This window comes from Brachionichthys hirsutus, chromosome 10 (genome assembly GCF_040956055.1).
Source record: "Brachionichthys hirsutus isolate HB-005 chromosome 10, CSIRO-AGI_Bhir_v1, whole genome shotgun sequence".
NCBI classification, from domain to species: Eukaryota; Metazoa; Chordata; class Actinopteri; order Lophiiformes; family Brachionichthyidae; genus Brachionichthys; species Brachionichthys hirsutus.
Window position 1 is genome coordinate 6485745 of NC_090906.1, and position 144179 is coordinate 6629923.

Here is a 144179-nt window from a genome sequence, read left to right on the forward strand (position 1 = left end):
TTGGGTGCAGTATTCAATGCTAGAGTGCAAACTGTTTGAATGCAACATAGAATATGCTCTCATTATCCCTGTAAGTGATGCCGCTGAAAGCGCTTTGTAATTTTTGACTTTTGTCTGGCAGCACTCTATAAAAATTTCAGCATGCACAGTGCACCATCTCTTACTGAATCTCAAACTCTCTCTCTCTCTTTTTTTTAAAATCCCTTTCAAATACAGGGTGACTGGGTGATGGAATAGTGATGAAGCCTAATCGGTGGGGAAATATGCTTTCCCTACTCAGGTTCTTTCTTCCTTTGCAGTTTCTTTTCTTTTTTCTGCTCCTGTATTTTCCCTCAACTCATGCCCAATTCCTGACACAACCTAGGACTGGACACGTCTTGCTGCTCTTCACCCAGCCAGTCTATAATGCCACCATCTTCGAGAACTCTCCATCAAGAACTTACACCAGGAGTGACGTCAAAATGGGAATCATTCTTGGACCACCTCGGTCTCTAGAAATAAAATATTCCATCGAGTCTGGGAACAGTGAGGGAATCTTCCACGCTGAGGAGTTTGTAATTGGGGATTTTTGTTTCCTTCGCGTACGAACTAGTGGAGGGAGTGGCCCCATATTGAATCGGGAGGTACAGAACAATTACACACTGACAGTTAAGGCATCTGCCCTCGGAGGGCTGGAGGCCTTAGCCACTCTTTATATCAAGGTCTTGGATGCCAATGATCTCCGACCTCTCTTCTCCCCGACTTCGTATTCATTCATTGTTTCTGAGAGTGCACCACTGGGCGCCAGCATAGGGCGTGTAACAGCCACAGACGCTGACATGGGCTCCAACGGGGAGTTCTACTATTTCTTTAAGGACAGAATTGATCTCTTTGCTGTTCATCCGACGAGTGGCGTCATCACCCTGACAGGTTTGCCAAGGATGGACAAACGAGACCGATTTGAGCTGGAGGTGCAAGTGGTCGACAGAGGGATGAAACTTTATGGGAATATTGGAATTAGCAGCACTGCTAAGCTGGTTCTAACTGTGAAACGGGTTAATGAGTTTCCTCCTGTTCTCAGTGTAGTTGCTGTTGCTCTATCATGGGCTGACAAGGACTCCGTTTATGCCATTGTTACCGTGGAGGACAAAGACGAGGGCGTATCTGGGGATATAGAATGGGTGTCCATTATTGAGGGTGACCCTTTGGAACAGTTTGTTGTTGATCGATCACCTGTCGGGAATGAATATAGAGTAAAAACATCAGAGCTTGTCAACTGGGATACATTCCCTTATGGCTGCAACTTAACCTTACAGGCTAAAGACAGGGGCATTCCTCCTAAGTTTTCTAACACCCAAATTGTTCACGTGTTCGTTACAAAGCCAGAACCAGTGATGGCAAAGTTCGATAAAGATGCTTATGCATTTCAGCTGAGTGAAATCGCTCCCCCAGGCACTATTGTAGAGGTGGTGAGAATCTTCCCATCTCCTCTCAGTGTCAATTACAGCTTCAGCAGCCACTTAGATTCAATGTACTTTGATATAAACCCTTTAACAGGAGTTATTGTGACCACAAGGCCGCTGACAAAGATATCCAAGGAGCTCATAGATATGGAAGTGGTTGATGTTATTAGTCGGCTGCGGACGAGGATCCAAATCACCATAGAAGACGCTAATGATAATTATCCAATGTTCAACACGTCACTTTATGATATTTCAATCAATGAGAGCTTACCTGCAGGTACTGTTGTTCTCGTTGTGTCCGCTGTGGATGCTGATAAAGGGGAGAACGGGATTGTCTCTCACACGATAAGTGGTGAACAGTCTCTTCCATTTATCATCGACAGAGATTCAGGGGAGATAAGGATCACAAGAGATTTGGACTTTGAGTCTTCTGATGATACGTATACTTTTGCAGTGCGGGCCTCTGATTGGGGTTCACCTTACAGAAGGGAGAGTGAGGTTAATGTCACCATTCGTCTGATGAATATCAATGACAACCAGCCCCTTTTTGAGATGGTTTCCTGTAGGGGAATGATAAGCCGCGATTTCCCTGTCAGCGAAACTATTGTCACCTTGTCAGCTGTGGACATAGATGAGCTAGGGATGGTGAGGTACCAGATACTGTCTGGGAACGAGTTGGACTACTTTCACTTGAATCCAGACTCTGGGGCTTTGTCAGTAAAGAGATCATTAGCAGTGACTAATTTGAAAACTGGGGTATTCAACCTAAAGGTTGTTGCGACTGATGGGGAGATCTTCTCTGAGCCCTCATTTGTGAATGTCTCTGTGGTGAGGGGAAGGATGCCACCCAAGGGGGTCAGCTGCAAGGAGACCAGGGCAGCCCAGATGTTGGTGGAAAAGATGCTCTCAAAAGTATCTTCTATTTCTCGACGAAAACCAGACCAAAGACGTTCAGATATTTTCTCTTTGAACAAACAGGCGCCGCAGTTTGAGGCGTTTCCCACTAGTATTCTAGTGAGAGAGGACCTCGCTGCTGGAGCCAGTGTATTTCAGGTGAGAGCCCGAGATGGCGATGCCGGCTTCAATGGCCGTGTTCTCTTTGCTATATCGGATGGCAATAGAGAGAGCTGCTTCAATATCAACATGGAGAACGGGTTGATAACTGTTTTGCAGCCACTAGACCGAGAGCGAATGGATCGTTACTTCCTTAATATCACCATCTACGATCAGGGCATTCCTCAAATGTCCAATTGGAGACTTCTCACCGTGATAATTGAAGATGCAAATGACAATGACCCCCAATTTTATCAGGACAGCTTCTCTGCTCTTGTTTCAGAAAACGCTGCAATCGGCATTGAAGTTGTTACCGTTAATGCATTTGATAAAGACATTGGTCAAAATGGGCAGCTCTCTTATAAAATGCTGACCGGCGTTCCTCAGTTTGGTATTGACAGTGAAACAGGAAGTGTTTTTGTTGCTACCCACTTGGACAGAGAAACCATCCCAGTGTTCACGTTAAAGATCGAAGCGAGAGACAAAGGTGAAAGAGGCACACGGAGGTCGTCTGTCACAACTCTAAGTATCATTGTGGAAGACGTGAATGACTGTGCCCCAGCATTCATCCCTAACAGCTACAGTGCTTGGGCGCCGGAGGACCTCCCCCCAGGCTCTGTGATCACCCGGGTACAGGCTCGAGACCCCGATATTGGCCCTGGTGGACAAGTCCGGTACTCTGTGATTAATAACTACAATGGCACTTTTGAGGTAAGTGATTTCTTATCTACAATGCTGCATATGCTGATTCTATTTTGTTGTTGTTGTTATTGCAGTTTTTAATTAAATTAAATCTAATGTATTGGACAGGTTGATACGGCAAGTGGAGTGTTGAGGATTAGGAAAGAACTGGACTTCGAGGAACAACAGTTTTTCAACTTGACATTAGTTTCTGAGGACAGAGGGACACCCAGTCTCATCAGCCAGACATTTGTGGAGGTCGAGGTGTGTTTACACACAAACATGAACATAAACAGATGGCTTTTCTTCTTCTATCAATTCCGAAAACATACAGGCACCAGACTTATTTTAACTTTGTGCCTCACCCTTATTGTACCATAATCTAAACCTAACCTCACCTCAACCGTAAACATAGTCCTCACACTGAAACAGCAATAACACAAGTCCCCATAAGGAAAACAGGTCTTAACTAGAATGGTGTTCCCACAACGTAAGCAATAAATGCACCTTCACACAAACATGAACGTACACAGAAATTGTATCCGAGTATATTGTAATCATAATTTTCATCCAATATGTGGTTGATTAAGGTCATGGCAATTATGTATTGGCTTTATTGTCCCTGCATTTCCTTTTTCAGCATATAAATCCTGTGGTACTGTATTTAGATTATAATTATAATTGGGCCCGAGCGCCTAACTGGTATTTAGATTATGATTATAACAAAACAATAATGATAAAATAAAATAAAATAAAATAAAAATAATAATAATAAAAGTAGAATAAGTAGTATAATCAGTTCTGTTAAAGGGACTATTTGGCGAAAATTACAGATGTAAATAAAATATTAATTATATGTCAAGAATTCATGAGTGGGTATGAATTGCTGCTAGGCCTAATGCAATGCTATTTATCCTTTAATCCATACTGTAAAATTAAGGAGAACCATTACATTTCTTCAGGTGGTGGATGTCAATGAGAATTTGTATGCACCCTACTTCCCTGACTTTGCTGTGAGGGGCTCAGTGAAGGAGAACTCTCGTGCTGGCACAAGCGTCCTCACAGTCAGCGCTAAGGATGATGACAAGGGGCGAGATGGCGCGGTGAGGTACTCTGTCAGAGAAGGCAGCGGACTGGGCACTTTCACCATCGATGAAGACACAGGTGTGACACAAAATCAATGCTGAAGCCTAATTATGTAAAGTAAAAATCAAAAGTAACGTTCAGTGCCATGCATGGAATAGTTAACACTTATATTGTATTGCTGATCAATACATATTATATGAATTCTTACATTTTCTTTACCATTGCTGAATAATTTGTCACGCTGCTTTACAGAATGCATTTTGAAATGGATCTGTATGTGTGGGAAAGAGGTGACGACTGAGTCTGTGTTTTATTGGGGACCTGAGTAGTGGGAGAACATTACTGGAATGGGGACAGCATGACAGTTACACTGGCTGGGCCTCAGGCAGCTGATCCACTGCTGTGTGAATAACATTGATCAAGGCTCTCCTGCGCTGCACCACCACCCTTTGCTAAAGCAGTGGAATCACGGTGGCGCTTATTTACGAAGTGCCTGACCCAAAAAATAAGCACGTTGCTTTCTTCAGCTGTCCTGCTGCGCCGAACCGCTGCTGCAGTTAGCCCAGAAGCTGCGTGTCACCTCCCCGGGGGGCTGAAATGAATCAAACGGCACCGGTATGGAAATCAAAGAGTCGATAGCATCTAATAGTGACTGATGCGCGGAATCCTCAATATATATTTAATTGGTTGGACTGTCTCTCTGCTGTCATCAAGAGTGTGTGTTTTATGCACTGAATTTGTCTAATTGCACAATTTTCCTCATCAAATATTAAATGATCAAAATGTGCATATTTCTACGGAGTAATTGAGAACTCTTGCGTTTTCATGAAGTCTTGTTGTAGTCTCCATCTCTGTGCTTGGCGCTATAGAGCTGTTAAACCTAAGGTCTCTACGGGTTCCAAACAAGTTCATCGTTATGCTCCTAAACGAGTCCCTCGCTCATTCAGTCAGTTTCATTCCCAGTCAAGGTACTACAGGGTACACAGCCACATTTTGTAACCAGTACTGATGCTAGTTATGAGTACTGCCTGCTAACAGTATAGTACGGTACAATGTTACCGGTGTTGTTCAGTACTAGGTATACTGCATAATATATCACAGATAGTTTTGTACTCTCAGTAGTCCTAATTTAGGGATCAAATATTACCCAGTTTCACCCATTTTTAAAAGTTAATTAATACTATTTGAATTTCTTCTTCAGTCTGAATAGCTTTAATCACGAGTTGGCCAAAATGAATCATCCCCATAATCATTGTTTTTTAATGATATTGAATACATTCTACATTTTTATCTTGTAAAACTAATTCAATGATTTATTTTATAACCAAGATTGGTAGCCATTATATTCTATTTAATTAAATGTGTTACCATAAAAATTTCCATCATTAAATGTACCTACCAATCACTATTTAATCAAACCGCAGCAGATATTTAGCCACACAGAATTCTGTTAAAAATCACACATTTTGGCAAATCGTTGAGGGAACACGTGTCAGTTGTTCTCTATCCTTCCCTTCCCTTCCCTTCCCTTCCCTTCCCTTCTCTTCTCTTCTCTTCTCTTCTCTTCTCTTCTCTTCTCTTCTCTTCTCTTCTCTTCTCTTCTCTTCTCTTCTCTTCTCTTCTCTTCTCTTCTCTTCTCTTCTCTTCTCTTCTCTTCTCTTCTCTTCTCTTCTCTTCTCTTCTCTTCTCTTCTCTTCTCTTCTCTTCTCTTCTCTTCTCTTCTCTGGTTCCTACTGTATATGACTCACACTGGAGGCCCGTGTTGACCTTTTAACTAGGCTAATTAATATTGACTGGAGAGAGAGAAAGAGAGAGAGAAAGGGGCAGAGAAACAGATGGCCAAATGAGGATAATGTATTTTGTCTGCCCTCTATGCATCTCTCTCTTTTCATATCTGTGTGCACCCTATCATGCATATGCAGTACATGGATGAATCCGAGTCTTTAGTAAGTAAAAAAAAAAAAAAAGTCTGTTAGGAGAATCAAAGCTAGCCAGAAAGTTTATTGAGTACTGCGTTTCCAGGGGAAATCAGAGTGCTTGTTAGAGCAGAAAGTGAGGGGCGAGCAGAGTGGATGTGAAGTGGAGAGAGGGAGGAAGAGGATGCAGAGGAGTCTGGAGTTACGTAGAAAGCATCAGAAGAAAATACAGCTTTCCTCATCCCAGTCCTCTTTTAGATATATCTTCTTCTTTTTTGATCATTGGTTTTTGAGCTATCACTTTTGTTCTTTTCGACATTCAGATAAGCAGACGCAGCGTTGCAACGCTTTTCGGAGCATAGAAAGCTGCGCCGTCAGGCCCGGACAGAGTCAAGCTGCTCTGTCCTCCCACCACGCATCTAGCTGCCATGTCGAATGCCTTTGCTCTGACTGCTTGTCAATCTGTGGCTCTTAGTGCCAAAACTAAGTTTGAGAAAATACTGTGTGACAGACAGTGAAACTGAATAGAAGAGACAAGGGTGAACGAGTGAAAATATGCAAAATCTATTTTTAGTTTCATTTAAACCAGCCTTTGCGTGTGCACAAATCGAGCACATTCAATTTGTGCAGCCCGTGGCCCCCACGCTGACTGTCACTCATACCTGCCGTCCGAGGCCCACTGCTCCCACATTTGATATTTAAGACCCCTGCTCAAGTGTAGAAAGGAAAGCACAAGGGCTAGCCATCAAAGAGAAGCAGGATATTCTCTGGCTTAAACCCTGAGCACTGCTACTTTTAACAAAAAAAAAAAAATACATTTGTATTCTTGTTGTCGGCTAGGAGGAAAGTACCTCCTGTAATTTGTCATTGGGCAGCTGTCAGAAGCTACTGCTCGCCTATTAGTAGGTTTTCAGACTCCAGGATTTATTGCAGTCAGGATAAAGCACACTTGAAGTTACAAAAAAAAAAAACACATTTAAAAAGTAATCTATTCTGCATTTTGTCAACACACAGAGCTATCAAGTTCTGTCTCAAAATGCACAAAAAATAAACACATGAACTTTATCATCGGCTTGAGATTATCAAGATAATTTCTCCAGAACCTGGAGAAACCGAGCCGAAGTGACAGATTGATGTAAACACAAGTAAACTGAAATTCTAGATTAGAGCAGCTGCCAAAAAACCCTTCAGTTTTTTTTGACTTCACTCTTTGAAGTGTGTGATTTTGTGGTCAGAATGGATGCTGTCAAGTGATATTTAGATTGAAATCACTGAGTCGTGTCTGACAGTCTGAAAGTTCAAAAAGCCTTTTGAAACAGCCAGCTCTGTTTTCTACGGCTCTCTCTATCAAGCTGCGCGTCGAGAGATGAGATGTGGTTTGAAAAGGACGTGGCCAAGGACGACACGGCGAGGGTGCGTTTCACCCAGCGCTTTTACTATGCATTGTGCACGCTGTGGGCAGCTGCTCAGTCGTAAACCCGACATACATGCACTTTCAGGTGATAAACGTAACACCGTGGCCTTGCAAGCTGAGAAAGCTGCAACACGGCTGCATTAAAAAGCCTCTGATCAAGGATTTCTTTTTTTTTTTAAGGTTTTATGGCTGTAACCTCCGCCCAACATATTAATATATAAATAAATATGTATTTTTTAAAGAAGAAGAGTACCGGCATTAGAATATTTCAATAATCTGCAGAAATATGATCCTGATTTCATCCTACAGAAATGATTTTTAACTGGCTTGCAGGTGTTCGGCGTGAGTCAAGGAGGACAGGCAGTGTGTTGTCCAGCCCAATGATCTAGAGAGGTTCATTTAATGCACGTTTATTTTCAGTGCAACCACATTCTGTACATAGAGTTACGCATTAGTGATGCAGCAAGCCAAGTAAACATGCTTGTTAGGATATTTTAACTATTTACCATGCAGGGCAATGAGTGGACTAATCAAGGACTCATTTCATTAGATTCAATTAAATGAGAGTCAAGATGATTTAATCTTCGTAATATGAGCGTTCCTTAAGAAACCTAGATCCTGCACAAATTGCCGGTTCGAATACTAATACCAATGTTAACACATTGTGTTTGCAAAGATGTGCTCAAGCAAACTAACCATATGCATTTTTACAATGCTTGATGGTGTGTTTCAACAATCTCCAGGTTTACTGAAACATCAATGATCCAAAGTAAATGGAGATTTGCTCCTCTTGCCTGCTGGACAACACAGGCGCTGCATTTCTGCGACATAACACCGCCTCACTTGACTCAACACTCCTCAGCATCGTGTACATTTCTGCTAATTGTTTTCCATTTTGGAATCATTTCTGCTGTGGCATAGTCTTCAGCACAACTCCCACCTTCTCATTAACTGTTTAGAACTGGAATGCTTGCACTTCCTCAATATAGCAGGGCAATAAATATGTTAAGGTCTGTAAAGCAAGCGTGTGGCAGCCATTTATTTGTTCTGTGCAGAAACGGGATATTGAATGCAAGGCATTGACCAATCAGTGGCCTGGAAAGCTGGTATTTTAGTACCTTGCTGGCTCTCCTGGGAAAAAGCTCAAAGAAAGGCGAGCTGAGTCGAGTGGATACGACACAGTGGACATTCTGTGTGTCATTTAGTTAATTTCAGGCTCATTTTGGGTGCCATTATGGATAATTTATGATGAGCCAAATCCACTCATTCCTAGACCAGGTGTTTTATGTTCTGTTTGTAGTAATGATGAATGAAAAAGATTTTGTTTTTATAATCCTGGCCTTTACTTTCATGAATCAACTGTGCGTGCCACTCATGACCTTGCCTCAGTGCTCTTGGCAAAATCCAGAAATGGCACGAATGAATCCGAAAACCTCGAGTTGGAACTCGTGTGTGTTTTTTTTATCCTGTGTGACAAAAATGTGTTATCCATTATGAGTGCACTCTTTGTCCCTCAAGAGGTCACCAAAGCTGTCAGCTGCTCATCTTCCTTAAGGCCACTAAATACACGGCAGTCAATGTGAGTGTCTGCGTGCCTGTGTGTGTGTGTGTGTGTGTGCGTGTGTGCGTGTGTCTTTATTAGCGTAGGAGGGTTCAGGGAATGTGTAGCACTAAGCAATTTGCAGGGGGAGCAGTTTGGTCAACCGTGATTAGATGTAGAGAAGCTGAAACATTGAAGGTGACTACAGCGCCGCCACTAATAGCTGTGAATGTCACTGAACCCAGGACACAAAGTTTGCACGAAACTTGTGTCCTTGCCTCTGGAAACTTAGTATTCAAAGTTTCTGCCAATGAGCAAAGAGATCATGAGATCTTTAAGGGATGTGGTCTGCAGATAACACTCACACTCACACACACACACACACACTTGATGAATATGTATTCTCAAGTGTCGGTGAAAGGAATGCATTAATCATTCTCTTTGCTCCAACAGGGGTGATTTACACCGCCGGCATCCTGGACTGTGAGACGAAAGACTCCTATTGGCTCACAGTCTGTGCCACAGATAGAGGGGCTACACCCCTGTCTGCTTCTATTGAAGTCTTCATCCAGGTACCGACTCTGCCCCCAGGTCTCACTATACAACAGATCTTATATGAAGGAGCAAGAAATACCCAAAGAAGTACTTCACCCTCATAAAAAACCCATTAGTATATAACCCTGACAATCACAAACATTCATTCAACAGGAGAGAGAGAGAGATATTTTCTTCTAACTAAATTACAGGCATTTGTCAACAGCAAAGGAACCAGAGTGTATTAGCAGTAGCATGAAGGAGTACATTTGAATCACACTACAAGATTACACAGCATCACTACCATCTCTACCATCACAGAAAATAGCATAACATTTCAGAGACCGAAAGACGCTGTAGATGGATGGACAGACAGAGAGACAGACAGACAGACAGGCAGATTGATTAAGCTTATTAATTCTAACAGACAAACATCCTTGTCAGACAAATACACATTTAATTCATCAACTCTTGCATATAAATAATTTCAGAAACAACAACCACAGTGTAATTTAGCCTGTTTACGGTTCCAACCAACGATGTGGGGATCGACGGTTGGTGAATGCTGGTGGTGCTCAGGGCACTAGATAAATGTAGCAACGCTCAGTTTGTAAGAAAGAGATGCAATCAGAGGGAATTATCTGCGCTATTTGGTATAAATTAATCCGCGGTCTCCCCATCACAGACAAAGGTCGGGGCGCTAATCATGCACAGGTGCTTCTCGTTCAGTGCCTGAACCATCCCGGCTTTTAGTGCTTTCAGCAAACATTCAATCAACACTCTGTTTACCATAAATATTCCAAATCTATGCTGTAAGAAGGAAGATTCATTTGCAGCACATTTAAAGTGTGACATTGGCGACATTTTGTGATTGATAACAGATCCACCCGGACTCAGTCCACAATGCGCTTCACAAGTTGTTGATTAATAAACATTATTACGCCTGTAGACGGATTTTTCCCAAAAACTGCATTGTTACCGTGCATGCAGGCGTGATTATGACACATTTATTGCGGCATCATATTTTAATCAGATAAACTGTTAGGATACAAAAATTGCTGTCTTTCCCCCATGCTTTTCTTTGTCCTCTCCTGTCTTTCGTCCTCAGATAGAGGACGTCAATGATAATGCTCCCCTCACCTCAGATCCCATCTACCACCCAACTGTCATGGAGAATTCGCCAAAGGATGTACCAGTCATCCGTATCCAAGCGCAGGACCCTGACCTCACTGCCACCCCCAAGCGTCTGAGTTATCGCATCACTGCCGGCAACCCACAAAATTTCTTCTATATCAACCCAAAAACAGGTGAGACTCAAAAACAGATGTGCAGCTCTAAATAATGAAAATGCATCTTAACATTGCAGTCAATGGAGCTTAAACATTTTGTTCCTCAATATCTCGGTTGATTATTGACTGGTGTTTATGGAATTTGACACAGTCGTGTAGGGTGGGGGTCTGTATCTTACCACCAAATTTCATCCGGATCGGATCCAGAATGGAGTCAGTAAAAAATCTTTAATTTTAAACATTGAAACCCACATTTACGGATTCAAAAATCTTTTACAAATACACATCAACTCTGATTCACTTTTACTTTTCATGATTGGACTTGATTTTAATTTCACACGCAGGTTCTTGTTTGTTTTTTTTATCACTTCTCAGTGATTCAGATCTTTGTGAATGTTTCTGAAATGATTTATCCATATATGTAGGAATTATTATTATTATAATAAATATTTTTTTTTAAGAAATTCATACTCTTGAATGCATAATTTGCACCGAATGCCATCTGACAACATTAAGCCTGAACATCAGTTCTGGGCTCATAGTCAGGATCCATCGAGAGCCTGTCTTGATCCAACACTTCTCAGAGTGCTCTTTAATGTACCACAAAAACCAACATAACAAAAAGAACAAACAGCACTAAAGCACATAAATTCAGATGTATCTTTGATTTAGCTGTCACGTTTGAGATTTGCCAAACTCTCTGAAGGAGCTATCTTCACAGCCTCCATTAAATAATTATAGAAGAGGTGAAATATTTATTCAGATCCTGACAACAACAAAAAATAATTCAAGACTGCGGTAGATTTTGTGTGACAAAAAGACATATTTCAGCACCAACAGAGACCTTTATTCTCATTCAAAGAAATGTCAATGCAAAGATCAAATACCAACAGTTCATATGAATATGAATATGCTAGAGGGAATGCACTGAAGATACACTGAAGATACACTTTCCCTCTAGTTGAAAAGAATTGTTCCATTTCTCTCACTTTGTAAAGACTGATCTGGAATGTTGCTAATGTCAACCTCGAGACATAATGTTTCTCATACAATCATTAACATGAATGTCTCACATTTTTTCTTGACCATATGAGTGTAAAATATATTCATAATAATAATAATAATAATCAGTCTCTGTTGTTGAGTCAGCTATGTCATGAACTCAATTGTAAAATCACAATGAGTTGTCAACGTGTGCTGTTCACACACGTAACAGCTGCATAAGTGAATCACATGTGTGACAGAGAGAATATTTGTCTGGCAGTCTAATCAAAGCGTATTAGAAAATAGTCGACGCAGACGATGCCGCTCTGTGGGCTTTCGCTGGGTTTGTATCTCTGTGGAAATCTCAACACACATCGTCTTTATTTGTGCTTATGAGAATGTTAGTGTGTGTTTGTGTGTCTCAGGGGAGTTTTTTTTTTTTTGCCATCTGAGCCCAGTCGTCTGCCTCTCTCTTGCCCTGTATTATTTTATCTGTTTGTACTTAATTACATACAGGAGGGTTCATACCGATGGATATTGTTCCATTGCATTACTGGGAAATAGTTTTTTTTATTGTTTCATTTGACATTTATTCTTATCGGTTTGACATGAAGTTGGCTTCCAGCAAATTACTGAAGCACAATAAATAACATTATTTTATTTTTTTAATATTCTGCAATTTTAGAAAGACACAGCCACAAAGAGTGAATTTGAATGCATCGTTATCACAGGTCTCACAATAACATGGGCTGGCATTGCTGCCCTGCTATTTGTGAAATGAGAAATGCACAACCAAGAGCTGCGTCCAAGAAGCACTCCTCGCTGTTATCCCAGACTTTCCGTGTAGCAGAGTGATTTCATCGGACAGATGAATAAACAAGGACCCAGTTGATTCATGAAGCGGCTGCCAGCCACACGATGACCTCAACTATTGGCAAACCCCGGCAAGTTTCAAATGATTTCGTTAAACAAGGTTTATGGCGTTCCAAAGTAATGCATTTTTCAAGTTCGGTGCCGGTCTGACAGGTCTGAGGTTCTGCAACAATTCACAGAACATGTCGGCTCAAACCTCTGAATGAGCACAGAGCGTGTAAATGTGCTATGACAGCTTACAAAAGCTGTCTTCTTGTCTCAGACAGGGTGAGAGTCCTTTGGGGCGACTACAGAACAGATGAGTGTTGACACAGGGTGTTGCCATGGTGCCGTGATGAATGTGAGACATTTCTTTTCCAATCTACAATCAGATGGTGTTTGTTTTGTTCGCTGTGATGTCAAAACATCCGTTGCACATATTTGAGTCAATAACAATGAACAAAAAGTGGGAATTTTGAACACTGAAGTTGATGCTTTTATCGCTGCAGCATTTAAAGCTGCAACAGAGCTCCTCCTCTTAAATGGCTTAGAAGGGGGCTATGAAACAATGGGAAAGGATTTTTTTTTTAGCGATTTTAAACAAGCCACTGGACCGTTTCATGCATTTTGAGCAAATATGTGGGTGTGATTTGTAATTTATTTTTACCCTTGTCCAATTCAAATGTAGGATTGGCCAACTGCAGATGTGCTGGGAGCTATAGATCAATGATTTCTATCAGCATTGGTACTCCTGCAGTGTTCGGCCGGACAAGCCCCACCTTCATCCTCCAGTCTGTCTCTGCAGCCTGTGACCGCTGCTCTAGATTTACTCCTAATATGCTTAATTGAAGTTAGCCTGCATAGCAGGCTCAAGGTGACACTCTGGCATGCATACGCATGAGCGTGTATGCACCATTAGTCTGTCCACTGATTGTTGACTAGGAATTATTTAAACATTCAAAATAATCCCACTTCACTGCAGCGCTTCATCGCACTAAAACAATCACATTATCCCAGTTCGAGCACCTGCAGTGAATTGTCACAAAACCAATGTGCTGATGATGTGTATCTTTGCATCTGTGGTTACTTTCAGACACTTCTCTTCCAAATACTAAAGGAGCATACTAATTTTCACTTATTTTTTCCGTACCTTCATACATTATTTTGTAAATCCAGGCAGGAGTCAAGTTGTGTGTTTGGAGGCTCTTAGAGATATTCAATTGTATGCAGGGAATGAAAATATAATCAGGGGTTAGATTATTGTAGATAGAATATCATATAATAGCTTGTTAAAGATTACTGCGGTTATGTTTCCTTTCTAAGAAGATTTGTGTCGTTGAACCTTCTACTATAGTTTGTTTAATTCACAAGTTAAAAGCCAGCAACTATCGAGTGATATGAATGTGTGTGTGTGTGTGTGGATCTGATGCATTACCAATAAGCAAACAATCAAAGACAGGAAAACACAAAAAAGTGAGAAAAAAACATCATGCATATGAAAAGTAGTCGTTGTCAGTGATCTCCAATTGTCAAAGTGTGTAACCGTCATCTGAATGAGCCGGTTCAGTCAAAGCTAATATCAATAGCATTGCTTTTTTCTCTCTGCCCTGGTAATAATTGGTCCACATGAATGACCCTCAGCCACAGAAGACTATATGAACTTGTTGTTTGCACGTGTTTCATGCTTTTATTTAGAAACTGGCTTGCCCCTAAATGCTAAAGACATTAAAATGCCAAACACATGTTGGTTTCAGGATTATAAATGTGAGGATTTGCTGCTTTTCTTTTTCTCTCATTGTCTTTTCTCATGTGTGACAGTAAATAAAGAGTCTTTGTCTATTGAGCTGGTTGGCTGGAGATAATAATCCATTTGAGAATGCTGCTTTGGGATCTGGGAAGTTGCGATGAGCATTTTATCCCTTTGACTTGACATTTTCTAGACAAAATGATTATCTGGTTAATTGTGAAAATAATCCATTGAGTAATCCAGAAGGAAAGTTATCATTCCACGCAGTCCTGCTATTTTGTAAAAGTTGTATTCACAATAAATCCGCTGCAACATAAGCATTTTAATAACAATGTTGTGTTTTTTTGCTCTCCAACATTGCTCTCTTACATTTTAGGGCTAATTACGACAACCACAAGGAAACTGGACAGGGAGCAACAGGCAGCACATTTCTTGGAGGTACAGAAAATCATGAACATTGTTTATGGCTTCATATTATTATTATTATTATTATTATTATTTATCTGGCCCTTCCACCTGCCACACCTGACTATTTACAGAGCCAGGGTAGAGGACAACCTTGGCAGCTCCTCAAGGCTCCATAAACAGTGATGAATGTACGTAGTTTTGGGCCTCAGGTTTAGGATTTTCTCAAAGTAATCATTCATCATTGGTTATCTTCTCGGCTCAGGACGGAAACAGGGAGGAGTGGAGTCGGTGTGCCCAGCATTCGATAAGCATGGACAGTGGGCATACAGATAGCTCTGTGATTACCGCTCCTGTTGCCTCTGCTGCTCTGCATGCAGATGAGCCCGATAATCCGAGAGGCTTCACTTCACAGCAAACTTCTACTTCCCCCAGACTGTTTTTGTTTTTTTTCCTTTACATCTTATCAAATGCTGCTTGGATCTAGGAGCACTTTGCCCTTCTGCAAAATTGACTGCAACAACGTACAGATGACCTACAATATTACAGTTTTGTGTTTTGTTCCTCTCTTGCCGATTGACTTCTGTAAACTTAATAACTCTTTTTCACTGCTTATTACAACTCGGACCTCGATAAGAACGCCCACGTATGATCACACTATAAGATGAAATCAGCAAAAAAACTTGCCTCAAACTGCAGCTAACATTTTAACACCTCCGAGGACTTTAAAATCGCGGCCCGTTTGCCTCATCACTCGCTCCTGTCCTGTCCTTTGATTTCAGTTGGAATGCCACCCAACGTTCCACCTGTTAGTCTATTCTGCCTGTTAGTAATTAACAGTCTGGTGAGCAGTCAGGCTGGCAGTAATGATGTGAAGCCTGATCTGATCCAATTGATCAGCGGTCAGACCTCTGCCTCGACAGGGATCAATAATACAAAGATTTCCTGCGAGCTCAGCCCCACATGGCAGCAGCAACCAGGCAGCGGGGAGATTGAAAATACCTTAATACATGTACAGTATATACAGAAATAGAATCCCACACAAGCAGGAACAAACATCCACTGCCCACTCGCCATGTGCTGCTGTCGTTTGTCTGCTACTCTCAGGTAGCGGTTGTAGACGGCCCGGTGACAACCCGCCAGTCCACCGTGTGGGTCATAGTCCACGTCGAGGACGAGAACGACAACCCGCCCACCTTCCCGGAGGTCACGTATCGCATCAGCCTGATTGAACGAGACCGCAACAAGCGCGGAGAACCGGTCTACCGGGTGTTCGCTTACGACCGGGACCTCGGAGCCAACGGCGACATCACTTACAGCATCATTGATGGGAATGACAGCGAAAAGTTCAGCATCGACCCCAGGACTGCTTTGGTGTTGTCGAAGAAGATGGTGACGGCGGGAAGTTACGATGTCCTCACCGTGGGTTTCATAGACCAGGCTCTTCATTCATAGCTCAAATCTTTACTTAATTGCTGAGTGATTTCTACTTGAAAACAAATCTGCTGTGTCAATCTGAATGAAATTAAATTTGTATTCAATGCGGCCCTTTCATCCATCCACTCAACCATCTTGGCTGAGTTTGTCGTTTGTTGATGTCATTGTCTTAGATAAAAGCGGAGGATGCTGGTGAGCGTCCGTTATGGTCCACCGTCAAGCTCCACGTCGAGTGGATTCGTAAACCCGTCCCTTCGCCTCTGCCCCTACTGTTCACCCAGAGATACTACAACTTCTCTGTTTTGGAGACGGCGGCTGTAGCTCAGCCGGTGGGAGTCGTCGCTGTCAGCCAGTCCAGCACCCCTGTTTGGTTCAATGTCATCGGTAAGGGCATTTACATGTGTTGCAAACTGACAGGCCAAAGGACAACCTGTACTCTGAATCTGTTTTCATTATTATTCACTAAAGGGTTTTGACAACTATTAGAAATAACAATGTCGACCGACATTATTCTTGTATTTTGTCAAATTAAAATTAGAACGGAAACTGGTATTTAAATTCAAAATGCTCTGTGAACACGAGTTAGTGCAATCCATCAAACGGCCCGTTAAGGATGGAGTATTTTGACTTTAATTGACCTGACATGTGCGTGGTGGTCCATCATGAAAATGGATTTGAGAGACAAGCCACAGCCAGCACTGAAAGTGACCTTTTTGACACCATGCAGTTGTAAAAATGAAGCGTGTGTTAATTCAAGCTGCATGATTTTCCTCAATATTTACATGGCAACTTTTATATATTTTTCAGTTTTAATTACTTTTTGAAGGTTGGCTGATTTATGGTGAATATTTTACAAATATTGTAAATGAGGAAATAGAGGAGGGTCGGCTCCAGCAGACCCGTGACCCGCAAGACGGATAAGATGCTATAGATTAGACGATTGCGATCATCTTATCTACAAGAATATGGATGGATTTTAACTTTGATATGAGAGGAGTAATTGAGCGGGGGAAAAACTTATTAATATTTCACAACATTTGCTCAAAATTCAAGAATTGATATGGAATGTTGCCAAAGTCGAATTTTTTATACTGAAGAATTTTATATTCTGAAGAAAAGTCAATTTACACTTCTTAATAATACAACTTATTGTGAAAATTATTAAAGATCACATATTGTACTTTTTTTCGACAAGGTATTGCAGTTCCCAGACACATATGAAATATATGTGCACCCACATCTTGTGCACGTTCGCCCTCTGTGACATCACAGGGGTGAGATTTCTGCCAGACGTGTTTCAGTATAGGTGATTGCAAAACTACGCAAACTATGCAGGATTCACTGGATGGTTTATTCTGCTGTTTTTGGGTTGGTAGTGACCCAAAACCACCATAATAGTGTAGAAACATGGGAAAAGTGAGTTTTTCCATAATATGTCTCCTTTAAGAGGTTGAGTTTTACAGACTGCTGTATAGATGATGTAGCCCTGTGATCAAAAGGATATCCCTGACTGCCGAAATATTAATGTCTCTTTTTTTTCTCTCTCTCTCTCCCACCATCAAGGCGGACGCCTCGCCAGAGAAATGTTCTACATTCCTCAGAACGCATGTGGGAGAAACTGCTCACTTGAAACAGGTCTTTTCAAAGCTAATTTTGCCACACCTTTTACTCTTATTCCTCAGATGTGTATAAATCTAGAAAATGTAGCATGGAGTCGCCGGACATTATTCAGCCAGAGATGGCTTTGATTGATCTGAGGTTGAAAACGAATACTCTCCTGATGCCGCACAAACAGCATTCATTTATTTTATCTCTGCTCGGGCAGGTTAGGTTCACGCGTTTCGGTCAGCCCTTTGCTTTGGAAAGTAAATGAGGATGGGATGTGACACATCAAACCTCAAACCGGAGATTGCTTAACTCGGAGAGACTGCTCCTGTTTTTAATAAAATACCAGTATATATTGTGATGCTTCTGCAGTCAGACCATGTTTTAAATAATGTAACGTTTGGCAGTTGCAGACAAACCCAGCATAGTTTTTCTTTAGACGACAAAATGGAAACGTTCCCGAATCTTGGGGAAAGAGGCGACCCTCATCTATGATGGTCACACAGTTTGTGTAAGGACAGCAGTGCATTTATAATTTAGGTTGAAATGAGCGACCTCTGCAGAGGATCAGGGCTCACCTTTCGGGATAGGTGAGGCGGTCAGTCATTCAAGGCTCAGAGTGGAGCCGCTGTGATCCTTTGAAGAGGGTACTCCCTGGATGCCTCTCTAGGGAGGTATTCTGAGCATGCCCCACTGGGAGAAGACCATACGGCAGACCCAGAATGTGCCAGAGGGATTATAATAGGATAATAAATAATAATAAAAACTGGTCTACAGCACTGCTGCTGTACGTTTCCAAAATACTGTGAAACTCTTTCAGACTCTTAAGAGTTTTAATCCAGCTGTCTGACATGCGACGCCAGAGGCTTTCAATGTTAGCGACTAGAGAAAGAAGGTGCAATCAGATTCGGGGCAGCTTCGGCCCATCCCTCGCCCATCAGTGACAATAAAACAAATGAAGGCTGTCATAACAGAGGCCATAGAGCCATTAAACAAAGTACACCTGGAATCTCCTGTCACTGTACGGAAGTGCCATCTTTTGATGCATGAGCCAGGGAGTAGTCCAATAAAGAACTATTAGGAGACTGATTTATGGCTTTTACTTGCCGAAGGTCGAACGAGTTCACAGCTGGCTTTAACACTTTCACGAGAAAATACTTGACTTACACTCAAACACAGATATGATATAGTAATTATTATAAAAGGTACAGAATTTCCACTACAGCCAAGCTTCAACAGCTTCAAAGTTGTGCATTATTGATGACTGCTGCACATTGTCTTCTCCTGACTCCCTTTACAACTTAGCCGCTCAGATTCTGTAGAATTGTTTGTTTGTAAAAGACTGGCACTTCCAAAAATACTCGAGCCTGATCTCAGGCTCTCTGGAGGTGCACAAGAAACGAAAGCTATTGCTTTTCGTTTAAAGGCTAAAGATTGCTTTTCTCGATGCTGTGAGATGGCAGTGTAATATTGACCAGCCATTCCTGCAAGCCCCCCCCCCCCCCCCCCCCCCCCACCCACCACCACCGACAAAAAAAACAAAAAGAATGTTTTGCTCAACATGCATCAGTGGTCATGTATTAAAATGGCCAATCATTATTCATATGCTGAGAAGCGCTTGAACTCCCAGATATCTCCAGAGAGACGCTGGGAAGAGATGAAGCATGGTACTGAATACCTAAGACGTATCAATTCTCTGCCTCGCCCTAATCAAACATTTAAGCTTCTAAACTGTACGATCACTGCTGCTGCTGGGGGGGGGCTGCAGGTTTTTGATCTCTGAGATGGGTTGTGTTTTGACGTGATAAGACAGATGTTTGCCTGGCTGTTAACAGCTCTAAGGCTGCCAGCGGTTCGGCGCCACAGTGCCTTTTCGTTACACTTCATTTTCTTTCACGGACCCTCCAGCTCCAGATGTGGGCACCTAGCCAAAACAATTACACAGTAATAAGTTAGTGCACCTGAGTTTAGCACGCGGCATGAATACTAAACAACTGGCAGTCGACTGTGTGTGTGTGTGTGTGATTTCAGGGAGCTTCGACATGCAGTTTGACCTTCAAGTGGGGGTGGGGACTTTAGTCGTGGCCAAGCCTCTGGATGCTGAAGTGCAGTCTGTGTATAACATGACTGTACAAGTGACAGATGGGACCAACTTTGCAACAGCACAGGTAGAGACCCACTTTGTGTTATTACACTGCAGAGCAACTTCAAAGGAAATCCTTATTGCCTCTTTAGTTGATGTTTTCTCCATTTTTCTGAAATAATCTGTTGCGCACCATGACATGTGCTTTTCACTGCTCTGTCTTTGATATTTTTTGGGCTCTTTCATGTTTTACCATCGGATTAATAGGATGAATTTTGCTAAATTAAAGGTCACATGCTTATATGAAAACACAACCTGCCCAGATGATTTTTTTTTTAGGAAACACTCAAACACATTTTAGAGAGATATAGCCGCAACTACTTTGTAAGTGAAAAACACTCGAGGCAACCCCAGCCTACGACTGCATCGTATATCCTCAAACACCAAACGAGCTCTTTGCAAAGCCTCCAAGGTTAATTTCCCCGAGCACGGTTCTACGGTTGATTTATTTTTAACAGTTTGCACTTATGGCCTCTCTGTCACTCAGGTGTTCATCCGAATACAAGACAGTAACGACAACCCCCCAGTCTTCTCACAGCCGGCCTATGATGTCAGTGTCTCGGAGGATGTGCCGGTTGACACGGAGCTATTGAGGGTTAGCGCATCAGACGTGGATGAGCGTGCCCGTTTGAGCTTCTCCATCTACGGCAGTGTGGACCCAGTCAGCATGAGGCTGTTCCGGGTCAGCCCTGGAACCGGTGCCGTCTACACCGCAGACAGGTTGGACTACGAGGCCAGAACGCAGCACATCCTCACTATTATGGTGAGTTCAAGCTGTTTGTTTCTGTGTGTATTTTTGCCGTTGAAATGAGTCTGTGCGTGTTCCCTGTGGTCACTCCCAAGCTACGCTTGTGTTTGCTTAGCGAAATACCTCTGTTTCAAGTTTGATTAGTGTATTCATCTATTTGTTAGCAGGATTACGAAAACACTACTCGATTGATTTTCATGAAACGTGGTGGATGGGTGGAGTAGACGTCAGCAGAGAAGCCCATTAGATTTTGGATTGGGTTCAGATAAAGGAACAGATCAATTTTTTTTTAATCACTTTTCTTTTGCAAGATAAGGATTTTTTCCACCATTCCCATCAGATGTTGATGAAATTTAAAAGTAGACGGATTTGGCATGTAACAAGAAAGAACCCATTACAAAGTAACAAGGCGCAAGAGTTGGTAAAGTTCCAAAAATAAACCATTGAATACAGGAAATTATGGATTTGTCAAGAATGGGAACAAATAACATTTTGGAAAGCATCTGGGCAGTGCAAAATGAAATATTGGCTCTTTTGTAAGCACTGTTATCTCTATAGGGAAACTTCTGGATAGAGCCAAGTTCTAGGTGCATCTGTAAACAGTTAAGGAATCCACTTATATATAAGTAGAAAGGCAACTTCTGCAGGGAGCAGTCTCTTTGAAAATATACTCTTTGTTTAAAACCTTACTTCTTCCATTTATCACTTCCTATAATTCCTATTCATATTCAACTCTCCTTTCACTCCAGGTCAAGGACCAGGAGCTTCCATTTAACCGTGACTTGGCTCGAGTCCTTGTGGCAGTGGAGGATGCCAATGATAACGCTCCCTACTTCACCAGCACTGTATACGATGCTGTGGCCTACGAGTCTTCTCCCACAGGCACTTCGGTACTACAAGTGACGGCCCTAGACAAAGACAACGGAGTTAACGGACAACTCACCTATACTATAGATGCAGGTGTGATGCTGTCTGAAAAGAAAAAAAAAGTGTATTTCTTGTGTTTTGAGTGTTTTGAGTGTGGTTAAAAATGTGACTGATTTTACAATGTTTTATTTGCAGCGAGCAAATTGGGTTTTCTATTTACGGGTGACAATGTCTTTGCTGCCCTCAGGTAACACAGGTGGTTTGTTTGGAATTGATAATGCCACGGGCCTTATCTTCATAGCCAGGGGCCTGGGCCTCTCCTCCGTGGGCTATTACACGCTCACTGTGCGCGTCACAGACTGTGGATTTCCTCCATTAACGGCCACAGCCTCAGCTCGCATCTCCTTGGTGCTCTCCGACTACTCCAGCCCCAAATTCTCACAGAAGGAGTATCAAGCTGAGGTAAAGAGATAGAGGGCTGCCTTTAAAGATGTGTGGGGGAGTTCTGGTAAGGGAGGGGCATATGCAGTATAAAAAAAAGATTGGAAAGTTGTAGGGAGTGATGGGTGATAAGTCGGATATGCAGTAGGTTAACTTATGAACTAAAGGAACTGTGCAGCAGCTCAGTAAAGGGAAAATGTCAACACCTTTGCATTGACAGATAATGGAGAACAGCACCGTTGGAACACATGTAACCACAGTTAATGCTCTCAGCCGCTCAGCGCTCATATATGACATCACCAGAGGCAACGAAGACCACTGCTTCTTCATCAACCATCACACTGGCGTGATCAGCACACGTAAACTGCTTGACTTTGAGGTTTGTAAATCCGTCTAAGGCAGTAGGCTTTTAAAAAGCTCAGTGTTGATGTAATATAAGCACATTCATTTTCAGATAAGCTTGTTCTCATTGGATTTCTGTGCTTTGACAGCAAACAGCGTCCTACTTTCTAGTGGTTCATGCCCTGAGCATGGCCAGAGTTGAAGCCAGCACGACTGTCATCATTCAGATCGGGGATGTCAATGATAGCCCGCCTGTCTTTCAGCAAATCAGGTACCAAAGGTCATCAATGGTCTTTGCTGTTGACCTTTGTTGAGTCATGCTGATTTTGGAAAACATGGGGTGATTTAATTATGACTCCTATTTTGTGCCCTCTTTTTTTTCTGATCAGCTACATCGGCACAATCAGTGAGGCCGCTCCAGTCAATAGTGTTGTCCTGGGAGATGATGGTAGCCCTCTAGTGATCCAGGCGACTGATAGAGACCAGAATCACAATGCCTTGTTAGCATTCCAGATCCTAGAAGAGACTGCGCGTATGTTCTTCAGCGTGGACTCCGGGACTGGATCGATTCGGTATGCAACACGTAGAAATCACACCGACTGCATTACTATTGGGGGATGCACAATGCATCTGCTTCTAAAAATATTGCAAATTATCATTTTGTGGAACAAAGAATGGGTTCCTATTCACTGGAATGTTTCTGACCTTTCAGAACCATTGCCAGTCTGGACTATGAGGCGTTCTCCGAGTTCCTCTTCCGGGTTCATGTTCGAGACAGTGGTCAGCCTCCTCGGAGCGCTGACAGCCCTGCAGAGGTGCTTGTAAAAGTAAGAACACAACACATGAGTCAGCTTTATGTAATCTAACAAACCCTCCTGACTTACTTTACCTCCTATTTGTAGACATGTTTTCATGAGTCTTTCCTGTCTTAGGTGCTAAACATCAATGACTCACCTCCGAAGTTATCACAGGACACTTATGAGACAGTCCTCCTCCTGCCAACCTACGTGGGAGTTGAGGTTCTCAGGGTGGAGGCTTACGACCCTGATATGACCTCGGACCTTGCCGTGAAAGCTGACAGCTCAATCGCCCGTCAGCTGGTTTACTCCCTGCTGAACGCCAATATAGATGATTTCTCTGTGGGTCGATACACTGGAGTTGTGACCGTCATCAATCCGAACCTCAATAAAGACCGTTACCAGTTTAATGTGAAGGTCAGAGATTTTCTTTGGTTTATGACCATCTTAGAAGAAGAAGTCTCATCACTGAAAGGCTTTAGTGAATATCTTGCCCCCGTGGGAAATTTTCAACTTGTGCAAATACACTGACCAAACGGAGGATGCAAGAGTCACATCATTTGTGTTGCGACATAAATTCATGTATTTGCAGAGTCGTTTGTTCAGTGTCTTGCAGAATATGCCAGTGTTGTCGATGCAGGTTTTTCTGCCCATGGTTCCACTCAACTTTTGTTTCAACAGAAAAGTACCGTGCATTCAACATCTAAAAGTCTACACGTCAAACCTCGGGCGTTACGTGCTCTGCGTTAGCCTGCTGTATGTCAGTTCTAATAAAATTTAAAAAAAGCGTAACCAGACCTCTCTTTGTTTTAAGGTTTGGGATGGACGTTTCACCAGCATTGCATTCGTCACAGTAGTTGTCCGAGAAGCTGTAGAAAGCGGTCTTCTCTTCACTCTTCCGCTCTACTCGGCCTCGGTCCCAGAGAACAGGCCCGCTGTCACTTTAGTGACCGTTGTCAACACCGTTGGCCAACACCTCAATGAGCCCCTGAAGTACACCCTGTTGAACCCGGGTGGTCGCTTCGTGATCCGGCCCACCTGCGGGGCAGTGCTCACCACCGGAGTGCCATTTGACCGAGAGGAACAAAGTATTTATGAGTTGGTGGTGGAGGTGAGCAGAGAAGATGAAATACTGAAGGTGGCCAGGGTGACTGTACAAGTTCAGGTGGGTGTGGACATGTGCGTGTAAAAGTGTGCAGGAAAGACTATTTTTCAGGCGCCACTACAGACCTTTCCTTTCTCCAGGTGGAAGATGTGAATGACAACGCTCCCCAGTTTGCCAACCTCCCGTACTACGCTGCGGTGCAGGTGGAAGCGGAGCCGGGATCAACTATTTTCAGGGTCTCAGCCACTGATCTGGACTATGGTCAGAACGGAGACGTCACTTATAGTTTTAAAGAGCAGCAGAGGAACTTCCAGGTGAGATCTACAACTTCCTGCTCTTAAATAGTTTTTTTTTTTTAATCAAATTCTCTGGAGTAGCAAACACATGTTCTTTTCCATCCAGGTGAACCCGGTGACGGGGGAGCTGACCTTAAAGAGAGCCTTTGGGGCTGGCTTATCTAATGCAGAGCATAAGCTGGTTCTCGTGGCCACTGATGGCGGCTTCCCCCCTCTGTCCAGTGAGGTGGAGCTGCCTGTCACTGTAGTAAACAAAGCCATGCCCGCGTTTGACAAGCCCTTCTACGGCGTCACCGTGAGAGAGGATGTGGCCGTCTCCACCTCTGTCCTATGCATCAAGGCCAGCAGCCCCGAAGGCCAGAGTGTCGTCTTCGCCATTGTGAATGGAGACCCTTCCTTCCAGTTTGACATCGGTTTTGACACAGGAATCCTCAGCGTGATTTACCCATTAGATCACGAGACTGTGCAGTACTACCGGTTGACAGTGAAGGCCACAGATACGCTAACTGGGGCCAAGTCTGAGGTCGATGTAGAGATTGTTGTGCTGGATGTGAACGACAACCCACCAGTGTTCCTGAACGTCTCATACTCATCTGTGCTGGCTGAGAACTCCATGATCGGTACAGCTGTGTTACAGGTGAGTGTGTGCGTGTGTCCCTTTGTTTATTGAATCAGTCCAATGTTTACTTGTTCCGAATGATTGTTTACAGTTGTGACTCCCTTCCTCAGAGTTGTGGGTGAATATTGGATGGCAAATAATTTATTCATGATAAGATAGTGTGACATTCCTAGAATAATTTCCCAGTGGAATCTCTTGACCTTTTTTTCTTACCTCATAGACCAGTTTTCCTATTGCACTGACGAACAGGTTCGCCAAAGACAATATTATAATACCAGAGAATTGGTGTATTGGAGTATTGCAATATTTTATTTGTTTAGCCACTTGTTCAAAAAAATGTTCGGGTATATTTTGCTAGATTTTGAATTCAGCAGGAATGAGAAATCTGTATTATGCCTTATGTACACTTGAGCTGCTCAATGGTAATCCGTACAATAGAAATGTACTTATATTTGAGTTCAAACTAATTTAATAGGATGGGTGTCTGGTTTATCAACATCAACATGTATAATGTCCATCTATTATTATTATTATACAAGTTAAATGCAAATGTTCACATTTAGTGGAAGGTTTTCTATCATGTAAGTTATTATTAAGGACTTACTAAACATTTGCCGGTAAATAAATGCATCATTGAGTGTAGAACTCATTATCTTTGCATGCACTAATTGGAAAAAAAACACACAAGATTGTGCATGAATTAAATTCAATCAGATTACGTTAATTAATTCACAGCACAGTAGAAAAAGGGTGAATTAAATCTGACCTTTGTGTGATAAAAATGACATAGTTTTGAGCGAAAGTAATTGTCAGGATTGATGCTTGAAAATGTTATAATGTAACTTAAGATGATGCCTTTTAAATGGTCTCAGTGAATGCCTAGAATTCTTTTTCTCGTTTGGATTCTATGAGCAGAGTGTAGCTAAAGCGACAAATCAGACCATCCTCTTGAAAAATGCATGATCTCGTTCACTTTGTAGGTTTTTGCCCAGGACCGAGATTCAGGGAAGAATGCAGATGTGCGTTACCAGATCTTATCTGACGTCTACAACAGCTCAGACTACTTTCAAATTGACGATAACAGTGGACTGATTTCCACGGCACATCTGCTTGACTATGAGCTCACCCAGCGCTACAACTTCATCGTTCGGGCAGTAGATAGCGGAGATCCTGCTCTCGGCAGTGATGCTCGCGTCACTGTGACCGTCACTGACACAAACGACAGCCCGCCTGATTTCAGCCAGACATTGTATGAGGCCTTTGTGAGCGAGCTGGCTCCCCGGGGGCACTTTGTGACTTGTGTTCAGGCATCAGACGCTGACATCTGTGACGCTCACAGACTGAGGTGAGAAGAAAAACACGATTACCATTTTAATTTTTATTTCTAATTTGAATTTTGAACCATTGTTCCCACCCTAACCTAGATAAATTTCCATTATGTTCAGGAAAATAAATTACCTTACCATGCAATTTTGTTTTCACTTTTTATTTGTGAATTAAAAAAACAATAATTTCACAATTTTGTCAAATGTTTTTTTTTTTGTCAGTACTTCTCTAAAAGTTACTTGTGTTTCCAGAATTTGTGAGCAAAACTAAAGACGATCAACTTTTGTTTGCCTTTAGGTACGGCATTCTCTCTGGGAACGAGAGAATGACTTTTATGATGGAGTCAGACACAGGGGTGATCAGACTGTCTAATAAGAGGCGACAAGGCATGAAAGTCTCGTATCATCTCAATGTGTCTGTGTCCGATGGCGTCTTCACCAATGCTGCTCAGGTGAGACAACAGCTCAGTGAATTTGTTCTGTCAACTAATTTGCTTGCTTATACCCTTTGCAGAGTTTCTGCACAGTTTCTTTTTTTTAGCACATCTTTTTTTCGGATTTGTTCCACAAAGCTGTCAAGTTCAACTCCCATTTTCTACCACTGACTGCTAAGCAGCTCTTCGGCTGGAGGTTAATGTCTGTTCATGTCACATCGGATTTACTATGTGGATGAGCTGCCAGCTGAAAATAAATGTCTCTTAGTGGTAATTACAAGTCAGAGTCTGGTAACTCACACCTCTGATAACCCACATTAAATGTTTTAGCAGTAACATGCCACTCTGATCTTTTGCTTCTCCCTTTTTTCTGACATCATCTCTGAACATTGAACAGTAGTTTTATCAGAGAGAAATGGCGTGCGCGCAGCAGCAGCAGCATCAATCACCACCTGGTCACAATTCTGGTCCGCTCAGTGAACGTCCACACGCCATGTTGATGTGATGATGTTTGACAAATCTGCCAGTGTTATTTATTGGGATGGTATCAATAGAATGTCAGCAAATATGAGGATGATTATGACGGGCTGAGGATTTAAAGGATGACGTTGATCCCCAGGTGATTGTGCGTGTGCTGGGAGCGAACCTGTACAGCCCCGTATTCAGCCAGAGGTTCTATGTGGCTGAAGTACGAGAAAATTCCCCACCAGGGTCAAAGGTCATTCAAGTGAGTTTTCTTTCCTGCCAGTCACTGTTCACAGCAGGACACTTAATGAGACTTCTTCTACAGGAGTGGTAATGTATTACCGGTACCTATCAATGACCCATTTTGACATGACTTTCTGAGCCTCCCTTTGGACTTTCAGGTTCGTGCAACAGACGAGGACTCGGGCCTGTTTGGTCAGATCACCTACTCCTTCATCAATGACCTGGGAAAAACAAAGTTCACCATTGATGCAGAGGGAGTCCTGTCCACTGTTGAGAAATTAGACAGAGAAAATCCCATCAACAAGGACATGGTGCTGACCGTCATGGCCCTCGATGGTGGAGGTATTATGTCTGACACTGACCAGAGTGACTTAAACTGATTCCCGAACAGAAGTCATCTTCATTTCAGCTAGAATACGACTTCCTGCCCAGGTCAAACGTTTGGTGCACATCACTACACAACGGGTCACTGTAGATGTGACCACTCAACGATTTTGGAATATAAAATCCCACAAACCTAAAGATGGACGCATGTTTACATTGTGAATGCAGCATGTATTATCATCCATTAGAATATTGCAACTGTGATATGTGCGTTTGATGAGCTCATGCATACTGTATATTCCAGGCCGTGCATCGTTTTGCACAGTGCGAGTGGTTCTTGTCGATGAGAATGACAACGCCCCTCGGTTCGGCGCTGTGGAGTACCGTATGAGCATCAGAGCAAACGTTGCCAAAGGTTCCCTGGTCACACAGATCCAAGCCACTGACCCTGATGCTGGGTCTAACGGGAGGGTCGTCTACTCCCTCTACAGCGAGGCCCGTCTCTCTCTAGTTGATGTGCTGGAGGTCAGTGCTTTCTGCTTGCTATACGTATCTAATCTAGACTGCTCTTCTGTGATGCATATTTAGACTTCATGGCTGAGCCCTCAGTTCCCTCAAGAAAAAGAAGCAAATATCAATATCAATATTGATTTTAACCACTTGTGAATCATTTTAACCACGGCAGCTTGTTAGTCCTTATTTATATATGCACATGCTGATACCGCCGCCATATTTCAGTGGATTTGCAGTCGTCTTACATACCGGTAATTGTAAATACGTATTCATTCATCGCATTGAATCAGTTTTGCGTGCCGTTTTGCCGTTCAAAAGGGAAACACAACGTTTGGCCACAGTGAAGCGCTCAAGCTAATAAGCATAAATGTAAACTCTATACATGGTCATAAAGAACATTGTGATTCTTATGGTCCCAGGTGGAACCAGACAGTGGTTGGATGATGACCAAAAGCACCGTGGACCACCTGCAGGGGACTGTACTGTCATTCTTTGTTAAAGCCACAGACTGCGGCTCTCCAGCCAAACACTCTCTGGTCTCGGCCTTCATCCACGTCGTCCCTGCAGATGCTTTCGTTCCCTCCTTCAGCCAGCCTCAGTACTCCTTCACCATCCCTGAGGACACAGCAGTAGGGACGGTCCTGGGCTCTGTGTACATGGGTGCTGGACAGACTGGGTTCTTCACTATAGTTGGAGGAGAGACGATTGACAGCAATCAGGGGGGCATTTTCCTGGTGGAGAGGGAAACTGGTCTGATCTGTCTGACCAAGGCGCTAGACTATGAAGAGGTCAGCATCTTCCGCTTTAAGGTCGCAGCAACCACAAGAAGAGATCTGATTGAAACCATTTCTACAGTCGACCTGGAGGTTAAGGTTGGCGAACATACGTGGACATTTCATTGAAATAAAATGTTTCCTGTATTTCAACAAAATAATGTGTCAAATCAGGCCAAGTAAACCACATGGCAGCTATATTTTATGCAAGCTGTGCCTTTGTGTAAAGATTGCAAAGTAATTTGCAAATCAAATAAGATGCAAATCTGTTAAAATGGTTACTGGAGATGATCTAAAATGTCAAAATGTGAATATATTTAATGACCATGTAGCTGTTAATGTCCTGCTGCATTGTAGTTTCAGAATGCATGACTTTCCCGGGCAGATTCAGGAAATATTTCTGTCATTTTGCAGATCCTAGATGTGAATGACAACAAGCCAGCATTTGAAACTAACACCTATGTAGCCACTGTGATGGAGGGCATGCCGGTTGGGACACGAGTGGTCCAAGTGCGTGCTCTTGATCCAGATTGGGGCTCTAACGGGCAGGTTTGTGACAACTCTGAAGTGTGTATCTTGTGTGTGTGTGGTTTGCTGCAAACATGTTTTTTTCTTTTTATTGTTTCTACATTTTAGAGTATTTCTGATGCTTTTAAAAACTGCTTTATTTGATTGATCTATTTTGAAATTGCAGATCAATTACAGTCTCGGGCCGCTGCTCACCTATAACTTGGACTTGACGAAAGATGCTCGCCTCTTCGATGGTCCCATCACTTCGAGGTCCATTGTTGCTATTGACAGTAAAACGGGCTGGATCACCACAGTGAGTCAGATGGACCATGAGGCCTGCTCCAGCTACAGCTTTGAGGTAATAGCCTCGGACCTGGGGGAGACACAGTCTCTCTCCTCCACCACAGTGGTGACCATCACTGTGTCGGACGTTAATGACAACCCACCGCAGTTTGAGAGGGAGCTGTACCGGGGTGCAGTGAAGGAGAGCGATCCCCTCGGCGAGGTGGTGGCCGTCCTGAAAACCAAAGATCGAGACGGCACGGATCAGAACCGTCTCATCAACTTTCACATCACTGGTGAGGAAACACAGAGAAGAGTTATCCCTGGTGCAGTGACATGAGGTTGTGTTGCATAATGTGTTTTAATCGATGCAATCTAATCTGGTAGAGCTATTATTGAAGGTCAGACTTGTTTTTTTTTTTTATGTAGACTCAAATGTCAAACATGACAGAAGGTTTTTATTTATTTATTTTGCTTTCATTTTAATATTAGAAGGCCTGCAATATATGGCAAAGCATTTCTAAGGAAATATAGTATCCCTGCACAATATTTTTTGATTTTCAAATAGGAAACAAAGCGTAACTATAAACAATAATATCAATTTAACTGGAAAAGTTTCTTGTTAAAATATTTCAAACTAGCAAAGCACTCTGACAAAGAAATGAGCACAAACATAACCTGAAGTAAGAATATATTAGATGGCGTTTAAAAATAATAAATGTAAGTGGTGCTATTAAGACATATTGTACTAATAAAAAGCTCTTTAAGGCCTTTCACCTTGACACTGAGCAGGATATTTTTCATTCAATAAATATTGCCTGATAATCACTAGGGGCGATATATTTTGACCTTGTGTTCTGGCATTTAAAGGACTGATTAGCTTAATGAAAACATTGTAATAAAAGGGCAAAACTTTGAAAGGTCATTGCCGCTACACCCCCAGACTGGCAATTATGATGATAGATGTTTATTGATTGTGCCAATGGGTTCCGGCATCGTTGGTATTTGTGTGCATGAGGGTGTTAATGGGTACAAAGCTGGCACTTACGCACTGTGAATGAAAAAGAGCATTGCAATGCATCGCAACAACTTGCATTGCTGTGCAGTGTTGTCATTTGTATCTTCTTGTGTGTAATCTCCAGGTGGAAACCCAAGGGGTGTGTTTGGTCTCGCCCTGGTGCAGGGAGAGTGTAAGGTCTATGTGAGCGGCCCGCTAGATCGAGAGCAGCAGGCCTGGTATCAGCTCAACATCACAGCCACTGACGGCCTGTATGTCGCCCACACTGCGGTGGATGTTGCTGTCATGGATGCCAATGACAACAGTCCCATTTGCAACCAGGTCAGGGGAACAGGAAGATGCGTTCATCAAAAGCATGCAAAGCAACAGACAAAAGACACATTTTAATCTCTGTTTTTCTCAGTGAATGCGCTTTCTGCCTTTTACGTTATGAAAAAGTGTGTAGTGCGATATCAGTTTGAAAATACCCCAAACAAAGAGCTTTTAAATATGCATAGAATTTAGAAGAAAATAAATACAGCATCTGAAAAAAGCTGTCACTTTAGCTTTATGCTAATTCCCACCTGTCCGCAGTCAGAGTCATCCTAACGATAATACTTGGTCAGAAGCTTGTTTTTGAGTGGAAAATCAGGGGGAAAGGGAAAAATACCCCTTTCCATTTAGGAATCTTCCATATTCAAATTCATATAATGACTTAAAAAAAAAATCTGTCTCTAAACACGCTAATTCTCTTTGATATTAGTCCTCCCTGTCTTCCTGCTCTCCTCTATATTCTGTTTGTTCTTGCTAGTCACATTGGTGCAATGACAAAGCAGTTATTCTGAAATTACATAACGGAATCAAAAGGCTAGAAAAAAAAAGTTGTCTAATGTTAGCAATATAGTAACAGTATTAATGTCTGTAAAGTACATGCCAGTTCTGTTACTGTAGTATATGTTATTGTTGGAGGCAGAATAGTAATCATCAGTCTTATATTATAATAATAAAAATTATTTATAACTAACTATTTATTTACATATTATTAAACCTATAGTGGTATTAGTCATATGGGTAGTATGACACTTAACACTTTAAAAAGTAGTAACTTTTTACCTTTGAGCTGGAACCTGGACTATGCTGCACTAAGTGGACATCCTACTTTCGTCTTCCCATTTTGCTCATCTGTACTCGATGAAATATTGAGGTCACACACCTCATTTGTAGTGGCAGTCGCCGGTGGCAATGGAGATAGGGTCAGAAAAAGGCACTTAACTCAGCTGCGCTCGTTCTATCAGTAGAAATAATGGATGCAGTACCCAATGATGGAATGTAGTTTTTGATGTGTGTGTTTTTCCCACTGTATATTTTCACTCTGGGCATGTATATTTGTTTATGCGTGTGAGTGTTTGTGTTTTGTCAGGCGGTGTATAGTGCCTCGTTTCCTGAGGACATTCCCACTAATAAGGGCATCCTGACAGTGGCTGCGACAGACGCTGACTCAGGCTCCAGCGCTGAGATTCAATATTCACTGTTTGGCATCGGGGTTGAAGATTTCTACATGGATGCAAACACTGGTACATTCAGTTAATAATTATCCTTTGCTTATATATATGCACCATTCATTAAGTGTCTTTATGCATCTCTGTAATTGTGTGTCCTCAGGTGAGCTGCGTACGGCGGCTGTCCTGGACAGAGAACTAACACCCACCTACAAACTCATCGCCCAGGCAACTGATGGAGGCGGCCTTTTCTGTCGCGCTGACATTTCTCTCAAATTGTTGGATGTGAATGACAACGCCCCCTCTTTCTCCTCCACTCATTACCTGGCTAGTGTGTTTGAGAATGCAGCCCCTAAGGCGCTACTAACCCGGCTGCAAGCCAGCGATTCTGATGAAGGTTAGCTCTGCGATGTGATTGTGTAACAATTCAAGCTAGGCTAAAGAAGCACACTGCTACCTTCATTGATAGACTCAGTCCACGATGTTAGCATTTAAATCTCTGAATTGTTTGAGAGAAACAATGCTTCAGGATTTTTTTGTTAGTAGTTTCCTTTCCTACACAAGCTCGATTCCTGTTTTTCTGACTGTGTCCTTCCCCAGGTGTAAACCGTACAGTGGTTTATTCTCTGCTGGATTCATTCATGGGATTCTTTTCCATTGACCCTCTGTCTGGGACGGTAACTTTGGAAAGACCTCTGGACAGAGAGAGCCGAGATGCCTACCAACTTTGTGTCCAGGCTACCGACCAAGCTGGGCAGCAGGGGGCGCTGTCCTCACAGGTTGGTGTTATCCAGCTTGACTGTTTTACGTCAGACCTGGGAATCTCAATTCGTCTGTCTGACTGTAGTTTTAGTTTGAAAACTGCTAATCTGATCTTCTTCAAACTTGGCATGTGAGTTATTTGGAGCCCACAGGATTGAACGACGCATGCGCGCTTGTCTCGTAAAGCACAGGGCAGTATGGGTAATGAAGTCTCTGCAAGATGTGACGTAGTGTGCGCTCGGTGCTGCGTACCGGCCTACTTAAAGCACTGGACAATATCAATATTAATCATATTTTTAGAATAAACAGGCGAACGGTGCTCTGTGGAGAAGGGGGGTTGTAGCTATGGACTCTGCTGAAACTGAACTATACTGTCAGTTTAGCTACAATTGAAGCAAAGCACAACTAAAAAAACGTGAATACAACAAAGATGGAAAAAAAAGGTTAAATGAAACAGGGTCATTTTGATTTAGACATAGTTTTGAGGATTGGATCCTGCAATTGGGGGCATTTGATGCTTGGGTTAGCCTGTTCTCCCCCCATGTCTTCAGGGATTCCCTGTCGGTGGTCCAGCTTCCTCCCACGGTCCAAAGGCATGTCACGTCACACAGTTGAAATAGTGACTCTAAATTGGCCGCCGGCATTAGTTGAGTCTCAATGCTTGTTTACTGTCTCTATGAGTCAGACCTGCGATAAACCTGCATATGGCTTAACCTGCATAACTCTCACCCAATGTCATCTGAGATTGGCTCCAACCTCCCCCCCCCCCCCCCCCCCCCCCCGCTCGACCCTGCAAAGATTAAGCGCATAAAGAATAATTGGATGAACATTAAATCAAATATTAGTTATCTATGCATTAGCAGATGCATGAAACCATGGCTAAGAGAAGCCAATGAGTAAAAACATGTTTACTGAGGAGATCAGATCAAGTACTGACTGGCAGTGGATTTAATGAAGATATGTCTCCATGGAACTGTACAATTGGCAGGAGGGTGATGGTGACATACTATGATAGTGTAGAGGAAAAAAATGACAAGCAGACACCTTCCAGGTTTTTGCTTTTTAGGTCATTCTACGACTGTCAGGTAAATAACCTGAGAATAAATCCCAGGGAAATGTCAGGTCAGGCATGGCAGTTGCGTACAAAAAACAACAACATGTTTTTAAAATTCATCTCACATATACATACATATGGGGGGGCAAATAACATGCTCTTTGCTTCTAAACCTGCAGTTACAATAAAGCTACAAGCTGTTGTGCTATTACTTTTTGCAATCAATCTTTCCTAAATCAACCGTTAAAGAGGCATTATAAATTGACGAAATTCAATTATATTCAAGCAATGCAATCTAGCAGCTTTGAATAACCTTTTCCTTCCAGGAAAGCAATAAAGGCTAAGTGTTATATTTTTTAAAACATCACAGTTTTGTGGCTTAGAGCACCCTCAGTCTAAATAATAGACAAATGGCAGTGTCTTGAAGGCAGAATTGTCAACTCAGATCCCATAAAGCATAGAACAGCTTTTTCTTACTCAATAATGGCACAAATCTCTGTTGGTGAAGGAATTCTCAGGCTTCACAACAGCTTTTTTTTGTTTCGTCAATGCCCACTATCTTGTTATTGAAGCTTTTATTGTCTTTTGACCCCAATAATTTATGACGACCCCGCTGTTCATGGTGATGGAACTCTCATAGCCTGGAGCAGCACAGACAAATGAATTACTGGGGATTCTTGTTTAGCCCAGTCTCTTGTGACTTCTTCAGGTTGATTTGACCATTATGGTACTGGATGTAAATGACAATGCGCCAGTCTTCCAGAGGCGAGACTACACCGTTACTGTCCCTGAGGATGTCGCCGTGGGAACCGAGATCCTAAGAGTGTTGGCGACGAGCGTGGACATTGGAGCCAATGCTGAAATCGCCTACCGCATCCGGTCCGGCAATGAGTTAGGAAAGTTCTCTGTGGACAGAAACCTGGGTGAGCAGATGGTCCTTCAATTGCCAGACGTTGGATTGCATTGAAGTTAATCCATATCAAATGTATTATGTTTGTGTTTTAGGCTCTATTTCTGTCGCTGATGATTTGGACTTTGAGGTGTGTAAAGACTACTACCTCACCATTGAGGCCTGGGACAGCGGAGACCCTCCTCTTAGCACTGCCACAATGGTCACCATTGAACTTATGGATGTCAATGACAATGCTCCTGCATTCAGCCAGGACTTCTACAATGTTCTAGTCAGCGAGGATGCTTCTGTTGGGCAGACAATCACCAGGGTAACAGTTCATCTTAATTTGGTTTTATATCGATCTATGACTGCCTTTATCCTTTATTCATCCCCTCATTCATTTCCTATTTGTTCTATCTATAGGTTTCCGCCGAAGACTTGGACAGCCGGGTGAACGGGCGGATCACCTACTCAATTCTGAGAGGTGACCGTTCCAACCACTTTTGGATTGACCCTGTCACAGGACTGCTCAAAGTCAATAAGCGTCTCGACAGGGAGCTGGTAAGGCTGCATCTTGACGAATTATATCTCCTATCAGTGGTAATTTTCTGCTTCATGAGCACCGGCAAGGCATAGTGTTTCATACAAAGTCTGCTCAAGGTCAGCACAAGGCAGTCTCATATTATGTCGGAGTGTTTTCTATGCTGCCTGATCAAACGTATTTGCACCTCCTTTTGTTCCACCAAGGTATCCAGGTACTCCTTGTCAGTGCAGGCCTTCGACAGCGGCTCTCCGGCCATGTCCTCCACTGTCACCTTAAACATCGACATCTCTGATGTTAACGACAACCCTCCCATATTCACTCCTCCGAACTCCACTGCCATTGTACAGGTAATAGCATTTGCTTATGTTAGCGCTTTTCTTGCTCTACTGGGCATCCCATTTCCTCTTTCTCTCTCTCTGTACTTGCAGCTAAACCAACCTGCCGGCACCATCCTGCTGAAGCTGTCAGTCAGTGATCAAGACTCTTCAAGAAATGGGCAGCCATTTGAATTTTCCATCATGTCAGGAAATGAGGGGCATTTCTTCTCTCTGGACCAGACTGGCGCTCTGAGGTCTAACCGTGCATTTGACCCAGAATCCTCCAGAGAGTTCACTCTAGAAATCCAGGTTAGCATTTTCTTCTCTTTTTTTTTCAGGCCAGAGGTGAACAAGCTGATAACGGCAGGAATCGTATCCACTTTATCATGCCGTTTACAGCGGAAGAGCACTGAATCATGTTTGTCTGTGTATTGGTCCACCATAGAGGGTACTTTATCATGTGTTATCTACCACAAGGGTGCCTTAATCCGCCAAGAAGACACATTTGTTTCATTTTTCTCCCAATATAGGGAGCTGGGAGACTAATTTCAGGGCTGCAATATAGCAGTGCCTGCTTCTGTAGAATGATTTTGTTGAATGCCTTATATTTTCTTTGACAGGCGAGTACCCCTCCACAGTCCAGCCGGTCTGCTTCAAGTCAATGCATTTATTATTATTTTATTTCCAGTTAAATCAATATCCTTGAATCTTTTGTTCCAGTGGAGTCTTATCTTTCCTTCTTTTATCTAACTTTTTGTACATCTTACACCAACTTTGTTTTTACTTCTTAGGCGGGTGACTCTGGTAAACCAAGACTTACGTCTTCCTCCTGGATATTTGTAAGGGTTATCGGGAACAGTCAGTACAAACCTGCCGTCTCCCCCTTGGAAGTCTTTGTTGTCATGACAACAGACACCTTCCCAGGTGGCCCAATTGGTCGGATCTATGCCACTGACCGTGACCCCAGTGACGTGCTGTCATTTACCCAGAAGCCTCAAGCCATGACCATGCTTAAAATAAACAGGCAAGATGGCAGCGTAGAGGCTCTTCCGGGCCTGGAGCCTGGCAGGTAAATACAACACCTTAAGCCTAAAAGCTGATTACTGTGGAAACAACGCTTTATTTTTTCACAAGGCACATTTTCTTGTCTTCTCATGCTAGATACCAGATGAATGCCACAGTGAGTGATGGCCGTTTCGCTGTAATAGCCGATGTGTCAGTTCAGGTTGAGCAGGTGACAGATGTGCTGCTGCGTAGCGCCTTGACCCTGCGTTTCAGTTCCCTGTCCCCGGAGGATTTGCTTGCCCGATACTTCAACGAGATCAAACTAATGCTAAGGGGACTGGTCGGCTGGAAAGGGTCCACCGGACATCAGGATCCCCTCCACATACTGAGCGTACAGCCAGTAATGGGGACAGCTGATGTGGACTTGCTTCTGGCCATGGAGAGACCAGATGCATCAGGCAGCGGACAGATAGGAGGGTTCTACTCACAGCAAGAGCTAACTGCAAAGCTGGAGGAAGCAGCAGGGCGAGGCCAGATTCGAGGTATTATGGCCGGCGCTGTGGTGGTGAGCGGCTCTTGTTCTGGAGAGCTGGAGTGTGGAGAGAAGGTGTGTGAACCGATACTGAAGATGGAGGGCGGTCCTCCTGTCACTTACGGCACGGAGAGGGTCAGTTTGGTTTCGCCACGGTTCAGCCCTACAGAGATCTGCACCTGCCCCGGTGAGAAACTGTTGCTTCATCCGTACTTTGAACTTAACTAAACCCAGGTCACATGTATAATGCCATAAATGCCACTCACATCTGATTGTCAATGTGCATCCCACATTGGTCTGGTGATGAAGAAATCAGTGAAAACCTAAATTTTGAGGTATTTTACTACATCTACATCTGTAGAGTTAGTTTTTTCCGGCTCATTTGAATAAACCTTGAAGATCAGGTGAAACATAACATCTTCTATCTGAGGAGAAACAGATGACAGGTGCATGCATATCCTCCTGAGACCCAGCCAGTTAGCATGTCCTCTGTAGTGGACATTTGTCCATTACAGAGGACATGCTAACTGGCGGGCTGGGTTTTAGGAGGATATATTAAAGAACCGAATAAGAGTAAAATAATTATTCATATGAAGACGGATCATAATCTGACATCCCAATGCAATAATTGTATAATTATGTGTTTTCCAAACAGGAGGGAAATGCCCTACTCCGGTGGAGCTTTGTGAAGGTCAGTCCTGTCCAGCAGATATGCAATGTGTCCGTTCTGGTCCGACAGCGCCATCTATCTGCCAGTGTCAGCCTGAGAGACTAAATGAATGTGAAGGTATATGATTTGATTCTTGTACTTGAAGTTGAGCCATTTCTGTATATCTGAGTGAGGTTGGGACGCAGATAACCTCGTCGCAGGGATTTGATCATATATTTAAGTCTCGTTTCAATATCCCACTGAAATTGCATTCCTCCATTTCTGTTTTTGGTAAATATTTAGGACAAACATCTCTGAGTTTCTCTGGAAACAGCTACATCAAGTACAAAGTGACAGAGAGTGGCCAGAGTGGAGAGATGAGACTTGGCCTGAAAATCAGGACACTTCAGAGAAGAGGAGTCATTATGTTCACGCGGGTTAACCCCTGCACCATGCTCAAGGTAACCCCATTACATTCTGATGCCATTCTGCCACAAATTCAGATCTGCATATCAATAAAAGTGAGTTTTCGTGGTTTCATGATTTTTAAACATGCATTTTCCTCTCTTTCCATCACAGATTGAAGGGGGTCGACTTTGGTTTCAGTTGGACTGTGACAACACCCTTGGCATCATGGGGATCTCTGGCAGACCAATAAATGATGGTCTCTGGCACGCTGTGGCTTTGGAGCTGACTAAGAACTACACACTCCTGTCATTGGATGACAGCTACGTGGAGCGACGGCGAGCAGCACGCGCTCCTGTACGCCTCTGGCCGCTGCCTCCAGATTCAACCTTTTTCTTTGGGGCACAAGTGAGACCACCAAATGGAACAGGCGAGAGGCCAAGTCCAGGGCCTGGGAGAAGCCAGGGGTTGGCAGGGCTGGGGGACTATGGCTCGAGGGCCCCTCCAAGAGCCCAGGATGGCTTCCAGGGTTGCCTGGGCTCATTGATGCTAAACGGTCATGAGCTGCCACTCCAGAACAAGAGGAGCCGCTATGCAGAAATAGCTGGGCTGAGCGAGGTCAGACTGGGATGTGTGCTTTACCCGGATCCATGCGTCAGTCTGCCCTGCTTCAATGGAGCCACCTGTAGCATCCTGCCCTCTGGAGGTCAGTTTTGATGACAGTGGCTACAGGTTGTCAGGCTCATGTCAAAATCAGCTTTGAAACATTAGACTGCAATTTTGTGGTGTTTTGTGGGCAGTAATGACAATCAACTTGTACATATTTGATCTTTGTCATACTTTAAAAACTAGTTTATTCACTAACAACTTAACATGACATTAACGATGATCGAATGGATGGGTGTTATTAATCGATATGCATGATAACTCACAGTATTCTATGACACATATTTCATGTCTCTAACAGGCTTTGCGTGCGAGTGTCGTGCTGGCTTCACCGGGGGGCGCTGTGAAATTGAATTGACATCCTGCATGCCAACTCCATGCCAGAATGGTGGGGAGTGCATGCTTGTAGGCATTGCATTCCTCTGTGGCTGTCCTACAGGACTCATGGGGATTATGTAAGATAAAATACACTGCCTCCCATAGCTCTCTCTCCCGCTGTCTCTCACACACACACACACACACACACACACACACACACACGGCCTTACTTACTGGATATAAAAGCAGCGTTGGTGAATAACAACCCCTGATCGCACAGTGTGTACATAATGACATTTAGGGTTGTGGTTATTGTGTCTCCCCTCCTATAGGCACAGAAACGTACACAGATATTCATTAGCCCACGTTAGCATTACAACATCCAATGTGATGTTTGGCTTTTGCTGTCTGAGTCATTTAATTTGGTATAATTTCAGTTGAAAAGCCTGTAATCATTCTGTAGCTTCCTGCTTGATTACAGATCAGTGTTTGCCTTTGAAATAACCTCTTTTCTTCTGCTTGTTTGTATGTGCTTGTTTATATAGCCACCACTAGAGGTCAGTTTCCCCTCAAAAGAGAATACGCCAAGTATTTTGTTGGTTTTTTTGGGAAGTTATAAAATTGATGAAGCTGAATCACAGAATAATAGGATTCCCTCTAGAGCAATTAATAACAATAGAAACCTGAATTGTTTGCTTTTAAAATATATTTAATTGGATTTTTAGAACTGCCAAATTCCATTAAATTCAAAAGTTACACAAAAAAGAATTCTGGCTTAAGCTTGTTAATGAGGTCCGAGAGTATTGATCTTCTCAAATATTGAATTACCATTCACACCCAGATCACATTAAGCAAACTCTGCTTGCCTATTTCCTGCATTTACACTTATTTAAGGGATTGTTTAGTTTAGTTTTGTTTCGTTTATTAAGAAGTTCCTTCACCTGGTCTCTTGCACATCATTGAAAAAATGTCATTCAAGGAAAGTAGAATTTAATTATCCATACAAGTGTTTTTGCCATTTTCATAGCATGTTTGAAGAGACAAGCCAAAATGAACACGCATGTGTGTGATTCCACCTGCGTCAGGGGCCGAGGCAGACGAGAACCCAACTGCATGACAGTAGTACGGGAATCCAGGAACAGAGCTTTATTTTTCAACACCAGGAAGTCCAGGTCAGCAGACAAATCAAGGCAGGGGCAGGCAAAGTTCTGAGAATCAGGCAAAAATCACAAACCGGGTAATCAGAGCGAACAGGCAGCAGATCCAAAGGTGCAGGCAAAGAGACAGAATCCAAGAATCAGGCAGGGTCGACACACGGGAGGTCAATCTGGAACGCTGCAAAGTAGGAATCATCACTAAACAATCTGGCAGCAAGGTGAGCCATGAACAAGACGTATTATATAAGCTGGCAGGAACACACCTTCATGGAACGGTGAATATTTGTTGTCATGGTAACCATGAACAGAGACTAAGTACAGTACGGGCTGATGGGAGATGAGTTGCAGGTGATGACTGGAGCACAGGTGGCTGGAATGAACTGATTGCATTGTCTTATAAGAAATCCCTTCTGATTTTCACCCATTGTCAAACTTTCATATTCTATTTATCCCTTTCACTTTGATGCATGTCAACTTCACTACTCCCATGAATACAAGTTGTCTATGCACTTGCAGATGTGATGAAGATGCAAACGAGTGCGATGAAAACGAGTGTGGAAATGGAGGCCAGTGCGTCAACACGTTCGGGTCGTTCTACTGTAACTGTTCAGAGGGATACGAGGGTCGGTTCTGTGATGATCAGATGCCTGGTGATCTGGGAAATGACACACAGGTACGGACTTAAGGCGTCCAACTAAATTCATGTTACAGTGAATCTTTCAGAATATTCCAAAGAATAATCAAAGTAGTATGAGCTTCACATTTTGCACAGTCAGCTTTCAACCTCGTGGGGCTAGTGCTTGGTGTTGAGAATTTGCGTGCACAGCAGCAGTAGATTATTCGCTCGCTCGGTGCGTTTGTTTCTGCAGTAGATGAATATAAGTGTAGTAATTGGTAAATCACAGTTTCCGTTTGAAGTTGTCACACTCTTGACTTTTGTACTGCGCTGTGTACCTCACACAGAGACTGCCAGCCCCCGTTAATTTGGTGAGAAGGAAGTTGCTTTCATTTCCTTAAGAAAATTGAATTAGCAAGCAACCACTGTTGAAAAAAAAAAACAAACCCTATTAGATTACTTTCACAAACCAAAAACCTTACCCTTTAATTCCACTGCAGTTTACTCATCACATTCTAGTGATTTATCTCATTTATGTTTTCATTAAAATGTATGAGCACCTGTGGCAGGAAAGTTAACTTTACTTGCAACAAACTGCATGTTAACTACACAGAATCATAAAACTTTAATAATCCCAATTTATTAATATATTAATACACGACTACTTGGATGGCTTTAAAATCTGCGCTAATTTTGCAGACTGAAAGACGGGCTGCACTTCTTTAGCAAGCTGTAAATACATTATGGTGGCTACTATATCAGTTTTATACACATAGATGCTCTAAAAAAAAACTTAGAGATTTTCTGATTCATTTATTTGATTGATTTATGATTTTGGTCTTCATGTTTCCCAGGCACTGCCCTTGTCTTACATCGGACCAGGAGAGATAATTGGCATTGGAGCTCTTGCCTTTGTCGTCGTCGTTCTCCTCATACTCTTCATCGCCTTCAGGAAGAAAATCAAATTTAGGAAAGACTCAAGCACAGCCCTGGGGACTCGGGATGCGATTGGTGTATCAGCTATTTCCTCAGAAACCGGCTACATGCTGCACAATTCTGGCACAGGGGCAGAGGAGATTGAGTTTAAAGCTGTGCATTTTTCAGCCTCATCAGGAACCACAAGTACTTATGGCGAGGTGGGAGGCAGCACTGGGGGACCCCCCCAGGTCATGGTACGTCCGACTGCCCACTCCACTCTGCCAGGAGGTCTCAGCAACCAGGGCATGAGGAGTAGAGATGTGGATAAGACCACATACATTGATGGAAGTCAGGTATATAAAAAGCATAAAAAAATATTGGATATTCTATTAATACATCATAGAATACATTTTTATGCTCTGCTCCTGTAATTCACATTGTTGTATTGTTTCATATTATATTACCTCTATTTCCCTTATAAATTACATATAGCCCCGACCTCCTTGAGAAGGTAGTCACTCTCCTGTGAAAACCACTTCATTACAATAAAGTTGTGATTAAATAAAATGCATGCATTTTTAAGTTTTAAAGCCATGATGTGAAGAATTTGAACATTTGCAAAATCTGGTGCCCCTGGTGATTATATAGGACAATGCCTCTGCAAAAAAAAAAAAAAAGAGCCACCCTGAGGATGCTGACATGAATGGACTGAAACAGATGCATCGGTTGCATAAATGTGTCTTTTCTTTCTCCTTTCTCTACAGTTCAGCAGCTTCCTCTCTGAAGTGTCTAATGTCCGAGGTGGGGTCAACAGGAGAGGCGTTGCAGTGTGCAGTGTGGCGCCCAATTTCCCTTTAGAATCGGCTTGGCTCTCAGAGCACAGTCCAGCCCACAAGGTGTCATGGGAGGGCGAGGAGACCAGGGAAGACGGGCTGCAGAGGGTGAGGGATGAGAGAGAGCAGGAATGGGGACAAAGGGCTTTTGAGTTGGAGAGAACACAGCGAGATAACGGTCCACAGGGTAAGACTACAACCGTATTCATGCATGCACATAGACACCCAAAGCGCTTTACATTGTGCATTATTCATTCACTCCAATACGTGGTGGTGGTGAAGCTACTACTGTAGCCACAGCTGCTCTGGGGCAGACTGACAGGAGCGAGGTTGCCAATTCACGCCATCGGCCCTCCTGACCACCACCGACATTCACCCGCTCACTACATTCACACAGGCAATGTGGGTGAAGTGTCTTGCTCAAGGACACAACGACAGTGAACACATGTGTGTTACCACCGACCTGTCGATCACATATTACTATATTACTCCTCATTTTAGTTATGAGAGCAAGAAATGGTGATTTTCTTCTGTCAGACTACTGGAATTTGCAATCAAGTCTTCTCGTGTCAGGAAAACTCTTACAGCTCCTGTGCCCTTCTGTTTGAATGGTTAGGGTAATCAGCCAGCAGTGATGTTCTCTGCTGTCCTTTTGCTCAAAAACATCAAAATAAAAGTAGTTGGAACAAAAAGACATTCATCTTTTCTGCAAACTGTGGGAGGACAGCGATAAATCGTTTTCGGACAATTCAGTGGGGCATTAATCATTCCTGATTTTATCTCGTATTTCAGCACGAAGGAAGACGTCACAAATTTAGATTATCTTTCCAAACTATTGTTTCCATAATTCAGCCTGCAGCAGGAACTTCCTACCTTTCATTATTAATTTCTTCCTGTAGCGTATTTTCACACAATAAAATAAACGTATCTGTCCTAAGAGGTGAGAGCGACATCACTAACCAATGTAACTTTATTACTACTCCTTTTATGGCAGCAGAGTTAAGTGTCTGTCTGGGAAAAGGTGGTTGAGGCTAGACTATAAGGACTGAAGTAAGTGTTTGTGAGCAGCAGTGTGGCTTTATGCCAAGGAAGAGTATACCAAAGACACAATGTATACGTTGACGCTAGCAAGTATCTTTCTAGAACTAGAGAGGAACTGTGGTACTGCATGAGGAAGCCTGGAGTGGCATAGAAGTATGTCAGAGTAGTTCAGGACATGTATGACAGTTGTACGACAGCAGTGAAGTGTGAAGTAGGAGTAACAGGGGAGTTTAGTGTAGAGGTTGGATCGCACCAGGGATCAGCTCTGAGCCCCTTTTTCTTTGCCATGGTGATGGATAGACTAACAGATGAGGTGCGACAGGCAGCCCCTTAGAATATGATGTTTGCAGATGACATTGTGATCTGCAGTGAGAGCAGGTAGAGGAGAATTTAGAGAAGTGGAGTTATGCTTTAGAAAAGAGAGGAATGAAGGTGGGCAGGAGTAAAACAGAGTACATGTGTGTAAATGAGAAGGTCCCAGGGGGAACAGTGAAGCTACAAGGAATAGACGTAAAGCAGGTCGAGGACTTCAGGTACCTCGGATCAACGGTGCAGAGTGATGGAGAATGTGGACAGGAAGTGAAGAATCGTGTGCAGGCAGGCTGGAACGGGTGGAAGAAAGTATCAGGTGTGCTCTGCGATAGGAGAGTGTCAGTGAGGATGAAGGGAAAGTTCTACAAGAGAGTGGTGAGGACAGCCATGATGGACGGCTTAGAGACAGTGGCTCTGAGGAAAAGACAGGAGGCGGAGCTAGAAGTGGCAGAGATGAAGATGCTGAGGTTCTCCTTGGGAGTGACCAGGTTGGATCAGATTAGAAATGAGAAAATAAGAGGAACAGTGAAGGTTGAACGTTTCGGAGACAAGGTCAGAGAAACCAGACTTTGATGGGTTGGACATGTCCAGAGGAGAGACAGGGACTATATCGGTAGAAGGATGCTGAGGATGGAACTGTCAGGGAACAGGGCTCGAGGTCGACCCAGGAGAAGATACATGGAAGCCGTGAGGGAGGACGATGCAAAGGACAGGGTGAAGTGGAGAACATTGATTTGCCGTGGCGTCCCCTCACAGGACAAGCCGAAAGTGCAATAGTAGTAGTTAAGTGTGTTTAATTATCCAGGTTTTAATTTAAATGATGAATATTGCAGTAGATCGGCACGAGTCGATACATGAGGACACGACCTGCTGCTTATCAATATCAATGTTGTCCATAATGAATCAGTTGGAAAATATATTTGTTTCAGAATAATTATATTGCTCTCCAAGGTGTTTCACAATGAAATGCAATTTCAATTAAATATTAATGTCTTTATTTAATGACAACTAACGCCTTGCAGAAACGGTCAAATGGGGTAAATGGAGTAAATCCTCTTAGTGGGGGTTTTCACGTTCAAATGCCATAACTTTTATTTTATCAATTACAGGAGGGATACAATTGCAGAAAACAATTTGCCAAGCTGTTTGGGTTGCTGAGAAGAACCGTTAAAGCTGATGGAGGTTAGGATTGGTTCAACGTTTGGCTTAGAATTACTTGTAATAATTAAAATGTTGGCTCAGTGGAAAATTAGAAAAAACAAACAAAGCCAAACCAGATTTTGTGCCAATATATCATATTAATAATTATTTCAGCTACATTCAAGCTGCTGACATCTTTGCAAGAATGTCAGATATTATATTACTCTAAGAAGCTCCACCGAATGACTCCTCAAGATTTTATTGATACGATAATAAAAGCAGGGTTTGTCTTTACGATAGCGATGGAGTTAGAGCAGAAAGGACTGAATCTGAATCTCTGTAATGTCAGGTAAGACAGCGTGGAACATGCTGGGGTTCTCACTCGCACGCTGCAAATGAGTGTGTGAGAGGAACAAACATAAATCAGTGAACTGAGAAAGAACGAAGAAAAGATGTAGAAAATACTACTGGCCTCCCGATAAGTGTCCCTTCGCCTGCATTCTGAATTAGACCCGTGATTGCTGTGCTGCCTCTCTTATTTAGTTTGATTGATGGTGCTGCTGTAGCGCTCACAATCCCGCAGGAACACTGTTCTGTATACGCGTTGGACCACGACCAGTGAGCACAGGCTTGGAAAGCTCAAGCTGACGTCCAGACATCCTGGCCCTCACGGACAGAGCATGGTTTTGCTTACAAGATGGGCCAAGCCCCGACTGCCTGCTTGCATAATATCCAGAGCAGAGCACAGTTTTGAGAACAGAAAATGGTGTTCACATTCTACGCTTTTGCCTGCTCCGTATCTGGACAGGGTTTCTGAAAGCAAACGCATCCGTTTGTATTGTACTTTTGCACCTTTACTGTTTTTTGCACTGTGCAGAGCCCGCTTAATTTCATTGCATCACCGTGTGTAATGACAATAAAGTGCTATTCTATTCTATTCTGAAATTGTCCTATGTCAGCGCTAATGTGCCAACTGTTAATGATGCACTGACATTTAAAGAACGTTAAATGGACTATATTACGCGGCGTGGCGTCGGTCTAATCTGACTGACCACTCGGAACACAAACTGAGCCTTCCACTCACTCACACACGTGCATTAAGTACGAGCTGCAAGGTAAACGCAATCACTCGCACACCAAAGCCGTTAAGCTTGAATTACATTTACCGGTAGATGCAGCAAAGTTAACAGTTTTCTACCTGCGCTCTTTTCCGTTTGTTCCACCTACTACCGCAGTGCCTGTTTACTTTTGTCAAAAGTTACTCCAGATCTCATCAGCGGAGCTGCCACCTCTGATTTCCGAGCCATTTTATATTCCAAAGAAAAGCGTTGGACCGTAGAAAGGTTTCCCCCCCTCGTGGCTCTTCCCTAATTTGAACACTTTACTGTGAAACCTGTGTTTTATTGCCGCTAGATTAGAGTGCCTGTCTCTCGTATTATGAGGGGCAGTTTCCAAAGCAACGTCCTCCATTACCACTCAGCAAAGAGAAACTTGTAAACAACCATCCATTTCAAATGTTTCCTCAAGAGATGTGCAGGTTAAGGCTAACTAGAGAATCTGCAACTGGAAGCTTTCTCAAAATGTCAAATCTAAGCCTGGGAATGAGAGCACGGATAACTGCAGTGTGTGTGTGTGTATTTTTGAGTATTTCATTTGTGTACCTGCTGTTTTGAGGATTTTCTGTGTTGTTGTTGTTGTGTTGATGCAGCCCAGAACAAGTAACTACGTATGTGGTCCTTAACCTCCGTGGCACCATTAAATGAGCTGACACTGCTCTGGGATTTGGATGAAAGCAGTTCGGCATCCTTTTGAAACAATCATTTTGCCCTTAGGTCGAGTTTCATTTCAAGAGTGTGTGTATTTGTGCATTATGACCCTTGGAATAAATATGGATACATGGACAGACACTAAACAATGGATCAAATTATGTTTTCTGCTCATTCACATCACGTAATTCTCATTTTACCTTGGAGTTACACCAGCATGGAATCACTTTCCAGAATGTATGAATGAAGCGTCAGCATCTCTAAGTCCAGACTGCATGAAGACAGATATAAAAATAAATGAACCTACACGTTACATTTTTTTTTACTTCTATCATTTGATCTTTAATTTGCCTTTAACTCTAAGTGGAAGACGCTGATATGGCAAGTCAAGAAAATGTTTCCAAGATAGTCTTTTTTGGAAAGAAAATAATAATTACCTGTGTTTGCTTGTATTTTGTTTTTCTGCTTTAGATGAGTCAGAGCGGCCGGATAAGGTGGCGTGTCTCTCAGAATCCACCTCTGAGGAGCGCTCGCTCAGCTCCTACACGTCGGAGTCTTTTGATGACAACGGTAAGATGATAGCGCTTAAATGACCAAGCACACTCGACTCATGCAGTACATTTTCAACTAATACACCTGAGAGCGCTTTAAAAAAAAACTCTCTGACATGAGAGCAAGCCTAGCTTTTAGTAGGCAGTGCTGTGTATTTAGGAGTCACAGCAAATAAAGACCAAGAGCTGCCGCTGTGCAGAAAGGGTTCGGAATTTAAACAGTTGACTTTATCTTTAGTGTAGTCGTCGTGGAAAGACGGTGCAGCAGTATGAACGGCAACTTAATCCAGATGCACAGTTCCCATATCGGGGGGGGGGGGGGGGGGCACTTTCATAACCACACACCACAACTAAAGGACATTTTCTGTGAATTGTGTTGCATGTCTTTTTCCTAGATAAATTAATACCATTGATCTTTCGTTTTGGTATAAAAACACCCTAATGATGACGTGCTGAGCATGCCTTGCCATGCAGATGCCTTGTTTTTCTGTCTGATTATGTAGCTGCAAAGAAAAGGCTCCTCGTGTCTCTCCCACTCCCTTACTGGGCACGCATGCGTGCACGCCACAAGCATACAAACATGTCTATTCTCAAACACGTGCTCCAGCACATGTTCGCCTCAGTCCAGTCAGACCCGTGCTGCACTTTCTCCCCTACGCTGACATTGTTGCTGTTACTGTGGTTCTTCTTCTCTCTTTCCCGCCCAGCCTCCATAGTGACAGTTATACGTCTCGTCAATGATGCTGTTGATAATATTGAAAGTGAAGGTATGGAAGAATATCCTCCGTTAACTCCTCTATGTCTTTTGTGTCAGTATTCCAATGCCAAAGTGTTTTGTTTAATGGTGTGCCACTGAAATCTAATGTTCTGAACATTGGCCCAGCTGCCATTGTTCAATTTCTTCAGAATAAAATAGCCTTCTTACGTTTCCAACATTAGTTCAGTTTCTAACACTGGATCCTAAATGGATCCATCCTCATTTTGGTCTTTTTGTTGGTCGTCTCATGCATTGTTTGACTTATGTTCTGTCTTCCATTGCAGTGTCGAGCATGGACAAACAGCAGCAGAGAAGCAGCCCTGGTGAGTGAGCTGAAATCCATCTGATTAACTTGCCATCCATTTGACTTTATTTCTCAAGCTGTGATCCCAAAGCCCAACACACACACATTCTCTGAATGCTTTTATTAGAGCACATAGAGGTGACGGTTTCCTCTTTGCTACTTTGGATTTAAATGTGGGCGCCCAGTTTCTGTGTTATGCCTCCTGACTTACAACTTTAATTACCACATACCAATGAAAACTGAAACTAATGACTTTAATAAGATTTGTATTGGTTAGGATCATTTTATAGATCGTAATTATTCTGTATCCCTATTAATCATCCCCACATTGGTCGACACCAAAGGCTCGACGAGACAGTCAACACACTCCATTTACACAAAAAAGAAATAAAAGCAAACTGACGTTCTCTCATATACATAATGCCACCACAACAACTACATAGTGATACTGTTGTTGTGCACACTAAATTGTTAACCTTACTTTACACCACAGGCATCAGCCCTTATTCTCTAGAATCTTATATGCAGCCTAAACTGAGATAGACAACTTATAGACAACTAATTACTATGCTCTCGTTAATACTGATCTTACTGGGAAACTGGTTTAACTGACGAAAAAACGGCTCCATTCTGACATACCCCTGACATTCTTCATTGCATCAGGTGGGACTAATGTTCACATTTCTTCACTTGAGCAGTGAACATAAATACGGAGGATTTCTTCAGCAACACCGGGTGATGCTGGCATGGTTTCCACTCTCCTCCCTGGTAGCCTGCCATACCTTCCACACTCCACTCCCCCCCCCCCCCCCCCCCCCCGCCCTCATTAAGCTGGGAAGAGCAAAGAGCAAAGTGAACAGCTCTGTTTTCACTGAACGGGATGTTAGTTAAGCTCCAGAAAAATGAATGGAGGTTTGGTGAGATTAAAGATCATGTTAGTAGGTCAATTGTTATTATCGTTAATCGAACCTTTCTGGCGGTGACAGGCAGGTATGTCTCCACACGTATGCGACAGGTGCATGCATATATAATATATAATAGCTGATTGAGATTGGTTAAATGATGCTGATGTTTAACAGCCTGATCGAGTTGTACATCAAATCTCTCACCCGAGTCGTACAAATTATCTCGGAGGATTTAAGGGCCACTTTGAGACAGGCCTTGCATCTACATAGAACGGCAAAGAAGACAGCAGCCTCAGCCACTTCTATTTTTCTTGCTAAATAGGGCATCATCTGGCTGCACACTGAATGCAAGGCTTTGTGCAGCCCAGTGCCTGTACTGTCATAAATAGTACAGACAGAGACCTCATGTGTGTTTTGTGTTGCGATCGCCTGCTTATGCTACATTTTTTATCTTTAGTGTATGAGAAGCTTTAGTTCAGACACAGAAAATTAGATAACAAATGAAACTGGATAGAACAGAATAGCCATAATCTAATGCATTTTGTTTTCGTTAGTATAACACGTGTCTAAACATATCAATTAGTTATTTATATTCTCGTATGTCAGTGCTCAAGCCAATCTGAGGGTACTGTAGAGATAGGTTGATTAAAAAAAGTCTAAAATGTCATTGTAGAAAAAGCGATGAGCATTCCTGTCTGCTATTAAGGTGAAATCGGATATCTTGAGCCTCCTTGACATTAACGTCACTTGCATGAGAAAACATTTCGGCAAGCAAGTGCATTGTTGAGTTATTCCGCGTCGATACTGAATGCTCAGTCGTTCTCTCTCCCTCATTATAAAATGCGTTTGCTTTCATGTCGGAATTTGACGTGTCCTTGTGCGTTGACTGGTTTCGACGGGGAGAGCATTTCATCATCAAAGGCTTCCTGTCCCGTGAGGTAATGGTTATGTTTTCCGCTGCACTGCCAGCCAGTCGCCACCTGCAAACCGAGGACGAAATTTGCGGGTGCATCAATAAAGTACAACCTAGATTGTAAGAACATTAATTTATTGTTTACCCCTTAAACCCTTCATAAAAAAAATAAAAATAAAAATAAAAATCCAACCAGTACATGCATAATTCAGAAGAATGGCATCTAGAAATAACTCCCAAATTTAATGCAGATTGTTTGTATGGCCATCTACATGTACGTGTCATGCATTATATACCAAGAGTAGGCATTGCTAATGAAGGATGCTCTTCATCCCACAGCGAGGATGACCACTATGGTTTCTCTCACTTCATCAATATATTTCGCCCCCACCCCACACAGCTCAGTAACCCAGCCATGAATTATACAACCAGCAAGCTGTAGCGGTCGTAAGAGCGTTATGCATCGTTCCATTTAACAATACCAGATGCATTCAGTGGGAGCTTTGCAGACAGGATTGTTTTGTGCATTAATACATTCTCAATGAGAATTACAACAATTACACAATGTAATTGTTGTACGCACTCCTGCTGAACGCATTGTCAACCCCAAAGTGACACAGTAAGAAGCAGCCATTCACGAGGCGCCTGCCGCATCTCTCTCTCTCTCACACACACACACACAGAGCTAACAAGCAGCACATTTCGGTGGAAACGAAAAGAGGTCAAGGGAGGAGATAATAAGCAGAATTCACTAAAGAGAAGTAAATAGAAAAAAATTAAATAAATTGGCTGCCATGCATAGATAATGGAGTTGTTTGTTAGGAGGCAGTAAATCCCAGATCCTGGCTCCTCGTGTCTGGGATTTCACACCTGGAGTTAATGGCTGTGGCTGTAGGGGGGCGGCAACGGCATATGGAGTGATTTGAGTAATTGTGAAAATCTTCTGGAACTGATTCACACAAAAACACATTTGCTGGCGTCACCTTGCTTACCTTGTGTAGATAAGATTGAAATGATACTGTTGTTTCATAAAGGTGGGTGATATATTGGCGTGGCACCTTGTGCAGGCTGATCTTATTAGATAGATAATCTTGTTTCTTGCTCAGACTGTGCAACATGGAGCGGTGGAACTAACATATTCAAGCGAGGACTGCTTGACTGCAGTGATACAGCATCTTCGATCTGTCTAGGGAATAAAGCCTCAGGCTTCCACCATAGTGTATTAATTCAAATCCTTTCTTAACTCTCTTAAGTAGGTCATCTCTCTACTTGTTGCTTCATTCAAAGATACTGTTGGTCACCAATACTGTTTCAAATGGTGTGAGAACTGTTTCCTTTTGCTATTTCTTTGTAGCCGACCGCTTGGAGCCTTCCAGCCAGACTTCAAGCTGGGTTTCGCCGTCGCATCTCCGTCCACCAGCGATTGGTTCCCATTACAACCTAAGTGACATCCAGAATATCAGACGAGGAAGCAGCACTCAGTCGCTCCAGATGGACTACAGAGTGATGGGGCATAGCGACGACAGAAGCCAGGAACAGGAACAGGAGATGGAGACTAGAGCATTCCAGTGGGAGAGGATCGAGTCGGGCAAGTGGGAGAGGAAACTTATGGTAGCCGGCGAGGAAAAGAGGCAAAATGGCAGCGACGTGGAGATCACAGGAAACAGGAGCAGAGACACGGGGGTACATCAGGACCACAGAGACCATCAGGAGCTGCGTGGCCGTGACAGCTGCGAGGACAGCGCCGCTCCTGTTTATGAGGAATACCACGCGTTCAGCCACGACCTCAAGCAAAATGAAGACACGGAGAGTCTTTACGACACGCTTCCCCCAACCCGACCAGCCTACGGTGGATACCCGTCAGACCCTCCGGATGTCAACCTGCATCCGGCTCAACTCCTGCCCCCACTTAGAGCATGGGACTTACAGACGGGGGAGTGGAGGGGGTCTCAGGAGGGTCGCAGAGAGCTCAGCTCTGGCGGTCCGGCAGGTCCCGGGGACGAGCTGGAGAGACTATTGAACCTGGTGTCGCTTCGAGCCAGGAGAGCCACACGAACAGACAGAGCCTCAACCAGATCTGCACCCACAGACTGGGATGGATTTCAATGAGCACACTGGACTGTTCAACACAATATTCCTCCATGAATTAAAGAGAGACAGTGATGCTCAACGATTATAGAGGATGTTCAGGATTCTGCAGCATCGGCCCACGCACACACACACACAAAAAAAATTACCATATATACCTTTATCTAGCATTATTGATATATGCAAACACGAATCCAACACTAATTATCCTTGATAAGTAGAGGAATACAAGGAAAACTGTTTGTTATTTGGATGTTTTCACCCGCGCTGCATGACAGTTAGCAGAGATTGGCTGTGAATCAATGCTATGACATTTATTATTTATAAAACCACGGGAGAGCAGCATTTATTAGCATCAAAATATGAAAGAATCCAGGCTCTTTTCATTTTAGGCTATGTACATACTGTATGTAATCGGGTATTGCAAGCACCCTTTCTTGAATCATGCATGTACAGGCGTTAGTTCAGCGATGGAACACATCTCTTCTATTTTTATTGACAAATGCTGTGGTTTATTTTGGAGAGAACAAACATCCCAGATGTTGCTTCAGGGATACTATCAAGATCATCATTAGTGGATTCTGTCTTTGTTTTACCCAAAAATATGTATTTTTCTGATATGTTCATTTGTTTCGTTTCTCTGCAAACATCAGGCGCATCTGGCTCATATTATTATATGATCCAGTGCAGCACTTCAGTTCAAGCTGCACATGTTTTTATTTTTACTCGATATAGAAACTCTATAAACCTTGGATTTTACTCTTTGTAAATTATTTACCTTGTACATATTACCAAAACTGAGGTTTAAGCAAGACTTAAAATAGAATCAAGCTCACTTTGCACCAGGTTTTAACATGTGACGTGAATTTTTTGACCTTATGTTCTAAAAGGCTTACAAAATTATGTGTAAATTAAGCCAAGAATGCAGAACCACTCACCCAAAACGTGCACAGTTGGCTGCCGTACTGAAAACGCAGTTTAAATGCTGTTCTCACATATGCAAAAAAGGGGAATCAATGGCATTAAACTTAAATGTTAAGCAATTGGCGACCCCTGACGGGACAAACCGAAAGTACAGTAGTAAATTTTATGCAATGATGAAACAGAAAGTTTTAGTTTTAGCGAAACATGATCAAGACTGCCGAAAGTATTGTGATTCTATACCTCAATCCAGATCCACTTGAAAAAACATCACATGTCTGACTGAATATCTGGTGTAGGAATTACAGATTGTGAAGGAAACACTTGCACCGACCAGCTTTCATCTTTTTCCTACCCTACATCTCCTCGTAAACATGTGTTTGACTTTAGAAAGCAATGAATGCCTTGTGGTGTAGAGAAAAACATGCACGTTCAGACAAATCAGACATTTCTGTATTTCATCTACCTTGATAAAGATGCACCACTGTGACAACTGCCAAGTCTCTCTCACCAAAGCCACCAGGCTGGATATTATTGGAGCAGTAAAAAATAAAAAGACAAACCAAGAAGATTCTGTTGAATCTTATTTTCTTAAAAAATTAAAAATCTGCAGCAGCTGGAGTGTTGTGGCTTTAGAAAAAACCCAGCTAGGACCCATTCTGGTTACACACAAAAAAAGATTTTATTCTCAAAAACAAAAAAGGTTGTTTCTGAGAGCTGCCACGTGCATGGAATAACAATCATCACCTGAAAGGGAAAAATAAAGCTCTCTAATTGGACATACTCTGCACAATTGCCCCAATGGATTTCATTGCACCCTATTTCGTGGCTGTTGCACTCTCACTCAATAACGGACCAATTTCAAAGAATTGCTATTCCCATTAGTCACTTAGACACGAAAACATGGGGAAATAGGGTTTAAAAAAAAATTACATTAAATGATAGTAGACAATTCAAGGTCACAGTGGATCCCTAAAAACATACAAATCATTCGATAAAAACTCATCTTGCTGAGAGAATGGATCAGTTTGCAGTGCTACTGAAAAATACTATATGGAGAAAGCCCATGACGTGGGTATGTAAAAACAAAAGTCATAGCCACATACTGTCAGCTCACAACAGATCCTTAAGTAAGCATAGAGCCATCTCATGCCTTCATGTCCCACAGTACAGTCCGTTGATCCGCTTCACACATTCCTGCTCAGCTCTCCTCTGAGTACCGTAGCTGAAGCCTGCCCCAGTTTATCCCAGACAGAGACACATCAGAGATGGGTCAGACTAACACATGGAATAATCCAAAACATCCACACCTGTGGTGAGCTCTTTACAGTTTTCTTTTCACGTGGGCTGAGTAGACTGCGGGATGCTGGAATGGAAGCTCGCCCTGAATACTGTGAGAACTGACGAACGGAACCGCAGCTTGGATTTGAACCTGGAAGCTCAGTAATACGAATAAACACGGTAAAGAGGCACCCCAGCCGTCTCATTTTAGAGCTACAGCTCACTGCCATGCTGGGTGTTTCAGCACTGGTGTAGATGTTTTCGCTTATCACAAGAACTTTGAATAATAAACTCCAATCACACAGATTCATCGTTTTTGGGAAATGTAAGCGGCTTTTGTCTTAGCGATGGGGAAGTGGTGCGTCGTAGCAGAGAAGCGTTGTCTCAGTGAAGGATATGACAGCAAAAACACCCATGAAATATCGAATCCTATCATTTAATCACTTTTATCAAGCCTCTTATATATTTGTCTTCCCTTTCTGGCTGGAATCTGGGAGGTTCGTTTAGCAGAGCTTACCGTCATCGATGTCCTGCTCAGACGTGAAAGTGTCTTGTGGAAAGTTTGGAGCATTAACTGTACGATCAATCAAACAACAGATTTTATTTTTCAAGTGATTAAAATGGCTGTTCAAGACTTCGGCTGTAGGGTCTGTTGGTCTGTTACTTTTGTCATTTTCTTTTGAGCACCAGATTTCTTTGCCGAGTCGAATCGATGCACCGATTGTTTATGATGCATTTCTAAAAGCAAGTATCTGAGATCTGTGGGAAAAATGGCTGTGATTCAGCCGTCAACCACACATTGACGATCCACAAATAAAGAGAACAACAAAGTGGCCTGAGGACGCTCTCCCTCAGCTACAGGACTGTTTCTCCAACACTCACTGGGACATTTTCGACAGCGACAACCTGCAGGAATGTACAGACACTGTACTTTCCTACATCAAGAACTATGTAGACACTGTCACAGTCAATAAACAGATCCGGGTTTTCCCCAAGCAGAAAACTTGGATGACCAGTGAAGTGCAGGCACTCCTCAGACTCCGGAACACCGCCTTCAGGTCTGGCAACAGGACCCTCTACAGCGAGGCCTGGGCAGACCTGAGGAGAGGCATCAAGGGGGCCTACAAACGGACGATTGAGGAGCACTTTGCCGGGAATAATCCAAGCAGGATGTGGCGGAGAATTCAACATATCACCAACTACAAGAACAACAACCAGGTGACTGAACGGTGACGCCTCGCTGGCAGAGGAATTAAATCATTTCTTTGCCCGCTTTGAGGCCGACAGACCGGGCACGGTCACACCCCACCAGCCCCCCCCTCCTGCAGAAGCACACTGACACTTCAGGAACACGAAGTGCGACGTGTGCTGAGGACTGTAAACCTCAGGAAGGCTGCAGGGCCGGACGGAGTACCTGGGAAGGTACTCAAAGCCTGTGCTGATCAGCTGACCGGGGTTTTCACCACCATCTTCAACCGCTCCCTGTCACAGTCCATCGTCCCAGCCTGCCTGAAATCTACCACCATCATCCCGGTCCCCAAGAAGTCGGCCATTGACAGCCTGAATGATTACAGGCCTGTTGCACTCACGCCTGTGATCATGAAGTGCTTCGAGAGGCTGATCGATAACCACATCAAAGACACACTCCCCCCCACTCTGGACCCCCCCACCAATTCGCCTACAGAGCAAACCGCTCTACTGATGATGCCATCGCCACAGCGCTTCACACTGCACTGAGTCACCTGGAACACCGGGGGAACTACGTGAGGATGCTTTTTGTGGACTACAGTTCAGCATTCAACACAATAATCCCGGACATTTTAACTGTTAAACTCTCCCACCTTGGACTCTCCACCTCCATCTGCACCTGGATTAAGGACTTCCTGTCTGACCGCACACAAAGGGTCAGACTCGGCTCCCACCTCTCCCCCACCGTCACACTCAACACCGGCTCCCCACAGGGATGTGTACCGAGTCCGCTCCTGTACTCTCTGTACACCTACGACTGCACGCCAACCCATCTCTCCAACGCCATCATCAAGTTTGCTGATGTCACCACCGTGGTCGGGCTCATCTCGGGTCGGGGACGAGTCGGCGTACAGAGATGAGGTTGACAAACTGGTGGCGTGGGGTTCAGTGAATAACCTTTCATTCAACACCACGAAAACTAAAGAACTCATCCTGGACTCCCGGAAGCGCAGCCCAGACCCGGCTCCACTGACCATCATGGGAGGCTGCGTGGAGAGGGTCCACTCCTTCAAATTCCTGGGCAACGACCTGTCCTGGTCTGCAAACAACACGGCGGTGGTGAAGAAGGCCCAGCAGCGACTCCACTTCCTGATGGTGCTCAGAAGGAACGACCTGGAGGAGAAGCTGCTGGTGGCCTTCTACAGAGCCACCGTGGAGAGCATCCTGGCGTACTGCATCACGGTGTGGTACGCCGCGTGCACAGCAGCGGAGAGAAAAACCCTGCAGAGAGTGATCAACACAGCCCAGAAGATCACCGGCTGCTCTCTGCCCCCCCTGGACTGTATCGCCGGCTCTCGCTACCTCAGCAGAACAACAAACATTGTCAGAGACTCCTCCCACCCTGGACACACCTTGTTCAACCTGTTTCCCTCAGGACGGCGCTACAAGTTGCACAAGAGCAGGACAAACAGGACTTTCCCGAGAGCCATCAGCACTCTGAACAGCAACCAGGAGTAAACAGGACAACTACTCACCATGTGCAATAACAAATGTATGTTTCTCCTATATGCAAAGTACTGGACAATCATTACATGCACTGCTGATCACTTTAAATGTGTGTCATTATAGCCTGAAATTACTTGAATTGTCTGTTATCACTTGAATTTATGCGGTTATTAGATACCAGACGGAGCAGCGCTCCTAATCTCATTGTGTAGCCACTATGCAATGACAATAAAGGCTTTCTATTTCTATTTCATAGCCGACCCATAACAGAACATAAGGCATCTTCAATTATTGGATGCTACAAGGTCTGCTGCTGGCAAGTAGAGTTGCATTTCCCAATGTCCTCGAGCCACATGCCCAAAAGGTGACCAGTCATTAAATGCTGATTGGTGCCAGAAGGTTGAAGGCAGTTAATGGTCAGTGTGGACCGTGTCTACGCTTTAGGGGACACATTGAGACACCTTTGTGGTTTTTGATTACTTAGCCTCCTTCTCCACCTCCCACCGCTGCTGATTTGACACACACACACACACACACACACACACACACTGTCCTCGCTGGCATTCGACTCCCCTCTTTCTAAACAGTGCCGGACTTATTGTCTGCCAAAACAGGAGTCACTTGACATTCACTCATTCCCCCCAGATCATATTTGTGTTTCAGTTTTCCTTCTCATGAAACACATTCTATGCCAAAGTCATGGTAAGGAGGTTAATGCTGTACTTGACATTGACATTGACATAGATATTTGACACTCACCCACTCTAATATGTTGGTGTTGTGCACTGAATACATTTGTGACAAATATTTATAAAGATTTCAGGAATCCATCTTATCCTTCACATTTTAAGGCAACCAGCGACAGCAGTCTGTTCACAACAGCAATCAATTTGTCACAGTAACTGCTACATATTTTGAAGAGAGAACCCCATTTTTGATGGAAACACTTCATATATCTTTCAGTGCTTGCCAGTTTGTGTCAGTGCAATAGATGGAAATAGCTCATAGTCAAATGTTGCCTGGCTTGTTCCATTTCTTTCCTCTGCTGCAGGAACCATGAACCACAAAAGACACAAACCGGTTCAAGGCAGAACTCGAGGGAGGTGAATTTCTATTTTCTTCATCCCGACCAAAAATGCATGCATTGCTGTGTAAAATCACGAGACATTCTAAAATCCTAATTATTTTTCAGACTCAAAGTAATCAGCTTGTGTCGCTCCCTGGTGCGATTGGCACATTTGTATTTCTTCAACCCCCTCCCCACCTGTCACAACAGGGCAACACAGAAAATCAAATTTTTACCAATTAGCATAATATGCTAAAGTCATCTCAAGAGAGAAGTTCAATGGGGCATGTCAGCTTTCTTTCATTCTACCATCCATTTTTTTATGGTAATCCATCTTTCAATTTGTGTCTGTTCTGGAGAAAAAGAAGAGTCATTACCCAAAGGACAAGCATCCTTACGGGCAAAGCCTTACATAACAGGCTTCGCACGGTACACACTGAATCAACAACAACATAAACAACACCCCAGATAGCAACGCTTCTGTTTTCTGGTCAAAAGCAGAGAACTACAAGCGACTTATTCACCCAGATTCACAGTTTATTACCATATTAGTCTGACAAGGATTATGCAATATGGCCCAATAAATCGCACACTCTATCTGGCACTCTCTCGAGGTAACCGTTCTGCTTGTTTAACATATTCCGGGCATGCTGACTGCCCTAGTGACAAGCACAGGGGTCAAACCAAAGACAAATATGTGAAGCATGTGAGGGAAGAGACACAGAAAGCTACAAACAAAAGTGACCCACTGCATCAGAGCAAACCGATGAGGACCTGCCAGTCCATTTAGCTCTGCTGGCTTTTCATTGAACCATCTGGCATTTGCACCGCGGAGTCGTATAAGCCACTTACAGTATAACCTCATTCTACCCCCACACTTTATTTGTCTTTTCTTTTTTTTCCTCTTAAGTGATGTTCCTCCAGATCTGGCTGGACAGCGCAGAAGAAGAGAAGCGATGGACAGAAGGATGAAAGAACATTACATAAAGGGGGAGGCAAACAAAAGATAGCTCGTGTAAGACAGGTGAATGACGAGCAGAGAAGTGGGAAAAGTAAGAGAGATTACCATTCCCTAGTTCCTGCTTATTGAGGCATGGCTGTGTGGGTGCTTGTAAAGCCACGCTGTTCTCTGTAACACGGAGATTAAACACCCAGCCAGACCTAATCTGTGTGCCTAACATCTGCCTCTGATGACATGCGCACATGCATGCACACAGACACGCAAGGACAGGGGCACGCATTCACCTACATGACCGAGATGTTTACACATGCACTCAGGTTCTCAAGCAATTTCACCTCATACATTATTCATGGGTGCTTTAATCTTATGATTATAATCAGACACAATATGCCTGGATTGCTGAAACAACGAAGGGGCGGGACATATCGAACAGCGAGGGATCACATTCATGTATGGCGGATACACGTTCGTGTCAAAAAGAAAGCTGTCCACTCACTGAGCAGAGGACGATGTGCACAGACTCCTTCTTTCTGGAAGAAAGGGCCATTTTCTGCAGACTACACGAAAAGCAAAGGAGAAGATTACAATGCTCCACAGGTTGCTATATGATCTTGGAAAGAAATGCTGCTTTAAACAGCTGAGACAGCATGATGGCTCAAAAATGCTGTGAGAAATTTGGATTTATCATACACCTTCGTCAAGAGTTCAGCTTTTCATCTGCTTTATTTCTGACAGAGTGCTGAAATCAGGTTTCAGTGAACGGGGTGTCGACTCCAAAGTGTGCTTTGATCAGCGTGGGTTTACGTGCTCACCAGCAGGAAAAGGGACTGTATTTGCTGAAATTGCTGCATCTATAAGATTTTTTTTCTAAGGTGTTTGTTGAACTGTGCAAGCATGAAATGCCTGTGGCGTTAACCTTTATAGTCCATCTGATGACTCGAATATAAGAACAATTATAAAGCAATAGACTGTGAGACTGGACCTGTGAGGCAACTGGAGAGTTCAAATCGCTGGCAAAATTCATTTCTGCTGTTCCATCCACCCAAAAAACAATATTCATAATTGTAGAGCAATGATATTTCATGTCACTGCAAACCTGATGCTGGAGTAGATTGTGCCTTTGCAAAGGAAAATGTAAGATGGGCATGCACCAAAGTGGCCCCTATAGGCTCTCCGACAGCTCATCTGTCCAATATCTGACAACCTAGACGGTGCAGATAAGCATTTGGACTGGTTTAGGTTCTGGGCCGGGCCACATTTACTGAGTCATCTTCAGAATTAAAACTGCTAAAAAAAAAAGAGAATATTATTGGAATTGCTATCACGGATTGTGAAAACAGAGCTGGTGGACCCCAGAATGCAGAGATGGAGGCCAAAAATAAAAAGTTCAAACAAGTGTACTGTAGAATGCTCAGGAAAGTACACACACACACACAAAAAAACATCTGTCAATAAAATAACTAAAGCTCAGCCTAGTCCACAGCCAGGACAGTTAGCTAAACTTGAGTGCCACTCATCAGGACACTGAGTCAGACCAGTCAGGCTATTGAGATGTTTCAGTCTGACTCAGAGAATTCGAGTAAACGACCAAAGAGTGACATTTGCAGCAATCAACCCATTCCACCAAGGATAAATACTGTTCACACTCTCAACACAAACAGCAGGCCTTTCTGTAGTAACACTCAAGATAAATCATCCACACACAAGGATTTAGCCGAGGCATGATTAATGTTTTATAAACATCCGCGAACTATTCGCATGCATCGTTTAATGATCACTAGCTTCATTATAATAAGTTGCAGCTTAACAAACATTATCTGGAGAGAATGCTCCTAAAGACTGATGCATTCCTGTGCTTCAAAAGGTGTAATTTAATAAGTTCCAAAGATTGTTTGCTTGTTTTTATTCATGAATGCAATCCAAATAGTTACACTTGTTATACCATTAAAAATACTCTTACCAAGATAATAAACTCAATGGCATTAATATAGAATTGTCAGGCTCAATGTTATTTCTTCCCAATACTTTTTTATTCGTGGCACAAACTGGTTTCAGCAAAACTCTTGAGGGAACTGTGACTCAGAGAGTAAGCTGACAAATAAAAAATAAATAAATAGAATATATTGTCCTGTATTCAGCAGAGTCTGGCCATGGAAGGTGCATTCCTGGTTCCTGAGGACAGCATGAACACCAGATGTTGCTGATTTCTCAGATCATCAACTACCCCCGTTCCTGCTCTCACCCCTGTTATAAGGTATTATACTAATAAATGAGCGCTTAAGGTTATTTAAGGATCTCTCAGAGAAGGCAAACACTGTGTTCACATAGTGAGACACATGTGAATCACGCAGCCGCCCTAGTCAGCACAGCTTTATCACGGCTTCACAGATTTCAATTAGTGGATTCCATTGGTCTTCCAGTTCTGTGATATCATCATGAATTCATTCGGTTCCTTCAGTGTGTGTGTGTGTGTGTGTGTGTGTGAGCGAGTCTGGCCGACCTTACAGCCAGCGCTGCTTCTAGTGGAATTTATCAGCCCCGCTTTGAGGCAGATTCTGGGCTGCTCTTATCTGTTGGAGCTGCTGTGCTCGAGGGCATCCACGGTAGCCAGTGCCAACTGCAAACAGTTGAACAACTGCATGGCGCTGGCCTCAATGTGTCACCAGCAGAAGTGACAGTATTGATGAAATGTAAGACCGCAGGCTCTAACGGGGCGTTTGACTGTGTTTCTGCCACCAGTTACTCACATTAAGGGATGGTCTGGATTAAACTGCCAAGCTTCGACTGTGTAAAGTCCAGACACCGGAAATAGCACCCTTGAGGAGACATGGGCACGCGTCTCAAGGATATTGGTTCAATAAATTGGGTGTTGTGCCTGTAAATGTAAATGCCCAATTATAGAGCTCCATCTGTTTTACCTTTGCTTCGGAGGTTATGTTTTTTTTTTTTTTTTTGGCAGGCATTGGTTTATTTGTTGATTTTGTTTGTTTGTTTCTTAACAGACTTTCATGACAGTTGATTGGAGTGTCAGACGTGTTTTGCAATGGATCCAGATTTCTTTTACATATGAGATACACCATTTACAGTTATTCCACATACAATATACAGGTTTAGCACCTGGAGTTTTGATGATGACATGAAACATACAGTAAATATCTGTACAATTTTAGATCTCTGTAAAGAGGCAGGTTCTCTCTGCTTATTTTTTTTTTTACTGTGTAAAATAAAGCATCACTGAGTGCTTTTTTTAAAGGCAGGATCCATTCATTTATGTTGCTATACCTTTAACTTGTTAGGATTTTTCTAAATTACCCTCAAAGTAATCAACTGATTTTAATATATATATTTTTAATATAAATAAAGTTAGGGTCTCATATATTAAAATGGATTGCTGCCCTTTATGATCCCCTCTAACATGAAGTTTTTTGAAGGTAAATACATTAACATCAACATAATATATTTCTTTTATAACGGTTCACGCCTCATGGTCGACACTGCGACTTCATTAACATCCAGCCCCCCCCCCCCCCCCCCCCCCATCTCCACTGCTCGGTGTGTTTACACTCAGAGTTAACTCCGAGCGTCAAGAAGACACATCGTGGAGAGTCACGTTGGGAGACGGAGGAGGACGCGCGCCTCCGGTGGGGCAGCGGGACATGGACGCGAGGAGCTTTAAGACAGTCGGGGGAGAGAGAAAGGCAGAAACGCGTTAAAGCAATGAGCGCAATAAAATGTTGTTTGTGGAGACGCGTCCTGCACTCGGTGGGATTCTCCACATCCTGCTATGTGCCGGTCTGAGGGATGCTCCGTGAAATGCACCGCTGCGCCGCCTCTGGGTCGTAGTTTGGCGGATGGCACAGCTATTACAAGTGGGCAGGGAAGACAATTTATATTTCCCTTTGCACAAAGAATAACTCCCGCGGCGGTGAGCTTTGACATTTTAGAGAGGAATAGCCGATCCTGGTTTTTTATTCTTTATTTTTTTTCCCCTCCAGCGTGGGTGCATTCAGACGCTGGGAAATGCCAACCAGCCAAAGCGCTGGTATTTGAAGAGGATGGAGATTTGAAACATTACTGATCTGGCCCGTCTTTTTTCACCGACTCATCGTTTGACGTTTTGAGAAAGAGAAGGTGTGACACCGCCGCGTGTCCGATCCTCTTTGGTGGCGCACGGATGGATGCCTCGGAGGTAAAAGACAATCAAGAGTAGATGTAACTTTATGGCAGTCGCGGTTGCGCCACGCAACAGCCAGTAACTCACGTTGTCTGGAGCAGACTGTATGTGTGCGCTCTTGGGGGGGGGGACTCGGAGAGCCACCGGGTTGAGCTCCATGTTTCATTTAGGACGCACCGGTACCGGCGGTACCTGCGGGGCATTAAACAATTAGGGGGTGAAATATTGCCAGGCTGTGGGGGCCAGTGATGCCGGACACATTCACACTGTTAAAGAACCAGACAGAGCAACGGCTGGGACAGCTGGAGCGCACACTGGCCACGGAGGTGAGCGCCCGTCCCGCCTGGGTCATCGGACTCCTGGCCAGCGTGCTGATCTTCACCACGGTGGTGGACGTGCTGGGCAATCTTCTGGTTATCATCTCGGTGTTCAGGAACCGCAAACTGAGGAACGCGGGTAAGGATCAATCAGAAATTAGGGCGCATATCGTCCCAAATTAAGATGTAAAGTCTTGTTTTATTGGGGATGGGTCATTAAATGCAAATGCTATTAAGATGTGTGCCAAAACGTGAGAGATTGATCTTCTCTATCAGAAAGAACTGCATAATCTATGATTCATATTTGCTTATACTCAGTGTATGTATTTATACCCATATACCTTTGAATACACTTTGGTCCGCATTGCCATTCTCACCAATGAACCCAAAAGAACAATTTCATTGTATATTTTTTTTATTGCGGTTGATTTGAAATTGACCTCTGTCCTTTTTGAGATCAGGTTGTTCCAATCTACAAAAAGCCTGATTCCAATCTGCACAAAAGACTAAACAACAAAACCAAATTATCCAACCATAAACTCCAGATTTCGTTGCAAGAAATGTCATTTTTCAGCCGTCTCTAAGATCCGCATCAAAACCCCCCACTTGAACTAGTTCAGTATAAAAATGCTACTTTTATTGACCACAGTCTCATAATTATTACATTTCTTTATGATTAATCTTTAATTCTTTGTAAAGAATTTTTTTCGCTCTCATGATTTACAGAAAACATGATTTATAAGATAAGTGAGAATCTTAGCTGATTCTTCCAAGGACAAATGCCTCTTATATTCTGAACATTTCATGAGATTCAAATCAGGCGATTGTGGTGGCCACTGAAGAATAATTCAGGAGGTCCTCTGAAATCGTGCCTCGTTAGATTTGGTATGTTTGAGATCCTTGAGGAATATAAATGCTATGCAAGCTTTAGCTTCCTTACAGATGGAGAGACATTTTTTCTTGAAGGATTTCCTAACACTTGATGGAATCCACTTTACATGCTGCAGATTTTTGTCGCCCGAGGTAGCAAAGCAGCCCTGGAGCATCACCAATCCACCGCCATCTTTCACCGTACGTATATAGGATGCTCTTCCTCCTCCAGGCACGGCGCTGAAACACAGGGCCCAAAAAGTTACATTTCAGTTACATTTCAGTTAAACTTCTCTCTCATTTGATTTGAATGTTGCAAACAGCTGATGAATAGTATATTCTACCAGTAATCCTGGCGTAGTTGAATAATTCCAACTGCGATTGACAGCATTATCTAAAGCATCAGAAGGCGCAAACCTTGATGAAGGGCATCGAAACAGAACACACGCTGCTGCGGTGGGCACAGCTACAGGGTCTCAACACATTTAGCTCAGAACTAGTGCGTTGAAGACTCAGCTGGGCGATTATGTCACAACTTTATTTTACAAAGTCATGACAGCTCGGCTGATACCTTGTGGTTTCCACCTAAAAAGTCTCTCTTACTTTAGTCCTTCACTATTTAAAAGGTGAAGTTCAAGGATTGTGTGAGTCACACATGCCAGCTGGTTATTAAGTGCAAGTGAGCTCTTTTGAAAAGCTCACTGCGTAAAGGTTGATGAGCCTATTCTGATCGGAACATTATATGAAATTACAGAGGAGGCCTTGTGCAGCTACGGTGCAGCACAATAGCAAATAATAAAGAATGAAATCAGTCTTTCAAGTCAAAACATCTGAAAAACTCTGAGATCTCTGTAATTAGAATGAATATACGAATATAAACACTTACTCATTATTTTTGCTTTACTGCATAAATCTTTAAAAAATATATATTTTCTTTTGAAGATCAATGAAACAATTAATTCCTGAAATAAATATTTGACGCTGTAGTATATTCAGAATTATTATTATTTTTTAAAATGAGAGGCTAAACTTGTCAAGTTGGAAATCGTATGCAATAAAGTCTAAACTCTGTGCTGACCTGCTATTTTCTGCTTTATCAGGCAACAATTAGGGCAAGAAATATGAATTTATGAATTAATTGCATATTCAGCAGTTATTTTTTTCCAACCAGTATGAAGCAACCAGGATTTTTCCATCCTTATTAGTAAGGGGCTAAATGCCCTGAGAATTAATCAAAACAACCAGTTCCTTTCATTTAAAGTCTTAATGAAGTCTTCCTTGTATCTACTCGCATGGGAAGACATTGATTTAACTTTTTTTTTTCCAGTTTAGATGGACACAATCATCACTGGAGATTCCCATATTCGGCAATCTAGCTCGTATAGTATATTTTTAAACTGAGGTTTAGTAAGATTCAGCTTGCTCATAGGTCTGAGTCACCTTGAACCAAAAGCTAAGAAGTGGCAATCATATATATGTTGAGCGGGGTTTTATTTTGTGTATGGATTCATCATTTTTATGACTGTCTCATTACGTTTTATGCATGCTGAACTGCTCGATAATTTAAGTGCAATGAAATAAAAGTCTTCTTGATTTTTGAGTGAACATGACATTGATAGTTTTCAGAAAAGAGAGCTGGTTGTTGTGATCATGGAGCATTTTTCATATGTGTGCCTTTTCATTTTTACCCGTGTGCTAGTTTGAAGGAATCTTTTCAAGTGTAGGACAGTTGTGGGAGTATACGCTTATAAAAAGTATAACAGTGAGTGCTCGCAGCGATGTGGCTGCAGTGAGAATCCTGCAGTAACTGTAGTTTTTTGCCCAACATAAACTTCACACTACGCAGACACAGGTATAAAAATAAATATCTGCATATTGGATGATATAATATTTAGCCAGTGGCAAAGCATGTTTATCTGTCCAGAGACAGATTCCAGCGCCTCTCGTGCTTCTAAGGGTGCGTGCTCTTGGCCTGAATGCAGGAGGAAAGAATGATCACTTTAATCTTTTGCTGAATGGGACAGTGATGACAGCTATACAGGACACAGCTGTCAGTCAGTCAGTCTGGATGGACAGATGGATGGACACAGGGATGGAAACATTTGCCTGCACTGGGATTCATAAATCTCTTTAGATTTATAACATGGCTATATACAGTATATATATAGAGATATATGACATTAAATTAATCAAAACATAATTCTAAGTTGGATTTTGCTGGTATCCCTGTCTTTACTTAGAGCCTGCAGCTCCCAACAGTGTCCTGTATTAATGTTTTCTTGCCATACTGATGCGCTTCTGCCTTAAAACTGATCTCTCTCAACTCACCCAGCCCACTCAGCAGTCCAGAAACTGTGCAGAACCTTCAGCCATGAATTCAGACGATGATTACTGCACATTGAAATAACCCACTCAACAGTTTCAATGGAAAGAAACAACTGGCTTGTATATAAACGGTCACAACAGGAATAATGGGTTGTCTCGAACCACAACCTTTGCAGAAGCTGCTGTTGTTGCAGTACAATAAACTGACTGCTGAGCGTTAGACAAATGTACCACATTAGGCTGCCGATGACAATCTGAATCTGCATCCTCATGATGTAGTAAACATTATCGTACATTATCACTATTGTGATGTTGGTTGTCATCAAGATGTCAGTAATTCAGATCAGTGAAAACACACAATATTGTAATTACACATTGATATTTCCACACACTCACATTTCATTTCCCTGTTTTGTCTTTTTCAAAGGCAAAACAGTTGCCTTTGAACTGTTAGGTTTCTCCTTTTTCCCTCGGTTCTTTTATTATATCTCATCTTGGAGATGTTTATTCAATAATGAGTCAGGATTATAAAACGAATCAAATGGCCTTCTTGCTCATTATGTTCTGCTGTGAGTCACTAAACGTGTGCTAAGGACACACAGTCACGTAAATACATGCCATGATGAACACGAGACTCATTTGCTTCCTGAAAAGTTGTCTTTTGAAAAGACAAGGTTTGATTCACGCTCAAGCAATTTTACAGACGGATTCACAAAAACCTAGGAAAATGAAGTACAATTAAGGCTACACATCTATTCCACCTTATTGTGACATTGTGCCGCATGTGTGTATCCAAAGTGAATGAAAAGTGCTTTGTGCTGTTGTTTGGCGCTTTCTTTTTTCCTTCTGACATTTGTCTTTGAGGGTGCAAACCTTCAAAGAGAGCTATACAGGATCACGCATTACAGAGGCTCTCTCCACAAAGACTTCTCATTTTGTCTCCACAAGCTTTGCTCTGCTTCTGAAAAAAAAGCACATGCTTAAAATGTTCCGCTGTTAAGACTGAGCCTTGATTAAAAAAAAAAATGTTTTAAAAACCAGCAAAATTCATTGTAGTGCTGTACATCCAGAGCCTCTCCGTCTGCCTCTGTCCATGGTTTTGAACCACCAAATAGCAGCTTCGGTTTCTGTCTCTGCATGGTGCTGAAAAACTTCAAACTAACACATCTTTCATTCTCAGTTCCTGTGTGTACTTGGAAAATGTCATTGGTCACCTTCCAAGTGCTGTTCCAATTAAATCCCTGCCCACATCCAGCCAAATAAAGTCAGGGCAGGCAGGGCAAAGAATCCTACACATGTCAATGTCGGTCTTATAATAGAAAGAGAAAGAAGTAAGATGCCCTGTTCAACATTAATGTTGAAGAAAAATTCCTTGTTTTGCTTGAATGCATTCTTATCTGGCCCGTGTCCCCATACTTCTGCATAGTTGTTTTGGCAAGTGTTGCCTTTTTTTCATAATCATGCCAACAAGCAGAGAAACAAACAAACCACAATGACACTCAGTAAAGTAAAGACCTCCGCCGGGGCCCAACAAACACTCATATTCTGCTTGATCTGTGCCCAAACGCTGAAAGTCTGGAAAAACAAATAGCACGATGTTGAAGAAAGTGAAACAAAATGAGTCCGAGATCTGCATTTTGATTTGGATCCAATCCAAAATCTAATCAGTTCTTGTGGAACTTAAATATACAGCAAAGGAAGAGGTATCTTATTATTAATTACTCATTAATTGTAACCAGTATGAGCTTTAAAATAATTCCGGTAATGCTTTTAATCCATATTACACATCCCCGGTTGTGTGTGGGCCTGATGGACTATAGACCCCAAACTTTAGAACCTCTTTCCCATCCTCTATGATGAGGAGATGCACTTTCTTCTCTGTAGAGTTTAATTCATAAAAATCACATGAACTGAAGACTAAATCTTCTTTAAAAATGGTATTGTTACATGATTTATGTACTAAGGACTTTCAACGGAAACAAGACCGCAAGGGCTTTTTTGAAATGCTCCTCTTAGACAGGATGTTTGACTGTACTTGTACTGTAATACATGCTGCTGTTTGACTGTACTTGTACTCTAACATTCTATCTAATAAATATAATCATCATCATTAAAAAAAAAAAAAAAAAAAAATCAATGGAAAATTATGATGTGTCAAGTCTGGAACGATCACTGCAGCCTATTCAAGGGTCCCCCGGGCCCACACGGGCACATCACAGCCTGGAGGTTGTTCACCAGGATAGGACATCGCAGCAATCCTCCGGGGATCTTTTCCTAACCCAAATAAGTAATTTTGCTGCCTTGCCATTTTGAGGAGGCATCATGTTGGAGAAGTATGTGAGTCTGCAGAGACTTAATTGAGAAGTTGGGCAAAAACCTTTTTGAAGATGTCTGATATTGAAGACTGCAGCTAAATAAATGAGTTGTTTTGGTAGAGCAGGCATTGATTTATGAATACCTTAAAAGATTAAAGCAGGGCAGTCATTCTGGCTGTGCTTGTGCAGAACAGTGGCTAGAATGTAAATGAAGGCGCTTCATTTATTAGCTTCTAATATATCTTCCATTAAGATGAGAAGAACTTAGGAAACATTAAAAGGAAAAATGCAAGACGGGAGCCGGAGCTGGAAATCCTGCTTGATGTGATTCTCTCTCTCTCTCACTCTGTCTATGGTTCTATGGTTCAACCATCTGCCGCAAATAAAAAGAAATGAAACTGGAGAGAATCTATTTCATAATTGAATCATGCACAGGTTAAATAGCATAATCATCATCCTGACACACAGGCCACATTTTGAATCATGTTATCAGTTCGGAGTCCTGAGTTTCATGAAAATATCTGCAAACAGCGGAAGCTGGGCGAACACTATCAACCGCCATATTTAAAAGGCACAGCCAGAGTTAGTTTGGCCTGCCTAAAATTATCTGTGCTGTAGGTTAGCTCACTCTCACATTGATAAAACATGAAAGGTTCCATTAAATATTCATGCACAAGCGAGAGAAAATGCAAGTGTGCACATGTGTATGTCTGAGCTGGTATAATTATACTTGTGAGGCGCAAACCCTCCAGAGTTCAGTCACTCCTAATTTGTTTTTGACAGCTGATCCTGAACCCTGAAAATACTTTTTTTTTTTTCTTTTTCCTGGTTAAGATTCAAGGCTTTGTTGAAAAGAGAGTTACAGAGTAGCAGCTATCATTAGTGCTAGCACTGGTGAATGGTCTCCATTTCACATCCTTTCATCTTGGACATTCATTTTACAGCCTAATCCGCAGTGTCTTTCCGTGAATGAGTACGGAGGATTTCTGTGTCTCACGCAGATACATTTTGACAGGGCACACTGGCTGTTGGCAGACGATTGGGAGGATTCTCTCTCAACACAAACACCGTCCTGCTGCCCCGTCTACCATTGATTAGGAGATGCACATTAACTGCTGATTTCAGATGGAGCCTATTAATGACTGTGACATACGTAATTTTAAAAGAGTGAAACAAATATCTTTGTTTGAGGAGATTTTTTTTTTTTTTGCACAAGTGAGTTGTAAATTTCATCTTGAAGCTGAGACACAGTAAATCAAGCCATTATAATATTTTCCAATATATCTTACCTTAACTTTTAAGTAAAAATGCAAATGCCATTCCTATTGCAATTGTTTCATCTTTCAGTTCTTAATTATGTAGAAACAGCATCAGTTAGATTATGTATCACCATGAATATGTGGTGAAAAGTGAGACTATAATTGCATCCCGCTGCCATTTCATTCAGTTGTGTTCACAATCTGCACACTACTGAACTGGGAATTATAGATTGGAAGCCTCTCTCCGTCCAGGTTAGCCCAGCGCTGAGCACATTGGAGGCACAGTGGTGTCTTGATTTTGTCAAGAAAATAAAATGCTATTCATGAGCAAAAAAAAAAAGTTTGCCTTGCAGGTGTTGAGTCCTCTGGCGGTGGTCACGGGTTTGATTCCAACTGTGACTCTCACTCAAACACAGCTATAGCATAGATTTGGCCCAATAACAAGTATATGTGGATAAGAACAGCAAAAGCTTTTCGTTTTAATTACTTTCTCTCTCTCTCTCTCTCTTTCTCTGACTGGCAGTATTTTCTCTCCTTGCAGACCCAGTTTGGCGTGCTACTTGACGGACGGTGTCTGTGGTGCCCTGAGAGGATTAGTGCCCTGATGGTCAGAGGCCTAGGTCAGGGTGATACTTATGCATATGTCAGTTCCACATGCTCCCTGCTGGCTCGCTCGAGTGGCCTCTTCCCCGCCTCTGAGAATCTAGATATGGAAAATGTAGCAGGGTAGCCTTGATCAGACAGAGAACTGTTGGTTACATTGTAACCACTGTTCTCTGAGTAAAGACAGCGTTTGTATGTGTGTGTGTGCGTGCGTACAAATGCAGCTGATGCATCTTACATAATTATCCCTGTTGTCTGTCAGCTGGGGATGGAACATATGGAATATGCAGCTGGGTGGAGAGATAGGGTCTTTGCCCAGAGAGCAGCAGTCAGAGTGTAATCTACAGCAGGTAATGGTGTTCAGAAAAATGACTTTCCTTCCAAGTTCATTATTTTTTGTTCCACCTCCTCGAGCAACAACCCTATTTTCTGTCTTCATATTGGATCAAATATATATATACACATACACACACAGTATATATATATATATATATAATATTTCGTTATATAACCTGTAACCCTGGTTTTAAATTACTATAAAAGTGCTGATTTATTTGCTCACTACATTAGTGCATTGCTTGTTCTTCCTGCATCACTTACATCTCAAGCATGCACACCTTCAGACTGTAGAAACTGACCTTTTATCAAGGTAAAAAAAAAATACCTAACTGATAAGGCATCCATCCTCAACTCTTAGATTTTAATATTCTGCTTATCACTTAGTTATGCCCTTCATTTCCACTATGACCCAGTGGAGATGCTCAGCTCTCTCCGGTTGCTACCATAATTTATGCTCCCAACCTAGGCTCTATGCCATGGGGGCACTTGGGTGTTTGATTTTAATTCATTAGAATCAAAACAGGAGATCAGCTAGCTGAGCAGGTTGTCAGATTGTTCAGATTCTCTTTAATCCCGAGGAGCTTTCCCAACTTTCTGATGCCTGTTTGAAAAAAGAAAAATTGGACAGCTGAAGGCGAGCTGGTACCAGCCGCCCAGCAAACCCCATTGGAACGTTACATGCATACCAGAGGAGCTGAGGAGAAGGAGGTAGGGAGTGGGAGAGAGCACATTGTAGGTGAAATAGAGAGTGTTAAACTGTAGCTTATAAAGAAAAGGAAGAGATTAGACTTTGTGGATCTGTTACCGTTTGATTTTAATTAATCAATTTACTTGATATCAAATCATTTGAAACTGTGTGTTGAATTTGCATTGGACATTCCATTATAGATCCCATTTTGAGAAATATTAGCCACTCTGTCTTGTCTCACTGTGACTCTTCATGTAGAATCACATAGGGGAAGCTAAGATGCCACTGATCTATAATGCATGAGAGGAGAATGTCTGTGGGGCTTCTCTGTATGTGTTGAGGCTTTGCCATATAATTCTTTCATCATTTCATTTTACCGGTACTTTATTCTCTTTTTTTTTTTTTTTTTTGCTACTCAGGGAGTATTTAGGCAAAAGAGAAGGTTGGACATGGCTGGTGGGGATGTTGTCAGCTCTTGGAGCCTACTTCTGCCTGAACTGTGTCCAGACACTTTCCTGCATCTTTTGAGTGAAGCATGACTTCTGTAATTCCCTTAAGCACAGACAGCAGTATAGAGGAAACAGGAAGAGCTTAGACCAGCTAGATGGAGAGGAACAAGGGTAGGCAGAGGGAGACATGAGACTGGAAGGATTTTTTTTGGATGCAGCTCAAAAACAAATAAGCAAACAAAATATCTGGACAGAAGCTATCAAATGGAAACAGGCTGGCCAACATTTAGATAAGACTGAAATCTGATAGCGTTTTATAAACGGAAGTGCCACTGCTGGGACTACTGTCATGCGTTATCACAGTCACCCAGTTGCTATCAGTGCTTTAGTGCGGAGATGTGGGGTGACTTAAGCACACAAGGTTGCAGATATGGGAAAATGACATAAGGGTTTCCTTTCATCTTCGTATTCATGAACGCAAGAGATGGATCCATTTGATCTGTGAAGCAATACGTAATTTCAGTCCTTTATTCTTTATTGAATCTCATGATTCCCGCTGTTGTACCCCCCCCCCCCCCATATATCCATAATGCATGCATTGTGATAGCTGGAAGTGCATTACATAACAGTTTCTCAAAATCTAGCAGCAGTGGGTGAAGAGGTCAAGGAAACAAGGGATTCGCAGCAAGAGGAGGAGGAGAAGGAACAGAATGAAAGGAGGAAGGTGAAATGGAGAAGACGTGAGATATTAAGGGCAATTTGGGATGAGAAAATGAGGATATACTAAAAGAGCAGAGCGGTTGTGTTCATGCCAAAGACCGCATGAAAGACAAACAGGCAGAATGTTTGTTTCAGGCAAACAGAGGGTGAGAAACGGAAGCAGGGAGGATTCTTCTTAATCTGCAACCCTTCTGAGATATAGACTGTAAATGTACATAAAAGCTTAGAGGACAAATATGAAATTATATTGATTTTAAGTTTTTCTTAGATTTAACTTAAAAGGAATTCGTTTTTTTAATAGCATTTGTCAGAATGATTTTAGTTTGAACTTGCCAGACAGCATAACTAATACCAGACTTAAAGCCATGGATAATTAACATTTCATATTTTATAGAAATGTTTACCATCGCCACAGTGTTTAGTGTGAATGTTAAACTTTGACGTGTTTCACTCTGGGGCTCCTTGTATCAATCAAATGTGTCAGTGGTGACGCGGCGGTTCTTAGCTTCAGGGAAAATTAAACAATGAGAAGTGTTTTCCTTCTGCTTATATTTCATCTGGTATATCCTGACATGTTAATTCAGCACATAAATCTAGACACCTCTCTTCCGGAATAGATGGGTACTATTATGAATCTCTTCCAAAGAGGGACCGTAGATTAAAAACCCAAGTAAATGGAGCAGCAGATTTTGATTCAAGCTGAATTGAATCCTTCATCAAATCCTATTGACCAAACTCTAGTTAAAGCTCAAGACTGCAAAGTCAAAATGGAAATAACCTATTTTTCATAATTCAATATTTTTTGTGCTCTTTCATCGAAGGTTTTAAACTTGTAAAATATTTGCAAGTGAATGTGAGCAACTCCTGATCAAATAGGCCTTCAGGACAAATTAATTTCACATAGAAAATCACATTGAGGCTAAGTTAAATCAGCATGAGCAGTTTGTTTGAGTAAATAGTGGCAAAATGCAATCACAGTCACTTATCGTTCCTGGGGAGCTACACGTCCTGTGGTATTTGGTTCACAACTCCTGATCTGAGCATGTTTGCAACTGTGGTTTAACTTGGCAGTGGACTCACAGTTTTTAAAATGCCAAGTCTTCTGATCAAACACTGAATGCCTAAAGAAATGAAAGCCCTTCAAAGGCTGCAGTCTGTCAGCTGCACATAATGCTGTAAATTATGCCAAGAAAAGAGAAGGCTTTTTTTATAGTAAGACATTGTGCCAAAAATACGTTTTTTGTTGCATTATCAATATGTCAATAGTAATTTCCTCCCCCATGTCTGCTGACAGCTTTCTGATCAGTTCAGTGTATCCTTCAAAGGTCAGTCTCCTCGATGCACGGTAATGTCTGCCTGAAAAGCCAGTAAGACACAACATCACAGTATCGCCTGGGTCCGATGTGTGAATTTAGACAAACATGAACATATCTACACGAATGTACCTTTGAAGTAGTTACACTGTTCCAAGGATTGTGTGTTTGTGTTGTTTGTAAAACATGAGTAGCTCAAATAAATTGTATTTCTTTCATTTATTTATTGCTGTAGCTTCTCACTTTGATTTTTTTAATTCAACGTTATAATCTTGTGAATAGAGAGGATTATATGTGTGTGTGTGTGTGTGTGTGTGTGTGCTGGCGCGCGTAGTGTGGGTGGTGGTGGTGCCTGAGGCAATGTATCAACAAAATGCTTTACGTCTGAATTGTCCTGACCTGAGTTCCAGCACAGGCTCGCCAGCGGATGACTTCTCTGAGTCGACGCATCAATCGTAGACGAGTGATTTTCAAACATCATTCCTGCAAGATTCCATTTGAATAGTGCTGGATTAACACATTTGCGAAGGATAGACAGTTAGCTTCAATAGCTATTTCCCTCCTCCATAAATGTGACCAATAACTTGCTTCACTGATTTAGCAAATAGGGAGATGGATTCTGGCTCATTACAACACTCAGGGGCAAGTTTAGCTGGCCGGCACGCCGTGCAGCCACCCTGGGAGTAAACCAAGGAAGCCCGTCAGCAGTCTACTAATGTTATTTAGGTGATTATTTGATTATCTACTTAATACATTTCTTATTGAATATTTGTATTTATCTATCATCATCATCATAATTGTTATCCATCCATAGCAGCTTATCCTGAGCAGGGTTAAAGGGTACTTGGTTCCTGGAGGGAGCTTACATGGGTGTGGTTCCGTATGGGTTCTGCATGTGAGCAAGGGTCCGTGGTCCACATGTGGATTTGAACATTGGACGTTCTTGCTGGGAGGCAACAATGCAACTGCACCTCACAACAAATCAGCCACAAGTCCTACAATTGAGCAAACAGTAAATTAAAATATTATTAATATTAAAATATTTGACAGGCATTTCAAATGTATGCAGTCTCAAACAGGTTGTTACACAACCCGCACGGATTTCACTGGACTGTGCATCGACCACATTTTCACAATTGTTACTGAATTTTGTTCTCAAGCTGCATCTGTTGTTGTAGGTTTTCGTGAGCACAACTTGATCGCTCTAACAAAGGACACAAAAACGGCAACATCTGTTGGGAGGATCATTTATCGTCGACGGTTTGATCCCATCTTATTTGTCGATTATATCAAAAGTTCAAATCGGTCCGCAGTTCTTCAGGAGGAGGATGTAAATGTTTCTTTAAATACTCTTAGGACACCTTAGTGTGACACCTTGACAATCGTGCGCCACTTTGTAAAAGATCTATTAAAAGTAAGAGTGCTCCATGGTTAGATGAGGAGTTAAAGAGGGGGCGGAAAACCCTGATCAGGACATCCCTAGTCTTCACTGATAAGAAGTTACCATATTCAAAAGGTATGCAACTTTCTTTGTTGACAAATAATCTAATTTACATAGTGTCAACTCCAGATCGGAGGAAGTCAAAACAGCTTTGCCACATAAACATGCTGAAATCATACCATGACAGGGTGGAACAGGGTTGTACTGTTAACCATGATGTTAAGGGAAGTTTTGGTTTTGATGCTGCCGAGATGAACTTTGTCTCACGTTTTGTCTCCTGCCCCGTTCTTATTGTGTGATTTTGCGACTTTATCCGCAACACTGGTGTACAGTGGCTATTGTTGCCTACGTGTCACCAGCATGTCACTTGGCAGGTCAGCGCAGGTCATTTAATTGTATGTTTCTCAAAGTCCAATTGTATGGAGGAGAACAGTGTTATTTAGAGCCTCGGATGCATGGAATCAATTGCCTGGGAGCAGCCGGCAAATTAGCAAGAGATGTTGTTTTACAAAGACTTCAAAACAAAACTACATGAATGAACTTAAAATATAGCTTGAGTGATTTTAATGTTGTGAAGAATCATGAATTGAATCTGTAATTGTATTTATAATGAATGTATTGTATTGTGTATTAGGCCTAATTGTGTGAATGCAATTGGGTATTGTGAGTTTAAGCTCTTGGACCCACCCAGGAAGACAAGGAGCCACTTTGTGGAAGATAATGGGGGTCCAAAATAAAAAATAAGAAAATCTCAAACATCTAGAGGAAGATGTCACCAGGACTGAGAAGCATAGAAACATTGAATTAAGGACACAGGATTTAAAAGAAGCGTTTAAATTTAATGTGTTTTAAATAATTAGGATCTGGGCTTTTATGCTGACAGGCCCTCATGTATTTGTCATAACTATCTGTAAAGCCACACAGTAATTCCAGTTACCTCAAAGCCCTTCTTTGGGTTCTGCATTATCTCACTGTGCCAGCGATGACACAGCTCAAGCCCCAGGTAATTTAGGATGAACATCTTATCATGTCTAAGCATTGTGCGGTATGAATGAAAGACATCGGTTTATGAGGCATTTGCATTTCTCATTTGTTACCGTCCTTTTTTAATTTTCCACCCCGTCCGCCTTCTTTGTATTCGTTTTCAAAATGTCCAGTATAGTCCTCCGGTCGCTGCAGCACAACTGTTAGAATTGCAGTATTACTTATTAGACATGCTTTCATACATCAGTAGAGCTCACAAAGAGCTCTGCCATCAGGCTCGGGAGAATAAATGAACTCTGGAGAAAGGATGATTCCTTTCAAAAATCAGTTCAACAGTATACGGATCAAAGTTACTGATCATAAGTTATAACCTGATATAAACCATTCATTGTACCGGATTAAGCTGTAAGATAAGAATTGTTTATAATATTGGCAAACATTATAATAATAATTATTATGATTATATTATATTTGATCTAAAACCTTACTCCTCATGCCACGAGAATCAAGCATTTACCTTCTAAATGGATATCTTTATAAGGTCTACGACTACGTTTTCAGCCACCCAGAGGCAGAGCTGAACTCGGCACTAAAATGAGGCAAAAGTTTTTTTCTTCTGTTTTGTTCACCATATTCCTCAAAATGCACATAGTTTCACCATTTATTCACTATTAGAATTGTTTCTTCTTGATAACCAATTTAAATAACGGTCATCAACAATCATAACCTTTAACATGATTGTTGCAGCAACAGATCACTACGTATTCGGCAGACTTCCTCTAACACGATTTTGAGCATGCACTGTACGGTTTCATCTTACTTTACTTTACCAGTATCATTGGTTTGCATTCACCACAGTATCACACAATGGAACAAGTTAGGGATTAACCAGAGTTAGGGATTAACGCATCATCAATAAATCAAATATTTCCTACAGGAGACCAAAGCAGGGGATTACGCTTGCTTAATTAGTGCTGGGTGTGTAAATGTAAAGCAGTTTGTAAGATCATTAGACATTATATGAAGATTTACTGATTTCCAGTCAAAAGGACGAGGACGAGGAGGACGAATTGATTGGATGAAATCTAGGCAAGATGGCAGCTAAGCAACACAACTACTGTTAGAAACAGCTTCAACAAAATAGAATATTTTTCATGAGCTGAGAACATCTTCACACTCATCCTGATTATAAACTAGTTTTAAGCACAGTTTTGCCACCAATTAAAATGGTAAAATGTAACAAAACAACAACAAAAGGTTTGGTCATCAGTATAATAAGTTTCAACATACCCATAGTTTACAGAAACAAAGTATTTTTTGTGGTGAATGCCTTAATTTAGTAATATTTCTTTCTTCATCCAGTTTTAATATTTATCACATATAGAAAAACAGTGTAGAAGTATAATTATACATTGTTTGATGAGTAGTAATATTTTTATGAAGAACTGTGTCTAAATGGCAGGGTTAGTATTTAGCTTTTAAGTTCCTGGTACCAAACCTCAAACAAATTAAAAGGAGAGATCTGGGCAGGTCCAACCTATTAAAAACTTAACAGGGCAGGGACTCCTTTGACTTTACTGCAATTATTCATTGGCAGTCCCTTTTCTGACCTTTGCGAATGGCAGCGAAAGAAAAAGCTTTTTCCTCTTTATTGGACGCGCCTCAAATTATGTTTCCAGGGAAAGAAGCTTCCTTTTAGCCAGTTTTCTCTGCTTAAGAAATGCAACAGAGAAGCTGGGTAAAAAGGGTGCAGCTGATGGTGCCGTAGTCAGTAGTTAAATAGTAGCTAGCGTGGCTGATGAGCAGCTTTGCCAGGCGAGCATCATCATCCTCATCATCGCCTTCAGTCAAGTTGATGGGGACTGAACCGCTGGGAACCATCAGGCAGAGCTGACGGGCAGTATTTGCACGGCAGTTGACTGCAGCCACAGTAAATCTCTACGCCGCTGCTAGCTTCACCTCGATCTTATCATCTTATCACGAGCACAGGAAGGAAAGTACAGAAATGTGAGCCAATGGGAGGTATGAATTGTTTCTCAAGGGTACAATAACAAACAAAAAAAAAAGTGGGCAAGTAGAAAAAACTGTTTTGGGTCAGTTGGCATGCCCAAGAATATACATGAAAACATTCTCTCTCTTTCGGAGTTTGCTGTTAAGATGGATGGTACGATCCGCTGTGAGACAACACCTCAGACTAGGAGCACACCGCTATCCCAACAGTCAACTAAGCCCTGAGATAAAAAAAAAAAAACTCCTTAGATTCAGTTTCAGGGAATCATTTTCTCACTCAAACAGTAAATATTTGTCACATATTGACAGGCAACCTCTATTAATCATGAGTGTTTCAAATACACTGAACAAAAATATAAATGCAACAATTTTTGTTTTTGTTCCAATTTTTCATGAGGTGGTGGAGATTCCTGCAGTCAGCATGCTAATTGCAGGCGCCCTCAAAACATACGACATCTGTGGCGTGGTGCTGTGTGATAAAACAGCACAGTTTAGAGTGGCCTTTTATTGTGACCAGCCTACGGCACACCTGGGCAGTAATCACGCTGTCTAATCAGCATCTTGATTCGACACACCTGTCAGGTGGTGGCATCGTCTCGGCAAAGGAGAAGTGCTCATTAGCACAGATTTAGACAAGTTTGTGAACTACATTCGAGAGAAAGGGAGATTTGATTTCATAAAAAATTGGAGCAAAAACAAAAGTGTTGCTTTTCGCTTGTGGCGAGCCCAAAGACTTGCTTTAATCTCTTGGTCTTTGATATTATCTCAGCCCAGCACTCCATCACTGAGGTGTGGCCATAATGGAGATGAGCTAGAGATAAACTTAAGCTTCCTGTCTGGCCCGCACACATCAGAGTACACGAGGCGAATGCTGGAGGAACTTGAACTTTTCAATGCCAAGTCCTTGAAAGTTCCGTGTCTTTAGAGATCAGTCTGATCAATGCTACACTTAGACGTCTCTGCAGCGTCTTAGCTGTTTGGATTTCGCATGTGATTTCTTGTAGTCCTGAGAATGCTCTCTTTCTCTCATATCCACATTCAGTCTGTCAACATGCATCAGCCAGGAAGTCCTGTCACAGTTCCGGGACTACATCTGACACCAGTGACGGATGTCATCTTTTAGATTCAAAATGTTACTCTTTCCGCGTTACAGAAAGAACCAGATTTTAATCAGCATTTTAAATCATGGGATCATCATCGAGGACATTTTTGTGGCTGTAACAGTAGTGAAAATAGATATTTAAATTGGAAGAGCAACATCTAATTCATGTGTTCTGGTTACTCTGGTTAGCAAAAACTGAGAATGTTTATAATGTTCTATATAATGTTGTTTTTCTTGTCATTATTATAATTCAAATGCAGCCTTGCACAGAATCCCCTGTATACTTTTTTGTCTTCAATTCCAGATGTAGGTAATTCTTTGCTTGTTAGCCTCATATATTTTGCCATTCCCTGCATCTTCTTGCTTTTCTCCAGCGCTGTTAGATAAGACGCTGCTGCTTTCTCAGCCAATTCCTCCCAATTTGTGTTCTTGTTGACAATTCATGTGAAATCATTTGACAGCACCCAGTTTGTAGACACTTTTATGTTGGCTCTGCCTCATAGCACATTCACAGTGCATGATAAAAGACATCACATGCGTCACGTAGCACATTCAGGAACGATAAAAAGTTAGTATTTCATCTCCACCTCAGATTTGACTGGTTTTCATATCTCTATAGCAAAAACTTCATGACATTTCATTACTTTGCGTGATGTGAAGCTTAGCTTAGCTGATCAGGTCAGAAATAATGGAAATGATGAAGCTTTTAAAGATTACATTATTTTGGTATCTTGCATGTTTTATCTCTTGATCCAGTAATGTTTAACTCCTACTGTATATGCCGTGTCAGAGTGTCGGACTGACACACATATCTCTGGGTGCTTATGTTAATTAGATGTGAGGACGTCAGATCCGTACAGATTGATTCTGACGTAGACGATGGTGGCTGCTACGTCATTACCTACTAACTTGTCACTTTGGTATTGACTGGGCGCTGTTGCTTTTACTTGTTTATTTTCTTAATACCGCTGTAAAACTGCTTTGTTTGAAATTATTACCACTGCATGAAGTGACAACTGTGCCAAAGAACAGAGCTGGATGGATACTCAAAATGTCAGTGCTGATTCTGTATTCATTTGTGAAATTCCACTTCTGTTATCAAATTAAAACAATAACAAAACAGACGGGATGAATGACTAAATAAAACAAGGTTAACTTGTTTCTGTGCCTGAAACAGGTTGAACATCATGTAGGACATAACAGTTTCTGTCATGTAAGTCCAACTCCACTTATAAAATATAATAGTAGAACCATCTCTCCACTCAGTAAGTCACCAAGGGTAATGTTTACACTGTGTTTAATGTTTACACTATGGGTAATGTTTACACTGTGGGTCAGTTGTATGTCCCATTTCCCAAAAAAGACAGAATATTGTGTTTTTTTGCAACCCAAAATTTCCCACTTGCAATTAACACAATGCCCATATGACCACGTTTTGATGTATAATTTGCACTTGTGAGTGCTGTTCGGTCCGGTTTTACTGATGGATTTACTGATGCCACTCAAACTAGGGGTGATTATAATTTCAGGATGTTATTATCTCTGAGCGCGACAGAATAAAGGGCAGAATTGTGACCAATTGTCTCACGACTGATTGATTGCGTTTTAATGTGCATATTGTGGCAAGGGACAAACAGATGAATTAATTGATAGATTTAAGGATATATTTAAATCTATGTATAATTATACGTATGACAATTGTGAGTTTTAATACAGATTTAGATAAATAGAATATTATTAAAGCAGTTATTTTTGCTGCAACTGGTGTTACAGTACTATAAGAAAGCCCCTGTTTAATTCATTTACTGTGGTGCTTAAGTCGATTTAGTTGACAATGAACACTGCAAGCCTTGTCCCCAAACCCCACATCTTTCTTTGTGCTTGATTGAACATGATAGAAGTTGTTTTTCATTATGAAGTGGATTCAGTGGTTACTGTTGCGTAACGCATTTTCTTGAAACTACAGGTTTATGATATGCTGTGAGGCAGTTCTTTAATGGGGTGTTAATTAGCACATTGCAGAAAATGTTTTGTCAAGTGTGCTATGTTGTGTTAAACTATTGTCTTTAATATTGCATATTAAATGCAAGAAAACCTGAATGAACAGAATAAGCAGCAACTTCAGAAACACCATCATAATAATAAAAACACAAAAGTACTTTTATTATTCATGTGCATTACATTTTTGGATTTGGGTGTATGTGAATATAATCTAAGTCTTTAAGAATTATTTATGCTTCTCTAAGGAAACTAAAGGCTTCATTCATTTGTTCTAGACCTATGGGTGCCTTTTCCTTAGCACTGTTAAAGATGGTAATCATCACCATGCTTACTCCTAGGTAATGTGATTTATAGATGAAGCATCAAATTGATTTTTTTCACATAGTTCACCCTGTAAACAATCTGTGACAGTTCAACAAAGAGGGGCGACAGGCAGAGAGAAAGAGGAAGAGAGAGAGAGAGTCCTGAGGGAGGCAGCTGAGCTGGTTTGCAAAGCTGTCTTCAAAGCAGCAGTCGACCAACGTCTGGGTCGTATTTGCTGAAATATTCAGCAACCGGTTCCTACATGCTTTCCTTCAATGCGTCTTTTTTTTCTTTTTAGCTTTCAAGAAGGGTAACCTAACGCCAACTTAATGTGACTGAAATACTGTTGCGGTATTGTTGTGTTTCAAATGATACAACGCACAATATTAGGAGGTGGAATTTAAAATGTTGATCCAGAGGAGGTCAGGGAAATGGCGACTCTAAGTGTTTTCCCATATTTACCGCCACTGGGGCGGAGGTTATGTAATCACCGGCGTTGGGTTGTTTGTTTGTTTATCTGTCTGTTAGCAACATAACTCAAAACAGTTGCTGACGGATGCTGATGAAATTTTCAGGAAATGTTACCAGGAACAGATGATTGGAGGTCTGTGGTCTCTGAGCGCTTTTCTAGTTAAATCACATTGTATTTTTTTTGCTACACTTAAAATAACACCCAACCACCACAGCAGATATTTGCCTCGGTTAAGGCAAGGTTAAATTCATGTGTTTTATATCAGTAGTATGACACTAAAAATTGTCAGGAAGTTGACATATTTGATGAGACAAGTGATAATAATCTGCATTGTATATTTATATATATATATCATATAAGATGCACACATTTTACATCAATATAGCTATAGAAGTGGCACATCAGAAAATGTTGTATGAAGCCAAATATATGATACCCTTGATTATAAGCAAACGAAGCAGTCAGAATGAAAAAACAAACAAACAACCATCATAGCTTTTGGTGATAAATAAGGCACTGACTATTACTGACTAAAGGAGTAATTCAACATCAAATTCAGGAAAGATAACTGATTGAAACCAAAAGTAAAGAACATCAGGGAGTTATTTAAATCATTATATTCACACCACATATGCAGTTTATTTATATCCATAGCCATGAACATCTGTAAATTTGCCACACTCTCTTTCCATTGTTGTACCAATACTAATGAGTCTTTTTTTTTATGATCTGTTTTATGATCACGCCGCCTCTTTTATGGAAGGACTGTAATAAATAAACAAGTGCGTCTAACAGTAAGATAATAATATCCTTATGTAATGTGTGTGTGTATTATTTGTTTGTATTCACTGTCTCTAATCTGATGTAACACAATTACATACTTCAGACTTGAAATTAAGGAATGTGTTATTTGTCCTTGCTCCTGAGAGCGTGAAGTGAACTTACTCAACAATTTTGCACAATACTAACCTGCAGCAGTTGCTTCTCATCATTTTCAGTGAACTGTGCCTGGAGAACTGTGCATAAAAACATTCACCAACTGCATTGCTATTTTGCTTCTTCACAATACAAGATGCCAAGAGGAAGCTGTAGCGCACTTTGAAGTTTATTTTCTTCACATTATTATCACCAGCCATGCTTCCAGTTTATCTCAGCTTGATCATCTGACTGTAAGAAATGAGATTGTTATTGGGTCATGTTGTTGCAAACTAATACTGGTCATTTCAAAGGTTATGTTATAGCTGGGTGGATATAAAAATAAAACAACAGCAGTGAAAGAGAAAGTTTTATCCCCTCAGGGTGTCACCAGGGCAGGACTAAGAGCTCAGGTGACCATGACAGCTCATTGCATTGCCTAAAAACGTATTAGTGTTACGCTTTTATCTGTATTGTTTTGTCAACAGCTTATCCATTCTCCCTGTTATCTGCTGCTAACAATCCCAGACTCTTCCGACCTTTAGCTCTCTTTTATTTCCCTCCATCGCCGCAAGTTTCCATTTCCTGTTGACAGCATTCCTGCAGACTGCAGAAATGAAGAGAGGTGGCATTTTCAATATAAAATAACATGATTGTTAATTGCCCCGTTCATGTCTTGTGGGAATCGTATTATTTACATGGTCATAAATAACACCATGCCACTTCTAATGTAGCCTTTCCACATGAAAGAGCAGCTTTGTTCAAGCCTTACCACTTGCCCCTCTTCCTCACTCCTTTCTGATTCAGTCCCTATTCCTCTCATCATTCCCTTGTCATCAAATTTATTTTTTTCTCCCCTTTTTATTCCTCCCTTCCTCCACAGAAAACAAATTTAAATGCAAACAAGTTAAATCTGCCTGACAATTTCTCCCACAGGAAAGCCATTAAAAAAGCAAATGAGAGGAAAATCGTTCTGATCCTTCCCCCTATGGAATTACTGAAAAACACAGGAGAAATGTTTAAAACGTTTTTTTTATAATGGCAATATTATTGCCATTACAAAAAATATTGCATTTCACTTGACAGTTCCAAATGCAATTACAGATGCAAAGCTATTGTGAAAAGATATTAAAAATCTCAACATCTGATTTGCATATGAAATCAGAAAATAAATATGTGCAAAAAAAATCCCAAATAAAACCCACTATGCATGTTCGGACATTTTATCTTTGAGTGGTGCAGCAAAAATAATTACATCAAATGAAATTGAAGATGTGAGACATTTTGTTTTAATTTACTTGGAAATTTAAAAATAAATCATTGTCTGTGAACAATTGAATGTCGAAATTACACTCCATTCCTAGGGGCCTCTGGGTGAATGAAGGTGTATAATGCAGGGTGAGTATAGTTTACATCATTCTAAAGAACACTGATAACAAGATTGCAGCATTACAGCTTTGACTCATCCACAGTTTGAAAAATTATGTAACGTCATCATTATAATCATCCGTGGGTTAGTGAACAGATGGTTGGTCATCCCACAGGTGAGGCAGCGTGCGTCTATGTGTGCTTTCCACATATGAAACACTTGTTTAGCTGCTTTGATTAATAAGGCATGTTGCTCTCTGTCAGGGTCAGAGGAGAGAAAATTGATCAGGAACACTACACACCTCTATCTCTCTCTCTCTCTCTCTCTCTCTCTCTCTCACACACACACACACACACACTAAGACACACATTTCCTGGGATCATGCCAAAGGCTCCTTCCTTATTCAGCTCTCAGGAATTAACAGCATTGGCTGGTCACGGAAGTCAAACAGCTGCACGGCCGCCGCCATGAGCATTTCTTTTTTACTGTTGCTGATAATTACAACAGTGTGCTTTTTAGCCTTTAGCAGCACCGATCCACAGCAATTAACCGTGGCTTTGAATGAAAGATATCCTGCATCTCTTGCGGCACCATCACCTCTCATGCTATTCACTCAACGGTTTAAATGTTATGCAATCCACTTTAGTGCTCAAACTCCACTCACATACAATAATAGACTCCCACATTCATGAATAAACATAACTACACTTCCAATAATGCAACTCAAATCTGTTTAATAGTCATCACATCTGTACAGCGATACAGGAGGATGTAACTTGTTATTTTTCAATGCAAGATTATGACATCACACGACATTACATTGTTTACAGCTCTGACAGCCAGAATACTTGAAAACACACAATACAAAATTTGTCATAGGTCCAAAAACACTTCATCCTTAGTTCTTCTGGAGCTACTTTGAATTACTGGTACCTTGTAAATGGAAAAGCACAATACCAGAATTATCAGAAAACACCTCCCCTTGCAGTTGCCTCTGATTATGAAGAAAAGCGTGTAAAGAAAATAATGTTACCAGATTTGTAATTTTTAAGTTGAATGAGAAGTCTTGATTAATAAGTTCAAGAGAGAGAGTAATTTCTATAAAATTCTTTAAAAAGCAATTTTATACAGTGCCTGCCTTACAATTTACTTTTATTGAATGATGGCAAACTCAGATTTAGAAACCATTTTAAAACCATTTCATGGACTACTTTTAAAGAAATTCCATAATAATCATGTTTAAAATGATCTCAAAACTTATCCTGGCAGGCTGTTCATTTCACAGAAGCATGTGTACTTAACATTGATGATCAATAATCCTTGCTTTTAGGACAACCATATAAAAAATATTAAAAATAATGAATCATTTAAAACTCAAGTAGTAAATCTTAAGGAGGCCTGTAACCATTAACTTGTTGATATTATTTCTAGAGGACATAACAGCATTAAATGCATGACGATTGCAATCCTCTCATCTGCAAGACAATGGATGGATGGATGCAGCAGAGTTAATTCCATGCATGTGAACAACACACTAATTACATCTTCATGGATGACAATGCTCCACTCATCACGGTCGCATCATTAGGGAACGGCTGCGGGAGACTTTCTCCAGAATCCCATATAAAACCTTTCCAACGCTATAAGCATTGCAACAACAAAGATTAAGTCAAACAAATCTCCTGACTTTTTTAGTTTATGTCTGTTTGATTGTTTATATAATTGTTGTTTGTGACACGGCTAGTATGCTGCGACTTTGGAGGTTTAACGATACAGGAAATGCAAATTTATAGGAGCGTTTCTCAGGAAAGCAGCAACCAGCAATACCAAATGCCCCGTAAGTGGCCTATTCTGAGATTATGTTAGCTCAAAATTGCTCCCAGGGTGTCTGGCAGCGCCTTGCATGGCAGCAGTCGCCCACTGGAGTGAGAGCGAGTGTTCAGTGTTACGGGCCCCAAGCGAGATATATAAAAGGAAAGGAATATTTGTTTTTCTCAACAAATATTTAACAGTTTCCAACAGAGTGTTTTTGTCACCTACATCTCTTAATTACATTCAGTTATTTAAGAGAAACATCTCTTTTCAATTTAGCTTCAAAACATCTTAGCATGACCTCTATAGTATAGGGTTGTAACATGATACCTCTTAACTGTTTTAACCAATAATATATTTTAGTTGCTATTAAGCGGGGCTTTACAATAACACCGAGGCTAATAATAGTATCTTAGCCACGTGAACTCGTATATAAACACATCTAACATTCAGAAGCACCACTGACTTTTCTGAGCTCAAAATCATTTGATGTGAACTGACGCAAAGTGGAAAAGTGTCCTTTGGTCTGATGAGGCTAGATTTTAAAAGGTTCGAAAAAGAAACGGGGATGCAACACAAATAAACATCCCCAACCTAAAATGTCAAAACATGTTGCAGCATCACATTTAGAATGAGTACATTCACGTTAAATAGCAGCTTGATGTCTTTTATTAAAGAATAATTAACAAATCATCAAATTCCGTTTTTAAGTAATATTTTGAATAATATCCCATAGTTTTTGGTATGAAAAGGAGGAGAAATGTTTGGATGTTTACCTGGAAGAATAGTAAGCCAATAATTAAATCATTAACGAATAATGAATAATAGTGAATACTGCTGTGTGCCAGTTAAACTGAACAAAATCAAAGCGATGCTTTATTTATGGGGAACACCAAATGGATTTATTTTAAACCACACTTTGAATTAGGATGGAAATCAACTAGATGAAAAAAGACCTGCGTGCCACATTATCCCCAAAGCCTCAGCGCTGCGTCCGCGGTCTTGTTCCTCCACTCTGTCACAACCCAGCAACGCTGCCATTCCAGATAAAACTCTGCCTGTTGTGAGACAACAGGCCGGGAGAGGCTCGACACCTCTGCTCTGGAATCTCAGCCCTCCCTGCCAACAGCCTCACCAAGCTGTACATACAGAGATAAACTCGTAGCTTATTGCATTTTTTTTCCAGGGCCGCTCTTTGCCCATTTAGGACAATGCTCAGTAGTAAAGAATGCAATGTAAGCTGCATTTTCTGACCACATTAACTCGCATTAGAACAATTTAGCCAGATTTGTAAAATGTCCAATGCAGTTAGCAAAGATATGGCACTTTACTGCAGCAACATTATAAAGGTGAATACGTTATGGAAACTTTTTGCAACATAGTGTCAACCTTGAAGAGCGTGTAAACAGGAATATGAATGCAGTATTTTATATGCAAGACGTGTGACCGCGTTAAATGAAATACCACAGGGGGTTCTTCAGCCTGGATTACGCCAGCAGGGTTGAATTTGCTGTGCATGCACAAGTAAGCAAATTCATGGTGTTGAAAATAGAAGATGGGGGTCCAAACCATCAGTCCCCATGAGACGGTGAAGACATTGTTAACAGAACAATATAATTATGCTGTGTTCGTAATAAAAATGCAACGTCTGTCACCGTCAGTGATCAACATATCTATATGAGAATGTCTCTGTGTCCTCCTCTCCAGGCAATGTGTTCGTGGTGAGTCTGGCATTTGCTGACCTTGTGGTAGCCTTCTATCCCTACCCCTTGGTTCTCTATGCCCTCTTCCATGATGGATGGGCGCTTGGAAACATGCAATGCATGGTAATACCGCATCAGTTACACAATATGTCAGATCCCTACCAGTAAAACCACTCCTAATGCAGTCTGACAAGCAATTCGCTTTCCTTTTTTCTTTCTGCGCAGGTCAGCGGTTTCCTTATGGGGCTGAGTGTCATCGGCTCCATTTTCAACATCACCGGGATTGCTGTGAACAGATACTGCTACATCTGTCACTCCTTCGCCTACAGTCGGCTGTACGGCTATCGCAACACTCTGCTGTTTGTTGCCTTAATTTGGGTGCTCACTATAGTGGCCATTATCCCCAACTTCTTTGTTGGCTCCCTGCGCTATGACCCTCGGGTCTACTCCTGCACCTTTGCTCAGAATGTCAGTAGCTCCTACACAGTGGCGGTGGTGGTTATTCACTTCTTGGTTCCCATTGCTGTGGTTACCTTCTGTTACCTACGCATCTGGGTGCTGGTGATTCAGGTTAGTCTTCTGCTTCTCTGCATGGTTATTCATTATTTCACAAGCATGCGAAAAGAAACAGTAAATCTCTAAAAAATAAAATGCTACCGGCTATAAAGATCACTCTTTGGACTAGATGATGAGAACGTTAACCTCATCTTGAGGTCAGTCTCAGTATTGAAATGTTGAACTTTAATACTGATCTCTAGTGGATGAATCATTTTAAAGGTCACAGTCCCAACATCCCATCCCTAAATGTATTTATTTTTACATTTAAGATGGACATTTTTATCCTTAGCAATAAATACATTCATGGCACAGATCTGCCAAAGTCAGTGCCTGTAATTTAATATCATGACAGGCAGATCTGATGCTAGTTTTGGATCTGTGTGTGTGTGTGTGTGTGTGTGTTTCTTTCTGGGTGTGAGGTTGAGAGAAATAGCAGCATAATTTAAATTCATTCTTTTACATCACCCAGGTGCGGCGTAAAGTGAAGACAGAGGAAAGCCCCCGCCTCAGACCAAGTGACTTGCGAAATTTCATCACCATGTTTGTGGTCTTTGTGCTGTTCGCAATCTGCTGGGCTCCGCTTAACCTGATCGGCTTGGCGGTGGCCATAGATCCGGCCCGTGTGGCTCCCCGCATCCCCGACTGGCTATTTGTGGTCAGCTACTTCATGGCCTACTTCAACAGCTGTCTGAATGCCATCATCTACGGCTTACTCAACAGGAACTTCAGGAACGAGTACAAACGCATTGTCACCTCCGTGTGGGTGACTCGGCTTTTTGTAACAGAGACTTCGCGAGCCGTGACGGAAGGTAAGAGCATGAGGAGCAAGCAGTCGCCTCCTCTGCCACTCAACAACAACGAGTCCATCAGAGATCGTACAAATAAAGAATGAACTCGGTGTTATTGAACCTGTAAAATGAGCATTCCTGTGGGCTTTTGTGCAAAGAAATGGAACTGGAATACATGGCTTGGATTACCATTGACTCATGAAAATCAGAGTGAGCTGCGGTTAAATACTTACATTTCTATGTTCATCTGCTTTCATTTTGGTTTAGTTATTAATGCAAATAGGTTTTTATAGGTTTTTTTTTTTTTTTTTGCAGTATTACCTCTATGACTTTGCTTAAGTGCCAAAAACAGATATACATTTTCTCTGTGATTTTTCAACGAGCGCCACTCCAAGAATGCATCAGATTCATGTTGTTCATATTTGTGTTGTTCCTCCTTCAGACAGTCTACAACTCTGGCAGACATGAGATTGTCAGAAGATGAGTGAGGAGGAAATCACAATAGCAGTGGGGGAGAAATATCAGCAGACCCAGTGATTTATTTTTGCCGAACCAGTGTTTGGTGATTGTTGAAACATTGTAAAGACAAACTACTTTCTTCATTTTGTTTCTTCTAAGTTTGATTGAACTTTTTGTATATATAAAATGACCTTTTATTTTCCTCAACCGACAGGTTCATCTCTTTTGAGGTGCTTTCCAATGACAATCTGTGCCTGTCGGTGGGAGGAACAAGTGGAACTCTTTGATGTTTGAAATTGTCAACGAAAATTGACTATTCTCTTTTGCCAATAGAACTCAAAGATGGCCCAGGTTTTAAAGTACTAGAATTCCCCTTCCACAGGGTGTTTATTCTAGAGATCATTTCATGTCCTGGGAGAACTGAGCCATGCATTTCAGTTTCATTTTACGCTTACTTACTGAATGGTCTACAATAATTCATAAAGAAAATATGTTAATGTCTTTTAATGTCTTTTAATGTCTGCTGATATTGACTCTTAGATATATTCAATTAAAGTGGCTAACCACTGGTGAGCTACACCTCTCCTTAGTAACTTCAAAAGCCTCAAAAAGTACAACTCGCCTCAAATAAACACTAGATTAGTATGAGAAGACGTTTCAGTATGTGGATTAAATCAGGGTTTGACAGTGATGTGGTCAAATTTGCACTCTTTACATAAATGTGGCAGTCATATATCCAAACTGCCTAGTCTGACCATTCCACTGGGAAGAACAAGTAAAAACCAACTTAGTAATAAACATGATAAGGTCATTCAGGAGATTAAGTCTTTGATAGTCATGAGTGAAAACCATGTAACACATGTCAATTAAAATGACAGTTTTGTGTTTGTTTGTTTTTGTTTTTTTAGAGAACTCCCACCTAAATCAAATGGTGCCTGTGATGTCACAGGTAGAGGACAGTGCATAACTACTTTTGCCGGTGTATCATTTTGAATTTCATTCTGAGCACAGCCCTTAATGGCTCTGAATTTACGTAATTTTACTGCTTTAACAAGTTATAACAAACAATGTAGCTTTGATAATAAATCCGTGAAGAAATGTGCCAAATAATTACTTTCTAATTTTCAAACATTAGGTTAATACAGGGCACACACCTCATATACAGCACACACTGTAGCTTTTATAGTTGTAACACATAAAGAGAGATATTTTAAAATAACAGTTTGTAATAAAAGAAACACATATCCAGACAAAAAGCCAAACTCGGCCACAGAGAAGTAAATTCCAGGAAGGAACAACTTAAATACTCTCTCTTGTCATCATAACAGGTCATTAAAATGTCACCAAATAGCTGAGTGCAACAACATCGATGATTCATTATGCACTCTTTGCATCCTAAGACGGAGTTTACCTGATCCTACATATCCAACACCATTTGTAATGTTTAAAGTGAGACAGTCCCTCACCTGATTACATTTAGATTTAAAGAAGGTGTCTTTGAGATTTAGAAATGATCCTGTTCTCCAAGAATTAAAGATAACAGAAGTAGTGCTGCAAGTCGCACAAGAAGAGTACAGTCTGGGCTGCTGCATTCTGGCTCGGAAAGCCTGCAGACCCTGGAGAACGGAATCTGAGAAATACATTTACTGAATGTGCAGCTGGCAAAATAGAAAGGGCACAGGTTCCTCTGCCTCCTACATCATCCAGCATGTGGTCGTTAATTTGCAGGCGCGGTTCTTATTCCTCCTTCTGAAATACTTATGCAAATTACAGCTTTTTATTTTGAAGGTATTTCGTCCTTGTTGCTAAATGTAGTTAATTTTCTTATAAAAAAATAAATAAATCTACTTCAAATATTGATGCTTTCACTGTGGAAAAAACAACAAAAAACAAAAACAGGATCTTAGGGGAAGTGGTATGAGTTGTTCTGTATTTGTTGTGTTCAGTTTGACAGAAGAGTGACGTTCATTGCCTATAAATTTAATCGTAGTTTCGAAATCGTGTATAATTCATATCTTTATTCCCATCTCAGGGTGCCTACTGAACCTTTTGTTGTTGTCTGGGGGATTTGCAGTTTACTCGCTGCCATATATGGGAGACTGAAGACATTTTAAATTGATATTTTGTAAATTAATGTCATCGTGGTTTTTAACTGTTGTATATTGTAATTGCAGCTATATTCAAATTATGTTTTTTTGTTTTTGTTTTGATACGTATATCTGAAGCTCAATAACCCCACACAGTTAACAGTTTATTGTCGATCATGCTTATCCTGTTTTTCCTTAACTCAAGTGCATCTAAAATGACCTCTCGGTTAATTGGCACGTACAGGTACAGTGCATCGAGTCACTACACATGCATTTGTTTGTAACGTGATGGAATCAACTTGTAATTGCACAAAACAAAACATACATGAATAGCAAAACAAGCTCTGTTCAATGATTCCAGTGGTTTTTGTTGCATTTAAATTCATTGTTGTGCCATATTTGTATGTGCTTATACAGGGTAAAAATGTGCAAAGCCATAGATCAAGAATGGCAAAATATGTAAATCTCAAAGTTGTACAATAAATATTCATAGGACTGGCTGCCATATTCAGGAGATGAAAAAAGAGCATTGGAAGCAAACAATGATGAATGATGTTTGGAGTGTGGGAGGCAAGATTTTTGATTGAGGAGATGACAGCAGAGGTGAGATGGTCATTCCACCACTGAGAAAGCAGGATTGCTGTCTGAGCCCATACGCTTGCATGTCTGGAGAGTGTTTTAGATGCACCTGGAAGGAAGCAAAGACTTCAATTCAAACCAAAGACTTGAGCATAGCTGTAAGCGTTTGTAAATGCACTTTGTCCAGTTGTTGCTTGTAGGAAATCTTGGAGTCCTTCGATGTCTTTTGTTTTTCATTCAGAAGTATTGACTTACAGTCAAGACAATAGGGTCACATTTTAATCATTGTGGCAAATGCTATATGTTCTATTCAAAACAAGCCCAGTCAGTTTGCCTCCATTCTGCTTTCTGTTTATGGATTTGTTAAAGGCATGCAAAGAAAGTGTTTGCAGCAGCGCAGCACAGAAATCCACATGGAGAAGGGCAAATATTTAGTTTTTACCCAGTTGTGTTTTCTCTCTTGGTTAAAATTACAAAACTTGTGTACCCTACTCTCACTTTCAGCACTTGTAAACTGAGCCTATATCCAGTTAATATAAAGTGTATAAGCTGTTTCCCAATGCCAAACACCTCACTGTGAAAAAACAGTCTACTAGAAATGCTCCAAATCCTCGACTGAGTCGACATTTTACAAAAAAAAAAAAAGTGCCCTGTTATGTCAATGCATTTGGAAAGCTTGTAATGAACACAGTCACTTCAGACATATTTTAATGGTTGTTTTTAATCACAGCCTGTAGATTCCAAGATATCACGCCCCCCCCCCCCCCCCCAGTAAGTAAGACATGATGAGGTCAGGATTTAATACAGTTTTTAAGTGAATTATGGTAGCATTAATAAAAACAAAAAGCTAATGCAAATTAAGGCATTGCTGTTTAATTAGAAATATACAACTTAGCTTTTTGACGTTTAATTCGGCTGAATAAGCTGAGATCAGGCACGATTTATATATTTGATGACTTCTGGTGCTTTACTGCTCTTTATCTTTACACTGACCTCAACGTATTCTGTCAAGTTAGTCAGCATTTTGTTATGTCGCAGCATGACAACAGCTCATAGCTTAAAAAAAAAGAGGAATGGATGCCAATCCAATTATGGGTGAGGCACCTGCAAATAAAAAGAAAAAAGGAATGGGAATATAATTGAAACACTTGCTTCGTGCTGTTAAAGGCAATCTATTGACAAACCGCAGCTAAATTTAACTGTGTTGCTTATCTCCTAAAGTGTTTACAATCAAGACAGCAATCTGCATATTTAAACTGTGACGATGAAGATTTTTACGAAACGGCCATTTTGCAAAGCACAAATCTTTTATCTCACCTGATGAATATTTACTCTCAGCATACAATTTTCAGCAACTCATTTGATGTGTTTGTGCAGAGCCTGAATTCTTTGAGGCATGAATTAAATCCCACAGTTTAAAATGTTACTCAAGAATGCTATTAATGTTTTATTAACTTTTTTGGTGCAAAGAGCTCCCAGATTAAACAAGACAATTAAAAATGTATTTTCAGAACAAGAGCGAGGTTGGGAATGAGTGAATTTGCGGTTCAGGCATTTAGCCAGCAAACTACTTGTGTCTTGATAAGTGTCTTCTGTTCCAGAGGCTGTGTGAATGGGCACGTTTATTTGTGACTGATTATTGACAAGGTTTCACATTGCAAGCAGCAATGCCCAGGGAACGATTCGAGGAATATGAGCCAAAGGGAATCTGTGGAATGTAATGGAAAATTTCAGCGCTTGAAAAAGGCTTAGTTGTGACACTGAGTCTCGTCAAAATGAACTGTGTGTAAAAAATAAAATATGCATTATGTGTACAGTTGTACAGTACAGTGTACTGAAACACGATGTTATGAAAAATAAAATATATATATCTTACTTTGTGATATTTTTCCACCAATGCAGTGAAACACAAACAACCCCACAGTGGGCTCTTTATTTAAACTCTATGCATTGTTCATTTTATATATATATATATATATATATATATATATATATGGTAGGTGGATAAACTATTTATTAAATCCCAAATTCATGACAAAAAGACAGTCCTGGTGGGTTCATTCTCTGAAGACTGTTAGAAACGGAATAAAAGACTCATGATTATGTCTCACTTGTGTTAAATCACCCGACACCAAGAATCAATGTTTTTTGTTGGCTCAGAATAAACATTTTATCATTTACTCCTCAATATAGTTTGTCCTATTTCTGCAGCAGCCTGGAACAGACAAAAAGAAAGGATTATGAATCAGAGGGGGTGTGGCTAAGAGAGGGACCGCTTGCTTATGATGAGCAACTGGGTTGGAGTCCAGATGGTGGATGATGTTGTCTCGTCGGTTCAGTTAAACACAATGTAAATGCCACCACTGTAAAAGGTGAGATCTGAAAATGACAGGATGTGGCTTTTAAGAGAAGAAATACATTTATTTATGTGCATTCTGTGCAATTGCAAACTTTAGAAGTCCTCCAAGTGTGCGTTATTGTCATTAAGAGCCATTTTCTCCGACTGCAATACAATATGCCGCCACAGGTAACCGAAGCTGATGTGAAAATAATTAAACAGCTGCCCAACTACTTTGTTTGACTATTCATTATGGTCAGACTTTAACTAAGCCTTAAGCTACCTGCTCCAGCTACAATACCTGACCAGCACATGGTTGAAAAGATCCAGCAAAATTCTGACTGTCATTTAAAGTGTATGAAAATAATGAATTGCCCCTAAAACATAAACAAAGATGACTGTTAATCCATTTACTAACGTCACTCAGAAACAATTATTATACAATTTCATTCCTGCGAGATTATAGACATGGATTTAATAAATGCATTGTAGTCACAGTTAATAAGAGGTAGACAGAATGAGGAACATAATTTAAACGTTTTAATTACTTCTAATCAAAGGCGGTTTTAAAGTAATTCATTTCTTTCAGAAACTGGTTGTACGCGTAGGCTTTAATAAAGGAGGAAAGAGCACTCTAAATCACTGATAATCCCACATTCTATAATTTAGATCATATGATCTTAATAAAATAAAAAATCTTAACCCTTTTTAAACCTTTCACATTTAAAACAATCACAATACGCCAAAGCGGGAGGGCCCAGCAGTCTTTCAGAGAGGAATGAAACCAAATTAATCAAGCAAAAATGAATTTAAAAAAGTTTTATTCAAGTAATACAACGTGATTAGAATTGTTCTGGTTGCGTGTTTGCCACCTTACAGAAGTCCGTGTCCTGGTTGACGTTCTGTCAATAAAGTTAGAAATGCTAATCAAGAGTTCCCTTTTATTACTCTAAGAATAGAGAAATCCACTTCTGCCCTGTCTCAATTTGTTCCGTCTATTCACTGAGGCTGTGTGATGTTCCATTTCTCCACATGAGAATGCTTCTGTTCTGGGGGTTAAACCATATTGATCTCATTGGAAAGAAGCTAAAAACATGGGTTAGGGATATCATTTTATTATATTTTCTCAGAAAGAAGAAAAGCATATCCCGCTACTTTTTAATCCTTGATTCACAAGTAATTAAAACGGAATAATCTGTCCAAAACTCTCAACACTGAAGCGGCTCATCCATATCGCTGCTTTAGTCTCACTGCCAACAAGCTTGTCCTCTGCTACCCAAAAACAGAAATCACATCAGTGGCACCGCCACTCGACTTTAAATACTCAATTACTCGACTTCAGAGCGGATGAAATCACACTGATTGGGAGTTGGCTGTTCACAGAGAACTTTCACTGAGCCTAAAGACTGTCATTAAGCAGCTGAGTGTTTGCCCTGTGGCTGTCGTGAGAATTGACACAGCAGACATCAACTCTTAACGTAATCAGCCGCCCTAAATAAACCCAGAATGTGAAGAATGCATCAGTGGTGGGTGTTGCGTTTTTAAGTTAATACATAGCAGCGTGAAATGCGATGTTAGCAAAGAGGAATAAATCTAATCCCCCTACTCAGTCAAAAGGAGCAAAGTTATGATTTGTACACCCCCATTTATAGTCTTTTTAAAAATACATTGGAAAAACAACCTTTGCAAATGGCCATTGTCTTCAATGTTGTGTATCGTTTTCATGGCCTGGCCGAAACACGCATGAACTTCACACACCGTGTATTCACTGGACATGAACTTTTCATTGGATTTTGGAGCATGGGGAAGTATTCTGAGTCACTAGACAAGATGGGTTTTACTCGTTACAAGGAGAAAACAGCTCGGGGGGGAGAAGATCCTTACAAGATCGACACGTCTGGGTGGAGTAAAGATCACAGCATGTTCCCTGATTGTTCAACACAGCCCATTTTACACTTTGAAGGACTGTCAGAATTATAAGTCTTGACCGCTATAACCGGTTTGTTTGTGGATGGGGCCGTGATGTCTCTCCATAAACCCAGCGGACATCGTGCTGTCAATAAGAATTAGACTACATTTATTTAAAGCAAAAATAAAATAAACAGACTTCAGAGTAGATCATTTTCTAACAATATTAACATTATATAGGCTAGTGCTAATTCTCGGAGGATCCAGTGCAGGACTGCGTGGCTTCAGTCTACACAAGAGCTCTGCTCACATAATCCAAACTACTTTTTGACCAAACACATCAATTTAATATGAAATCTGGGCAAATTTGACTGAATACAACTTGCCTGAAATGAAATGATCCAAGCAAACACAAAGTTGCTCAGAGGCTCAGAGCACATCAAATCGGATCGGCTGATTGCAGCAATCCACGCTGTCCTTCGCCGTGCACTCTTCTGTTCTGCCGCTTCCCCTTCTCAAAAAAAATAACCATAGAAGCGCGATAAAAGCTCTTTTTTTTCTCTCCCACCGTGATTGTGACAGTTCACAACAACACACACAGTCAGCATTATCGCTGGATGAACGATCAACAACACTGAGCGTATAAACAAATCCTTTTACATATGGTCTATGGTAATGCCTTGCTCTACAAGTGCACGACTCTCTTCTCCCAGTGCGCTGACACAGGCCAGGTTGAATAGGACCTTGAAATTGTAGGTGTGATTGTGTGAGAATGTGTTTGTCTGTGATAGACTGAAAAACACTTGCAGACTCTCTTAGAGGTGGAACACACATTTGTGTTGAGCTTTAGGCAAGCATGGCCTTGCAAGAAATGTTTTAGGAAGTGGATGAATGGGTGTTGTTAGAAATGAACCACTAGCTCCAGTCATTTATTTTTTTATCCAATGTGTATATCAAATGGCAAATTACTACCCAGGGTTTAAGCATGCACACTCATGCATTTGCAACCCATCACACAATAGTACATTCAACAATTCATTTTAAAATCCAAGATGAAAATACCTTTACATTTTAAAACAAGTCCAAAAGACAATCAGAGATTGCAGACCCTCCAATAGACTATTCGGTCTTGTGACAGTAAACAGGGCTTCCGGATCAGAGGGGCCAAACCTGCGCTAGCTTGCTGCTCTGGAACGGGAAAAGATACAACTACAACTGTAGTATATATGAAACTAGAATGAACTATGAGTGTGCACACCAAATTTGAAGTCTCTAGCTCCAAAATTGAGGTCAGGATGGACTCCTGAAAAATGCCAATTTTAGAACGAAAATTAGCTCTCAGATCTGGATTGTGATCCGGATCTGACCGAAATTATTCATGGTCATAGATCTTTAAGAAGTACTTATGTGTGATTTTTTTCAGATCCATACCACCATATGTTTTGAAGAAATTAAGAAAAATGTCAAAAAAGTGCCCTATCTCGCAATGTTAAAGAATCCTTAAAAAAATTCTAGAATCTGGATCCAGATCCGGATCAACGCCATTCTCGGGGAGGACCGAGCCACGGTCAGAACCTTGCTTGTGTAAAGATTTCAAGTCAATTGGGTTACTAGTTTTTGAGTTATGCGCGCGGACAGTCAAACAAACAAACAGACAAACAAACAAACGCACCCAATTGCAATACCCTCGCCTCCCCTTTGGCGAGGGTAATAACACCTTTACCATAAACAATCAGCGCTATGTTAAAACAGCTGCAAATTCAATGAGTCACTTCGCCCAATGTTCTACCACAAAGAAATGTCTTCTCTTGCTTCGTATAGGATTTGAAGCATCAGTGCTTCTATTTTACACTTTTCAGAGTATTAAAACGTATCTTCAAATATCACCTCACCCCCCCTTCCTCTAATCCCCCCCACCCTTCCCCATTCTCATTTTCTATTTCTAATATGCAGTTTTCTTGACGCAAAGAAAGTCAATTATTCTGTTTTGATTTGCATATTAAAACATTTTTGCACTTTACATAATTCATTCTAAGGTCAAACAAATGTTTTATCAAGTTGATCGGCATCTAGCAATATGGCTACAATATAAACAAATCAAATTCCTGTTTATGAATCTGAATTAATTTAACAAAATAAAAGGCCTATATTGACAGGGTGTGTACTGAAAGTAGAGATTGGGAATCCATTTATAAGGACTTAGTACCAGCTGCAATGAGTCATTGTCGATCACAGCTCATCATCGTGGGTTACTACATCTAATATTTGTACTGGATAATTGTACTGCAAAACGTTATATATTTATATATACTGTACACACGCACACACACATACATTAATTTCATTAGCTATGCATTACCGGTATATAAAATATCCCGTCTCCAATGGCTTGTACAAGTGAAGTCCATTATAAGGAATAGAACTGAATGTGTTTGCCAATTTGTGAAATGCATATTAGTGTATTTCAGTTATAATGAATATTTATATGGCATTAATGACCTTTCCACCCGTGAACCCATTAAGGTGTTTTTTTTTTTTTTTTTTATCCCAAATAATTAACTTTATCCTATATGCAAATAGCCAGTAGGAACATTACAATGTGATGTGCATGCTTTGAAATAGCTTTAACTTAGACTCAACCGTTTTGTTCTCTGTGCCCTCTTCAGATAATAATCCAAGGTAATGTTTTAATAGCATTGAGTCTGGAGGGCATGTCAAATTTGGACAAGGCTTCCAAATCTGTTGGCTTTGTGATTGTAAGGGTGAGGATGTACTTAGGTTAACAGGCTAGTGCAGACATGGGCAAACTAAGGCCCGGGCGCCATATACGGCCCGTTAGGCAAATGTGAGGCGGTTTGAGTGGGAGTCCAAAAACAGGTTTAATGTTCGATACCAGGGGGTCACTCCAGCGCAGCAGACAGAGCAGGTTAGGGGCAGGCACAGAGACAGGTCCAAGGGGCAGGCGAAGGTCAAACACCGGGTGGCCAGGCAGGTCAGGCAGACAGGTCCGGGATGGGAGGCGAGCAGACGGGGTTCCGGGGACAGGCAAGGTCGGTACACGGGGAGGCAGGCGCTGGCAGGGTGCTGGAAGGGTGCTGGAAGGAGGACATACATGACACTACAATCCGGCAGGGTTGTGTTGTCTGGGCTGGGCTTATGTACTGCCAGGGCTGATTGGTGATGCGTTGCAGCCGGTGACGGGAGCACAGGTGACAGGAATCAGCTGATTGCAGCGCGGAGATGTGGAGGCGGGGAAGTGGGCGTGGAGAGCGGCACAGCCGTGACACTTTGTAATACGGCCCGCCGAAGTTGTCCAAATAATATCATTAAATAAAATGTTATTATAAACCTCATTCATTTTACCTGTTTCCCTGTAATGCTACCTGGGAAATGTCAAATACTTTCATGTAATGTCTTTTACATGTCATTTATATTAGTTCACACAAACACTCCATCCATCTGTTCCTGGCCCGACCCCTCTGTCAAATTTTAGAACCCATTGTGGCCCGCGAGAAAAAACGTTTGCCCACCTCTGGGCTAGTGAGTGTTCATATGCTGATTGGCAGCTAGTCCCAGTTGTCCCGATCCAAATCTGCTCAGCAGAGACAGCCAAGGAAGTGTCTCAGCTGCCAGACTGGAAGGATGAAAGTCAACATCAAACTGTAAAACAGCGTAATCTATAATCTGTTCATTACAGCTCCTCTGATTAAATGGAAATGTGAATGAGACTGGTCATTGAGTAGAAGAGGACGTGAGTAACTGTAAACTGTGATTTATGGTGCAGACAATGAAAATTGCTGAGGCACAAATCGCATCACCTGACTTGTTTAGTATCAGTGCTCCAAAGGAAAAGCGGAGATAGGGTTTTGTTATTATGGATGTAGTTTTCTGTGCTTCCAATGGTCAAATTAAAGGACCCATATTATGAAAAACTCACTTTTCCCATGTTTCTACAGTCTACACTATTATGGTGCGTTTGGGTCCTTATGTAAACTCCATCAGTGCAGTATCAAGCGCTGCTTAAAGCTCTGTGTGTTCTCCTCTGTACCTGGATAGTACCTGCCAACAGCGCCTGACAAGGCAAGGGACGCTTGTTTTGTCCTACAGCAGCACCTGACGCAGCTCACACCTCCCCTGTAGGCGGCTCACATTAAACGCCTCGTATTCTGGGTTGTGTTATTGTTTGAGGTGTTTAACAAGGTTAGTTATGTTGACACAACTCCTCGCTGTTTTTCCACAAACCACAACCCAGAATGCGAAGCGTTTACGGTGAGCTGCCTACAGAGGAGGGGTGCGTTGCATCAGGTGCTGCTGTAGGACAAAACAAGCATCCCTCGCTGTGTCAGGCGCTGCTGTAGGACAAAACAAGCATTCCTCGCTGTGTCAGGTGCTGCTGTAGGACAAAACAAGCATCCCTCGCTGTGTCAGGCGCTGCTGTAGGGCGAAACAAGCATCCCTCGCTGTGTCAGGCGCTGCTGTAGGACAAAACAAGCATCCCTCGCTGTGTCAGGCGCTGCTGTAGGGCGAAACAAGCATCCCTTGCTGTGTCAGGTGCTGCAGGCAGGAACTATCCAGGTACAGAGGAGAACACGCGGAGCTTTAAGCAGCGCTTGATACTGTACTGATGGAGTTTACATTAATAAATATACTGGTAGCTGTAAAATAGGTAACTAATTAATAAATGCTTCAACAAGTAGCTGCAATATTTGGTAAAATTTGTCAAAATAATTCATTCCAATCGAAAGTGTGATGCATGAACACGCAAATCCTAATCGGATCAATATTTTTAGGGTCCATGAACACAGTGCAGCCGATCATAATTTTAATCCGAACTCTGATCGGATTAAATACATTTTGTCCATGTAAACGCAGCTATTGAGTATGTATACTATATATAAATTGTGTCATATAAAGACTCGGCGGTCGGGTTTAGGGCCCGTGCTTGTGATCTCAGACAGTAGAGGGTGAATTTTAAATCAATGAAAATAGCATATTTCAGTTGGGCTAAATAAAAAGTAAATGTAACCTATTTGTCGGCTCCATGCGCTCCACAAGATTATGTGGTATAATGTAAAACAGCTTGAGCTCCAGACAGATTGCATCTCATCTAGCAGTGAGGCGCCAAGAAAAAAATATCAATTCATAGAACAAAGCTACACTTCATTTCCACTAAAGTGAGGCCTCCTCAGAAGCGTTGGGTAACCTGAGTGAAGTGTGGCTCCCATCTTACTATATGTAACCTGTACCAAATAGGGCAAATTCCTTTGTGAGATTAGTAGATTAGAATGTGTGTGTGCGTGCGTGTGTTGTTACCAAGATGTATACTCTTCAGTATTTTGCTTGTCAGATTTTTAAACTTTCAACAGTAGGCATGCGATGTCAAAACTGCTATGAGCATGCCACTGGCTTTAAACATCTAAGGGCATTTGATATAGTATTTAGAATTCCTTCAGTCTGGCTGATTCTGTTTTTTATGTAGTAACATAGTTTAGCTACCTTGATCTGATCTCAGGTTTACTGATATAATAGACCTGCTATTATATCAGTTGACTGCATCTTAAATTAAATTAGTTTCAGCACATTGACATACTGTATAAACTTGATAATTCTCTATTACAATGATTGAAGGCATTTCCAAAGTAAGAATAAAAAGGGAAAGACATTAATTTATGTCAAAAGAAGGGTGGGATTACAGAGGAAAGAAAGATGCCTTCGGCTATTGATAGCAGGGGGTCCATAAGGGTTGGAATCAGAGTGGCGTTGGTGAGGAGCATGCCAAATAGGTACCAAGCATCGAGACTGGTATTTACATGGGGGTGGGGGGCAGAAGGATTTAATAAGTTAGATTTTTCAAGAGAGAATAAATGAATAACCAAGATAACACATCAAGTGTAACATACTTATTTCAAATGTGGGTTAACATGACTAACTTTTTGCTAACATAACCTGTGATTGTGTTCTATTTTCTGAGACCTTTGGACCCACTCTTTGCCCATCTGCCATGGCAACCACCTTCCACGTGTCCTGCCTGCACGTTACAAGACATCGGCTGGGCGCACGCCGTCACTCTTACTGTTACCGACGTCCTACTGGCACAGCCGGCATCCTACTGATCGGTACAGTTAGCCCTGAAGCAGACAAAGCACAGAAATAAAAGGAGTTATTATATATTTTTAAATATAACATCTACATAATTTTCTCTGTAGTTCTTCTTTGAATTTTCCCTCCATTCATGAACTAGGTCATTTTTGGAAAGTCATTCTTCACATTACTTCCCAATCAGGGTTTGACACAGATTGGACAAAGTAGGTGTCACATAACCAGATTTTACTGAAAGCGGTTGATTTGTGATACCATTACTGCATTGTCTGCTCCAGTGGGTCAGCCATACATGAAAGGCTATTCTGAACAATGCTGTGTTACACCAGGACTCTTTGGATGTCTCGGATCATGGCGATGTTTTGAGCTGATATGGGCCAGAAGTAATGCTTATCTTTAGGATTGCATCAGGATGGATTTTTCAACTACCCGAACAAAAGGTTTGAGCGGTTTAAATTCCGTTAATGAAATGAAAAATCCCACCGGGTCAGAGCCGAGGGCTGCGACACAGAGTCAGAGACGAGGGCTGCGACACAGCGTCAGAGACGAGGGCTGCGACACAGCGTCAGAGACGTTCCGTTTTCAGAAAGACATTGTTTTCTGCCTCATCTAACAAAAGCATCAATTCAGATTGATTTAGTTTGGATTAGATTATTTTTTTTTAAACCTCTAGTCCTCTGTGTTCTCTAAATATCCTCTTCTTTCATGACGCATACCAAAAACATCAACCAAAGCAGATTCTTTAACATAGAGAGTGATTCATTTGTTTGTACGAACAAGGCAATGGAAATACGAACTTTACTTACTCTTCTCTGACAGACCACACAAATCGCTTTACAACACAAGCCATTTATTCACAGAGACAATCGCAACAGCGGCAGAAACTACATGCCAGGCAGGCACTACCTGCATCATCAGGGATAACTAACACCAATGGGATCGCCGTTCGGTGTGACGTGGGTTTCGGTATCTTTATCAAGCACATAGACTGCAGGGATAGGAGATCAAACCACAAACCTTGCAGTGACCCTTCAACCTCCTGAGCCACAGCTTCCTGAAATGGTAGATGCATCATCACGGATAATAGTACACACTCAGAAACAGAACATGGACAAAACACATCCTAATTTTTCCTATGTTCTCAAAATGGCTTCCATGAAGTTATTACCATTTGTTTAAAAACATACAATTGATATCATCTGAGCACTAAAATGGACCAGCATCCTGCTGCAGATAAACCTCTAACCACATGCATCCTGGGATACGAGTCTGCCCACCGTGACCCTGAAGAAAACAAGCCAGTACAGAAAATGCATAGAAAAGGCCGCTCTAAAATTGGAGGTGTGCAAAACAACACAGACATTTTCTCATTTTCCATGAACTCTACAGTGTTTCACAAGAATAAGTTGTGTGCCATTTGTCATTATGTTTTCTGAGAAAAATAGCCAGTGGAACATTAGATCCCTTCACTCAACATCGAACATGTGTTAGTGAAATAACACCAGTCGTGGTTTGAACCTCTGTTGATGTACAAGCATGAAGAAATCACAGCGATCTCCACTCGTTATGCCAAAACCATATATAAGAGAATCAACTCTTGCAGATTTTTTTTTACCGGTAATCAGTTCTCATTTTCATTTTCGGGGAAAAACTGTTATTCATCCATTCATTCACCCGTTTTCAGAAAGCATTCATCCTTTGTAGAGTCATGAAGAGCCTGGCAGGGTACATCCTGGACAGTGTCAACACAAAGAAAGATGACCAGTCATGCTGACATTCCCTTCAATGGAGGATTTAGAGTCACCAGTCCCTGGTTTGCATTTTGGATAGTGGGTTGAAGCTTTGGCAACCCACACAGAACAATCAAACTCCTCTTTGCTTTGAAGGGACGCCATTAGCTGCAACACTGTGCAGCCTGATGATTATTCATCCAAACGGGATGAAAATATTCAGGTAATTTATGGAGATTTGGTCGACTCACGTTAAGGAGAAATAGAAAGGACACTGTTGAGTTAGGTGTAAATCTTTTAGTGGCTGACCTTACATTGCAAAATTAATTCCTGAGCAGAAGTGAGAATATATGAGCAGAAGATTAATAGGAGTTCTAAGAATCTAATATCTCCTTGTGGAGACAGATATTGTATTTTTACTTTCTAAATCACTGAAGTGTAACTTGCCCTAAAGGACAAAAAGCTATTTTTCAGCGGCGCTTTAAAAAAAAAATCTGTTTACTCCTGCAAATTGATTTCAGTTGGAGCAACAACAAAAAAGTACTTCCTTTGAGTTTTTATCTCTTAATAATGATCTGCTGTGAAAATATTCTTGAGAGTAAATGCTGTTTTTATTCATTGATTAATTGATAGCACCAGAAGAACGAGAGATAACACTGCAGGGTAGGGCAGGGTGTTCTGACTGATTCAGCTGCTTCTAAATTTGACACTGTTTTCACCAAACTGTGAAACAATAAAGTTGCAAGTTGTCTTGCAGGTTGTACCAAACAGGTCCAGCCTCAATCCCAGAAGAAGTGTAATCATCCTAAATGCCTGTCATCGCCTGCTTTATCAAAGATAAATTAATGCTATAATGCAACATGATAACTCTGTTAATCAGGGTTTCTAAAGAAGCTTGTGAATTCTTTCAGCAGTAGGAAGATGCCTTAGATCTTTAGATTGCTTCAGAAACTCTCGCATTGCTGTCACGTACTAGAAGCAGGTATCATTCCTTAATTCCAGATTAAGTTTATAAGTTTATAAGTTTATAAGTGATTCACCTTTCATACACACATACAGTAGTATACGCACAAATATACCTTTAGCAATTGCATTCACGCTGATGTCATTATTAGTTTAGAAGTTATTCACAAAAAGTACACTTTGAGTAATGGTGAATTCTTCTGGGTCTAGCTCTGTAGCTTTTGAGGATACAATAAATCCATTTGCCCAAAACAACAATAGCTGTTAATTAATCTTTCTGGTCTGGAAAAGGCATCTTTTCTTATTGTAGCATACACACACAGTATATTTGTGCGTATACTACTGCATGTGTGTATGAAAGGTGAATCACTTATAAACCTTGCTCAACAACTTCACACAAGTCCCTGTAAACTCAGGGACTCAGCAAACTATCAGCAACATCCGATAAGGAGCGGAGATCCCACGATATTGTAGCCACATTTAATGCCTGTGAGAGTCGTGTAGCGACTTCCTCTTGTTGTGGCTGTTGCCAGCAGCAGCTCGCCGATTTCTGCACCCACTTGCCAAAATCAGGTCAAATCCTTACTCATGACGACAATGACGAATCGAGCAAGTTTTTAAATGTATGTAGAATTTGAATAATACAAAAGAGAGCACAGATACATTCCCTTGTGAAGGATTTAAAACAGAGCGTACCGGAACGCTGAAGGTATACGTTCCTTTCTGAGTGCATGAGAAGTGAAGGGCGCTGAGCTGAAATGGTTTTTATGATAAGGAACAAATTCGAACACCAACAGCAGTCACATAGGAACTACAAAGAGAAGAGTTCATTATGACGTGTTCTGCTGCATGCACTTAGCCCAGTATCATTGAGGGGGACATCTAGATCATGCCCTTGTGGAATAGCATCGCTGAGTGCATTTGGGACTGCAGTGCAACAGCAAGCTCCTGTCAAAATAAAAACTTATCACATGATGCTCCCATGAACTAAAAAAACTGAAACACAGCTGCACATTACAGAATCGCAGCTCAGGCCAGAAGATCACAAACATGAAGCTTCTCTGTGTATCAGGAAAGTACAGTCTGTTGTGTTGGACTGCAGTAAATGCTAGATAATTGGAGGCATGTATTTTTTTGAGAATCTTCCCAGTCGCCTAGAATTAATTTTGTATATACCTGTACACAGGTTATTTGTTTTGCCAATAACATTTCAATAACTGACAGGATTGTGTTCAGTAGCAGAACCACATGCGAGTCAGGAGGAGAACCTTGAAAGTGACCTTGAAAGCATCATTTATATCTCTAAACAAGGGAAGTGAGAGGGGAGGTCTATGACGTACTCGATTTTAAACCACACTTAGTGCTTTATTCTGTGTGAGTGCGTCCTCCTGTTGTCCATATGCTGCTTTGGCACAGGGCCCTGCTCAAACAGTGCAGCCAGCCAGTCAGCTGGACATCAGGATGCAAGTATGCATGCTATTTCTCAGTATGTGCATATTGGAACTGCTGCTGCTGCTGCTGCTGATGATGATGCACTCTACAAGCAAGCTAACTGGCTGTTTGCCTGAGCAAGAACAGTGGTGGTTGCATCAGAAGGCTTGACGGGGTACAGGAGTCAGACGCAGATGCTGCTTTGCAACATGGAGATGTTTAGTGTGTAATTGTCTTTAACATTCCATTTGTTGCCTCCAGCGGCTTTTTAAAGGATGAAGAAGAGCACTCCTATTTAAGTTGACGTTTTTGTGATATTGTTCACGTCTCTGTGGAGAGTGTTATGCAACCATTAGCACCAAAAATGCATTATGTTTGTGTTCACATGTACAGCTATGCACAGGTCCAAATGTCATAAACAACATGGAAGAGAAGTTAATATCATCACTATCATGATTGATGTATAGCGTCAGTTTTTGTATAATCATGAAGTTGCTGAAATTTATCAGACACAATCTAATAAGATATATTTAATGTATTTGATCAAGCCATTCTATCAGAATCTTCCTTTCAGCCTTAAATGTCCCCATTTGTGTGTTTTTTCCCCGTCAAAACTATTATTTTCCTGAATGTCCTTCAAATACTTTTCAATGTAGATACTTCCTGTTCCTTTCTCAGAGGGAGAATTGAGCTGAGTCTTTCATGGTGGAGATTGTCTTCTAGAGTCACTTTCACACCAGAGCTGTTTGGTCAGATAGTCCGCTTCGTTTGGGCAGGTGTGAAAGCTCATCTGAACTCTGGTGCGGTTCAAACAAGCGAACTCTGGTCCGCTTGAAATCGTGGTTCACTTGCTGGTCTTCACCAAAACACTGTGGAATTAGTAGTGGACAATTGGATTTCTTGTATCTTCAAGAGCTATTGATCTAGATCCAGAAGAATCCGGTATTACCTAAAATGTGCTCTTTGTGAATAACGTCTCAGCTAATAATGATATCAATGTGAATCCAATTTCTAAAGGTTTGTTTGCATGGTTGAGGAATCTAAAAATATAGATAAAATAAATGTAGGACCATTATTTTTGGTGTACATCACCATATAGGTAGACTCAGGGGCTCAGCGGACGTCTGCGCTCTCCGAGTGTTGTTAATGCATTAATTTCACCTCTTAAGCTGCCATCAGGTTATTGCAATCTGTTCCATAATTGGGTGTATGAGCAGAGTAACTGCATGTACAATAATCTACATCAATCACTCAAAATAATTTGATCGGCATCGGCACACCTGGTTAAGAGGTGACATGAATGCTAGATTTATATTTGAAAGTGTCTAATTGTCAATTGTTAGCTGAATCTTATCAACAACAATTAACTTGGTATTTAATGGCAGACTTATGAGAAAACAATAATTAGTGAGGAGTCGCATCACAAGAATCAATCTGTTGATAATTGGAGATAATTGTATCAACAAATTGAAGAGGATGGCGGAAAAAGAGAAAATGAAATTAGCCACATGGCTAATGAGTCACGTCTCAATGTGACTCCAGGCCGTGCCAGCAGAGCGGCACCTTATGTCCGTTCATGTGCTTCTGTCTAGTTGGCATCTGTCTGCTCAGTGAGTTCCATAAGTCAGAGTGAACCGCGGAACCCTCGTTCTGCTTATTCTGCAGTTTGTCGTAGAACAAGGAAGGTGTGATTTGTCTTTGTGTCAGGCCTCATTACCATCATGAAGTGGAACATTGATTCCATGTCTTTCTTACAGACAATTTATTGTAACATTAATGGTAATTCATTATTTTTGCACAAATTTACTTTAATGCGGTCCCACATCCGAATAAGGTTGGCTTCATTTTTACAGGTTGATATTTGCAACACAAATGTGACAACACAGATATTTTATTTTTGGTTTTTTTAATGCTAGTTATTTTCATCTTTATGGACGAAAGACAAATCATGATTGGAGACTGTTTAATAAAGTGTAGCCTATCATCTTTGTCACATCACAACAAAGTCAGTAGAGTGACTCTTACGTCAGAAGGGCTTCTTACACTAGTTTATCCACAGTTAGAGCCTGAGGATGTCATCTGCTGTGGTTCTTCCTCAGTGCAATAAATCAAAACTGCAAAGGACTTTATCATCAAGTAGGAAGCCCGACATACCAAAGCCAGGGCTCTGCGATACTTAAAGAGGGAACAAATTCCAGTACCTCCGGCTCCATGCATTTTATGAGAACTATTTGTTCAATCATAGAGATCAGTGTGAATGCGTTAGACAGCAAAAAGTGAAGCATGTTCCACCCACCAGAGGGATTAAGCAGAAATAAAGGGAATTAAAATAAACAAGAGAATCTAGCGCCTTTCACAAAGAGGAAGTCTGACTCGAAGCTATTGCTTTAGTGGTTTTATAAGCTATGAAACCATTTTCATATGTAACACAAATAAACTCCTCTTCAGCACTGGAGGAAAGCAGATGTATGCCATTTGTTTTGTTGTGCGGAAGCGTGAGCAGGGGCAAAAAAATATATATACTGCTTTCAAAATCCTTCATTGGCATCACATTCACATTTATTCCCATGCTTTGCTTTGTTTGATAGAGATATTTTATTCACATCCAGGGAATACGAAGGAGATAATTAGGGATTTCTAAACTGGCCTTTTGATGCCTTTTGAATAACATTGACTTTCTCTGAGACAATGAATAGAGAATTTCTAAGTATAGTTTCACGACGAGCTTAAAGAAAAGTACAAAGGCAATCGGAGAGGGAGAGCATAAACCTCCACCAAGCAGCTCATTCCCCTCCTAATTGGATTTACACCGTCCACATGGCGATCTGGATCATCATCAAAAGGTTCTAAATTGTTCTTGGTATCTTTTTACACCAACCAGGAAAAGTAAAAGTGAATCAGAGTTGATGTGTATTTGTAATCCGTAAATGGGGCTTTCAATATTAAAATTGACCTAAATTCTGGATCTGGATCAGATCCAGAAGACATTTTGCATGATAGCGACCTAATTTGTATCCACCGCAATGGCTCCATCATAATGTCCCTCCCTCCCACTTCAGTCTTCATAATTTCACTCTTTCAAAAAGTGCCTCAGAGTTTTAAGTTCCTCATTTGCTTTGCTTGTTATAATTTGTGCCAATCAATTCATCCTTCAAAGGAAAAAGTGAACTTTTTCCCCAAATACTGGAGGTAACGAGGGAATCGGGATGCAGGCATGAATGGAAACATTGAGGAAAGGTGATGGAGGTGGAAACAATATTTTAGATGAGTCCATTTCTGGACTGGTTGATAACTTCGAGGGATCCTTCAGAATAATTATAAAACTATAATTACAAACATCTACAAACATTTGTTCTGTTACGATGTCCTGCAAAATGTGCAAATGATCTGCAGGTGATCGGTGTGTAAGGAAGCCCAAAGACAAGCAGACAGGCTGTGAGCTGGTGTGTGCAGAGAGGACAGGCTGCCCCTGCCTCACACTTTTTGCCTCTCATCACACCAAACTAAGCAGAACCTATAGCAATTAAATAACTCATTTTATTCATTCTATTTAATTGTTGCTGGTTGCTACTTAACTTTAGAAATAAATCACCAGCCATAACAATAATGATCAGCCAAGTCTTAAACTTTGTTCTCTCAGTTCTTTGACTGCTGAATGAAGTCATCACCATGCTGCTACATTTCGGCAGAAATCCTCGAGATTTCCAAGACTTTTCCCGAAGGAAACAAGCTGCCCTTGTCAAATTCAGCAAGGTCCCCCAGCGCTTTGATAAAACACTGAGAGAATACTGATAGAAGTCTTCCTTTGGATAACAGTCACTCTCCTGAGTCCAAATTTAAGTATTAAAGGTCAAAGACAGGACATGACTGTAAAATGATCAATCTTCCAAAGGCATTGAAGGGTCTACAAAGGCTTTTCAAAATAAATTACAAGAGGCGAGCTCATAACATGTGAAGGGCAAACAAAAAAAGTAAAAAACTGTTTTGATAGTAACATTTTGTGTTATTAAATGTTTTTTACTAGCTAGATGACGCCATCTCTCTCAGGAATGAATTTGTGCTTTCTAAATCCAGCATTACACAATGTGTTGCAGGAATAAAATTGGGGTTCTCGGGAGAGCAGGGTCATCAAATTATGTAATTGGGGTATAAAAGTGACCATTTCTAGAATTGGCAATTAAATTTTTCTTGGTATCTTTATGCAAAATCTCTTTTAACTTCTTTATCTCAGCAGGAAGTGTGACGAGATTGAAGTTCTGCTCTGAGTCATCGGGCACTAAGAGAGACAGTGAAGAGAATGTGGAGCTGAAGTGAAATTTCATTGCATTGAAATTTGTATTGACACTGAAAAAAGTGCTCCATTCTGATATTTCTATTAATTATATGTGTTTTTGGTTAAAAAAAAAAAACCTTCTAATTTTAATTTCAATATTTTTTTTTACACATTTCAGTATATTTTTGGTAGCATTAGTTTTTGGTTTTGACTCTTTGGGCTTAATCTTACATCCGGTGCCTTCAAAGACTGCACACCATTCAGCATGCAAAGGCAATGACGGAATACCACATCCTCAGTTAAATTTGATACGCATAGCAAGAGAATGGGAGATGACTCCCTAATTGAAGCATTACTTTGTGCATTAATTTAGCATTTGTTCTTTATTGGTTTCTAGCCTATAGAAATTAGAAGGGGCTTGTTGCTTATATAGTATTTATATTATATATTATTATACATACTGTATATACTAGCTGATAGTACAACTCATGGAGATAAATTGCACTTCATCAGTGCTGACTGAAAGATGCAGTCCTGTGTGCTTTTTCTTTCCAGTACTGGCAAAGCAATAAAGCTTGGCTCCGCAAAACTAGCGTGTTCCTAAATCAAGAGTCTTTCTGTCTGGCATCTGTGAGACAACCTTGAAGTGAAATGAAAAATGGACTGAGTGGCTTCATGGTGTCGTGCTATCGAAAGCAAAATGCTTCAAAATGGATGGATGTTGTCACACACAGTTATACATAATTAGAAATTCAATTTAACCCCAACCAAAAAAACAAAATGCAATAAAATTTGAATTTTCATGAGAACATTTATTTATCTTTCACTCTTCTTTTTGTTTGTGTGCATCTTAACTCCTGGAAGAGTTAATGGTGTAATTTAGAACCAAATGAGTCACCCTGACTGTAAGCAATGGAGTGAATGGAGCTGGAAAGATTTGCATCTATTGCAACATTACTTTGATGTATTCACTGCCAAGTTTAAGCATTTCATCAATGACTCACTATTGTCTTTTTGCATGGCTTCATGTGCAGACCGATCACCCTGTCAGACTTGGTTAGAATGCACATGGAACTGCCTTCTATCTCCTGGCCCTTGGCTGTACACGAGGTTATTTTGGATCACGTGTGTTTTTGTCATATAATACAGCAGCTATGGTGCCATTGTTATAGCAAATCCATGTCCAAATATGTGACGATGGTTGTGATACTATGTGTCATTGCGTGTGGAAGTTGAGACATGTGTAGACAAAGCTGTAAATCATTCAATGGGTGATATGTCCTACAGGTTACAAGCCATTAGTTGGTGGTAGCACACTCTGGAATGGGCCACTACTTTAATGTATTGCATTAGAAAATACATTATATAAGATAATTCTTTCTAAGATCCAGTTTTTTATATTCTAGGGTTTCTCATCAATATGCTTCAGAAACTCATCTATCGGTAATTGTACCTCTGCTGCCGACTTCCAGTCAGGCTGTGGAAGGAGTCTGTTCCAGCGGAAGAATGAAGACAAAGGAATAAACGGCTAGCTGAGCTAATGAACACATGAGTACAAGCCCCTCAATGTAGAAACAATGAGACATGTTTACACGTATTCAGGAAAACGGCAGGCGAGTTCAATATGTGCTACTGCCAGGTGGATGCAGGCTGTATTGTATCTGCAAATCAATACACAGATTTGTTGATCTGCTAAGATATTTAGCAAAAGGATTTTGTAAAACAAGCCCTGTCCTATTTATTTGTGAAGATCTTCCTTCTGTTTCCTTAAATAGACTTGCTGAGCATATATCTAAAGATATTTTTCAATATATAGACATTTACAATATACACTTATTATACACACACATTGATTCCGAGCAAACGATTCACATTTTGATGCAGTTCCATCAATATTTGTGTTCATTTGCATAAAGTTTATGCACCCAGCGGAGACAAGCTCTTCACAATAGGTTTTAAATGTGCATTGTGTTATTGTTTGACAGCCTAACTCACTAGAATGCTCTGTTTTCTGCATGCATCACAGGAGAGTGCTGTATGTAATACCCACTTTAAAGAGTAAATGATTTTCTCGCCTCACTTTTGTTGTTTCCGGTGTTCTGATCTGCTTGACAGGGCTCCAGGATGGCGAGGTGTTCCATTATGAAAAGACGGAGGCAGCGTGGGGCTCCAGGGTGGCGAGGTGTTCCATTATGAAAAGACGGAGGCAGCGTTGGGCCAAGATGTGGCGATGCCTTAAGAACAATACCGAGGCTCAGGTTTTTCAATGCCGAATGAAGTGAGACGAGAAATGGAAATAAGACAGTGGGTCTGCACAGCTCATGATTTGGACATCTGTATTGGCCAAGCGTCACCATCCAGATTTTAAAAAACAAATGAATGGGCTCCTGTCTACACTTTTGTGGGGGGGGGGGTACAAAAAGGGACAGTACATTTGTATTTCAGAATTACAAGCTTTTCTCTGGGAGCCCTCAAGAGAGAAAGCTAAAAATCAAATATGAGAAAGAGGCAAAAACGTGCAAAGCTAAAATACCTCAGCTAGACAGCCATCATTTCTTTACTGCTATTTCTCTTTGTACCACATTTAATTTCAGCATTTCCTCAGGGCTGGATTAACCATCTAGCAGAGGGCAAGACAGACCGTATAATTTAATAAACCACACCAGACCAGACAGCTGATGCTTGACTTTTGTTATTGCAGTGTCGCTTGCTCATTTTTAATTTTCATTTGCTGAAAGGAATGATTAAAAGAGTTCCGAAGCTTTCAGGAATGTCGTGCGCATGTACCATTAACTGTGAGTGGATTGGTGGCTCTGGAAAATCAAGAGCGAAGCCCTCAAGCATTTGTTATAAATCAATTTCCCCAAGGAAATACAAATAAACTAAGCTGAAATAAAGCAGCATTCAATACTGCACGTTGTCTGCCCCCACTGGTGGCACAGTTGCTGTAGAATAAAACAAAACAGCACAGATGTTGGTCATTTGTACAGATACCAGACAGTAAATTGGAATTTTTGCAGTGTCACCCCTTCATACTAAACACTAGCCCTGACATACCAGACTATAAATGACAATAATATCAAGAAAGATACATAACGCTTGCCTCGGAGAGCTATGCCATGTGGCCACAGGGGGTCACCATCTTGAATTGCGTGGTACATATATACTGTAGAGATGCAGAGAGATGTGAGTGGGCTGCACTTATGTAGGTAAATATTCCCCAGTTGCCTGCGTATGCAGGGGAGTCTGAACATGTAACACATTAAAGGATTCAAACCAACATCACAAGCCTTTTCCTGTTCAGAATTTATATCTGCTTTCAAACCGCAAGAGAGAAAAAACCCACTCAGCTGAGCACAGGTATCATTTCTGAACAGTGGCATGGCTTTAGAGCACAGTCTGTTGGACAGACTGGAGCAGTACATCCCAGGAAAGGTTTGAACAATGCACAGTATTATCGCAGATCAGCAACATTTGAAATTGAACAATTACTTCAATATGTGATGTCACTTTTGTTTTATAGGAGCTGTGAGCAGAGAATAAAATGGATTTGCCCGCGTGTGAGTCCAGAAGATCAGAACGCTTACACATGCAGCATCTCAACGGATTTACAATTCAAGACCACTCCTTTGCTTCATGATCCAGGAATGAGCTCATCATCTTATTTCACTTTCCGATTATGCAGAGTGGTCATTAATGGCAACCTGATCATTGATGTATTACTGTGCACCGGGTATTTTAAAGTTTTGTGCTGCATTATTGATATTTCCTATCGAGAAGTTGAACTGCTACGGGCTGTTAGTAGTTCCAGCACATTACTCCAAAGCAAACTAGATAGGCTATATATATGACTGGTATGCACACAGTCTACATGTCAGGCATGTCTTTTCCAAGTAGGGATTGCTGTGGAACTCCAATAAAGCATGCTTTTGATGCTGCACATGCAACGTGGTAACAGCGTACGATCTCTGAAACGAACTGAACGCCATCAGTGTTTTTTTTTTTACAACAACTGCAAGGATTGGGAAATAAACCTGACACATAAATCAGCTTTTCCTGTCCAATCAGTAGCCTGCAACAGATCCGCAACATTAAGTTATCGTTACGATCATACAGCATTCAGATCAATGGGGACTGAGTCTATGATAAATTCAGTGCATCCAGAGGTCAATTCTTTGACGAGCCAGTTGAAAGCCAAGAGAAAACTCTGACTGATGCAACCCCCAAGTCTGTGTGCACAAAATTTCAGATTTTTTTATTTTTTCTTTATTATCAGTATTTGCTGGAGACTGCTGGGTTTCACTGGAGTAATCTGATCAATATCCTACAAAGATAACCTTCGCTGTGAGTGTGTTTCTTAGCTATCGATGATGTACGGAGTTGTGCAGTGTGTCTGTGTTCATTGTCCCCGTGTTGGTATTGATCCCTGTCTTTGTCTCCCTTAGGGTCATGCCCCAGCCAATGACAGATCCAATAGATGTGCATGGCCTATAAAAGCTGCACACTTCCTGGATGCAGGTAACTTTGTGTCAATGAATCAGTCATCACTTTGTGCTCTCTCTGTGGGATGATCTCCTGCACTGGCAAAACGCCAAAAGAAACGAAACGGCTGCAAGACAGATGGATTTCAGTGTGTGCAATGTGTTTATCTGGGATGGATTTTTGCTAATGTGAATAATGCTTATTGTTTGATATTCCCATGAAAATTGAAAAAGAAAAACTGATTGCTTACACAGGCTTGTGTGCAGGTTTCATTTCTTTGAAGAGACCATTTTACAGCATTATGTAGTCAGTGTTATCTGGCACTGCAATGAACAAGCGTTCTATTTGCATAAACGCAACTGTCGGAACTTATTTATGTCCTGTGGCCTTCAAAGAGCTGCTGTCCATTTGAAATGAGATTTTCCTGCCCAGAAGCCCAACGACTTCCTCTGATGTAAGTTTTAGTGCTGATGTTGCAAAATCACCCCCAGGTTTAAATCAGTGCTAAATGTTGTCCACATGCAGTGTTGAGTTTCCAGAGTAGAGCTCAAACCACAAGGGCTAAAGGGTTAATAAACATAACAAAGCCACTGGATTCCATCTAACACAAAATAAATATGTATTATAGACGTCTGTTTGAAGGATTTCCTGCTTGTGTTCTTATAGTAGCTTCCTCTTCCTCTTCCAACACACACTGTCACAATAACAAAACCACAATGTACTGTAGGTATGAAAGCTGTTGGGTATTAGCACACGTAGCTCTGATGTCACACACACACACACACACAATTCATGAATCTACCATTGCACTGTTGATAAAAACCCAGTAGTTCTGTTACCTAAAACTGACTGAATGAAAGGACGAAGATAAGAAAAGTCACCCATGTTCTTCCTTTCCATCTATACAAGGCGTTGCATAACACATGGTAAGCTTAAATGTAATACAATTTGAAATGTCCTATTTATGCACAATTCTCTGAGATTCAGTGCTGAAACGGTTTCTGCTTGCTGTAGTCATTCCTTTTGTTCATCGTGGAGATGAAAGAAAAAAAAAAAAATCCATTCTTAATGCCCGTCACTGTAAGCTGATGGGGGGGGGGGGGGCAATGTGCTAAAAGTAAAATTGCTATTAAAAGTGATGCGTTTGACAAATCAAATCTTTTTAGTACAGACTTCCTGCTTTGTGTTACTGTCTATCGGCAGCAGCTCAGGAAACAGGCCGAACAATGATCCACTCGTCTCACTCACACTGCTGAAGGCCCAAATTAGCTTTGGGGATTTAGTCCCCCATCACTTTGGGCAAACGGGATAAAGTGGAGGGAAATTGAGCTCCTTTTGCTTGTCCATCGTTCAACTAGCTGCCATCACGAGAACATTTAATCCTGTGCTGTGTTTGAGCCTGATGAAAAGAAATGTCCCCTTTATTTAAGCAGCCAAAACAACGAATCTCTAAATGTCATGAACAGACTCACAATGTGGAAATACGCGTGACAAAGAATGCATGTTTTAAAAATCCATCTGATTTTTTATTTCTATATATGATAAAAGAAATGTTATCAGTTACAACATTACTGTGAGAAATGCGTGAAGTACTTTAGTAGCACAAATATGTCCTCATTTTTTGCGCTGATATTTGACATTTGTAAAGTAGTACCTTGCTGCCTCTGTGTGTCCTTTTATGCTTTTTTCCATCTCCTGTATGTCTGTAATAGTTATAGCTGAAATGCCTGAGGCCAAAAATTAATCCACAGGGGAACTAGGCCACAGTCAGCTATTGAAAAACTGTCCTGCAACCCTCTGACTGCTGATGTGACATCACATTAAAGATACATATATTATTTCATTTATTGCCTTTAATTTCAGCTCGATGTTTCTTTTTTTTGTCGGTTATAGCATGACTGCAAAGGAGAGTGCTCAGGGAACTGTCTGTACTAAAGGCGGCGTAACGTCTCAAAGCTGCTGCACATGCAACAGATGCAAAATTTCCTTTTCTTCTCACCTTTCTGCAAGTGTGAGACATCAAAACACACTGAGATTGTCCATGTCCTGTGACGATGTGATGTTTTCCACGTGGCCCTTTGACCTCTAAATGTCACACACACACAGTTTCCTTTCCTTTTTTGTACGCTCTGTGTTTGTGAAAACCTCTGCACAGAAAGCGACACCTTCTGTTGAGCGTTCATTCCCATTTCTCTTTCTGAAGCTATCTGTTGGCTGTTTAGGTAGATGCTGCCGTGTGAAACCATGGTGCCGACATTTCTAGAAGGCAAGTTGAGAGTCCATGTCTGTTTCCACTTCAAGGAATTCCCAGGAGGTGGCGAGGCGGACCGGCGGCTGATCTCGCAGATTGCTCCGTCCGTGAGCGTGGTCTTGCTGACGCCGATGCTTTTTTTTCATAAACTTATTTGTCACCTTTAAATCCAGCGAAGCATAATTTAGGTCAGGCTGTAACGGATATGAATACAACATTCATTAGTAAAAATGTAGTTTTTCACTTGTTAAACTCCAATTTGTTGCAGCACCAGTTTGCTCATGATGTTAATTTGTGGTTAAACTCTCGTGCGTTTCTGTAGCTCGCATTTATTTTTGGATCATGGTGTGCTTAGCTCATTAGTTCACAGCCTTGTTAACCACAATGCCAGCTGCCTTCCGGTGTGGGAGCCAATCTGCCACAGCGTGTCTGTATATTTCATGAAATGCACTAATGCGTTTATATTTGTAGCATGAACGGAATAACAGCGCTGAACCAGCATTCACAACTTTAAATGCGTTGGCGTAAGTGTACGGTTGACCTGTGATTATAGCTTTAAAAGCGTCATATATCCAATTTTGCTTGTAACCTTGAGTGACTTTACTGTACATTTCCTGCAGGTCATCCCATGAATTAGACATGCAACAGGGTTAAAATAAATTACACTATCCTAGTTTGCATTTTGCGAGACAAAGATGTGGAGCTCAGCTTTAATCAGATAAATTAATAGAAGCATCAAAATGACCCAGAAGCATGTTTGAGTTTTTCTTTATCTTTCCCTCGATAATTCTCTCGTCCCTAGGCATCAAATAAAATACAGTTATTAATAAGAGACTCTATTATATGATATATTATCTATCATATTTCATTATACTTGGCTTACATCATAATGCTGTATACATTTAATAAAGGAAGCTATGCATGAACTCTTCCACAGAGATATTAATACCGCTGGAACTCTTACCGTCGTACAGTCTCTTGTGTGTTGTATCATCTCACAGCAAAAATGCATAGATCCTGAAAAACAATACGCACAGTCATTTTATATTCTAACCCGGGCTGGATAAACTAAATTACAAACACGTTTTGTGCTTTTAGGTCAGTCTATGAGAAGCATTCCACTGCCTTAGTCAAAGAAGGTTTAAATATTGCAGTAATCCTTTTGAGTATTCAGCAGGCCATGTGCACATTTATGTACTGTAATAACAAAGAGAAACATTGAGAGTGACCAGTGACCTAATTTCTACAAACACAGCAGAATAATGGAACTCGAAAGGAATTTAGATGATGCAGGGTTTCAATAGAATAATTAAAGAAAATGCATTTCAGGGGTCGCCACAGCAAATCAACACCAGCAACTCTCATAACTTCAGATAAGCGGCTGAAGACGAGACGATTGCGACTCTCTCGTCCTCAAGAAGATGAATGAATGAATTTAGATTATGATTATATTTATGCCTGAAACACACGTGGCTGTTTCCATTATCCCGTCATTATGCCTGACATGGCCCCATGGCAACCTTTAAAAGATACTATAGTAGATGTACATGGGAAACATTATTAGATAAAAGAATATTCTATAGAGACATCACAGAAACCAAATGACTTTCTCATCACTCTATTTAAAATGTGGCAGTGCATGCAGTTCTGCGCTCACCTCCCCCATCTGTTCTGATAATGTCATAGATTGGATTTTCCTGTTGCTCATGACGATCTTGAAGATTGTCCTGCTGCTCATGAGGACTGAGGTTATGAAAATAATGAATTTGATTGTGTGACAGGCTTCAACAAATCTTAAGAAAGCAATCCCACTGGTTTATTTTTGCAATGAGATTTCATTTGTGGAAAAGAATGACAAGAAAGAAAAGTAATGTAACGCAATATATATATATATATATATATACTATTAGTCCTTATTACAAAATTAGATGTTTGGGACTAAATGATGATCATACCTTTCTCTGCGATAAAATTGAGGCTCTGGTGAATGATCCGTGTCTGTGTGAATAAATAATACAGTATTTTAATCAAATTCTAGAATAACCTGTGGCGCTTGTAAAAACTGAAGACCAATTAGAATCAAGAGTAGCCACATTTAAACAAATAAACCGATATTCCACGTGTCCATACCTCTGAGCAGCCTGGCTCGTTGTCGGATGCAGAAGATGACGTTGAGACAGAATGAGAGCAGTAAAGACACAGACAACAACCCCAAACCTGCCAGATGAACAAAGCACACTAAAAGAAAAGACAAATGCATGATCATTAATGTTCAAACTTCTTCTGTCCACCCAAACCCAAGAGTTACAGGTCATCTGTGTGGCGAATTTTAGGCTTCTTATCTGCCATTACTAATGCTGAAAGTTTCTCCCACACGCTTCAACAACAAGCTCAAAAGTTTATTTATATATATATATATATATATATATATATATATATATATTATAGAATATTTACATCCTCCTCATTAAGGTCAAAGCACTGACCTTTTTTTTGAGGCTATAAAGACAAAAAATAAATTTGCAGACACTGATGAAAGTTATGGCCCTTCTAAATATTTTACAAATAATACTAATTGTATAATAATTTTAATTAGATTAGAATCAAGTCATTATTAGTATAATGTGTAACGGCACCTAAGAATGAGTTTTCTTTAAATGGAAATAAATAGTTTGCCAATTTCAACAATACTGACAAACTTCACAGTGAAATATATTGATCTTGCTGTAATCACAATGTTTTCATCAATCAGGTTTACTGCACATAATAAATATATTACTGTAACATTAAAGCAAAATGATGTGTCAATACTAATCTAAAATGTAAAAGGTATACATATTTGTGTATGGAACACAGTGCATACGTTGTGATTCTAAACTGATTGTTGTTTCTAAATAATGTTCTGAGAGTTCTTACCTGCCATAATCCAATGTCAACAAAACGGACTGTCTGACAGAATCCTGTCAGGCTATGAAGTATCAGTGTTCAGTCAGTGAAGGGAGATATATTGTAGTATGTTTTTACTTGGTGAGTTACTCTATTATCTCACCCCTTTAGAAACGGGCTGTTCTTCAGTTACAAACAGGAAACACGCGACGTCAGTGAGACGCAAATTCAACGACAAATATAGGCCACATTATGGCTATTTGAAGATGTCAACTGTTTATAAGCTTGTGTAATGTAGAGGTGTGCAAAAATATCAAGTACTGACGACTAGAAAAAATACAACTCCACATAAAAAGTCAAGACAATGTTCCCTCTCGGTTTTTTGTACTTATTTACTGGGCTTGATTCTGAAATGGCTCTTGTCCTTAAAATAGATACACTTGTAGTTACACAACATGCTCACGTGTATGTGTTTTATCAACAGTGCAAAAGTAGATTCTATAAAGTGTGTGTGTGTGTGTGTGTGATGTCAGAGCTACGTGTGCTGATAACTGCATCTTCTACAGTACATTGTGGTTTTGTTATTGTGACAGTGTGTGTTGGAAGAGGAAGATACTATAAGAACACAAGCAGGAAATCCTTCAAACAGATGTCTATAATACGTATTTATTTTGTGTTAGATGGAATCCAGTGGCTTTGTTATGTTTATTAACCCTTTAGCCCTTGTGGTTTGAGCTCTACTCTGGAAACTCAACACTGCATGTGGACAACATTTAGCACTGGTTTAAACCTGGGGGTGATTTTGCAACATCAGCACTAAAACTTACATCAGAGGAAGTCGTTGGGCTTCTGGGCAGGAAAATCTCATTTCAAATGGACAGCAGCTCTTTGAAGGCCACAGGACATAAATAAGTTCCGACAGTTGCGTTTATGCAAATAGAACGCTTGTTCATTGCAGTGCCAGATAACACTGACTACATAATGCTGTAAAATGGTCTCTTCAAAGAAATGAAACCTGCACACAAGCCTGTGTAAGCAATCAGTTTTTATTTTCCAATGTTGCGTGAAACTTTTGATTAATGAGACGCGGCGCACGGAGAGGCGTCGAGGACCGGAGAAATGGGAGTTGGAGCAGCAGCGGCGGAGCTATATGTGCGTATTGAAATTGCCTTTGTCTATTGTGATTGATATTCTTTTTGCCTTGATTGTAAGTTTTCGCTTTGTGAGTTTGCATTGATTGCGTATGGTAAGAAGCATGATGCGGGATTTCTGGTCTCTCTAAGTGGGGGTGTGGCTGCCAGTTGTTTTGAGCCGTTTTTCTCCTGTTTTAATAGTTTTCAGTCGTGATGGGTCGATGAGGCCTCGTGAAGCCTGTCGGCACATCACCAAACTGTATCGATACCGTGTCGCACAATACCGCCACCTGCTGGATCTTAAAAATCATAACCAGCAACCCAATAACAGACTTTTCTTTTATTGTATTATTTCATATATCTTAATTAATTTCAATATATTTGATGTCTTTATACACGGTCAATGAATGTGAACTTTTCATAACCAGTGAAACTCAAAATGAGGATGCAAAATGAGGATGCTTATGTTGTCCTTGAGGCAGGGAGGGGATTTATCAACTACTTCCCCAGACATTCTCTATTTGAAATTTTGTGGTTGGCAAGGACCTGAAGCAGTTCCCTGAGCCCCTCATTCTCAACAGCTCTGAGGGCTTGGCAGTCCTTCACAATGAAATTCCAAATAGCCTGGTTCAACACATCCAGCTTCCTGGAAGCTTGTTATTACTACAGTTGGTGGGTTTCCTCACCAACACGGTTGGTACTTGGTAGCAATGTTGACTTTAAAACAGGCACTGGTTTCAAATCCCACTTCAGGAGTGAGGTGGAGCAGGGGGAGAGCAGGGCATGCTGGGGCTGACCTGGGCAGAGTGGAATGGACCAGACCACTCCACTATGCCCAGGTCAGGCCCCAGGCTCCGCTACCCCACTACCAGAGTGGGATTCGAACCCAGTGCCTCTGGCCCCAACAATGCTACCAACTACACCACTGTGTTTTTGGTGTTGTTGTTTTATGAGCTCTTTATTTTGTGTGTTTCATACGTTGTAGTGGGTTTTGGGTGTACGTATGGTAGAAGCTGTATGGATGCCATTTCTTTTGAACCTGTTTTTGTTAGCTTTTTAGTTAGGATCATTAGAAAATGTATTTTTCCTTCCTCCCAGACTGGTCGAGTAGATTACTTTGTTTATTATTTTGGCCTCGGCCCACACTGACGCTAACCCTTCCCTTTTCATTATTAATATTGCGATCTAATATCTTTATGATGTGAGATTCTCCTTCTCCTTGCAGCAAAACGGCTACTCTGACTCTTTTTTCAAGCCTCATTTTAAAATGTCTCTGTATGTGTGTTTACTGTTTATGTACTTTATTATATAAAAAATAACGATGAAATATATTAACTTGAGTAAATTTCATGATAAACAAATTATGACACTAAGAAGCCAATACATCTCCTTAACACATTCGGAACGCTAAAACGTCCGGTATCGCAAACCGGAAATGGAACTCTTTTTTTTGCGAATGAGTGAAGGTTCCTGTGAGTGAGTAAGCGATCTTTGTTATTAACATGGCCGCCCGCGTACGAAAGTCATGCTTCTTTTCTATTTACTGACTCTGTTCGTTTTGTATTGCCATTAGCGACGCTACAGTATCGTGCTGCCATTCATCACGACGTGCGTCACGTATCTAAGAATCGGGGAAGCCATAACTTAATTGCTGTACCTGATGGTAGCATTTTGAGCTAAGCTGTAGGAAAATACAAGGCGAAATCACAATGGATCCTGACCAACAACTGAGAAATGTAAGTCGCATTAATATCCATATCATATATTGACTTGCTAATTAACAATATGGCGTTGAGTTTGATTGATTGTTCCTCTTGCAGCTGCGGGATTTCCTTCTCGTTTACAACCGCATGACAGACATTTGCTTCCAGCGATGCTCCAGCAACTTCAACCACAGAAACCTTACCATGGACGAGGTGGGAATCCTTCAGCGTGAATACCGGGTTACCAATGAATTGCAAAATATATATTTATAGTTATGATATATAAGTTGTGTAAGAACATCTGCATACTCTTGTACAAATAAATGTTAATTGGGGTTTTTTTCCCCCACACTTTGTTGCTCATCTATTTTTCTGGAACTATTATTGCTGTGCAAACAACGTTAGAGGAAATTATTATTATATATATATATATCCACTCATCATTGGCAATGTTGTCTTTTCAGGAGCGCTGTGTGGACAACTGTGCGGGGAAGCTGATCCGCTCTAATCACCGCCTGATGGGCACCTATGTTCAGCTAATGCCAAAGATGGTGCAGCGCCGGATGGAGGAGATGGAGAGCAAGGCATCACAAAGTGCGACGGCAGCGGCGCCTGCCATCGCTGCAGACGCTGCGTCGCCTTCCGCCGAAGGTGCAGTAGGGTTAACTCCCGCGGCGGATGATGCGAGACCAGAGGCCCTTGGCTCACTCTCAACACCAGCAGGGTCAGATACTCCACTTGGTCTTAACCATCATGTGTCCAACTCCACAACAACTTCAGAAGTCAAACTAGCAGCTACCTCAATGCTCAATGACGCTGGCAGTGGATCATCTTAGGGAGCAGGCTCTACTCAGTCACTGATAGCCGGTGCCCAAGTTGAATTGGAGCACTCGGCTCCGGAGCTTCTGCCATCTAAAGCAGCATCCATATCTGAAGACGTGCCCGTGTCCACGGTAATGCCCACAATGCCCACAGAGAGCCTCTCAGCCCGAGAGAAAGCTCCAGAACTTGAGCCAAAGCCAAGCATCCCTCATCTGATGGGTGACTCGGTAGCAGAGCCAGAGCGATGGAATGTGTTTTTGGCTTCTTCTCATCGCACATGTTTCTAACTACAGTTCTCAAATGTAAGCATTTTCATATTAGTTTTACAAAATTGATGTTATTATGATGAGAGATTAAAAGTGTCTGATAGCAGTTATGAAAAAAATACATTTCCAGTCATCTCTCGGGCCTCCGTTGTCTGCAGACTGGTGAATTAGATGTTTGGAGGGGGCTATTGGCTCACAGGCAGTCCAGTAATAGCGAGGGGTAGCGACTTGGTGCTGCTGATTCAGTCAAGTGGATTTCATGTATTTGCTCGTTATCAAGTTTTATTTGGTTGAATAATTGATTCGTGTCTGCTTTATCTAGGAAATATTGTGACTGATAAATTGATAATAAATACACAATTCCAAGTGATTGGGGTCAAACAATGTGTTGCTATGACTTGTAGCATGTTGGCATGATGTCATGAGTGTGTGCTTTGCCCATGGGGTGCAATGATGCAACAAATGATCAGGTAGGTATTTGAGGAAATTCTATAAGACCCATTGCTCTGAACAAAATATGTTTTTTTTTTATTTAAAGAGCCTGAATTACAAGTAAATGGAAAAATACAGATTTGTTTTGTATCCATACAGGAACCCCTATAGTTTCCACAACTCTGTATGTCTCCCTTCTTCTTGAAAATGGGCCCCAGCACACTTCTCCTCCAACAGCATATGATACAATACACATCCTCTCATCTAGTAACTGGCTACAGCACTAGCCCCTCCCGAGCGAGGTGTTGTGTACCCCCCTGATGACACGAGGAATGAAAGACGTCCTGAGTCTCTCTGTTGATGATCTCAGTGACTGCAGCGTTATCTCAGATGGCTTCAAACTTTGTCATGGTCCTCCTCTCCAGTACTGTCTCCACAGAGTCCCGTCTCAGTCCAAATAAACAGAAGCCGTGGTGGAACAAATATTCTTTACTTGGCACACAACTAGTTCATGAATATATTCCACTGAATTGAATCCGGCAATTATGAAAAGGTATGAAAGTGCAAAATACTTGTACCAAAAAATAATGTTATTGGCACCTATCATCGTTTTGCTTTTGTATTTTTCTATCTTTGATTCACGTATACAGTGTTTTGGGTTGATTAATAACTGCTGCTACTTTATATATTCCGGGATATTTATTAAATTGCAATCCCTCATAGCATCATATATTTACAGCGTTGCTGTCCTACCAAAGGCACAATTCTGCAAAAAAAAATTATATATATATTTTTTTATCTTTTATTATGAGCCCAGAAAAACAACAGCAGTGTTTTCAGCTTTGCATCTGAAAAACTATATAAACGTTAAAGTATTTACTAACTGTAGTTGTCAGGTAATAGTGGACCAAAAACCTCACCTGAGAGTATCTGCTCGGCCGCATGGTGCAGCATCATTGCGTTTCATCCAGCAGGGGTCACTGTTGCGTGTCCCGCGGGCGGCCTGGCCAGTCTTCGCGCTGCTGTAACTTTCTCACCAGTAGCCCCCCCACATCAGCCCTCAGGAGCGGGGCGTGGATTGATCACGACTATTCCCTGCTTCAAATTCTAAGGAGACGACAAACTTTCTGGATCTGGAGGAGAAAAGGAACCGGCAAGGAACCGACTGAATCGCAGCTGGTAAGATGTTTGAGACAGCTTCTTTTTTTTTTTTAGGGATGCTTGTTTTTAATGTGATCGGGACGTGTTGACTGTGGATCTCCCACTTTAAGTGTGACGTATTTAACAATAGATTTCAAAGTCGTCCGGTAGGCCAGCGGATCTCACTGGTTTAGATGAAGCCATGGGGGGAAACGTGGGAATGCACTGTACTTGATATCTTTTTTTTTGTTTAGTGTCCTGTTCTAGTATTAAAACCGAGATGGTGCTCAGAAGACAAGTCTGTTGACTGAAGATGTACCGTTTTGGAAAATAATACACTAACCTTGTTCAAAATATTTGGTTGTGGAGGGAAAACGTTTTCCTCATTAATAAGGACTCTTTGTTTCTTTGTACAGGCTACATGTCCCTGATATCAAACCTTACAGGGAGAACAAAGAGTAAGAAGAGGCAACCTGCAGCGTAACCATGGATGACATCTTCACACAGTGTCGAGAAGGAAACTCTGTGGCTGTTCGTCTGTGGCTGGACAACACAGAGAATGACCTCAATTTAGGGTGCGTGGATATTTATCTGCACAGATTTCACTCCAATGCGTAAAAACTTTCAGTTTCATCCTCTTATTGTTATTTCTTTTTATCTAGTTCTGGGATGGGAATCGAGCTTTAAAGTGTAAAGAGTGGTCGTCTAACGTTGAGCGTCGGGTTTATAATTGACCACATTTGGTATGGTGGGTGAAGGGATCCGGCTGCGTCTGTGCTTGTGCGTACAAAGTGATCCTTGGCACTTAAGAGGTGGTCAAATAGTTTCCATATTGAGCAACGCCGCCGGCTGCCGAGCGTCTCCCAGCTTCGGTAATTTCAGTCCGTTTCTTCCCGTTTCAGTCTAGCCTTTCTTTGTGATGTCATCCGTCTAGAACTGCGTCTATAAAAGCAGTGGATGCTTTGGGGAGGTTCTGTGTGACCACAGATGACTCAGAATGTAGTTGAATATCTATACTAAAATCTCATTGGACAAAAAAAAAGCACAGCCTCGCTTTTGACTGATGTAAGGAATCAAAACATTTATAATCAGATTTTAATCGAGTTTCATACAATGATGGTGTCATCCTGTTCACTCGGAATGTTCTGAGACATGTTGTGTGTTATAAACGATTGTTAGTCAGCCAAATAAAGGTGTTGATTTGTTTCAAGGAGCTGCAGCCCTATTCATTATTTAAGTCGGGCTGCTTACGTAATTTCCTCTCTGGAAATGAGCTTGAAGAGCTCACGGCTAAAGACTGTGATTATCTCATTCTTGGGACAGGCCATATATGTGCAGCATGTTGACGTTGACTCGGAGGTGCTGCAGAGCTTCCAGCCAACCACAAAGCAGCGAAGGCCATTTCCTCTGTTCAGCTCCATACAGGGACAGGCCCCTCTCGGGCAGTTCGCTGCTGCCCCCACGTAAACATCTCGACCCCTCGTTACGGTGGAGGCCTCTGCTCTGACACTAGACTCGATGAGTCTTTTTTTTTCCTTTTTCCTATAATTTATTATGTGTTGGTGGGAAAATATGTTGCTTAGGGGAAAACGTAAATGCTTTCCCCTTCAGCTTACTGGTTCAAACTTCAAGAGTCGGAGATTCCACTGAGATTATCATCAACACACACACACACACACACATGGTAGCTGCTTGTGTATTGAGTGAGCGACACAGGAAGACAAGGAAAATAGAGAGACTCTGGAGCTGAGGATTCCACTCTGCATTTTCCGCTCTTTCATTCCTGTCATTTTTTACTGCGCGTTACTTTTTATAGCACGCTGGGTTGGTCCGGCTGTGAACTGTCTTGACCACAGCAGTAGATCAAAACTCACGGAATGTAATCGACTTTCATCTCACATCAACGTGAGCTAGTGGTGCCGCCATTCCCTGCAGGTCACACAAGGCCTCCTGATGTTTATTGCTTAGCTACAAGGAGGAGTTTGTGACCCAGAAAGCCATTTTGGGGTCACTTGATGTAAAGGGAATCACAGGAGGTGAAGAAACCAGTCGCGCGTACTGTAGGTGAGAGGTTGGATCCTTCTAGACCACTGATACGTACACTATATGTGTGTCTTGATGTGTGTTAGCGGGCATTCCGGCTCGCGCGTGCATATTTATCACTCGGCCGACTTTCACATGGGCTGCAGCGAGGAAGCATGAGCTTAAGTCTAAATAAAGACAAGGTGGGTAGCTGATGTGAGGACGTGTGGTGCTGTGTGTTCATGATAAAAAGGCACAGACAGGGTTTTTTTTTTCAGCCGGTTCAGAGTCGAAGAGAGCATCAGTGCCCTCCTACAGCTGCTGAAGAGGAAGAAGTTGTCATCTTATATCATCATCTTATAATATCAGCATAAGATGTATTCATAGTGTTGTCATTAAAAGTCTCCTATAAAACAATAAACTTTTTTGTGGTTTTCCATAAGCAAGAAAATAAAAGATGTATTTTGAACGTGTGAAATTGATAAGATTATAATTGTGGTCACTGATTGTTGTTTCAGTGACGACCATGGCTTCAGCCCCCTCCACTGGGCATGCAGAGAAGGGAGGAGCGGCGTGGTCGACATGCTCATCATGAGGGGTGCGCGTATTAACGTGATGAACCGTGGGGATGACACCCCATTGCATCTCGCCTCCAGTCATGGACACAGAGACATCGTGGCTAAGGTGCAAACTCTCAGACGCGAAATGGTTTCATCCGGACCCGGTGCATAAACGCATTGTTTTTTACGCTAAACACTTGCATTTTGCCGTACTATTTCCTCATGTGAACATCAGCTGATTATGTGCAAAGCCGACGCCAATACTGTCAACGAGCATGGAAACACGCCACTGCACTACGCCTGCTTCTGGGGCCAAGACCAAGTGGCAGAGGTACAGAACGACGACGCTCGCCCTGTCGACTGAAACGGACCCTCTCCTGGGGAGGAACGGCCGACCTGGGTCTAAAATGTAATTTGTATATAGCAGTTAAATTGTCTTTTGTGTGTAGGATTTGGTGGCTAGTGGGGCCCAGGTGTGTACATGTAACAGGTATGGACAGACCCCCCTGGATAAGGCCAAACCTCATCTAAGACAGTTGCTTCAAGGTTAGAAGTTATTTGCAAGCAACCTTGTTAAAAGGAAATATTATGGTGGCAAATTAATAGAAGCCTTTGGTATTTTTCTTTTTTTGTATTAAGTGCTCTTTTTTTATGTTTGTTTTCAGAAAAGGCAGAGAAAATGGGCCAGAGTATGACCAAAGTCCCCTATAAGGAAACTTTCTGGAAGGGCACCATGCGAACTCGACCTCGTGAGCAACGCTCATTTGTTTCAAGGAATAAAATCATCACATCAAATCAAAAAATATTTATGTTGTAATTCATGTTTGGTCTCTTTCAGGTAATGGTACCCTCAACAAACAGGCTGGTATTGATTATAAGCAGCTATCGCTTGTGGCTAAGATCAATGAGAACCAGTCTGGAGAGGTCAGCTGCGCTTTATCGCTCTGCCAATCTCTTCATTATATTTTATCTCTCCAGATGTTTATTTGCTTGCACGCTCTGGTTGCAGTTGTGGCAGGGCCGGTGGCAAGGGGATGAGATCATAGTGAAGGTGCTGCAGGTGAGAGACTGGACTACCAGGAAAAGCAGAGACTTCAATGAGGAACATCCAAAACTCAGGTAATTCTCCCCCCCTTGGCAGTTCACAAACCTCATTACAGCTGAGCAAAACCTGCAATCCACAAGACGAGAGGCCAAATGAACCAGACAGGAACAGCAGGGACCCTGCAAGGGCCCCTGAGTCATAATCAGGGCTGTCAGGTGGATGTGCAAAACTCAGGACTAGCCTCAGTAGAGTAATTATTCAAAATAAAAGCACATAATAAAATGCACCGATGAACAGTATAAATGAAACGTAACAAAACAGAATGCGTATTACTCTGTTACCTATGTTTCATTATTACCACCAATTGCCGACAGTGGCAGAAAAAACTCGGAGCAAATCTGTAATCGGACTAAAACAAGAGGACGTTTTGCACTCCCCTCTCTTTCTGTCATGTTTCCGTAGAATCTTTTCTCACCCAAACATTCTGCCCGTTCTCGGGGCCTGCCAGGCACCCCCATCGCCTCACCCCATCATTATCACCCATTACATGCCGTACGGATCCCTCTTCAACATACTCCACCAGGGCACCAGTGAGTAGTTTGCATGTGAAATAAAAAAAAAAGACCAGACCACAGTACCCTGGTATAACAGTCTTTGTGTTTCTCCTCTTCCTCAGCTCTGGTGGTCGACCAAAGCCAAGCGGTGAAGTTTGCCTTGGACATCGCCAGCGGCATGGCCTTCCTCCACACCTTAGAACCAATGGTGTCACGGCTCTATCTCAACAGTAAGCATGTCATGGTAAGACGACGCTCTGCTGCTTTGACTGCCGGTGTGTGCCCAACCAGAACTGTAAACTCTTTTGCAACCATCACACTGACACAGAAATGAACTCGCCAGGTGGTTCATAATGCCATTCATTTGCAGATTGACGAGGACATGACAGCCAGAATAAGCATGGCGGATGCCAAAATCTCCTTCCAGTGTCCTGGTCGCATGTACTCTCCAGCATGGATGGCCCCTGAAGGTATCTGGTCCTTTTTTGTTTTTGACTTTGTTGTCTGCCTACTTACCCCTCCCGTAAAGACTTTATGAGTCATTCAGTGAAAAACAAGCTGGTCTGTATAATTTAAACCGTTGCACTCAAGCTGTTCATGTGGTGCGTTGCCCAGATAGCAAACCTATGAGTAATCTAGTCATGGTTTGCCATCATACATCTTGTTTCCAGCCCTGCAGAAGAGACCTGAAGACATTAACAGAAGGTCTGCTGACATGTGGAGCTTCGCGGCATTGCTGTGGGAGCTGGTAACCAGAGAAGTTCCCTTTGCTGACCTCTCACACATGGAGATTGGCATGAAGGTAAGTGGCCGCCACAAACTTATCACATCAACACCCAAACAGGAAAATGCCAAAGCGTCTGGAAGGCTGTGCAGGTTTCTATCGGATGTTTACAGCGACTCTGTATGTCATTTTTGACTTTGTTGTTTAGGTGGCTCTCGAAGGTCTCAGGCCTACCATTCCACCGGGCATTTCGCCGCATATCTGCAAGCTAATGAGGCTTTGCATGAATGAAGATCCAGCAAAGAGACCCAAGTTTGACATGATCGTCCCCATCCTGGAGAAGATGCAAGACAAGTGAATGCCTTGCAAACAATCACTCTTTTTCTGTTTCTTTTCTTTTTTTAAACAACCACTTCTTATTTTCACATCAATCTTGTATCTGCTAAGCCACTGTAAATATTATCAAGAAACACTTCAGATATCACAAGTCAATTTGAAAATAATTATTTTGCTTCTCTGTTGCTATTTAAATTTGTTGTGCTGTATAAATGTCCTTTAGCATATGTTGCTCACTATGGTTGCAATATGTTCACTGAAACATTGTGGATATCGTTCATTCATGAATCACACCGAAAAAGATCCAAAGAAATGTGCATTAGTAAATAAAAATGCATTAAAGTTTACTTTTTATATTTATGAGAAATCCTTGTGGAAATATGTTATGCAGCAACACAATGCCTCTGTTGTAATAAGTTCTTAGTTTAATCTGCCAGAAAGTGCAATACATTTACAATCAAATATTTAGGCTTTCTCCAAGGAGTGACGTTTTTTAAGTGAACACATTAGCTCAACAATTAATGAAGGCCAAAAAATGGGGATTAGACTAGAGCTCCAGTGAGGGAGGACATGAGAGTGTCTGGTGTTGGGGAGGACGATGCAAAGGACAGGGTGAAATGGAGAAAGTTGATTTGCTGTGGCGACCCATGAAGGGACAAACTGAAAGTACAGTAGTAGTAGTAGCAGTTGTAGTAGTCGTCATTCAAATCCATACGGTCACAAAATAATTTTCCTGACCTCTCCAACATTTACTGGAGGTTATATTTCTATCATCCCAGCTCACATGTTCGCTATGGTGATGTCACGATGATGGCATTAGAGCTACCTTTAATTCCTAAATCCTGGACCTACTATTTTGGAATAAAATTTTTAAAAAGGACTTTTAAACTACGGATTAACAGCTTCCATTCAACTCTCATCGCTAGCTCGGGTCGGTTTGGAAGATCCGGCAGGTAGTAAAGGGGAAAAACTGTCACGTGACGAATCAGGTGAGTGTGTGTCGATCACGGGGCCGACGGGGTAGGCTCGCGTCGCCACCGGCGCTGTTCAGCTGGGCGGGGACTCGGAAGCCGGTGTGTTCTGCCTGCATGTTCCCACTCCTCCGCCCGACTGTGTCGCCCCCTGACCCGCCTGTGTTCACCGCTCCTCAGCGATACTTTTGGTTAGCTTGTTTGTTTTTATAATGTAGCGTTGCTAGAGCTAGCTAGCGTTAGCCTTTGGTTGTGTTCCCCTCTCACGTGACGTCGCCGGGTGCGTGTTATTTATTTACCCTGTAGCGGAAGTGCTAACTGCGGGGATGCTGAGTGTCACTTTCTCGATGCTTTGCACACAGGAACTGCCATCGATCTCCCCCCTCGGAGGACTCCTGCTACACGGACAATGAGGCTCCCCGCTCCGGTGCCCTCCGTCGGGCTGCTAACCTGCGCGCTGGTATTAACGGTGCAGCATTTCGGACCGTGTCGTGCGGCACCGACGTCCGAGCGGTCCGAGCCGGTGTTCATTCGGCACCTTGTTAACCGACCGGGGATCGGATTCAACTGGAGCAATGCCTCATGCCACTTGTGCAAAGCGCTCTTTACCGTCCTTGACATTGTGGTTCTGGTAATGTTACAACGTGTTTCTTTCTTTCATGCATATATGCAACGAATAGGACTAAAAGATGTCTTTTATCATATGTAAATGCACACTTCTGCAGATTAACATGGTAAACTCAATTATTATTGTTTTATTTTTTTCAGAGATTGAGGAAAGATGTAACAGCTGTTGTTGTTTGTTTACTCAGCCCAAGTAGTTCACGGTTCAATCCAGGAAGTCTGAATCTGTTTACTTGTCCTAAGCAGAACCTGAGAATGAATAGAATGCAGGAAATAAGCATGAAACACTAATAAGTGAAGTCACTTCTTGCTTGTTCAGTAAGTGTGTGTACAGTATATAGATAGATAGATAGATAGATAGATTTTAGCAACCATGCCACAAACTACATTCTTAAAACTGAATTTAATTCAAACTTCCAGTTAACAACTTTGACAAAAACCTGAATCTCCCGGAAGATTGGAGATTGGAGTTTCGATGAAGATTAATTCCGGTGCCTAAATGATCATGAAAACAATGAAATATTAGGGCTATTATGAAGAAGAATCACTGTTTGCTCTCTTTTCATTTGACAACAGATTTCTGACATCATTTAGGTTGTGGGAGTTGGTTCGCCTCCAGTCGCTCAAAATGCTAACAATATCTCAAGGCTGAAGCGAACTCGTTTTTACAGAAGTTTAATCAAGGGTTACTCTCGTCTGAAAACAAATGCAGCGGTGGACACGGCCCAAGTTCTGCTCTTTGTAAATCTAATCGCTTGCACAGTCTTTTGTTTTCTGCTGATGTAGCACAAAAACATGCTTGTGACAATAATGTAATCAATAATGACCTCAAGTTCTCCTTTCATCCAATTATTTCACCTGCTGACTTCAGAAACAGAAAGTCAGCTTATTTTTTCTTTCTTGTTGAGTTCAAAAGTGCAAAGTGCTTATCTAATCATGGGTTTCTTTCTAGTAAATCAGAACTTTTTAAATCGGATTTAGGCTTTGAGAACAGTGAACATGTCAATATGTTGAATTCTCCCATCTCTAATCCTGCTCTGTCGTCGTCGCCTGTCTTAGGCTGATGTAAACGAGGAGCGAGTTGCACACGCAGTAGGTAAAGCCTGCGTCCTTCTCCACCTGGCCGACGAGCGGGTGTGTCGAGAGATAACCGAGCTGTTCAGGGACGACGTCATCCAGGCTCTGCAGGAGTCCTTTCTGCGGCCCACTGAAGCGTGCGGCGTGTTGGTGGGCCCTTCCTGCGGCAAATATGACATCTATGCTCCCTGGAACGTCACCTTGCCTAAGGTCCCGAAGCCACCCGTCAAACCCGTCTCTCCTCCCAAACCCGGTTCTCCACAGAGCCGGGTCCTGTTTCTGACTGACGTCCACTGGGACCAGGTGAGTGTGGCCCACGGGCAGATTTGCCCAAAACTATTTACTCTTTTCTAGCTTTTTTTTTTTTTCTCGCATCCTGAGGTGAGGACGGTAAATTTTAGTTTAGGCGTTTTCCACTTGTCCTTTCTTCCGTCATTTAAAATTACGGAAGAAAGGCCATATTACAGTTTTCAATAAAAACCTTCTACACACAACAACGTTGTACTGAAAAGGGGGCTTTTGCGAATCTTACATCTTTTTTTTCTGCCACATTATTATCGTTACCATTAATCAAAATGTAATTGTCATTGCTATTATTATTGTTTCCATGGTGACAAGTTGTCTAGCTCTTTCATTGGATTGGATTTGTCTCGGATGATGAATTCTGGACACATTTTTTTGAATTATAAATATTTATATCTTCATGATAATCATACCTTTTTAGCCCCTGTAGGGGAATCCTAACTATTTTGTACTTGGTGAATATGTGAAGCAGTTTCGTCCCAACTGGTGCTGCGAATACACAAGGTTAAAGATAGTGGTTTATCTGACATTTGGAATGAATGAACAGTTTGATATATTGGTCACCTGACCGCTTTAAAAAAAACAACAAAATGCCATCTCCACCTACAGGAGTATAAAGTTGGCAGCGCCGCAGACTGCCAGGCCCCTCTGTGTTGCCGCGAAGACTCAGGCTCCCCCAGCTGGAGGCGGAGGGAGGCTGGCTACTGGGGAACCTACAGCAAGTGTGACTTGCCTCTGTGGACATTGGAGAACCTCTTGGAAAACGCGGCCATTGCCGGACGCTGGGACTGGGTCTACTGGACCGGAGACATACCAGCGCACAATGTTTGGTCTCAGACCAGGACACAACAGCTGTCGGAGCTCAAAGTCATCTCCAGACTCATTCGCAAGTAATGTTCTCCCAACTTGCAGCTTCTCCAATGCTTGACTGATGCAGTAGTTTTTAATGGAATAACTTTAAAAGCTGCTCTTATTTAAAATCAAAGCGTTGATAAGACTGCATGTTTTTACTTCTGCTTCATCACATGTTGCACTGCAGCAATGGACTCTCCCTCCCCCCCCCCCCCCCCCTTCTCATCCGATCAGACACCTGGGATTCAATGTGACAGTTTACCCTGCTATAGGAAACCATGAGAGTACTCCAGTCAACAGCTTCCCACCGCCATTCGTCCAAGGCAGGAAATCTCTCACCTGGCTCTATCGCACGATGGCGGAGGAATGGGCTCCCTGGTTGCCAGAGCAGGCGCTGAAGACTTTGAGGTGGTTGATGTTCATGTTTCTGTTATGGTTAGATGGAGTTCTAACGTGAGAGCTGTGTCTTGCATCCCGTGTTTGTCTTCACAGGTTCATTTGTGGTTAACAAGTGGTCACAGCTCTCAGAATAAGGTGCACAGATGTGGACCTTTTGATATAAGCCTGAGGTTTCCTGAGTATTCTCTTGCTTGAAATTTCAGATATGGAGGTTTTTACACAATGGAGATCCAGCCTGGACTCAGGGTGGTCTCGCTCAATATGAACTATTGCGCTCGAGAAAACTTCTGGCTGATGGTGAACTCGACCGATCCTGCTAACCAGCTGCAGTGGCTCGTCCTCGTTCTGCAGGCCAGCGAGGACAAGGGAGAGAAGGTGAACATCGGAAAAATGGAAAGCAGAAATCTCTATTTGGCTTGGTATTCTAACGCTGATTAGCAAACACATGGAGATCACGTGAGGAGAGACAAAACCTTTGCTGGTCAAAATGGTTACGGAGACTGTTACCACTAGCTTAATATCTTAACTCCACTTTAGTGCATTTGTAGGTACCATTAATTGAACCGAGTAGCAGGTATGTTTTTATTTTATTGTAATTGAATTGAACTCAAAATCTGCTTTTTTGAGACATAATAATCAACTATATACCAGTCTCTCTCATATTTGGTTCATTCTAGATTGGCACATTCAATCATTATGATTCTTCTCTGGAAGGAGAGCTTGATTGTCTGTAGTCGCTGCTTCTTGTCACAAAACGGTTGTTTTTTGAGTCAGTGTTTATGTTCTTCCACAACATGATGTCATTTCCTTCTTCCTGTAGGTGCATATCATTGGTCATATCCCACCTGGCCTGTGTCTTGGCAGCTGGAGCTGGAACTACTATCACATTGTTAACAGGTAGCGGCGCCGGCCCTTTAAACCCCGAGGCAGACGCTTGTCACCTGCCTGGGATTTTACGTGAACCTACCACTGTGGCTCAGTTGCATTGTTGCTTATTAATGCCACTTGGCTTTCCTACTAACAGTTGATTGTGGAATATGTAGTAGTGAGGAAACTTCACGGCTGGACTTCTAGCACAGCTGGCATCCTGTCACTTGGATCCTGTCACTGGGATCCTGTCACTGGGATCCGTGCTGCGATTCGTCGAGCTCCTGACAATGACCGATTCTTTCACAGTAGTAGTAGTAGTAGTAATAATTTTTATTTCAGTCAGTATCTTAAATGAGTATCTTAAACAGATGTTTGTAGAAGTAGTCGTGCATGCCCAGGGGCTTGATTTTATACACCTGTGGCCATGAAACTGATCGGAACACTTGGATTCAATAAGTTGGATAGCTGACCAAATACTTGAGGCGAATTAGTGTATCGAGGAATGTCTCATAACGTGAATGTGGGCTTATCAATTTAATGCAAACGTGAACTAGGCAGTTTATGAAATGTATGTTTTTTTTTTCACAGCATCCTGCTATGGTTAGTCGCTGGCTACTTGGAAGAGAGCTTTAACAGTTTGCTTTCTGCCTTTTGTTAATCACCCTTTTATTTTTATTTTTTTACAGATATGAGCGTACAATCACCGGGCAGTTTTTCGGTCACACGCATTTCGATGAATTTGAAATGTTTTACGACGAGGAGACAATGACCCGCCCGCTGGGAGTGGCATTCATCGCTCCCAGTGTCACGACTTTCATTAATCTTAACCCAGGTCAGATCCCGACATCTCCTGACGTTTTAGAAGCGACACACACACACACGCGCAGCTAACAGTGCTATTTATTTCTTCTCTTTCCAGGTTACCGTGTCTACTACGTGGATGGGGATTACAAAGGGAGCTCTCGACAGGTACTCGACCACGAAACCTACATCCTGAACCTCACAGAGGCGAACCACAGTCCAGGGGCGCCTGGCACCCCAGACAAGAACCCCAAATGGACACTATTGTACCGTGCCACCGAGGCTTACGGTATGGCCAACCTGTCCCCTTCCGACTACAACAAGCTGATGCAGAGCTTTGTCAGTGATGACCGGGTCTTCGGGAAGTTCTGGTTTTTCAGGCATAAAGGACATGTGTCAGAGCCCTGCAAGGACGTGTGCAAAACCACGATGCTCTGCCTGCTGCGTAGCGGACGTTACGACGAGCTGGAAAACTGTGGCAGCCTCGAGGGACTTGGAGGAAGTTTGGCCCGTGCTGCTAGAAAAACCCTTTGCTGAACTGAGTGACAGCGACAGCAATAAGAACAAATACGAAACGAAGCCAAAGCTTCCTGTTCGCCGAGGATTTGATCATTGCACTCGGTCGCTACACTATCACGTCGCAGATAGATTTCTACTTTGCAACATTCCTCAAGTTTGTCAGCTGCTGTTTTTCTGCTAGTTTATCAGACAGTTTGAAATTATGCGCACCATCTCTCCTTTTTCCTCATCCCTTTGTGCAATGTGAGCAAGAGGTTGAGACATGATTTAGATCGGCGTTTAGCTGGATGAATCCGGGGGCTTGACGGACCTCAGCCATGGCTTCTCAGGTTCTCCGTACCTTAACTCAACTTCTGCCTTTATGCACAGCACCGCCTGCCTCAGAGATCAGCAGATATCCGTCTGTCTGGAATGAACTGCAGTGTTTCCCCATTGGGATTTTTAATTTTTTCTGCACTTTATTTTTTTGTTATTGCAATTGCTCATTAACCATCAGGTTAGATAGCGAACAAATTTGATAGAAACCAAAGTGCAGCAAGCATTGGAAGGTTTTCAGATCGTTGTCTTTGCAACTTATGGTGTAACATTAGCATGACAAATGATGCTATATGCGCCATAAGCAATAAGTTAAATAAACTGAATGCGTCAATTTTATTCCCGTGTCTCCTTGAACTTGCTGTAACAAGGACATTATGCATATTGCGACAAATATTGATGAAATGTAAGCATTTCCTTTTCACATTGGAATATACAGTAAGTAGTCGATTAGCCTGGTCTGGCCAAAGTGATCTCTTTCTCAAAGGAAGGTAGCAGGCAGTGTTTATACAGCTCAGTGCGTTTAAAGGCTCTGCTTCTACTGCCGCTTCACTTCACCGATCGGTGCACGAAACTAGTAGCTAGACATAACAGTGTTAAACTCGGTGAGCACAAACCTCCACCAACACACAATGAACTAGAAAACGACAATCAGAGATTGCAGACCCTCGCCTCCAATAGACTATTCGATCTTGTGAGACAGTAAACAGGGCTTCCGGATCAGAGGGGCCAAACCTGCTCTAGCTTGCTGCTCCGGAATGTACTACAAGCCATCTTCTGGACTCTTTTTCCCATCATGCCATTCGTGTCCCTCCCTCTTAAAGTGGCAGTTTACAGCACAGGCACAATTCCAGATGTAAAAATAATTCTAGAATCTGGATCCAGATCCGGACCAACGCCATTCTCGGGGAGGACCGAGCCACGGACAGAACCTTGCTCGTGTAAAATTTTCAAGTTGATTGGGTTACTAGTTTTTGACTTATGCGCTCGGACAGACAGACAAACAAACGCACCCAATTGCAATACCCTCGCCTCCTCTTCGGCGAGGGTAATAACCTGGACATGTATTTAAAAGGCCCCGGGTCCACACGGTGATCTGCATCATCAAAATGTTCTAAATTGTTCTTTGTATATTTATACACCAACCTTGAAAAGTAAAAGTGAATCAGAGCTGATTTTTAACTGATTTTTGAATCCATTAATGGAGTTTAGGGTAATGTTAAAATGTAATGCTTCTTCTTGACCTCATTCTGGATCAGATCCAAAACATTTTCCAGGATGGTTCATATTGAACCCCGGTTTTTGGTGAGTGAATCGAATGCATATTTTTACAAGATATTTTTTGAGAAAGCCTCCATTGTAAGTAAATGGGAAAATCTGGATTTGTTTTGTATGCAGGCGGATATCCGGAGCGCTCTCGAAGTCCAATGGGATCCAAGTTAGACCAAGACCCATCCAGCAGTTTGTCCGTAATCCCGCTAAGACACAGATACTTGCCGTCATAAATACAACCTCCTTGGCTGAGGTAAATATCTTATGACAAATGGACTCGTCATTTCATTAATGCAGAGATCAACCAAGATGCCAAAGACAAACTTTCAAAATTGTTTCAACAGATGCAAATGATTTTCTGACCATTTATACATGTTCACATTTTATTTTAGGACACCGAGTAGCACCCACAACAAGAACTCAAACTCATCATGGTAACCATTTCCATACGCTTAATTCCACCACAACACACAAGAGCAACTTTTCAGTCTGCCCAATCTGACTGAGCGATGGAGCCCGACGGATGCAGCATCTGAACATACGACATAGTAATCATTCATTTCTTAGTGTTCGATCCATTTCTGCTCGTCCATCGCCAACAGTACAACTGCAATAAAGATTTTAATCCGTTACTCTTTCTACAGGCGGTTTCAATCCTCAGTTCCTTCTCGCAGGCGTTCGCTCGCTTTCCTTCTCCCGCAGGAAGCTGGGCGTCACTTCGTATGGTTCCGAGAACGACACGGTAATGCCAAAATCCTCCTTGTACAGGTCCCAGGTCTTGGCTTTATGAGGGTTGTCCAGCTCTTCCCTGGGTAGAAACAGCCTGTGGAGAGGTTGGAGGCCGGCCATGAACGCAAGGGTAAAAAGCACAGCAGCAGAAATAACGGCATCAGAGCAAAGGGGACGTACTTGTTATCCGCTACGAAGGAGGTGTTGAACCAGAAGTAAAATGGAACGTCTTCGTATCCTTTCGGCAGACCCTGGGGGGGGCGACAAATCATCATCATAAATAAATAGATCGATACATCCTGTTACGATAAGGTGAATTATTAGTTTTCTTTCATGCAGAAAGTGTGAAAACGCAGGTCCTCACAGCGCTCGATTCGAACATGACCTTCACATCCCCTTCAACCACAGGCCCATCCCGGAGGCTGATCACCGCTGCGTTGTTGCCCACGTCGGGAAAAACCTCCAAACCAGAGATGCATTAAGGAACCGGCAGGACCTGATGGGTGCAGCTGCTCAAGTGTTGTAGCACTTACTGTGCAGTTCTCCTGTTTGGCGCACACACCCTGAAACACAAGCTCTTTCTTCACAATTATCTTCACCTTGAGGTCGCTGCCATCGCCTTTGCCCACACCTGACGAAGAGCAGCGACGGGGATGTTAAAAGACCACAAAAACAGAAGTTACGGGTGTGAACGCGCTGCTGGTATGCTGCAGTCTGACCTGCTATGGAGTGGATGCGGAAACTTGTGATCCTGAGGCTTTGAGGAGGAGGCAACCGCCTGTTGAACTTGGTTTTCATGATCTCGTAGTAGCCCACGTACCGGCTCTGCAGTTCACAAGCAAAGGGAACCGTTATCCTCCATGTGCAACATACTGTGTGTGCAAATAAACAAAATGTGTTACAATGGTAGTGCAAAGAGATATTTTTGTGAAGCTATTCTTTTGCAATATTGTTCTCATCTTGGTGCAAAACAACAAAAGCACAGTTTCAGCCATAATTTGATTAAGGCTGTTGTCTTATTACTACATTTCAGTAAATGTTAGGATATAATGTCACAATAATGGTAAAACATCCTTAAAGAAATGATCATCCTGATAAGAATATTCTGGGTCCAGCTGATGGCCTGGCTCGGCAATAAAATCAAATGGCTTTTTTATCAAAATACATTCAGAACTTTTGAAAAGAATCCAGCAAACAGAACAATGTTGCCTCCTTTGCAGAAGTACATTGAATAAAGAGTCAAAACCATTTTAGTTTTTGATGAACGGAGGCACAAATTATTTAAAACTGTTAAAAAATGTTAATATTTCAAAATAAATGTCTCCTGTACATGACTTTTATGTTTTGCCCCCCAAATGTCTTGCTCTTTACCTGAGAGGGAGTCTCCACTCCCTGAAACTTGGAGCTCTGACTCTTGTCTGTTCTCCTTTCACCGAAATACTCTAGACTGTCCTAGAAACAGAAACGAATGCAAAGAGGATGAAACATTTCAAATCGACTTATCCGAACTCCATTAGAGCCAAAAGAGAGGCGTACCTGTGCACTCTCAAACTGGTCACTGTCAATCAGCCAGGTGCACACCATGGTGCCCGTGCGTCCTGTGAAATAAAGGCTCATCATCATCAGCGGATGGGGCAGTAATCTTTGTGCAGCTCAAATAGTCACTGAATGATCGTTAAACAGGTCGCGATCTTCGACACCACCTTTCCCTCCTTTGCAGTGAATAGCGATGATGTTCTTGGGATCAGCAGACATCCACTCCCTTACGCAAGCTGTGTATTTGAGCATTTCCCTGAGTGAGATAGAAGAACACACAATCAAGTTGTTGAGAGAGAGAGAGAGAGCGAGAGAGAGCGACTTTTAGTGCATCTGCAGTGCTGCAGGATAATCACTCACTCCAAAGATGGGACATTGTGGTCGTCAATGAAAACCCGCTCGACATTATAGTGGAAGAAAAGAGGGTCGTATCCTTTCTCACCTAGAAATGAAAGTATTGACATGGTTCATGTTTTTAAAAGAGAATGCAGTACATGTACCCAGAGCAGGCGGCGACTTACTGCACAAGTTGTAAACTTTATAATGTCCTTCGTGTTTAGTGTCGAGGAACCGCGCCACTTCCTGCACAGGCAGAGAAGATGAGTGTAATCAGATATAATAGATGTGTGTGTGTGTGTGTGTGTGTGTGCGTGTGTGTGTGCGTGTGCGCGTATGTACTCAGGTTGTGTAAGACTCACCTTGATTGGATTCCGGTAGAACGACTGCTTTCCAGAGGAAGGGAAAGACATGGCGATGACACGGTCTAGAAAGATCGGGACAGG

At 41.7% G+C, this 144179-nt stretch overlaps 6 protein-coding genes across 6 annotated transcripts in view; 5 read left to right on the forward strand and 1 right to left on the reverse strand.

The window, feature by feature from the left end:
- The first annotated feature begins 239 nt into the window (after positions 1–239).
- LOC137900463 (protocadherin Fat 3) lies at positions 240–53174 on the forward strand. The gene is made up of 52 exons (XM_068744554.1): positions 240–3206; positions 3306–3440; positions 4139–4340; positions 9586–9704; positions 10775–10973; positions 14915–14976; positions 16051–16365; positions 16554–16764; positions 17944–18015; positions 20017–20153; positions 20616–20891; positions 21626–21836; positions 21991–22205; positions 22405–22563; positions 22676–22797; positions 22916–23098; positions 23239–23353; positions 23459–23740; positions 24138–24488; positions 24569–24742; positions 24831–25361; positions 26324–26688; positions 26967–27120; positions 27722–27829; positions 27969–28152; positions 28439–28659; positions 29067–29519; positions 29835–29969; positions 30115–30508; positions 31355–31551; positions 32630–32783; positions 32872–33105; positions 33309–33487; positions 35234–35447; positions 35530–35744; positions 35840–35977; positions 36164–36307; positions 36389–36586; positions 37069–37346; positions 37439–38001; positions 38470–38601; positions 38767–38924; positions 39043–39574; positions 39836–39989; positions 41526–41682; positions 42480–42896; positions 43308–43563; positions 48116–48205; positions 48894–48953; positions 49228–49266; positions 51122–51158; positions 52391–53174. Exons 1-52 carry the CDS (start codon positions 240–242, stop codon positions 53172–53174), a joined length of 14382 nt encoding a protein of 4793 aa, XP_068600655.1.
- Positions 53175–64498: 11324 nt separating this feature from the next.
- On the forward strand, positions 64499–91010 carry mtnr1bb (melatonin receptor 1Bb). The gene is made up of 4 exons (XM_068744561.1): positions 64499–64706; positions 89565–89683; positions 89786–90130; positions 90588–91010. The coding sequence occupies exons 1-4, from the start codon at positions 64499–64501 to the stop codon at positions 91008–91010; spliced, it is 1095 nt and encodes a 364-aa protein (XP_068600662.1).
- A 34140-nt stretch (positions 91011–125150) lies between these two features.
- Positions 125151–126677, forward strand: LOC137900772 (mitochondrial import inner membrane translocase subunit Tim10 B-like). Its single transcript, XM_068744907.1, has 3 exons — positions 125151–125261; positions 125346–125441; positions 125693–126677. Exons 1-3 carry the CDS (start codon positions 125235–125237, stop codon positions 126062–126064), a joined length of 495 nt encoding a protein of 164 aa, XP_068601008.1. The 5' UTR covers positions 125151–125234; the 3' UTR covers positions 126065–126677.
- A 1697-nt stretch (positions 126678–128374) lies between these two features.
- LOC137900205 (integrin-linked protein kinase-like) lies at positions 128375–133482 on the forward strand. Its single transcript, XM_068744269.1, has 12 exons — positions 128375–128463; positions 130429–130594; positions 130706–130801; positions 130920–131016; positions 131136–131219; positions 131309–131394; positions 131480–131589; positions 131978–132105; positions 132192–132313; positions 132440–132539; positions 132741–132871; positions 133002–133482. The coding sequence occupies exons 1-12, from the start codon at positions 128375–128377 to the stop codon at positions 133149–133151; spliced, it is 1359 nt and encodes a 452-aa protein (XP_068600370.1). The 3' UTR covers positions 133152–133482.
- Positions 133483–134509: 1027 nt separating this feature from the next.
- Positions 134510–140193, forward strand: LOC137900438 (sphingomyelin phosphodiesterase-like). The gene is made up of 8 exons (XM_068744520.1): positions 134510–134731; positions 135784–136104; positions 136714–136994; positions 137191–137364; positions 137559–137730; positions 138176–138252; positions 138912–139057; positions 139145–140193. The coding sequence occupies exons 1-8, from the start codon at positions 134510–134512 to the stop codon at positions 139561–139563; spliced, it is 1812 nt and encodes a 603-aa protein (XP_068600621.1). The 3' UTR covers positions 139564–140193.
- Positions 140194–141570: 1377 nt separating this feature from the next.
- LOC137900264 (phosphatidylinositol 3,4,5-trisphosphate 3-phosphatase TPTE2-like) overlaps positions 141571–144179 on the reverse strand; it is a 5292-nt gene continuing 2683 nt past the window's right edge. Inside the window, exons 8-18 of the mRNA XM_068744326.1 lie at positions 144096–144160; positions 143919–143979; positions 143758–143839; positions 143565–143653; positions 143398–143459; positions 143233–143313; positions 142581–142686; positions 142395–142492; positions 142226–142321; positions 142042–142112; positions 141571–141955 (exon numbers count right to left, since the gene is read on the reverse strand). Coding sequence (XP_068600427.1) covers positions 141790–141955; positions 142042–142112; positions 142226–142321; positions 142395–142492; positions 142581–142686; positions 143233–143313; positions 143398–143459; positions 143565–143653; positions 143758–143839; positions 143919–143979; positions 144096–144160 — 977 coding nt within the window. The 3' untranslated portion in view covers positions 141571–141789. The remainder of the gene's footprint in view (positions 141956–142041; positions 142113–142225; positions 142322–142394; positions 142493–142580; positions 142687–143232; positions 143314–143397; positions 143460–143564; positions 143654–143757; positions 143840–143918; positions 143980–144095; positions 144161–144179) is intronic.

Bases quoted from the DNA above. Each gene is read 5' to 3' on its own strand.
- LOC137900463 (XM_068744554.1), top strand. From the start codon at position 240: ATGAAGCCTAATCGGTGGGGAAATATGCTTTCCCTACTCAGGTTCTTT. The intron at 27,121-27,721 runs GTGAGACAACAG...GTTGATCCCCAG, and splicing joins TCTTCACCAATGCTGCTCAG to GTGATTGTGCGTGTGCTGGG. The intron at 36,308-36,388 runs GTAATAGCATTT...CTGTACTTGCAG, and splicing joins ACTCCACTGCCATTGTACAG to CTAAACCAACCTGCCGGCAC.
- mtnr1bb (XM_068744561.1), top strand. From the start codon at position 64,499: ATGCCGGACACATTCACACTGTTAAAGAACCAGACAGAGCAACGGCTG. The intron at 64,707-89,564 runs GTAAGGATCAAT...CCTCCTCTCCAG, and splicing joins CCGCAAACTGAGGAACGCGG to GCAATGTGTTCGTGGTGAGT. The intron at 90,131-90,587 runs GTTAGTCTTCTG...TACATCACCCAG, and splicing joins TCTGGGTGCTGGTGATTCAG to GTGCGGCGTAAAGTGAAGAC.
- LOC137900772 (XM_068744907.1), top strand. From the start codon at position 125,235: ATGGATCCTGACCAACAACTGAGAAAT. The intron at 125,262-125,345 runs GTAAGTCGCATT...TTCCTCTTGCAG, and splicing joins CTGACCAACAACTGAGAAAT to CTGCGGGATTTCCTTCTCGT. The intron at 125,442-125,692 runs GTGGGAATCCTT...TTGTCTTTTCAG, and splicing joins GAAACCTTACCATGGACGAG to GAGCGCTGTGTGGACAACTG.
- LOC137900205 (XM_068744269.1), top strand. From the start codon at position 128,375: ATGGATGACATCTTCACACAGTGTCGAGAAGGAAACTCTGTGGCTGTT. The intron at 131,395-131,479 runs GTCAGCTGCGCT...CTCTGGTTGCAG, and splicing joins ATGAGAACCAGTCTGGAGAG to TTGTGGCAGGGCCGGTGGCA. The intron at 131,590-131,977 runs GTAATTCTCCCC...ATGTTTCCGTAG, and splicing joins GAGGAACATCCAAAACTCAG to AATCTTTTCTCACCCAAACA.
- LOC137900438 (XM_068744520.1), top strand. From the start codon at position 134,510: ATGAGGCTCCCCGCTCCGGTGCCCTCCGTCGGGCTGCTAACCTGCGCG. The intron at 134,732-135,783 runs GTAATGTTACAA...CGCCTGTCTTAG, and splicing joins TCCTTGACATTGTGGTTCTG to GCTGATGTAAACGAGGAGCG. The intron at 137,731-138,175 runs GTGAACATCGGA...TTCTTCCTGTAG, and splicing joins GCGAGGACAAGGGAGAGAAG to GTGCATATCATTGGTCATAT.